This window comes from Micropterus salmoides, unplaced genomic scaffold (genome assembly GCF_014851395.1).
Source record: "Micropterus salmoides isolate LMB-PRFRI ecotype aquatic unplaced genomic scaffold, ASM1485139v1 Ms_hic_scaffold_19, whole genome shotgun sequence".
NCBI lineage: Eukaryota > Metazoa > Chordata > Actinopteri > Centrarchiformes > Centrarchidae > Micropterus > Micropterus salmoides.
The window spans coordinates 5,090,169-5,234,347 of NW_024041039.1; the positions used below are offsets into that span (position 1 = coordinate 5,090,169).

Consider the following 144,179-nt stretch of genomic DNA (forward strand, 5'->3'; position numbering starts at 1 on the left):
CCGGTGAGAGCAGGGGCCCGATAATGGACTAATTAGTTGTATCTCACATTAACTGATATCGGACACTCGGCTCCTCAATGCTAACTTTTATGTCTGGGATCTGCCCTGGGGGCCCTGATTTGGGACACCCAAAATGGGGGAGGGAGGATGGTAAAAGGGGTAATTTTCTGTTCCGGTGAGACCAGGGGAAGAGTGGGGGGGGGGGGGGGAGTGGATGGAGGTATTTGGGAAAAGGATCGACAACTACTAACAGGTATTTCTCTGTATCAAAGCTTCCACAATCCCCGACGGAAACAAAACCAGAGGAGAAAATGTACAAACTGACAAAGTGGATTTTAGAGTCTGATCGTGCAGCAGCACCAGCAGCAGCAGCGGTGGAGGTGGAGGTGGAGGAACAAGGCAGGGCGGTGAAAACAGGTGAGGCTTTGTTTGGCTGAGTTTCTGAGGTAGATCCATATCAGGAATCCTCTCCCGCTCTGCCTTGCGCTCTCTCCGAGGCGGATCGTTTTACGGCATGGAGACTTGCTGTCGCCTCTCCGTCGGCTGACAGACAGCAGGAAGGAAGGCAGAGTAGGGAGAAGAAGAAGTAGAAGAAGAAGGAGGACGAGAAAAAGTCGAAGGAGGAGAAGAGAAGAGAAAAGACAGCGTCTCAGTCATGTAAACACACACAGTGTTCAGATGAGATTAGATATAAGTTTTATGATCCCTGAGGGGAAACTGGGACGATCCAGCAGCAGAGAACTGGATACTGATAAGACCAGAGAACAGAGCAAACAGAGACGGTCGAAGATAATACAACATGTACAAACAATAATAAACAGTATGAAAATAGAACAAATGCAACAAAAGACCAGGATAAAACTACTTACATGATGTGAAGATAAACCAGAGATAACGTGACCCAGAGATTAAAGATGAAACCGTCTCATGACAGAAGAGGATTAATGAAATGTCATGGAATGCTCTTCACGTTAACATGTGGGCAGATGGAGTAGCTATTGCTAAAACACTAATGTGTGTCCAGACATGCAAAAGTGATTTCATATCCGATTAATACAAATGACAGAAACAGCTTGATCTCACAGGAGTTTTGTCCTTATTGTTGAGAAAAGAGTCTACAGACATGCTAGCAGCCTTGTGAGGTTTCCGTGCCGTCCACAATTCGTTCCAACAAAAACATATCAGCCACAGAAACGTTTGGTTTTGCTACTGCCATGTTTCTGTCCTTCCACGTCATCTAAAGTTACCGCCACGTGAGGCAAATACGCGCAGAAAGAATATCATTTTTCGAACCACACAGAAACAATCAGCTTATTATTATAGGTTATATTATTATGTGCTAATATTTTCTTATTGAGCAAATTATCAAAAGACTAAAACCACGAAAACAATGGAGGTTTAAGGAACTAAGCAATAAGTGTGTTAGTAGGATCAGTTCATTGTTCGGTCTTTTCATGGGATTTAATTACATGAAGAAAAACAGAATATCCCCTGAATTCATTTAAATCTCCAAAATGTCTTTTAGGGTGACAGGTGAGTTTGGAGTGTGAAGTGTAGAAATACTCTGTTTCAAGTAAAAGTCATGCATTCAATATTTTACTTAAGTAAAAGCATAAAAGTATTAGCATGAAAATACACTTAAAAGTACCAAATGTAAAAGTACTCATTATGCAGAATTGTCCGTTAAAGAATGAAATATATTATTGGATTATTGTTATACTAAATATATACATGATATTATATTATAAATAGTGATTCATTATGTTTCAGTATCACTTTAATGTTGCAGCTGACAATCGTGGAGCTGATTTTAGAAACTTGATATACAGGTACTGGTCATATAATTAGAATATCATCAAAAAGTTGATTTATTTCTGTAATTGTATTCAAAAAGTGAAAGAGGCTGGCTGTTCACAGAGCTCTGTGTCCAAGCACATTATTAGAGAGGCGAAGGGAAGGAAAAGATGTGGTAGAAAAAAGTGTACAAGCAATTGGGATAACCGCACCCTGGAGAGGATTGTGAAACAAAACCCATTCAAAAATGTGGGGGGGATTCACAAAGAGTGGACTGCAGCTGGAGTCAGTGCTTCAAGAACCACCACACACAGACGTATGCAGGACATGGGTTTCAGCTGTCGCATTCCTTGTGTCAAGACACTCTTGAACAAGACACAGCGTCAGAAGCGTCTCGCCTGGGCTAAAGACAAAAAGGACTGGACTGCTGCTGAGTGGTCCAAAGTTATGTTCTCTGATGAAAGTAAATTTTGCATTTCCTTTGGAAATCAAGGTCCCAGAGTCTGGAGGAAGAGGGGAGAGGCACAGAATCCACGTTGCTTGAAGTCCAGTGTGAAGTTTCCACAGTCACTGATGGTTTGGGGTGCCATGTCATCTGCTGGTGTTGGTCCACTGTGTTTTCTGAGGTCCAAGGTCAACGCAGCCGTCTACCAGGAAGTTTTAGAGCACTTCATGCTTCCTGCTGCTGACCAACTTTATGGAGATGCAGATTTCATTTTCCAACAGGACTTGGCACCTGCACACAGTGCCAAAGCTACCAGTACCTGGTTTAAGGACCCCTGTTCTTAATTGGCCAGCAAACTGGCCTGACCTTAACCCTATAGAAAATCTATGGGGTATTGTGAAGAGGAAGATGCGATACGCCAGACCCAACAATGCAGAAGAGCTGAAGGCCACTATCAGAGCAACCTGGGCTCTCATAACACCTGTGCAGTGCCACAGACTGATGGACTCCATGCCACGCCGCATTGCTGCAGTAATTCAGGCAAAAGGAGCCCCAACTAAGTATTGAGTGCTGTACATACTCATACTTTTCATGTTCATACTTTTCAGTTGGCCAACATTTCTAAAAATCCTTTTTTTGTATTGGTCTCAAGTAATATTATAATTTTCAGAGATACTGAATTTAGGATTTTCATTAGTTGTCACTTTTAATCATCACAATTAAATGAAATAAACATTTGAAATATATCAGTCTGTGTGTAATGAATGAATATAATATCCAAGTTTCACTTTTTGAATGGAATTACTGAAATAAATCAACTTTTGGATGATATTCTAATTATATGACCAGCACCTGTACTGCTTGGTATTTTAATACTATATAATAATGCATTTATTTGGATTTATTTATTGATCATGTTCTGTTTTATTAATCTAAATCTGCAATGCATAAAAGTAGTTGAGTAAAAAGGCTGATATTTCCCTCTGGAGTAAAAGTACAAAGTAACATAAAATGGGGTTCCTTCAGTAAAGTACCTCAAAAGTGTACTGAAGTACAATGCTTTAGTACATATACATAGTTACATTCCAACACTGAATACTGTGATTTGAGGACCCTATAATATATGAGAGTACATGACCTAAATGTAGCTCTAATTCTACTTTAACTAAACCAAACAATCTTGGCAGCTATGAAGTTATTATCTGATAAAAATGGAAATCAACTCTGTTGTTAAAGAAAACAGAGGTGTTACTTTTACAGAGGTAGCACTATGAAAACATGGTAAATTTAAAGGATTTACAGTGCGACACACTGTAAATCATTATGTAATAATATGAAACACTGGATGTTACTACAGAATTATGTGCTATCACTACACTGAAGTGTTCTTAGCTCCTGTACTTCCCTAATGAAACAAAACATGTCAGATGGATTTTGATGTACACATGTGTTTGGCATATAACACTGTGTACACAGGAGCAACACTTGGAAAATATCTTTTTTTTATTTCATTCTTTGAGATCCTAATGTTCATTGTAACATAATGACAATGGGACATGATACACAGCACCACACCAGCCTTCTTCTGCTCTCTCATTGACTAAAGAATGTTTGTCCTGGAGTTAATCCCTGACATGACGCCTCGTTTCTGCTCCAACACTGAAAGTAATCCATTCCACCACACAAAGAGAGACTACGTGGGTGAGGGGGAGTCAGAGGGAGTCGACGAGGAAGTAAATCTGAACTGTAAGTGAGAGTTAGAGCAGGTTTGGATAATTAGTCACCTAATTTCCAATTAATTAACACAGAACCACGCAGCTATATAACCTGGGTTGCAGGTGTGTGTGCATGTGCGTGTGTTATATGACACTTTTGCTGAAGTGTTTCACAAATGACATTTCTGTTCTGACATGTTACACCCTCCTCCCTGCTGATACAGAAATCTGATTCTTGCTTCGTGAGAATCAGTCACATTATGTTACCACACTCCAATAATAATCATTTTATGGACATTTATGTACTTTGGATTCAACCTTCATTAAAGCTGGAGTAGGCAACATTGAAGAAACTAGCAAGACTGACATCCAGACGATTGATGTGATTTTTAAAGTATTCAACTAAAAAAATCCCACCACCTTCCTTCAGGCCTCCCTCCAAAGCCACTCCCCCAAAACACATGAGTGGGACGTAAAAGACAATTTCACCAAATATAACAAAACATGCTGCTGGAAATGCATCACCTACCCCAGCTTTAATTTAAATTAAAGTCTTAAGACTCCTAATAGTTGGACATGTTGGGAAATATGCTTCTTTTTCTTGCTGAGAGTCACACGTATTCATATCATTTACTTTAGTACTTATACCACAAAATGTCAAGTTCCTTTAAAACCTTACTTTAGTAGAAATATATAAATATTATCAGCGAAACATACTTAAAGCATGAAAAGTAAAAGTACTCATAGTGCAGTTAAGTATTTCCTTCAGTCAGTGTTTCACTATGAAATCTGATGTTTCTGGATTAATATTCCTGCTGTGTTAATGTGTATGTAGCATTTTCCTGCTGTAGATGTTTAAGGTTGACCTCATTTGATCTGCTTTATATCCTGTTAGTAGTAGTTAAATCTACAGCAATGCATCATATTCCATAAGGTCATCATATGTTGCATCGCTGTCCTGTGAGTCAAAATAAGGCAATTTTTCATGAGCTCAGAGTTTTCAGCTTTATGAGGGCGCTTTTTTCGGCTCTAAAAAGTTAACTTAGAAGAAGAAGGAAGAGGATTTTCTCTGCCCATAAAGGAACTCTTCATTCTGCAGTTCAACACAAACATTCACAATCACCACGTCTGGAGATACATGGATTTTACTGGACAGGAAGTGGATGAAAATCTGCACTCTGAAAAGTAACTTGTAACTAATTAAAGTGTAAAGTTCCATAAAATGGAAATACTTAAGTAAAGTAGTACTTGAGTCAATGTTACATTCCACTAAGTACTAACAGCAAAATGTGCTTAAATCTGTGCAGAATGTCCCATTTCAGATATTATTATATTTTTATTATAGTGATGCGTTCACATTTAAGTAGCATTTTAATGTTACAGCTGTACTTTTAACTACTTTATATAATGATTTAATCTATAGCACAGCATCATGTTTTATAAACTGATCACACAGATATAAAGTAACGGCATCTGTCAGTTAAGTATTAAGGACATGGTGGTCACATTCCACCACTGGATGGCTATATGCTAAATGTGAAGCTACAACCTGGTTGTTGGTTAGCTTATCTTAGCATAAAGACTGGGAATGAGGGGAAACAGCTAGCCTGGCTCTGTCCAATCTGTTATTCTGATCCTGATTGTCTGGTAGAAAGATGATGGACCAGATCTCATGTTTGTTTATTCATGAGCTTCACCCATCATGCTCTGATGGTTGAGGTCACATTGGCAAACAGCGGCAGCATTGATTATCTTGTGGCTTTGAAATGGCTGATCGTCTCTTCCACTGGCAAACATCTGAAATCACAAACATGAATCACACTTTCCGCATTAAAAAAAGCAAGGCTGGGGAAAGAGGGAAGATTACAGCTGAGACATTCGACACAACCACCAGCAACAGCGCAATCTATTCCATCTCTGTTCCTTCCCCTAAAACTCACCGGCTGACAGACCGTCATCTTGTCGACTGGTTTGTCCGCTGCTGTACATACTTGTCAGGACATCTTCCAGCTGCTAAAACCAGCATGTCCTCCAGCGCTGGCAGTGGTCCCAGTATGTCAGAGCACAGGGGCCGGATGAAGAGAGCCGCTCAAGGCAAAGTGACACTGATACTGTGAGCTGCCTCCTCTTTCAGCTCAGGTTAACTGGAGCAGAAAGCTGCAAAACCACCTCTGCTTTTTGAACATTTAACTGTTTGAAATGTATTTTAGCTTTAGCCACCTGACATATTTAGCTACTTTAGCTAATATCCTTTAGCTTCTAAAGCTTTAGCTTCTCGATGTCCTTTAGCTTCTTTATGTCTACTTTATATATGACGTCCATAGCTATTTTACCTTTATCTTAATACTGAGTTCTACAGAACTCATACATTTCCGACCTTGTACTAGTAAAAAGTATAATGGAAGGCCACATAAATTTGGAGTTTTGACTTGAAAACGCTGTCTGACATCACAAAACAATGGCAGCACCTATGGAAGTGCAAATTGTAAATGCTAAACCATCAACTAAAAGGCAACGTTAAGTATACATAAACATAAAGTACACTATGTACTTACTTGCCTAGTGCATGAATTTCCGCAGGGTAGTGTTGTCTCAAATAAAACATAGTTGTTGTGCATTAATCGGAATATTCAACCGTTTGTTCTTCTGCTTCTTCTTTATAATGGCGAATTGTAACCAGACTGATATTTAAGGCAATATTTTAGCATGATTGTCATTTGCCAAAATGTCTGCAGGCTTTTTAGCTCTAGTGTTAATTTTGTCAACCATTTCAAAATTTAATCTTAGTCTTAGACCTGTGTCAAATGTCCTTGCTAGTTTTTGTCATTTTTAGTCCACTGTATACAATTTTTTTCAATCAAGTTTTAGTTGACTGAAAGTCTGGGTATTTTAGGGTTAGGTTTAAGTATTTTAGTCTAGTTTTAGTCATTAACAATCATTCTTTTCATACCCATTAGTATAATTTTGATTAGCATTGTGGTAAATCTGCTCTAACCAAAATAGAGATATTTATCATGTCAGTCTTTATTTCACTCATTTCACATATAGATAAAATGTTTTGTAAAACTTGAATGTCATCTTTGTTCTCATTTTTATTGCGGTAACTTACCTCAATTCCCAGGTCATTAGCCTTGAAATGTCGCTTCAAATTCGTAGTGTTTTTTTCCAGATTGTCCTTGTAACCACATTGCTTGCCATCCGATATGATTAGGCACTCTGTTTTTTGTCCATCTCACTGTATTTGAAATGGGACCAAATACATAAGCACCTCTTTCTCACTAGCACAGTTCGCATCCTCCACAGTACAGAAACGTTTTCCTCCCACACCATCGCCCCGATCGGCCAGCATTCAAAGCACAGGAAGAAGAAAATACAGCTGAGTGAACACTGTTCAAGTGTAAAGTTAGAGGGAAAAATTATGGCCTGTAATATTTTGTCTCCTCATTATACAGACAAAATTACATTTTAGTGTCGTCATTTTTCGTCAACAACATTGCATGTGTAAGGACATTGTCGCTGTCTCGTCTTTGCCTTGTTTTAGTCACGGTAAAAAAGGTCGTTGACCAATATATTTCGTTTAGTTTTGTCTGATAAAAGTAAAACTAGTTTGCTCTCTTGACTTCGATTCGATGTATTTAATTAAAATGAATAAAAATTAAGTGCTTTTACTTTTACTTGCTTGTGTGCAATCACAACCTCTGAACCTGTGCTGTTGAGTAATATAGGTTGCTGGTCCTTCTCCTTCCTGTACGTATAGTCAAGATGGCGATGGCGTTCCACACTCAACTATTTGACAGTAATGAGTATAACATCTAGGTTCTCTTAGTGTGCTGCATTTTTCCATACTTTTCAGTGTGAATGCACTTATGCACTCAAAATTGCAAGTAGCATGGAAGTTGTTGTTTCCCTTCTTTGTAGTTAACAGGAATTCACCCTACAGTAGTTCCTGTAAAATATAAACACATCATCGAGAGAGCGAAAACATTCATTACAGATTACTTGAAAATGAAGAATTTTTTCTCCTAAATGTCCTAAATATTCAGAAAAAAATAAATGTCTTTTTTTTTAACACTTGATTCAAAACATTCATTAGCTCTTTATTTACAGAAACGCCTTTTACTTGCATCGATCCTTCAGTGCTGCTTTGTTTCTGATAAGATCTGTGTCTTCTAATGGTTTTATTTAATGGACAAAGAGAAGCAGAGAGCTACCCAGTGGTCCCATCCTCTGTGTTAAGTGCAGGTCGAGCGAGGTTCATCTCCAGCTGATCATCTTACAGAGAGAGAGAGAGGCCCCGGTCGTGCTCGGACGACCACAGACTTGCCCACTTGTTAAAAAAAGCCCAACATGCTTTTATAAATTAGCCTGTTAGCATTATTGTGATCATTATTATGACACTGTAACTGTGTCATGAGTCAACTGAGAAAAATAGCAATAACCCAGAAAAAGACTGTGAATGTGTTTTCTACAGAAGATAAAACACAACCTTGTGATCTATGTTCATACCAAAGTCCTTTTTTAATTTGCTTTTGTTGTATGATTTACTTTTAAGGGGGCTATAAGAAAGTTTTTCAATGAAATTAATCAATTTGTCATTGCCTTATTGTCAATGGGCTCAAAACTCACTTAGAAATGAAGCACACGCCTGTTTTCTCCATTGCTTGCATCAGCAACTATTCAGCCCTGTGCGCGCTCCCGAGCCTCTCTCTTGCTACAGCGACCACACGGCAGCTAACGACATGCGGTCCACTAACACCATAAAACAACCGGCTCACAGCAAAACACAGCCTCCACGTAGGGATACAAAACAACAACAAAGTTTTATGTGCTGAAGCCCATCAGACCAAACAGGTTCAGATGATATCAAGTAAGAACAAAGTGAGCATTAGTAAAGCTGGAGAAACACAGAGAAAGTTACGATAGCTCGCCGGCTAACGCCAAGCAGTTGCTGATGTTATCTCAGGTAGGGGAGGCCGGGTATGGTTGTAACACTTTTTGGTTCAGTAACTATAACTCACAGAATTTTTTTAGAGTTCTCAAATTTACCCACATTTGTTTACTACGAATGACTCCAATTCAATCCTCTACAAGAATATCACAGACCTCATGAGTTGATGTCAAATGCAATGTGTAAGTTGTAACAATCACACAAAAGAATCAAGAATAAATGCCACACTACATGATAAGCTTCCAAAACAACCACCACACAGTGTAAGAACTGATTGAGTGGAGTGTAAAAATAATCAAATAAATCAGATTTTGTTCCTTTAAATCATTCAGCACACATGTGAACATGTTGGAGCATTTTGTCTGCAGGTTGTGAAACCCAAATCCAGCCTGAATAGAGCTGGTATGAATTATTAAACCGCGTATGCTGCTCTCCTTTCTTCACGCGGACGATGGTTAAGTCGATTTTGACAGGCATTTAGGAAAAAGGGCCACAGAAATATTTTTCAAACAAAAGCTCTTGATAGCTTAATGGTTGGTAAATCCAGGCCTCCTGCAGGACGGAGTCAGGTGGGCGGTTTAGGGAGGTGAAAAACGGTCATCTGCGGTCAGAAACAGACTTCCAGGACTCCAGGAGATCTGAGACGGGCCAAACCAGGACTTCAAAAAGGATATATGGGCAGCGGTGGAATGTAACTAAGTACATTTACTCAAGTACTGTACTTAAACTACAAATTTGAGATGATTATTTTGTTTTCATGCCACTTTACACTTCTGTTCCACTACATTTATTTGACAGCTTTAGTAAAAAAATCTGCCAAACAAGTGAAGAGTTTTTAACAGTGCTGGGCAACGATTAAAAATGTAATGTGATTAATCACATGATTTTCTGTGATAAATTGCAATTAATCGCATAGTAATGTACAAAATTGAAATGTGGTTTGCAAAGACTTTAAACAATTTTTAACCAGCAGTATTCCCTTTACACAGTAGCAATAAAATATTCCTTGTAAATCTCAACTAATCAAATCAAATATAAAACCAAAGCTATTTGCCACTGCCAGGGCATTACCTTTTATTAACTTGTTAAAACAAGCCATGATCATAACATAACAGGCATCTTCTGAGCAGCAGGTTAACAGATATAAATCTGTTTTCTTGGTTTTTTTCTGAACAGGTATCAGCAGCACAAATCATTGGAAGACTTTCAAAAAAAAAAAACTGTGTTAACATGAGATAAAATAATTGTGGCCGTTAATTTTCTAATGTGTTAACAGATAATAACATGTTGACGTAGTTTTTACTATATATATATTTTTTTATGTGATCATCATTTACCACCCAGTGTCAATAAATTAGTTTTAGCTATGTAGCAAAATTACTTCAACAATTTCTATGAACGCTTAATGTCCAGTTTCAAGGACAGTAATTTGTGTCAAATACATCTTTACTCACCTGTCCAGCAGCACTGTGGCTGTAATATTATAATACGAGGATGTAACCTGAGATTGCACTTACTATAATATTGGGACACTTTCGTCTATTTCAGGTCTTAAGATCTTAAAAGGAAAAGTTTCCTGGGTGTTCAAGGTGAGTAAAGCGCTGAATACATCTACCTGCTCGGTTTTCATATACATACAAATCATAATCCTCAGATCCTCCTGGTCTTTTTTGTGTGATCATGTTGATATTTCCCAGACAACACTTCCCCAACCTTTCTCGTCTATCCCTCAAAAAAGGGATTTGTCAGACCACATAATGTTTTGTTGTTGGGTGAGCTTAACGTTGACAGATGAACTCCAGAAACCTCCAAATGCCCTCTGGAGGAGCTAGAGTCTCCTTTTGACATCTCCGTGTTTAACCATGAACTTAGAACTGGAGCTGAAACAATTTAACACAACAAAGAAATACTCAGGAAAGGGCGTTTACACTGATATTTTTTCCTCCTTTTGAAATAACATTCTTGTTGATTTACTGAGAAAACCTCAGCTGAAGGCTCCAGACGCTTTCCAGCAATCAGGGAGCAACATTAAACTGAGACACAACAACCATCATCACTGCAGGTCTGAACTGTCTGAACGCTTTGGGTTCAGAAACAGGCCAGCGAGTGCGTTCAGCTCCTGAAAACTGTAGAGAGCCTCAGACAACAAGCACCGACAGCGGCTGTCTAGAAGAGAGTGCCTCACGGAGTCCATCTTTATCTTTACAAAGGAGAACAAACGTCACACTAATATCATCAGACTTGTTCGGAAGCTATGTCTGAAAAAACATTTGAGACAGATGTTTCCTGTAGGTGAGGTACTACACATCCACAGGTAGGTTTTATACACAGGTTTGGAAGTTTTATTTTTCCATGCAGGTAAATTGCAGCTGGACACACAAGCTACATCAAAAGTGTGCATAAAAGAAAACAACAGTGTTTCTGGACGACAAGAAATCTATCCTTCATATAAGATGAGTGAAAATGCATTGACGAGCCAATGGGTTTTTGAAGGGTTTAAATACCCTTAAATACACTAAAGTGTGGTATACTTTGGAGTGTTTAGTTGTACATAGCACATGTCCTTCCCAATCCAAGAGGAAATGAGATATAAATGTTGCTTTTGTTGACGTATGACAAAAACAATGGCATGTTCTGACGAGATAACCCGCGTAGACTCTGACTTGGAAAACAAGAATTAAATGGATTTCCACTTTCTCCATTCAACCTTATAAATTAATCCAGCCATTACGGACACATATTAAAACCATTGAAGTCATTGTATGATGAACGAAGTAGAGCAGAGAGAAGTTCCAACCCTGTCACACAGCTGAAACACGGCTTGAAGATTGTACGATTGTTGGATTGTCTGTTTCAGAAAGTTACAAAAGATGTGTACTGTTTTATCCAAACAATTTTTGCACCTCTCATTCACAAACACACTCACACCAATGGCAGCGAGCTACCATGCAAAGGGGCACAAGGAAACTTCAACATGGGACAGGAGGAGCTGGGGATCGTACCGCCAGCCCTGTGGCCAGTGGACGAACTGCTTTACCTCCTAGTACATTTACTGAGTGGTGGAAGCAATCAGGGTCCGATTGCACAAAAAAACTTAAATTAAGATTTTCCTTAAAGTCTGAGTCCTTAAAATACATTTGGTTGCACAAAACACCCTTATATCTTCTCCTTAAGATGCGCAGTTAAGTAGTTGAGGTTTTCTCCTTGTCTTGGTAATATATATTGTCTAAGTATAAGTGTGTTAATCTGTTGCACAAAAGACCGTAGCAACCAAACTAAGGAAAAGAATTTAAGGAACCTCTGGCTTTATCTTAACAGCAACATGGTTGAGTCTATGGCGATAAATGAAGAAATTTTACATTTCCTGAGAAGAGTGTTCTGCGACCTTGAGAATCCAATGGATACGCTAAATGATGAGTAAAACGAGAAGGCTGGGAAATTTATCGCTAGCTCGCAATACAGTCTAGTTTATATCTATAGTCTAAATAAAGTTATTCTTGGGTTCCCTTCTATAATTGGTGATCTCTTTTTTGGCCAGAACAGACAAGTTGTCATACTTCTTTTGGATCTCCTGGATGAACCTCTTCACAAGACTTTTTGAGTTAATTTTCGAAGTGATTGCCTCCCACATTTGCTTTTTGTCGTTTGCTGTTATTTGCGGATAAAATTTACTTTTTAATATGTGCTTTGTTTTATTAAATTCCTCCAGCAGTACAATTTTATCCTCCTCTCCTGGTTCTCTTGTCTTCTTTTCTTTCCAACTTTGTACAGTAATAACAGGTCAAATACTGATGCATGCAGACAGTCTCCATGATAACAGTAGAATTTTACTACTGTAAATTCTCTATCAATGTAGTAAACACCTTATTGCTTTTCCTTAACTAAGGAAACGTTTAAAGAGACTCTGTGCAACACCCTTAAGTAAATTCCTTATCTAAGGAGAAATTAAGACTTAAGTGTCATACTTACGAAAATAACTTTTTGTGCAACCGGCCCCAGATCTTTCACTTACTTAAAGTAGTAAGAGCACAGTATAAAAACACTCATCTCATACTGTTCCTGCATTCAAAACTTTAAAGCATTTGCATCAAAATGTACTCAAAGTTATGCAGAATGGCCAGTTTGATAATGGTCACTTTAATATTGCAGCTGGTAAAGGTGGAGCTCATTTAAACAAGTGGTTACCTGTTTGGAGGATCTAGTGCAGGAGTGGCCAAACGTTTTGGTTGTGGATTATAAACAGAAAAATGTTAAAGTCACAGCCCAAAATTCTGAAATATTCGGCATTCACTTGTTATCTTCTGTCCTTTCGGTTCTGCCATGTCTAATCAACAGAGGTAAATGTCTAGTAATCCATCATTGTAGGTCAAGTAGTGCCTCTATTGTTCAAACTAATGCCTGGATTTTAGCAGTGCATGGCTTCATACCTCACAGGGAGCCTTTCAGAAGCAGAGCGTTTTGCCTGCCTTATTTTGTTGACTCCTTCAAAATGAGTTGATTTCCTCATTTGTTCTTGATTTTTGTGCTTCGATCATGGGTAAGTACGTAGACGGTTTCTTTTTTGTGTGTTTATTGTTGATGTACGATCAGGCGCCTGTGCAGGTTGTTTTGGCATTTCTATGACACTTCTGTGTCTGACTTCCTGCCCGGCTCGAACCGCTTTGTGCAGCTTGCACATCAGAAAATAAACTAGCCTCATATTCTCCGTGGGGCAGAGCGGAGAGCCACTTCTGAATACCAGGTAGTCATTCAGTGTTTAAACTAGGATGTGCATTGTGCATACAGTGTTTTTTACTAGAAACTAGCTAAATCCATATTCTAGCTTATTTAAAAAAATTCACAGCGAGCCATGTAAAATCAGGCAGTGGGCCACAGTTGGCCCCGGCAGTAGTTTGGCCACCCCTGCCCTAAGGACAGAGGGTGTCATCTGCTGTACAGATTGTAAAGAGGCAAATTAGTGATTTGTGATATGGGATTGTATAAATAAAACAGTATTGGGGTAAATGTACTTATAGTTACATCCCACCACTGCTGATAGTTTTGCACTTTTACTTGTCGTTTTAATTTTGAATGCAGTATGAGTATTGCTACATTTTGGTATTATTACTATTTTCGCTGAAGTAAAAGATCTGAGCACTTTCTGCACCCCTCCGCTTCCCATCAGCCTCTCTGTTTTCATATATCAGGACACCCCTCCGTGTATTATCACTTACACGCACTGTGCAGCTTTTTGCTGTTCACACGCAGCAGAGAAACATTAAATCTGGGCAGAGAGAGTCGACTGTGTGTGTGTTTGTCAGCTGCAGTGTGAACAGAGCTCGACTCTCTGAGGATCCACCAGCAGCCCGATCAGCACTCTGAGCTGTGGAGACGCCTGATGCCAAACAGATCAATGATGGTTCCTGTCTGGCCAGGCGGACGCTCCGTCTGGAGAACCAAGTCTTCCATCACAACATATTGAGGGCAACAAACCACCACCCATCACCCTCCCTCCTCCATCCTTTCCCCTTCCTCCCCCACAGAGAGGCATAGACTGCAGACAAAGGCTGGCAGAGAAAACACTGCTGTTCGTCAGAAAAGAGGATTTCAGTTGTGAATGGAAAAGATCAGACGCAGCAACTGTCACCAAAACGTCTCGTCCCGGCCAGTTTATCCAGGAAATTATGACAGTTTCAGATGACTAACGCTCAACGTGAACTTCGTAATAAAAACCAACACTGTGCTGCAGTTTCTGTTTTTTCTGCAGCTGTGGACAGGTTACTTTCCGCTGGATAATGTCTGGTGTCATGACACTACACATGTATTGTAAACATTTTTAAGTTAATGTTATGTTTTTCTAAGCCCTTGATTAGTTTAGTTATCTACTTGACAGATAACTGTTTGGACTAATATTCAAGACAAAAGGGTAACCTACACTTTGCAGCTCTTAAAGTCGACAGTAAATAAACTTGGAAATATGGTTCTGGTCATAATTTTAAAAAATGAACAAGAAAAAAGAAAACAAAGTAGAAGTGTAGATATATACTCAGGTACCTGAACCAGAAACTGTCACTACAGGAATATTATAAGTTTATCATAAAAAATTGTCTTTAATACTGGTTATAAAATATATTATATGTACATTTGCCACTACATGTTTTTAATATCGTTTACAGACATATATTGACATAGACTATAAAAATCAATTTATATTTATATTTGACATTTTAAGAATATTATAGGGGTAGTGTAACTGTATATTGTGGAAAGTATAATAAATCCGAATATGTGTGAAAATGTTTATAACATATTTGAAAACTATCACTTTTGCCAAAATCTGATATTGTTGATATATAACACATTTATGTTTCTGATATTGGTGAGAGACATCAGACTATATATCAGTTTTTATATGGGATTTTTTTAATGTATAATGATGTCACTAAATTGTTAATATTTGTTCAAATTTGATTCTGTGAGTTTTGGATTGTTTGGATTAAGAATCATTTATTTATTTATTTATTTATCTCCCCATTCATCTATCAGTGTTATGTAAATGTGACCAGAACCCATATATATATAGATATATGTAGAGACTGTGCAGAGTCTCTTTCTCTGTGGATCAACAAATCATATGTTAATGACCTGTAATAAATAGCACTGTTTAGTTCACATTATACAGTTAAATAATTAAATTTAACAGTACATCTTTTCACAGGATGGATTTCACAGCACAATGACAGTAATAATGGCCCAATATGTCACAGCATTTATACATGTTCTGAACATTATGAACTATTCCATTTTCACACGGTTATAATTACACTCCATTACAGTAAAGATTATACAACAGGAAGTCTATAGGAAGAAAGGCGTCAGTGCCACCTTCTTTTCTTTTCTGCTGTCAACACCAGGGGAGGAGAGCAACAGCAAAGACATAAGAGAGAAATAAAGAGAAATTACCCTTTAACAAAGTGTTTCGTGCACTTGCATGCAGTGTCAGTGAGCTGCAGAGACGTGGCTGATGGAGTTTCAAATGTGTTCACCTGCTGTTTCCTTTTAGAAGAACAAAGTTTATAAGTAGTGTTGAAGAGGAATAAGAAGTCGGATTTTATATTTATGTGGTTTATTTTCTTTACATTTACTACATCACTGCTGACACAATATTATTATCTGGTCAGTGTGATGAATCATCAGCTGCAAACTCAGGAAACTGCTGCGGCAGATTTTAGACTTTAGTATTTTTTTAATTATCATGTATTTGGCTTATAGAATACAAAACATACATACATACACAGCACAAGGCTGCATAACGAAACTAAATTTGTAGTTCTTCATGCTACACAAGTGTAAGTGTATATTAAAATATGGTAACATACAAAATAAAACAATATATACAGTTATGTATATACATACATACGTGTGTGTGTGTTTCATGTTTAGGAGTTTGATCCTGCATCAGGAATGTATAGTTTTGTTTTGGGTTTTTTTGTGGATTGTTTTCCTCATTCCCATCATCATTTCCTGTTAAAGCAACTTTAGATTTATAAGAAGTTGTTAATTACCAATTAAGAGAAGTTCCATCATCGAAAAAAACACATGAAAGTCATATTTACACAAGTATGTTTCCTATAGGCAATACATCTACATGTGTATTTTTTCACAAAGGCTGTTTTAAGGGTTGAATAGATTTACAGGATATATACAAAATAATCCAACCATAAATTTACATATGGAAATTTGTATCTGAGCAAAAAAAATTATGTGTAAAAAGTATGTAAAACTGTGGTTTTCTCATGTGGAATATCTGAAAATGTGTATATTGACATGCAAAAATTATATTTAACATATTATAAATTACATTACATTTATTAGCTGACTTTTTTATTCAGATTGACTTACAATATGTGCATTCAGCTATGTGGATAAAACATATGTTATAAACAAACATATGATATAAACAACTGCAAGAATCATGCAAGTACATCAACCTCTTCATGCTACATGTCATGGCTTCCGTCTCAAGTTGCCCGTAAACCTTTCATGAGTTAAGAAAAACGGGGTACTTTCAGTTTTCAGATAATCCACTAGGTATGTATATATGATTTATTGAGTTTGAGAAGGGGAGGATTTTTCTTAACTCATACAGAGACTTAACAATTCAGTTCAAGAAAAAATTTGCAAAAATCACCAAATCTGGAGAAATGTGGTTTTCATTAGGCAGTGACAAGTTGCCTTTTTGCATAGTAAGGCTTTAAATAAATAAACGATATGCTTGTTCACCAAAAAAATTCAACCATGCCTCTAATCATTTTTACTTATAATAAAGTTGAGTATTTTCAATCTTAAGACAGAATTCGGTGTAATGATCATTTTTAAAATGAAAAACTGTGTGTGTGTGTGTTTAGTGTAACGCAGTGTGTACTCTACCATATTGGTCACAGGATACACACTGAGCCCTGCTTAGCTAAAAATACACACATAAACACACCAGGCCTTGTTTAGCCATACAATCTGCAAACACAGCAACAACACAGACACACAGATACAGACCAAACACACACAGTCAGCCAGTATAAAGCTGACAGAGGCTGACAGATTTAATATTGCACCTCATTATATTTGCTGTTGGTTTCTGTGTCACATCGACCGGCTGGTTTACCGCTGATCCTCTGCCTGACTTTTCTGTTTGAAAACTCTGATGCTAATCTGGTGTTGAGTCTGTGGTCAGATTATGGAAGTGTCAGCGTCTGTTTCAGATCAGACAAAAATGAGGTTCTGGTTTCTTTTCATTATTTAAACACAACCTGGAATTTCGGTTAGTAGCTAAAAGATGATGGACAAATCTAATGCAAGGCAGATTTTAATATGTGTGCATGCTGCTGATCACTGATATTTTATTCTCCTATTTGCTGGCCAAAATGTAGAAAGCATTCAGTGTTTCCTCTTATTATATGCGTCCAGCCCATCTTCACCAGAAAAACAGGCATATAGGTTGATTATTATATAGCTATAATAATATTAACATTTTTTGGTTAGGCCGCAACCTCAAGTGGCAGAAGATGTCAGCGACAAAATCCATGTAAGGAGGAGGTGGGGTGGATGGATAAGTCAAGTAAACTCAGGACTTTCACTCAGGAGACTGAGCTTTGTGTCCTGTGTGAATTTAATTTACTTCATGTAAAGAAACATATTTATTTCAAATAAAACTACAATGTTTTTCTAAACCTAACAAAGCAGTTTTGTAGCTTAAAACTAACCAAACTATGACTGTTTCACAACTTTAACCACGTGTTAACAATCATGTGACTTACTGTAGATCATGTGACTTGGGTAACAAACTTAAGGGCTGATACACCTGTCGCTGGACCGGTCATGTTGTACTTTCCAATGGACATATATGTCGTTTTGGGACACTTGACAATTTACCTGTTTAGTAATTTAGTTATGAGGGCGTGTTGTTCTGTCAGGGGGGAAAAAAGTTGACCTCATACTTTCTGTAGTTAAAAGATTAAAACTTACCTCCTTCTCCACAGGATGGTGAGAGATGATGAGAGTTGGGCAGTTGCATATTATTTCCAGGGGAACACCTGACTCTCCCTCCTCTTTGCCATTTCCATCCAAAAACAACAACAACAAAGACTTTTTAGATGTTTTTCTTATTACATATAATTTATTAATTTTCTTTGTCTACTGCAACCAAACAAGATGCCTGAATCACAGTGAAGTAGTGCTTTATATTTATTAGATGTGTCCCACACCACCTTAAAATAGTTGTTCTCCAGTCCTCAAAGAATATTTTGATGAGAAAGTTGTTTATTGTGTTTATTCCGTGGCACTTTTTCAACATATAAACTGTGATTGCTGTAAAAATGTTGATTTAATGTTGATTTTTCAACTTTAACCATATAGTAACCTTTCCGACCACAGCACACTTTAATATCTGGGAAATCACTGAAATGTAGATGCTGATTGTTGGATGTGGATCATTAAGTCACATGACGTTAAACCAGTGTTAATGTTGTGAAAGGGTCATAGTTTGGTTCGGTTTAGGCAACAAATCTACTTGGATAGGTTAAAGATTGTGGGTAAGGAAGTATGTCATGCAAGTCACATGACATTAGTAAGTAAAGTGACTTAACTCACATGGCGTAAGTCACCTACATAACGCTATTTAACTTAAAACTTTTTTAAAAAATGAACTTTGACTTTCTTTCACGCGAGACTCAGAACCCTGGTCTCCTGAGTGAAAGTCCTGGGTTCGGCCTATCCACCCCGACAGCCTCACGAGAAAAATGGCTGTACAGGTTGATTATGCAGCAGCTTATTTTGACCCATATTTATGTTTTTTGTAACCCTTAGTGCAGGGTGCGAATTACACAATGACAATCGTAGGGGATCAACTTTTTTTCCAGGTCAAAAAGAAAACCCAGTACAGCCAGCGCACGCGGGCTTCAGTAAACTAACATCTTACAATGCTTACAATATCCTTGCTTATTTAACTAATGTGTGCAGTCTGTAGATGATGATAAATCAAATTCATTGCACCAGATTATGGGTGCCCCATACAACACGACAGCTTTTGTAGTCAGAGGTCACTTATTCTAGAGCAAAACTGCCAGAAAGTCAGACACACAACAGCAGACCATCATGACCGCCCTAAACAGACCCACACATTGTTGAACCGGAACCAAAGACACTATCATAAAACACAGTCTGAATTATCACATCTAGTTCCTAATTCTTATCATTTTAAGTTTTAAGTTTTTAGCAAAATATCTCCTTTCCTCTTGCTCATGTTGACTGTGAATGAAATGTAATCTGTGTTAATAAAAACAGTTGTAATTCACTGTTGGGGAATTGAGAACTTTTGGGTCTAAACAGAGTAGGCTACTGTCTAGACCTGCTCTGTATAAAAAGTGTAATGAGATGCCTTTTGTTATGAATTGGCGCTATATAAATAAAACTGAATAGATTTGAAATAACAAACCTGGATTTTAACATTTACCTGTGCAGGTAAAACTCCTGAATTCCACAGTGAAAACAAATATCATGCTTCTTGTAGAAAGACTCACAAAATACAAAATAATAAACTCTATATTGATGTAAAAATATGAATCTACAATAACTAATCCTCAGTTTCACTGCTCATGCCTAAGCACCCATGTTAGCTAATAATTACATAAAATATGAAATGATATAGTCTAGTGGTAATGAAATGATGGGCTATCAGTTAGCTAACATCACATAGCTCATAATAAGTAAAAGAAATGCTAATTATGAAACTCTGAAGGTCAGAAAGTTAAATGTATTAAAGAAGCTAGATAACTACTGACATTAACTTTCAGTGTCTCCACCAGCGTGTAGTGGACTGGACTGGAGCAGCCAGCTGCCAGTGTTGTGGACAGACAGACATCAAAGTTAGAAAATGGTACAGTCCATTTTAGGGGTGTCTGAAATCGTATTTCAAGATTCTTAAATATAAGGCATGAGTATGGGAAATATATTTTAATATTTAGAATGACAAGTAAGAAAGGCTCCCCAGAACTGTTGTTTTTGCCTCTTTGTGGGGGGGGGTCAAACCCCTCCAATACCCCCCTTAATTTTAACCATGCCCTAGAGGCAGTAGAAGTCAGGTGACGTAGTATAAAGCCACAAAGTTCATGTAAGAAGGTGGTGGGGTGGATGGATGTATCAAGTCAACTAAGGACTGAGTTTCATGAGAAAGAAAGTTGTTTTAAGTTTAAAAATGTTTTGTAATGTTTTGTAAGTGACTTGTTTTTTTATTTTAACCCAAACCAAAATCTTTTCCAAACCTAAACAAGTAGTTTTGTGCATAAACCTAATCAACCACAGTTTCACATTTAGCTCGTGTGACTTCGTCGTGCCTGTTGCTAGACTGGTACTTGCAAACGCTTGTACATGTAGTTTGGGAAATTATTTTATGTTGTTTTGGGACAATTGACAGTCATCCTATTTTGTCGATTAGGTATGACGACGTGTTGTCCCCAACATTTTTCACCTCATGCAGACTTTGCTGCCTGACTTCCTCCTTTGCTACCGTCATACAACCACTAGAGGATGCGGCCTAACAATAAACATAAATGAAAGTCTAATAAGCTGCAGCATAATCCACCTATTTGGCCTTTTTCTGGTGAGGACGGCCTGCTCAAAACATGATACCCATTGAAGTGGACAATTGGCAAAGTCAGAGAGAGAAAGACAGACATTTCTTAAACAATTTGATTTAAAAATGCCCAAACCAGAACCAGACACAAAGGCAAAACATTGCTCTAGATACCAAAGAAAGTAAAACCAGAAACATAGCATGAGATCACTGTTTCATTAGGCTCAACAGCAATTCAGATAGCCACGATAGATGGCAACTATTTAAGGTCAACCATAACAGACACATTGCAAAAGCAACGGTGACAAAAACGCAACGATTTACAGTCATTTTCCAGATCTTTCTCCAAACTAGAGTAGTTTAACCCCTTATGCAACGCATTGACATGGAAACAGTCACAAACTTGATTCATCCGCTCATTCAACTCAATGTTTGAAGTCACAGGAAATTCTGAAATGTGCCTAGAAATGGTAAACAAACATTTTAAGTTGACTTTGTTGAAATGTGACAAACTAGATTTAGGCGTACAGAAGTTTTAGAGTGTAAAACTATAAACATTGCTGTTAACATTAGAATAAGTACATTTGCCTAGTTACTAGAGTATTTCCTTTTTATTCTACTTTTTACTTCTACTCCACTACATTGTGAAACCCAGTATTGTACATTTTACTGCACTACATTTATCTGACAACATTTGTTACATGTTTCTTCAGATTCAGATTATTAATAATAAAGATATTTAAATCAAATATTACATTATTAAGTATTATGATGGATTAAGCTGCCCAGCAGATACTAAATTTATTGTAATTCGCTCCATTAATCATAAACCAATAATAAAATATATTATTCTGTTATGGGACATTCTGTATAATGAGTACTTTTACTTGTGTGACTTTGAACTGTTTTTACTTAAGTAAAAGATCAGAGTAAATCTTCCACCGCTGGTTGTACACAGAGAAAGCGGTGCTGAGTGCAGATGGAACGGTCTCTACTAAGATATCTGTGCACTGTGAAAAGATGAAATGGTGCTGTGAGCAGATAAAAAGGAAGTGCTCGCTGCTGATCCGTCCCTGTTGATGCTCCATTGACGCAGAGCAGCGGAGCGCACAGAGATCAGCGGGCTTTTTAAAACAACAAAACCAAAGATCACACCAGGTTTAACAAAATATTATTATGTCTCGTAATTGGCAGGACTGAACCAGGGCGGAGGGGGTGGGGGTGGGGGGCTGAAGACAAGGAAGGAAGTAAGGAAGGAGGAAGGACGGGGGGGCAAATTGAAGCGACACCACTTTGCACTTTGACAATCGGATTTGGTGAGTTTGTTTAACCCGACAGGCCCTCACCGAGCCGCCTGCTTTTACACACTCATTAAAACGATTATTCACGACCCGTCGAGTGTTTTCTTGCTCGTTCACATGAACCCCACACACACCACCACCACCACCACCACCAGCTACCCCTCCCAACAAAACCTACCAACACACAAGTCCCACTTTCTGGCTTTCTGGCTTCATATTTACTACATACTCATCATTTAACACACTACTTACTGTACACTGTATCCTCGGCACATAATGTGTAAATACTGTGTAGTACAATAATACTCTATCCCACATCCTACTTGATATACCATCGCACTGGTTATCAGATACTATCAAAGACTTGATCCCACAGGACTCATACAAAATATCAAATTGGCCCAAAAATAAGTCGTCGCTCATTATAAGACAACTAAAATATACTACACGTATTGTCAAAGGTACAAAAACTAATTAAAACAAAATACCCAACATATACGTGTAACATTTTCCTGATACAGGTAAAGTGAGCATTAACTAGTAGATGCAGCTTTTCAGCTTAATAACTTCACCTGAGATAGCAACCCGTCCTCATCAGAAAAACAGCCTCATGGGTCAATTACGCAGCAGCTTATTACAACCCACATTTACTATTTTTATATTAGGATGAGACCTCAAGTGGCAGAAGAAGTCAAAGTAGGTGATGCCTTATTAAGAGTGACAAAATCCATGTAAGGAGGTGGTGGGTTGCATGGACGGGTCAAGTAAACTTTTATTCAGGAGACCGAGGTTCAAGACCTGTGTGAAAGAAAGCCAAAGTTGACATGTGTAAAGTTTAATAACATTTTGTAGATGACTTACATCACTTGACTTAAGATACTTACGTCATGTGACTTACTTAATGTACTTCTTTTACTTAATGTGAGAACACATTCTCACTCCCGACTCGTCACATATTGATGCTTGGTCAAGGCCTTTCGGCGTCGCTTTGCAGCGCCCTGGGTACCGCTTTTGCATCATTGTTTAAGGCCCTCCATCCACCCCGACCACCTCCTTACCCAGTCTTTTCTGTTAAATATCATATACCTACCTTTACCATCACAAACTGAAGCCATAGGGATCCCCAGGGATTGGGGAATGGTCATAAGTCATTGTACTTTCCACCAGTCATACATTTATTATGTTTGGGACCTATTTTGACATTTAGTTATGAAGGTGTGTTGGAGATACACGCAGTAGTCATCATTCTTTTTTTCTCTTGAACAGTAAAAGTGAAACATTAAGTACTTTCACTAAAACAGAAATCCTGCATTTCTGTTGCCTGTCAAAACATATTTTCATGGGTGGCGAACAGATGTTCCTTTGTCGTCTTCTATAAAAAAGCCAATGCTTTTCCTGTTGTTACATTTCTGAAAATATTGGAGCACGTAAGCAAGTAAATTATACATTTAGGGTAAAACCTTGTCCTGCCTGGTGTTAAAAGTTAATTCTTGACTTTGGAAATAGATGTTGACAAAACTTTCTCACCTCAAGGTCCATTTAGTAACTGTTCTGGAGCTTTCGATCGATTTGTTTGTAGCCGAGGCAGCAATAAACCAGCAACTCCAGTGTTCTGCACGTTAAAATGAAATGTTTTTGTCAATGCAATCTGTAGGATACTTTCCGTAATGCTGTCAGACACTTGACAAAAGTGACAATCTGAGCACAGTGGCAAAAACAGGCACTTGTGTGGACTTACTTTTGATGGGTCCAATTGCCCCCAATGATTACATTGCAGCCATTGAAGCCTGTTTCATGGCTGCCGGCTGAGGCGATCTACTGGACCCCAAAATATGCTTTTAAAAAAACAGAAATGACCCTTTAAGCCATGATATTAAAGTTGGGCAAATGCATCACAAATGTTTGTTGTATACTTGAAATATCTTGTACATGTAAATGAACAAAAAGAGTAAAAACTTCAGTGAAACGTGGATTTGCCAACCACGAAAGTCAGACAAATCGAAGAACATGAGATTTATTTCCTTATGCACAGTTACCGCGAGATCCAGACGGCAGCCGTGCATGTCATGTGACCCTTCTGTCGGGACACAGGTCTGAGGTTCAGCGCCTTGCTCGAGGACACTCTGACCGGACACAAGGAAAGAGAAACATTTATACAAACTTGGAAAATTAAAACGTCTACGTTACACAAAAACACAAAGAATGTGTGAACTGAACCCTTGTGCTGCTGTCTGTGTGTGTCTGTGTGTGTGTGTGTGTCCAGCGGTCAAACTGCTGCAGGAACCCCAGGCCTCATCTGGACCAATCAAATCCAGATTAGCTGTTTAAAGCAGGAAGAAAAACGGAGCGGTCAACATTCCCGATCTTAATCGTCGTTGATCAACAGCCGGCCCGACGAGGCTGAAGAAAATAATGGAGACTACACACACACACAGTGTCTCACTATACACTAATCCTAATTATTTTGTGGTATTTATATCCCGCTCTTTGGCCTCAAATCAGGTTTTTTCCCACTCTGAGGTCACATGGCAGCAGCAGGTTTGACTGACCACTACAACGGGTTAAACACCAGTAAAAACAGTTCAAATTAAAGAGCCTATATGTTTCTGTGGAACAAACTGTGTTCTCGTGACCAAGCATATCTGATTCAGTGAAACTTTATTGATCTGCGTGGACACCTGAGCATCTTATAGTTGCAGATATCAACAGGATTCAGATTTGCTGCTCAGTGCTTATTACTGTGTTTCATCACACCAGAGCTCACAGGAAATCTGAACTAAGGCTATGATAAGGGTAACATATTATAAAGCAAAATAAATAGCTACTGTTGACAAATGAATTTGAATTTAATCAAACGTATTTTTTAGGGAACAGGCATTTTCCACATAGGGTAAGATGCCCCCTCTATGGTGTGAAATCCCTTTAATAGGTGCAAAATATGCACATGCCAGCCAGCTAGCTAGAAATGTTAGCATATGTGAGCTTATAACCTCAGAATTTTACCTCAGACTTTCTGATATTGAAGTTGCTAGTTGGCTAACAGGACTGTCCAGTGTCTAAATAACATCTAACTTACAAACGATCCACCATAAAGGGGCAAAAGACATCCCAAACATCTAGCATTTTATTAATTTAACCAAACATTATGAAAATCTTTCTCTCGGACCAATTGCATAACTTATCTTAACACTCCCCTAAATGTAAATATACATATATATAAGAATTGAACACAAGAAAGAAAATGAAAAGCTTAATTTAAATGAACAAAAAATTAGATCAACTCTGGTCAAAATGGCTTTGATCAAATAACCTTAAAAAATTGTGATGAAACAGAAGAATGTTTTAGACAAGGGGCAGCCAGATGAAATGCTGAGAAAAAGAACTTGTGACATTTAGTGTTTTTTGTTAAAATTACCATGGAGGGGCGTCCTACCCTATCAGAATAGTGTCATTTTTGTTGTGGACAGTGTGGTCTCAACCAGTGTGGCTCCTACATTAATAGGAGTGAAATATTGACCAAAACCTTGACGTGACCTGGTTCACGATGAACTGAGCTAAAAGTTAAAGAAGAGAGGACATTTTCTTAGGAAATTCAACTACAAATTATACGTTTCTCTCAAACAAAGAGTTCTTTTTACAGGAGTCTCAGGAAAACCAGAGTTTTGCGAAACTTTATTGATCCATGTTGCTAAAACTTCACAATCACGACAGAACTCAGCAAAGAAACAAAAAGGAAAAGAAATCATACTAAATATCGATAAAATAGTGTTGTTATTATTATTATTCATCTGCTACTGAAGATCGGGTGTTACAATCGAAAGGTCCACAACAACTGCTGTTTCCAAGGTCAAGAATGAGCTTTAAGCCTTAATTTTTATACATTGATGAGATTGTCCTTAAAATAAAGTGTTCAGAAAAACAACTGTAACAAATGGGCAAACTCTCTCTGCTGATGAAGACCATGTGACATGATCGAAAGCTCTACTACTACTGCATATTTGAGGTGACACCTTTATGACTGTGGCGTCATTGTTGGGATTTCAAACACTGAGTAGTGATGGAAACTAAGTACATTTACTCAAGTAGTATTTTCTTTCTTCTTCTACTCCGCTACACCTCAGTGCGAAATATTTTACCTTTTGCTTCATTACATTTATCTGACAACTTCAGTTACTGGTTACTTTGTAAATTAAGATTTGTACACATGAAACACATGAAGAGTTTATAAAATATGATGTTTTGTTACAAACTCCCCAAGAGTTTATACACCTGCAGCTGAAAACGATTAGTCGATTAATCAATTAGTCAACTGACTAAATCGGCAGTTATTTACATGGTGGTCATTTTTCCTATAAAAACATTTCATGGTTTTAGCTTCTTACATGTGAAAATTTGTAATGTTTGTTACTAATGTTGAGTTGAGTTGTTGTTGTTGGACACAACAAGCAGTGTGAAGGTGTCACTTTGGTCTCTGGGTAACTGTGACAGGATTCTTACAAACCAAACAATCAATCGATTAATTGAGAAAATAATAATTATTATTATTGCAGTCTGATACAAAATAGTTCAAAATTAGCTCCATCTCTACAACTTCAGTTAAATCCTGCTTTACATTAATGCACAAGGAATATTAATCTGATGAATATTTAATAATACAACAGTCACAGGGTCATTTTGAGTACTTTTACTTTTATATGTTAAGTACATTTTCCTGATTAAACTGATTATTATGTTTTACTTAAAGCTGGTGTAGGAAACGTTGGAGAAACCAGCAGGAGACAGCTAGAAGTATCCAACTGAACCCCCCCCAAAAAGTGCTTCTTTTTGTCGCAGAAAGGCTCAGGCTGTTACACCAGGTGCCTGACGACATCATGGAAATTATCCCTACGATTGACGTTTTAACAGGATCCACGCCACTCAATACAATACTATTTTTAACAGCTGAGCCCGGAAACATATTAAGCTCATTGTGTGGTACTACTGATGTTAAGGGTCCACTACACATGCGCCACTAATATCATGCAACCACAATAGAAGTATAACCGTTGGGGAAAAAACTTTTTAAACCTAATTTTGGGATAAAGTCATCAAACTTTTTTATCAGATTTTAATGTCCCAGAGACCAGTGAAAGTGCAGTTATGGCTCTCTCCCCATTCATGCCCCTGTTAGTTCAAAATAACTGCCAGGAGGGGTTACCAATATGGCTGCAGAGTGGCGGGACTGGCCTAAAAGGACTTTACTCCCGGTGAAACTGAAGTCCCCCTTGTGAGAAGCAAGTTGTTGAAGCCGACGGTGGAAACTTGAGTCAGAGTTGGAGGGAGGAGTTTGTTATGTTGGAGTAACGTTAGGAAATAAAGTCCCTCCCTCGTTTCCACCGGATTTCCTCCGACAACTCTCCTCGTGTGAGATGTGAAAACAAGTATTGTCCTTAAGTGAGACTTCAGTTTAGACCTCAAACCAACAACATGTTAGTCCGTCTCTCAGTACTTCCCAATTTCCTGTCCGTGGCTCTCTGCTTCAAGCCCACTGGTTCCTACTGGAGACGTAAATCTTTAAAAAAAAAAAAAACACCTCACAAATACATAGTTTCATCTTTAAAAAAGTCTCTGTAATTTCCTTAAACAGCTGCTCACTGAAATATTAACAGCGTAGCAGGAGGAAATAGTGCGTTTATTAGGGACTATTTTCAGCGGCGGATGAATCCACATGTGATGCTGTAGTGAGTAGGCTATTTGGGGCAGCAGGATGGTGTATGTGGGACTGAGTCAGAATAAACTACAGTGTGTATGTTCATGGTGATGAAGGAACACGTCACCGGCTCGCTGATGTGTGACAACGATCCAGAGGAAGAAGAAACATCAGGCTGTGAGACACACAGGACTTGTTAGGAGACACATTGACTGTTAGTTTGGGTATATTTATGGGATTTTACATCAGAAACTAAAACAAGAGTTTTAAGGCAAGTTGTTGCTTGATCACAAGATCTTCAGGTTCCTAGTTTTAATATTCATTATTTAATGTGTACAATATTCCATTAATATTGTATAAACTCCGCAGAGGGACGTGGGAGGAACTGGTGCTTAGGTTACTTTATTTGTCCCAGTAGGTAGATTTGGTTTGCAGGAGACACTGACATTGTACCAGCAACACAAACAACACAGAAAAACTTGATAACAATATGCCCACAGTTCTTTTGTTGCCCCAGAACAGGTAAATCCAGCTCCTCATGCCCGTTCCGGTTGAACCAAATTATTATTAATATCTTTTTAACATCATTATTGGAGTTGCATGTTGTATTTAAATGTGTTTTCTATTATGCAAATTTAGTTAAAATATTTGGAACTAATACTGTAAAATATTAAAACAGGTGGTCACACTGCACAGAAATATTAAAACCAGAACACACACACACACACACACACACAGGGATATAATAATAAGGACCCCATATTTTGCCATATAATTTAATGTTTTAAATATTTAGTAACATGACTGCACCAAAATAACAATTTGCCTTTCCCTTTTGTTGTGTAATTATTTGCATATTGTTGTGACGTTGCCAGTGATGTCATATTTGGAAAGTTTTTTTAAGTTAACATCTGTCAGAAAACAAATGTCTACTGCACAAATACAGAAGTTGTACAGAGGCCACATAGTATTTTTTGTTATATCATTATGGGAAGCAAATTTGACCTAAATATAAATATGGGTTTTTTTATTCTATAAAAAGAAGGAAGAGGCTGAAAGTGTCAGAGACATCTTTCCATCACTGGTGTAAAGAGAGCAAAGCTGCAGTGGCCAGACGACATCAAACCAACACAACAAACGCCTGCATCATAATCACAACAACAATCACAACAAATCAAAGCTTAAATAAAAACGATCCCAAACACATTCTGGCCGGTGTGCTGGGCTGTCATCTGCTTCCTCTCGGGGGAAACGGGAGTCTTTATTCGGGAATGGAAGGCAGCTCAGCAGGATCCACGCGAGTTAGAGAATGAGTCGTTTCGTTTCAGCTGTTTTCTGATGATAAAGAGGTTCAAAAATAAAAGAGAATAAAGGAGAAATGTGTCCACAGCCGCGGGTGTGAAGGAGGAAACGTCTCCGCGGGCGGGGGCTTCAGCGCACTGCGGCCTTTTTCATTTTGTTCCAGGATACAAGATAAGATATTTTCTTTTATTTCTTTTGTGTGAAACACTCCGACTGGAACAGGAGCGCTGGAACAGGACTGTGAACACACACAGAGGAGAGAGTTTCGTGGAATTTTGGTGCGTAAAAGTGTCTAAAATGGCTGTGAAATTATTGAAATTGGGGATTTATCTGGAAACCACGTGCTTCACGTTCACGCCCCACACCTCCTCTCTCAACACAGGTGTCACTGATCAACATACAGTCACGTGGTGTTAGAAAGCCGGGAAAAATGAAAACAGGGAGAGTCATTACCTTAATTAATAGCCTACTGCAGGGGAGACACAAAATATGACACTGTCACCCCATCAGACTGCGTTCCTTAATCTTTTCTCTAAAACCTAAAATCTTTCTACTACTAATAGCCTAATAATAATTAGCTGTTTCTCTGATTATTGTGTTCGTTTTGCTATTATTTTTCTTTTTATAACTTTTAATTATTGATCCTGTTATTTCAAAACAAATGCTTAACACATTATTCATTAAAAATTGCAAATAAAATGTGGATATTTTATATTGACTGCAATTTAAGGATTATTTTCATTATGGATTAATCTGCTGATTTTTTTTCCCATTAATCAATTGATTGTTTGTTTTTAATTCTGCCACAGTTACCCACAGCCCAAAGTGATACCATCACAATGCTTGCTGTGTCCAACCAACAGTCCCAACATTCTTCACAAACATTACAATTAATCACATAATTCAAAGGACAAGCAGCAAATCTTCACGTCTTCAAATATTTTTACAGGAAAAATAACCATCAATATAGTTGCCAATTAATTTTCTGGCAGTCGACTATTTCATTAATCGACTAGGATAATCATTTCAGCTGTACTTGTATAAAGTGTTGGGGAGATTATATCAAAACCTCATATTGTGTAAACTCTTTGTTTTGTGTGCATAACTCTTAATTTGTAAAGTAATAACTAAAGTATGATATTTCCCTCTGATTGTGGTGGAGTAGTGGAAAGTGACCATAAAAGAAAATACTCAAGTAAAGTACAAGTAGCCTACTTCAAATTTATTCTTAAGTGGCCTACTTGAGCAATGTACTTTTTTACATTCCAACACTGTATGAACATGAATAATAATAAAATAAATTATTTCTGTATATAAAAAGGGGCATAAAATCAGGTTTTAATGCAGCAACAGCCTAATTCATCCAAACTCATAAAAATCAAACTCTCTCTAAAAAATATATAATTTGTTGATTTGACAAAAAATTTTCAGCAACCATTTTCATAATTGATTAAATCATTTAAATGATAATCTGTTCTCTGATGTCAGTTTCTCCAGTGTTGCAGATTTTCACCGTTTCTGTCTGATACTTTGTGGTTTTGATTGTAAAGTATTTTGCTTAATCTTTCTTTGTTTTCTACTAGCTGTGTTTTTTTGTTATGATCCAAAATACCAAAACAATTTCCTTGTTTGCGAAAACCTACTTGGCAATAAACCTGATTCTGATTTGAAAACATCACTTTGTACTCAAAAAAATCACCAACAGATGAAAACAAGCATTAGTTGCAGCCCTCCTTTAAACTATAACAAACAAAACACTATTGACTCATTAATACTCTGCTTGTCTAAATAATGGGCTCTGGATTTTATAACTGTGTGTGTCTCTAAAAATTAATTATCTGTATTATTACAGCTGTTCCAGAAAGTAGTTTAGTCCAGATTCTGCCCTGAAATTAACCAGACCTACAGAGACTTGACCGGATTCAATCAGCTGACCTTTGACCCAGAAGATTTAACCCTCCACGCCTTCCAACAGCCAAATAACTGCAGCCGCATCTGAACCAGTCTGACCCACAGAGAGGGATTACAGACCAGTTCACCAGCCAGTAAACCAGTCAGACACTCAAGAGTCGATGTTTCAGACTGAAGTCAAACACTCTCATCACCATCAGCTCCTCTTCATATAGATCCTTTTCCTGCTGCCAAACTGATTTTCTGTTCACTTTGTTAAGGTTAGATTTTATTTTTACTGACTTTAAAAAAGAAATTTCAACCAATTTCACATGAAATCAGGTCCAGACCACATCAGCTGCTTTGACCAGTTGCCAGTATTTAGCCAGTCAGTCAGTAAAACTGCCTGTAAACCAAACTGCACTCAAACCTCTGCTGTTTATCCCCTTGAGGTTTCGCTTCAGGGTTTTTGGAAGTTCTATGAAATTGCCACAAGAAACATTTGAAACATTTTCAGTCAGGTAGGATGTTGGGTCCATATTCTAAAATGTATGGCAAAAAACTATTCAGTGATTTAGTATTAGACTTCCAAAAAGTTGGAAACTCACAAAACACAAATATAAAAAAAAAAAAAAGTAAAAATCTGAACTGCAGCAGAGGAGAAGCCCTGACTTCAACACGTTTGTAGTCCAAAAACGCTGGCTCCCACATTTCCCATAATTCAGCTGGATAGTCTTTCATTAGAGCCCCCCTGCCTGGTAAACAGCCACATCTTTTAAACTCCACACAGACTGTGTGTCAGATGTTTCTCATCTCCAAGACGCAGAAGACACTGAACAGCTGTTTTCACAGGCTGAGCAGGACGAACTAGACGAGTTCACTGAACTTTGTGCGTTAAAATGGAGGATTTTAAAATCACCTGCTAGCAGCTTCTGATCTGTTTCCAAATGAGCTACAGGACTAGTTAACCGACCACTCAACAAGTCAGATGGTCAAATACGGAGCCGGTAAAGAAATCAGAGAGAAATAGAACCATATCTGTGGCAGGAGAATCATCACATGATGCACCAAAAGCATCTTAGCAAACTACGTTTCTCCACTAGAGCTTCATTGTAGACCAATTTAGGATCTTTGGAGCTAACATTCTTATTTATAACTCTATTTATTTATATCTTCTTGTTTATCAATGCTACTGTAGATGTCCTCATTATCTGTCTTATGTTGTTTTTAACCAAAATCAAATTTCCATATTATAGATGATAAAGTTCTTAACTAACTAACTGGCTACACAGAGTTCACAGATCACTACATTATATGATCTAAAAAATCTTCAAATCTGCTTCAGATATAGTTTGAAAATAAACATTTTTAAGACACACCCTGATGTATCTTCACAGATGTGGACTGTTGTTCTGATTAGACTTTTATTTTGAAGGTGTTTCCAGGAAACAGGCTTGTGTGTGTTTTGTTTTCTGTCAAGTGAAAACGTCAAGAGTAACTTCCTGCCTGAGCAACACTATCATCCGGTCACAGCGCATTTTATTGATTGATCATTTCTACAAATATAAATTGTAAGTGTAGCACTGGGATTGCTGGATCTTAAAGAATTAATACTAAATCATCTGCATATACATTTATTTTAGAAACATACCCATATAAATATTAATGCCACTTACTTGTTGGTTAGCTCTGATAGCACATGCCAAATAAAAATCAAACCGTTATCAAGCACAATTTTGACGTACCTGCACTTTACTTAAGTATTTCCATTTTATGCTACTTCATGTATTGTACTTTTTACTATGCTATATTTCTTTTATATCTTTGGTTCCTTTACAGATTCTGCTTATTAATATAAAATATAATCAGGTAATAAGTGATAATGTAATATTATGCAACAATACACAAATGCATCAATAATTATTAATAATAATATAATATATTCTGAAATGGGCCATTCTGTATAATGAGTACTTTTACTTTGGGGACTTTAAGTATATTTTGATGCTAATACTCTTGTACTTTTAGTTAAGTAACATTTTAACGCAGGACTTTTGCTTGTAACAGAGTATTTCTACACTGTAGTACTACTACTTTAATTTAAGTAACAGATCTGAGTACTTTTTCTGAGAAAGAAAGAAAGAAAGAAAGAAAGAAAGAAAGAGAAAGAATATCTCTACTTCCTCCCCCGTCCTCCCCCGTGTCCTTCTGTTGCTTCTTTTGTCTTTTGACTGCTGGTCACCCCATTTAACATGGGACAGATAGCATCAGGCTGACAGATATTGGGTTCCCCGGCAGCTCCATTGTTGGGGGGTGAGGGGGGGTTCTTGCGTTACAGTCGGACTCGTTTAACTTGCAGCCCTCTTTTAGCAAACGAACAAATTGCTGCTGAAAGTCTGTCTTTGTTGTTTCGGCGGGCTGATCTCAGAGCAGCCGAGACCGCCAACAACAAACAGCCTGTAGAGAGAAAACCACAGATCTCAGATCAGTCGATAAAGAGCTGCTTAGAGCGACACACTGATATCTGCTGCTGCTGCTGTTGGACCACATCTGTTCAATCTGTGAAATAAAATTGTTCTTGAAACACCGAAACTCTGTCCAAACTTTGGACCAATTTATTGTCTGACACCGACACCATTAAAACTTTTATCACCACAGACATCCAGGTATTTTTTTAATAATTCACTTTGGTGCCAAAACATTCAAATTCAAAAAGTCCCTGAAACTGGATTTACAGCATCTCTGAAAGGATTTCATGTTTTGATGTTCATTGTTTTATGTTTATTTTATTCTTGTATGTGAAGAAAAGACTCCGAAATCATCTGCAGCCACAAATCCACCTGAAAAAAGTGTCTGGACTAACGCAATATTCTTAATGTACCTAAAATTCGACCTGAGTATGCAACAGTTTCCTCTGAACCAGAACACCGGAGCATCATGGGATGATTTGGGTTTTAAAGGCTGGTAAATATTTGTATAAATATATGTTTTTTATATTAAGTTCAGATTGGTGAAAAAAAAAATTCAGAGTTTTCTTCTTTTAAAAGCCTTTTAAACTGATCTTTAGATCTTAACTGGACAATAAAACACCATTGAAATGCAGTTTTTTACTAATGTGGGTTACTGAAGCCTGATACTGATATTTTTAGGACATTTTCAGTTTTTTTTCTCCCAATTTGTTGGCAAAAGTTTTCTTCAACTGTGCACTGAACCAGGTTTGGACACATTTTGTCAGCTGAAGTTTGATACCAATATTTCCAAGACGGTTATGATCATAAACATTCTTTTTTTTTTTTTTTACATTTTTTAAATTTGGTGCCAAAAAATCAGTCTTCTTCCTGTAAGAGCTTCTGAAGCTGGATTTAGAGAACCACTAGACACAACGTTTCAAATTAAATCCCAGTTTGGACTGATTCGGGTTTTTTGTAGATCAACACCAGTATTTGGTCAATAGCGTGCAATTTGGTTTTTAATTTACTGCCATAAAATTTAAGTTTTGGGTTTTAAGTGCCTGAAACTAGATTTAGAGCATCATTAGCACACTAACGTTTTCCACTATAACTCTTGTTTAGACTGGGTTTTTAACACTGATGCATTGATTACTGATGATATTGTTCTGGTGGTTGTTCATTCTCTTCTGAGTATCCACTGAGGGCTAAAGTCTCAAGTTTGGGCTTTGAAGACCAAAACTGATGTTTTTAAGTGTCAGATTTATTTATTTATTTTATTTTACAATTTGGTGCCAAAAATCAAATACTGACCCTGCTGCTTGTCTGTCACCTAAATGCTGGTTTTCAAAGTGGAGATATATTTCAGAAAGCAGTTGGTGACATCAAGTAGTGCCTTCAGTTTGTTCCAGTTTGGCGCCAAATGAATGTAGTTGTGAGTTTTATTCCACTAATAGCTTGTAGAACAGAATCCAGAGCATCAGGGGAACCTGTGGGACTCATTTGGGTTTTTAAAGGCCAAAACCAACATTTCTAAGACTGCAGTCAACAATCATCACTGGGGCTAAAATAGTTTTCTGATGAAACAGGATTTAGAGAATCATGGAAACTTAAAGGCTTCACTGAAAGACAGAGCAGATCTTTTTGATGCTGAGAATATTTTAAAGATCACCAAAAACATCCAGCTAATTAACTGTTCAATTCTGGGTAAAAAACATTTAAATTTCTTTTTTTTCCCCTGCAGAGATTCTGGTAAAGAATTTCATGTGAACCTTATTGTCTGGTTTGGACTGATTTCAGTCTTTAAAGGCCCGTGAAACACTGAGCTGAGACCCTGGAGAGGACAGATGTGATCTTAAATATAGAACATCCTGATTTCTGTAAAATCTTCCAATGTGGTGCCAAAACATTCAAATTATTAACTGTATTATTATTATTTATGTATTATTATTGAAACAGCATTTGAAGTCTTCACTGATATCCTGGTTTGGTTTAGTTCAGTGTTCTTTATGTGAAGACTCTGAAACAAAATCTGCAGCCGCAAATCCACCTGACAAATCTGTCTGGACTGACGCTTTTTAAAGCAGCAATCTTTAGTGTCACTCATAGAAATATTCTAAACATTTTCAACCCAAACTTCAACCTGAACATGCAACAGTTTCCTCTGAACCAGAGCCCTGGAGCATCATGGGAAACTGAGCCTTACAAACAAGGACAAAGCAAAACAAAGAGCTGCTCAGACTCCAGCTGCTGATGTTGTCCAGCTGTGATGAGACGCAAACCTGCATCAGATCACTCAAATATCAGTGAGGCCGAAACACCAGCAGAACAAAGACACCTAACATGAAGAAGAGCAGATCTGAAGACACTAAAACGTCTGAGCCATTTAAATCTAACCGTTTTCGTCTTTCAGCTACAGTGATACTACATTCGGCTTCTCTAAAACAGAATCTGAAAACAGAACCAGGAGAATCCAGAACTATCTGCCCCTCAGACCGGATGAAAAACCCCAAACAGCCACTGCTGTGATTTACAATAAAACACAAATAATATCATCACATTATTATTATCTTATTACAGATTCAGTGTTTGTTCTTCTGAATGCAGTCTCAATGCAGGATGACAAAAAAAGACTCAGAAACATTGAAGCTCACTTGATGTCAAGGCTGCAGGCTGCAGACGGTTCATACAGGAGGTTTGATCTTTGACCTCCAACACCTGCACCCCATGTATTTTTAAAATATCTGCTACATTGTCTTTAATAAAGGAAAAGAGAAACATATTGGGGTGTTTGGTGTTGATTTTAGTCCAAAAAGGATCTAATTTTGTATTTTTATACAAAACACCCCAATCAAATTAATTTGTCTGATTTAACAGACCTTTCTGCAGGGAACAGTGAAGGTATCAGAAAAGTTAAAATGTGCATTTGTTTGCCAGTTTGCAGCAGGATGCAGGTTTGACCTTTGACCTGCAGACAAACAGCAAGCAACCTGCAGTGAAGAAAATACAATCAGGCCTTTTGTTGCAGCTAAAAACAGCTTCCAGAAAAATGTCCCATCATCCTTCACACCTAAAACATCAAGCTGAAACGCAGATTTTTTAATGTTACCAACATTTACTCAAACAAAAGTCATGTAAAATGACAGTTTCTGTCTCACAGACGGCTACCGTCATTTTTTTTACGTCTTCACGGACAGAAACGCGCACCTGTACATGAATTATGGATCACATTTCCACTAAACAACCAAGAGGAGACAGAAACAAGCTTCTGCAGCAACAGAGAGATCAGAACCCTGGAAAACTGTCCTTTTAATGTGAAGCGAAACCTTTTCAGACAAAATAATGAAACAAAATGCTTCTCCGGAGATCAGAGAGAGAAACCTGCGGATTTACCAGCAGGGTGGAACATGGGGAAATTATTCAGGCTAAAATTTTGATTTTATTTATTCAGAAACAAGCAGGAGATTCAGGTGAGGAGGAGAGCCTGCATCATCATCATCATCGCATCTGAAAAACACATTTTAATTTTCTGTGCGTAAAATAATATTTCTGATTCAGCAAGAGAATAAGTACAAACAAAGCACCTTCTGGGAACTAAAAGAGGGTAGTGAACAGGTGAATTAAATGCTCCCAATATTTAGGATTCTTTTAGGATTTCTGCAAACTACAAGAGAAGCTCGGAGGGCGCGCAGCCTGCAGACTGAAACACGGGGGGGCAGCGAAGCGCAGCGGCTCAACGACAAAACACCAAAAAAACTGCAGAAAACACACAGATATTTGGTGGAGATCCTGTAGATTTAAACCAACCAACTGTAACAAACACTCACATGATCACACCTGAAAACCTTGTTAAAGTCTCATGCAGATATGAAGGAGGCTGCGCAGAAACCGAAGGTCAGATTCAACATAAAAGGTAGTTCTCTTTTAAATGTTTCATTTCAAGTGTTTGTTTATTTGGAGGATGAATCTGTAAAAACCACAACAGCTGTTCAAATCCGGATCAAAACAGCTTCTAGGCTCGTTTACACTTTATAAATGTGACGGACTGGAGAAAACAGGCCGAAGAGCAAAAAATTGTGCCTCAACCTTTAAATCTGCAAGGAAGACATTTTAACGGTTTTCTAGTTTAGATTTTATGTGTAAAAACAAATCAGTCAAAGTGTAATGAGGCGAAACCAAACAACCCGCAGCAAACAGATTCAATGCGGAGCTAAAGGAACCTTCAGTTCTAACTTTTGTTTTAAAAACTGCGATTGTAAAGAATTCTATTTACTGTCGCAACACAGATTAGATTTGCTGTTTAAAATCAAATCAAACAAAGTGAAATGGACCGGGAAAAAACAACAAAACAAAACAGCTGCAGCAGAAAACATTCAGAGGAGGAACTGAGCAACATTTGAAAGCAGAAAACACAATAGAGCAAAAAGCAGCTCTCAAACTGAGCCTTAAAAATGGTTATTTACAAAAAAGTCTGCAGGTTTAATGACTCATTTCTTCTGTAAAACACATCTGACAAACCAACTCCTCTAAAAGCACTCATGCAGAGCACAGCATCATCTACAACAGAAAGGGAGACACAACATCTCCTTCACACTCTGCAGAAATGACGAATGGAAGAGCTAAAGGTAGCAGTGACAGCACAGTTTAAGATTCATAAACTGACCCACAAAAGCGGCATCAAAAAAAAAATCAGATGAGGATCATCGCAGCAGCTGAAGAGATATTAACACAGATACAGTGATGAAGTGGAGGAAAAACACACTGGAACTGACTCAAACTCAGCAGAGCCAAAAAAACACCAACTCTCAAATTCAGCGATACAATCTGACTTTTGTCTAAGAAGAAATCTGAATCTGCAAGTTTAAGGAAGAAATTTCAGCCTTTTCTGACAGAGTTGGAGGTCTGAGTTGTATATTCAAACCAAACAATAAGAAAACGACACCAGCGGCTTCTAAAACAAAACAGACATGGAGACGCAGAAAGTCTCGTCATGTACGCGCTGCAAATGACGAACTGGAGAAACGAGCAAAAATAAAAGGACCTTCTGAAACGGCGGAAAACTGTAACCATAAGAAATAAATGTTAACAGTTTCTGTTTGACCTGTGCATAATGAGCCAACCACACACACATACGTTTCATACACACTTGCAAACATGACAAAAACATACCACATGACAAGAGAGAGAAGCTCGCTCAAATTCAAACAAGACTTTTCTTCAAGAAATGACGACAAATTTGTAAGTTTAAGTTTAAATGTCTGTGCTGCTTCCAGCACAGTTTAAAGGGTGAAATCTAACTAACTGAGGCAGAATGAGACAACTGCATTACAAAACATTTCAACCCGGAGCACAGCAGCATCACAATGAACTCATCTGATGTTAAAACAGCACATTTCACGATGTTCTGGGTGATTTCTGCACAGAAACACGCAGGAAAGCGCTGAGTGAGACCCGGAGGCCGCAGCGCCTCAGATTTCACTGTTCAAGAGGAAAGAATGTCACACAGTCAGTCAAGCTTCAGCAGCCTGAACGCGACCTCTGGTTGCATCATTTGACACAGTTTTTACACCCAGACGCGCGTAAATCTTTCTGCGTAAAAGCTTTACGCACACGCGCGCTGCGGCGCATTTTTCACTGTGTGTGTAAACAACTACAAGCAAAACTCCCAAAAACATAAACGGAAGACACTCATATGGAACATTTCAGAAAAATTCAAAGCTTTGTTGCTGTTTTGTTGTTGGAATTGAAACTTCGACCTCCAAATGCATCTCTGGTGATTTTTAACTGATGTTTGATCCCATTAAAACCATTAAAATATAAACATTACATTTGGAAAACTGCATAGCACAGAACCGCATTAACAAATCCCCAAATTTAAGCTAAAATTAAAAAATAGTGCATAATTTTACTGTAAAATCTAAAATGTTAAGAAAGAACAAAGAACTACATGTATTTTGTGTTGCGTTCAGGTACCTGGTGGTAACAACAGTGACAACACGATCGGCAGGAGTAAAAAAGACAAAAGGATTTGCGTTAGTTATGAATGTAACCTATTCTTTTATTTGTATTTTTTATGATTAAAACATTTTTTTCTCTTTTTTTAACTTCTGTAAGCGACAAACACGGGAATAAGAATAAGACCACAATAGTATCACAACCATGAAAAATTGTTTTTAGAGACGACAATTAAAGGACAATCATTCCAAGTAGTATTAGATAATGAGGCATTTTTTTCTTCTGTCAAACAAACGGGTTTTTACATTGTTCTTCCTTTTGGAAAGGAAGGAAACCCCCAAATTCAAATTACAAATAGACATGTTTCTCTTGCTTTTACTAATTATACAAAAAAATTAAAAGAACAAGAGTGAACGTCCGTTTTTATCGGCGATCACGTTTACAGTCAAAGAAAGCACATCACAGGCTGCCACCGCGGAAAACATCCATTCAACAAACGAGACATTTACGCTCAAAATTCAGTCTTAAAATCTGAATTGTTTTATAAAATGAAGATTTAAATGTATGCTGTTTCCAACGCAGATTAATATTTGATGTAAACGAGGCGGATTAAGGCAATAACCCTCCAGCTGCTCCAACAAACATTTGTGGAAAAACATGAAGTCAGCGCCTCCAAACTCCATTCAAATTTTCGCAAATTTAAGAAAAACAAAAAGGTTCTGCAAACTGCGATAAAAAAAAAAAAATCTCGTTTAAATGGACATTTTCTGCAGTGAAGGAGGCATCATTCACCACTATTCATTCATTCATTCACTCATTCATTCATTCATTCACTCGTTAATTCCTATAACATCAGGCCTCTGTCATCTGAATCTATTGACTCTAAATGTCCTAAAAACCGATTCTTTGGTCTATAAAGTACATTAACAGTTTTTAAACTTGGAAATTAATGAATGGAGAAATAGCCTCAGGACTTTAACGGCGGGAGCCGTAGTCGCTTAAAAACACATTTCACTGTATAGAAAATAAAAAATAAAAAAAAATTAGTCTTTAAATTTGTAAAATAAAATCATTCTCCGCCGCTTTTTTTCTAACCCGCATGATACCTGATAATACTGCAAACATGCGGGTAAAACCGGCTATTAGAGATATTATTATTATTATTACCTTTTTTAAATCTCAAAATTAGACAAAACTATTTTAAATACACATTCTATAAAAAGTAATGCCTCCTCCAACAACAATAACAGAAAAAAATCAGCTCTCATCATTCTCTGTTTTTTAGCTCAGATCACATTGCACGTCGCTGACTGACAGAACTATACAGAGAGACAAACCCCGGACACTTATAGTAACAGACATTATGTACACAGAAATTAAAACTGCAGGAGAAGATGGAGCAGGAGAAGAAGAAGAACAAGGAGCGATAATAATAATAATAATAATATTAAAAAATACCTGGAAACTTCAGGGCTGCTTTCTGTTTCTCTGCTGCTCTTTTTGTTTTGCAGTTTAAGTCTCTCCTCTTTTTTCTATAGTAGGTAGTTTATAATAATTTTGTAATTTTTTTTACAATGTAAATGTTCAGTGTAAAATGTTCAACTTACAGTTCCAGTCAGTTTAAGGTTTTCACTCCTTCGGATGGGGGGTGGGGTGGGGTGGGGGGGGTATGGATGGATGGAGAAGTGAAGTAAGGTGGAGGGGTGAGGTTTGGGGTGTTAGTGTATAAGCGGATTGGAGGTCGACCCCTGGTTTTGATGCGTAAAATAGTCAGACAAACCCCCGGAAAGTCCCGTGGAAAAGGCCGGCAGAGAGCCCGACAGGGCCGGCCTCAGAGAGTCACAAGAAAGCGAGGAGGAGGACGGAGCCTGCGGGGAATTGGAGGCCGAAGCCCGGGCGGCCTGCAAGGAGCCGCCGCTGCCTCCGGTCTGCGTGGTCATGGATGGGTGCGGGACGTGGGGGAAAAAGTAACTGGTCTGCCCGGCCAGCAGGTTTACCGAGCACGGGTTCAGGGAGTAAGTGGCACCGGAGCAAGGCACGGAGAGGCCACAGGGCACCGCAGAGGCCGCCAGGGCCGCCGCCGTCAGGTGGTGCGTCGCGTAGGGGAGATCCCCGCCGACCAGACGGTCCATGCTGAGCCCGTTGGAGGACGGGAACGAAGAGTGGTTGTTGCCCATGTTCTGGGTGAGCATGGTGCTGTAGGACATGGGGTGACCCGGGTAGCCCGTGGAGGTCCCGTTGTAGCCCAGGGCGCTGCTGGCCCGTGGGTGGTGCAGGGAGAGGAAGGGAGACATGGGCCAGTACAGGGAGCCGGCCCGGTCCATGAAGGTCAGGCCTGAGGTCAGCCGAGCGCCCCGCTTGAAGGCCAGCTTGGCCCGAGACGTCGTGGACCGCCGCCGGAGCTTCCCGGTGGTGCCGCCGATGAAGACGTCGTCGCTGCTTGGGTCCAACATCCAGTAGTTCCCCTTGCCCGGGTCGTCATAGTGCCGTGGCACCTTGACGAAGCATTTATTCAAGCTGAGGTTGTGCCGGATGGAGTTCTGCCAGCCCTGCTTGTTCTCCCGGTAGTACGGGAAGTTTTTCATGATGAATTCATAAATGCCGTTGAGGGTGAGCCGCTTCTCCGGGCTCTGCCTGATGGCCATCATAATCAACGCGTTGTAACTAAAAGGAGGTTTTTCGTACTTGCCGCTTTTCTTCTCTCCGTCCTTCCCTCCGGCGCCGCCGTCCCCGTCTTTCCCGTCCTTTTTCTCCTCCTGCTTCTCCTTCTCGTCCGGGCAGCTCTCCTGGCCCGATGAGTCACTTTTAGGGTCCGCTTTGCTGTCCTGCTGCGCGGCCGGGAGAGGAGCCTTCTGCTCGGCATCGTCCGCGCCGGCGGGCCGGTGGTGGTTCTGGTGTTGATGCTGGTTCTGGTGGTGATGCTGGTTCTGGCGGTTGTTGTTGTCGCTTTGCACGGCCTCAGGCACCAAACTGTTTATACTGAATGACGATTTAGGAATCATTTTCACCTCTTTGCGCTCTCCCATATCCAACATCACCGGGCAATGAGGGGGGAAAATGGCAACGACCAAAAGCGACGAACACAGCTGGGTTTCAATCTGCCCTGTCTCTGCCTGCGAACCAGGACGGGAAGGAAGGAAGGGGGGAACGATAGGAAGAAAGAAAGTATAGCCCAACAAACTATTTCATGTTCGGTTTGGGGAGAAAAAAGGAAACACACACACACATACACGTACACACACATCGATAGGAGACAGATAGCTGCAATTAATTAGGGAGCCACAGCCACTAAAGCAAGTAAAAAACATTGGTTGGACCTTTCCAGTCCTCAGCCAACCAGGGGAACATTAGTATTAAATATTAAGGCGTTCTCTGCGCTTTCAGCCAATCATGACGCACAGGGAAACACACACATCCACCAATGCCGTGCACGCTGCAAAAAATGTCCAAAGCAAAGAGACTTTTCATGTCTTAATGAGTCTTAAAAAAACATAGATTTGATCAAAATAGACCACAAAATCTGACAGATTGCATTTGAATTGTTATTGTTATTAGCGAATGGTTTGTTTTGAGAGTTTTAGGAGTTTGGGTGTTGATTTTATGCATTTTCATGTTGAAACTTGTGCACCAGCTCACATTTTAGTCTCATTTTAAAACACAAACTTGATTTTTTTTTTTATGAATGCAACATTCAATTCCATGTTTAAAAACGTATATTTTTCTGACATAATTCTGTATTTTTTGTGATCTTTTCTCAATAAAAAATCAGACTTTCAAAGCGTCTTACACGCCCAAATGAGTCGCCAACTAGAACACTATTTGCAGCGTAGGAAACACACTCACCCCTATCAACACTCGTCTGCCTCCCCCCCCCCCCCCCCCCCCCCCCCCCCCCCCCCTCTCATTCTCTCCCCCATCTAAACTAAACCCGTAGCTGGAAAACACACACCGTGCATGCGTACACCCAAATCCCCGCCGCTCCTCATATTTACACTCCTCCGATTCAAATATTTTCCCCTTCGGTGTCTTCTAAACTGTTTACATCCAGACTCTGAGGGAAAATAAACAGAGGAGAGGGGATCTGGAGGGCACGCGGACACGGTCAGGACACGCGGAGGTGATTTTGTGTGTCAGATCGCAACAGACTGTACAGCACAGAAAGGCTAAGGGCTGTATCTCCAAAGCCGATTCTCCGTGCGTAAAATAAGCGTAAAATGTGCGCAGGGGAGGCGTAAACACGGTGTCATGTCAGTCTGCTGCTTCCAGGAGGGTTTGTTAGTTTTCTCCCGGCGGCTTTATGTTGGAGGAGAATTTGACAACACAAACTGAACCGGGGGCTGAAACACACTCAGTGAATGAATAAAAGACTGAAAGAGTGGAGAGCCGCAGGCCGCCGCAGGAGACGCGGGGAGATTTTAAAAACTAAAATTTAAAACCAGAATGTGTTTTCAGCCTTTATGTATTATTAGTGATATTTGAGTAAACATTGATAACCCGTAAAGATGATTCCAACATATTACCAACAGGATTTATTTCACTTCTTCTTTTGTTGCAACCTTTATGTCTGATATTGCAACTTTGGTAATCTAGTTAATCATTCTAATACTTTCACTATCTCTCTGATTGTAAGTACTATTGCTAGTACTCATACCACAAACACCACTAATGCCTCATTTACTGCTGCTGGAATGATAAATACTTGGGGTTACACATTGAGGTGATTAATGGAATATTTTCGGGGATTTGGGGTTTTTATTAACCTGAGGGGTTAATACTATTATAAACTAACATCTGGTGGGTATTTATTATTTTGCAGGTTGATTCCAGTATAATTTGGACACAATATATATTTAAAGTGGACTCCCCTGGTTCTTGGCAGTGAAACTTAATTATCTAAGGAAACTCACAGACTGTATTATGGGTGTATAACTGTTCGGGGTTGAATTAAAGACCTCAGTATTCCCACAATCTTTGCTATGGCTACTAAGCGCTGCTGCCACTAGTAGCCTACTACTACCATTACTTGTTATACTACTCACCGTACACCAACTATTACTAGACCTTTATCACTGTTACAGTCATAAATAATGTTTTCAATGATAGCCAACATAAGAATACTATTTGTAGTATTAACTGATAAAACTGCTAACACAGTGTTTGTACAGCAGCTGTGTTATTTATTACCACGTGACCAGGAGGACCGTAAACACGTGACCACAAATAATAAACACAGACTGATGTTTCTCCTCGACTACAAAAAAGGAAAACACAAGCTATTATATTTAGCCTCTGTTACTACTGATGGTACTATTACTGCAATAGCTACAATTAAAACTTCACTGCTGCTATAATAACAAAGTGTAATATTACTATACTTCTGCTACTACATTTAATGTTATACTGCTGACACAGTGCTACTGCTAACATTCCTACTACAATACTGTTATTAGTAGCCTACTTATGTCAGAATTAATAATTAATATTCCTGATATAACCAGTATTGTTGCCACCACAACCTGTAAGTGACTACAAATAATGAACATAAAACATCCACTCATGTCTGGTGCAGATTATTAGCAGAAACACTATAAACTCTCGATTTCAACACAGCAAGTCCACCTTAAATAGTTTAATCTGAGACACATGAAGCCAAATCTGTCAGCCTGTAAATCCACAACAGCTAATTAAACACCGTTAAGGCGGACTGAGCGCCTCAGAGCAGCTTTAACTCTATATGAGGACAGAAACATTGAAAAACAAAATGTCGCTGATAAATCAAAACTCAGCATCGTGTGTGAACGTTTGTTTCCCGAAGCAGCAAACTCGAGTGTCTGATTCAGAGACACATTAGAAAACTCCAACAGAGTTCATGTAACACTGTTGAGATTTTCCTGTGACTGGATATCACTTGGAAATCTTCCAACAATGACAGAAAAACGCAACGTGTTTCCATCCAAAGGGGAGTTTTTTTGTGCGTAAATGTGACACTTTAGACACTAAAGATTTCCTGCAGTTTCACAAACTAAAGATATTTTTGGCTCCAGGTGAAATGACTTTGTGTTGTGAAACGTTCACCCAGGAGGAGCAGCTGAAGCTCGGACGCACGGAGCCGTTTGAGCTTCACAACGAGCCACAGGCCTGAGTTTGTTTTCTCTGCAGAGGCTGAGCTGCACGTTTGCTCTGAGCGAGTCTGCCAGACTCTGCTGGTGAAGGGAATATTAATAATATGTGTTTAATAAGGTAGATGGAGGCGGAGCACACATCACAATCCAACAATTTACATCAAAACAAGTTATTATATTTCATTTTGGAGGTTTTTAACGCTCCTTTTAAAGAAGTCTCAGTGAACCGCAACGTGAAAGCTGCTGACTGCGGGTTTGTCGGGGCAGAAAGGGAAATAAAACTGTTTTAACCCAAAAGTTAAACTGCAAAATAAATTCATGTTTGGCACAGATGCAGTTTCTTTGAACCTCCATTTTGTGTTTTTTGAAACGTATTTTGTATTTTATGATTTGTTTGTTTGGTGATTTTAAGCTAAAAGTTGGTTTTATAAAAAGACTTATTGCAACACATGTTTTTATTATTGCCAAATGTTCACATGAATGACACATGTAGCTTTGGAGATTTGATCAGTCTGACTTTTGTTTTATAAAAAGTAAGGGGGGAATATTTAAAATAAAAATGCAAAAAGTAAGTGTGCAGTGATCTGGTGATTGGAAGGTGGGATTATTATTATTATTATGGGACAATATTATAGTGTATTGTTAGGTTGACGTCTAAAAACAAGAATAAGTCTTAATAATTGACACAAAAAAATCACGAGGTCCATAAAATCGCGTCCTGAATGCATTTTGCGTCTGGAAAATGTGGTATTTTGTTTTGAGTAATGTTTTTTTGTGTGTCATGCTTTTATTTTGATGGGATAGGTTAACTGAATGTTTGTTTGTCAAATTCTCTGTGTCACCCATGAACTAAACATACGGGTTGTTTGTTGTTGTTGTTAGTTTGCTCACAGAAGCTGAGGAGGATGTGAGCGCAGTTTGGACCGTTCACAGGCTCTGCGTATATGTTTTCTGCTGCGTGTGCGTGTCGCTGCTGTGTTTGCTTGTTTGTGCGTGTGTGTGTGTGTGTGTGTGTGTGTGTGTTGAGGTAAAGTCATGCTTGTGTCTGTCGGGCTGCGAGACTGCAGCATCCAAACTGAGGTCTGAGGAGGAGGAGGAGGAGGAGGAGGAGAAAAAGACATCCATACAGCCGCAGAAAGAGAAAAAAAAAGTGAGGCAGGTTGTTTCAGGTTTCATGATTTCTAGAAATATTTTTTTCGGATTCAACCTTTAAACAAAACCAGTGGGTGGATTCTTCAGAGAGAAGTGTAGAAAAGTGGCTTCTGTGGTTGTCTGAAAAATAAAAATGTGGATATAAAGAAGTAAAAATGGGCCTTTTTGACTAACAAGCAGGACTTCAAATCAAACCAGACTCAGTGTATTTTCTTCTGAATTTTAAAATGCTAAAATTAGCAGTATTAAAGTATGTGCCTTGGTTAAGAGGTCGACTTTTGCCTCTTTTGTTAGCCAAATACCAGACAAACCAGACTCCATTGTCTTTCTTTTGAATTTTAAAACAGACCAACAACTGGAATATCAAATAAAACCAGACCTAAATTCTGAACAGTAAACATTATTAAATACTTAAATTGCAGTGTGGTGGATGAGAGAGGGGTTGACATTCTTTTCTCTTTTGTTGGTCAACCAACAACTAAGAGTTCAAGTTAAACCGGACCAGATATAGTTCATTTTCTTCTGAATTTTAAAACACAATGTAAATGCTTAAAATGGCAGTGCAAAGGAGAGAGAGCGAGAGGTTGACTTTCTTGTCTCTTTTGTTGGTCAACAAGGAAATCAACCCAAACCAGACTCCATACATTTTCTTCTGAATTTTACAGCACATTTAAAAGCTTGTATCTGCAATGTGAGGCGTGACCTGTCCAGAGGGTTTGACTCTTTGTGACTCTTTGTTGTTTGTTGGTGAACTACCAAAGCAAACCAAACCAGACTCAGATAATTTTTTCCCCCTGCATTATAGGGCGCAATGTAAACATTTAAATTTTCCTCAGGAAAATAAGAAATAAGGACCCTTGAAATGATATTGTGGAGTTCAACAGCTGCTTTTTATTTTAAAGCCGTCCAATATGAGCCACTGTTCTTTAAATCTATAAGGAAACGTCACACCTTTACCGGCTCCAGATGTCCTTCAAGACGACACATTTAATCAAGCTTGTTAGAAGACTTGAACATTTTTATTTTAATGCAGAAAATATGGAGTATCCAAATGTAAATGTGTGTCAGTTTACACTTGGTATAAAATAGATTTTATTGAATGTTGAAAAGTATAAAAACAATGTAATAATCACCATGAAAACATTCCTTGTCATATATTTGTGAGGAAGATGATTTTTACATGTAATCAGAGAGAAAGAAACAGAAGGGTGACCTCTGACCTCCATCACAATTAACATCTCAACCATCATTACGAGCAAAGATAAATTATATTTTAATCTGTTTTTATGGATTTTATTGGAACATCTGTTTTAATTTCTCTTTCAAAGACTCTTCATTCATCCTGTCTGTTTCACACCAACTGGTTATAATTGAGCTGTGATCTTTTCAGATCTGATTCTTCCGCAGAATTTAAAAGGGCTCAAAGTTAAAAGTTTTGGTTCCGTGACGTAAATGTCTGATCCAGATGTGAAACAGGCTGTCAAGTTTTCACTTCTACAGAACATCTGCTGCTTTTCTTCACTTAATAAGAAACACAGAAATATGTTTTATTTGGGAGAAACGTGTCTTTTGTGTGTAATCAATATTAAAAGAAAGACAGTAAAGAGTGAAGAAAGTCAGACCTGACAAAGCATTTGGGCTTCCTCAAGAGTTTATGGTGTTTTAGGGGGTTCTATGAGTTCTCAGCCAGTTTCAGGGGTTCTTTAGGGGATGTTTCCATGTCCTTAGGGGGTTCTAGGAGGTTTATAGTCAGATCCAGGGCTTAAGGATCCCAGTGGCCTTTACAGGGTTCCTTGTGCTAAAACCAAATCGAACATTATTAATGAGTTCCTGTGGATCCTAAACAGGTTCCAGCAGCCCTTAAGGGGTACATTAGGTGGCTCTGACTCTTAATAGGGTTTATGGTCAGATCCAGGGGTTTTAAAAGGAGGAGGAGGTTATTAAGCCGGTTCCTGTGGTTCCTCTAATGGTTTCTGCAGCCCTTTTTGGGTTCTTAAGGAAGTTCCACTTCCACTTCTAGCTGCTCTTAAAGTGTTCCTTGAGTTCTTGAGGAGCTTCCACTGGTTGCAAACAAGGGTTGTAAAGGGGGTCAAGACCTCTTGAGGATGTTCCAAGGTTTTTTTAAAGAGAAAAAATATTCTTAAAGGGGTTCCAGTAGGCCTCAAATAGTTTTGGGGGGTTCTCAATGATGATCCAAGGGTTTGAAGATTGCTCTGTGGTTTCTTAAAGGGTTCCAGCAGCTCTGAAGGCATTCCTCGGGTCCTTAAGTCCGTCCCTTTGGTTTTTAATAGTCTTCATAAACGGGTTCTTCTAACATTTCTTAAGGGGGCTAAGTGGGTTCTTAAAGAGTCCCAGAGGGGTTTACTGGTTATTCCCAGTCCTGGGTTCTTCTGGGATTTGGGGGTGAACAAAGTTCCAGGGCTTTCTAAGAGGGTATGTTGGGTTATGAAGGAGTTCCTGGTGTTCTTACGGGGGTTCTAGCAGGGTTCCCTGGGTTTGTAAGGGGGTTGCACAGGGTATTGTTCATAATACGTTCCTTATGTTCCTTGATGAGTTCTGGGTGATGTTCAGGGGTTCCTATGGGGTTTCTTTGGAGTTTCTTGAACCCCCTCCATGTTCTCATGAAGGGTGTTTTTTTTTTTGTTCTTAAGGGTGATTTAAAGTGGTTTATCAGGAAACAACCTGGGGAAGGAGAACCCAAATAGACCCCCGCGTTCCCTTAAACCTGCACAGGGATGAAAGGATTGTTGGAGGCCGGAGTGTGTTAATCTGCAGAACCTTATTTCCTTTGAGTCTGAATGTTTGAACACACGCCGGCTGCATGTAAACAGCTTCAGCATTATTATTATTGGCTTTGAGGCTCGGAGGGAAAGTTGTGAGCAAATAAATCAGAGGGATCAACAGCAGAGAGAGAAGATGAAGAGGGAGGCTGAGAGGAGGACAGAGGGCGCCTCCCAGCGGTAGAAACAGGAACCGCACCAACACAAAGATCAGCCTCCCTGCGATCATTCACACCTTAATCGATTTATTTTAACGTTTTATCTTTGCTAGACCGGTGATTTCATTTGATTTGATTTAGAGGGATACAAACATCAAAATTAGAATTCACAGACTCACAGTAGAAACTTTCCCCCCCTCCTTATAATCGAGGGAAACTTAAAGATTATTTCACCTTTTGACAGGTGACTCTGCAGCTACATAACCGATTTGCATGTCGTCATTTATTCCACCCTTTTCTATCAAGAACGTAGCCTATTTAAATATATAAATGTATGTTAGAAGATAATGATATCCTGCCTGGAGGCGTGAATCAGACACAAACTTGTCAAACTGTCAGTAGAGGAGCGCTAAAGGAGCGAAATAAAAGCGTAAATAAAAGCTGTCAATTTTAAAGTTATCTTCTGTTTAATTAAAAACCTGATAATATTCCTCCTCCGGTATGTGTGTAAGCTGCTTATTGTGTCATTTTATTATACTGTACAGAGTTACTAATAATCAGATTAAATCCCTGTGTCTCCTGTATAATAATATTAACCACTATTTCACTACAATAATCACTGTAGCCTATTTCTGCCAAATTGTTTCGTTGTCGTGAATGCAAATGGTAAGTTAAAGTAGGTCGTCAGACTAAAATTATGCTTAATTAACATTGTAAACGATCTCATAAAAATGTAAAGAAGGAAATAGTAACACTTCTTGACTTAATTTTCAGCGTGTAGGCTTAAAGTCTCGTTTTGGCTTTGAGATATCAATTTATCCTGCAGATTTAATTCAACTGGACCAAACACCTGTGAAATGTTCATAGTAAAAACTCACATTATATTAATGGTTCTGTAAAAATGAGTGTAAAAGCCTTGTAGTGTTTCAAAGAATTAAAGATAATTCCGGTGGAAAAAACTTTACATTGAAGTTATTTTGTTGCCTAAAAACATCCACATTTAAATCAACTGACACTAAATAACATCAAAACCAGCTTTTATAAACACATAATGTGCAATTGCGCTAAATATTTCATTGTCAGGTTGTTAAAATCCTCAAATTCACAGAACAAGTACATTTGTGTCCTGAATGCGGCAATAAACGGATTTTTTATTTTGAAAGGCTTAATTTATAAAAAGCATTTGTTTTAAAGAATTTAAGGAGAGAAAGAAACACACAACAGCATGAGTCTTTTTATTTCTTGCCACCGAAAGAAAAAGTCCCTTTCCTCCCTCTGCAAAAGCTGAACACGTTGGAAAAAGACTAAATAAATAAATAAGAGAGGAGAAAGCAGCTGAAGCTTCAGTCTGCAGAAAATATTCTGACTCAACAGAAAACGAATCTGTTTTGAAAGTAAAAATTAGTTTATAATTTCCTTTTCTTCTTAAAAAGAATCCTCATCTGCCTATTGCTGTGTTGATAAATCAAACTGGTTATTAAACTGGTTTAACTGGGTTTGATCTGAAGCACAAATCAGACAGGTTTGTCTCTGACCTCCTGCTGCTTTCTCTTTTCTGTCGCCGTGAGCTGAATGTTGAAGCGGGAATCAGACGGAGGCCCGGAGGGACAAAAATATGTCCACTACTGCAAAAGAATACAAAAAAAATAACGTCGATACTGACGCTGATGGTTATTTATATACTGGAGTTAAAATAAAAGAATACAAAACACCCACTAGGCCTAGGCTAGTTAGATTCCAGCTTCACAGTCTCCTAATTAAAGTTGAAATTAAACCTTTAATTTCCCCTTAACTTTACAATAAAGAACATGAAGGCAGATGTTATTTAAGTGAAGATATAACACTTTAATTTATTAATAATCAGAACAGACTTCTTGGCTCTAACTCACGTTATTTTCATAAAGCTTTAAAGCTGTAAAGAGTTATGTTTCCTGGTATTGTTATTTCTTACAGTTTCTTTATATGTTGAGGTATAAATTGTATTTTGTTTTATTTAATCTAAACACTTTACAGTCCTCTATGTGTATTCTTATTTATTTGAGGTAATTTTTAAATTACAATTAGCCTATGCTTTGTAGTGAAAATAAATTAGGCAAACTTATTAGTGACAAGACTCAGTTGGCTCACTTCAGATACATTTGCTCAACTTCAGCATGTTTTTGTTTGAATCTTCGCATTGAAATCTTTATTATATAGCCTACTGATTTCAGTTCTGTTGTGATTAGTTTGTCCTGTAAATATTCAGCGGTGAAAGTTCCTGACTTCGTTTTTAAACGAGCACCCAAGGTTTACGGTGAAGTTGTGAAATTGATTTGAGTCTTTAAACTTTATCTGTGAATGTCTAAATCGAATGAAAACATGCCTTCATGAAGCAGAAATGGCCCCAGGTTATGAAATAAAAAGCTGGAAAATGTGAGCGGAGATGCAGTCAGAGAGAGAGAGAGAGAGAGAGAGAGAGAGAGAGTCCCTGCTGTCCTGCAGCAGAAAAACAAGCAGGAAAATCATTAGCTGTGTTGGCGCCGCAGGGTTAATGGTTCAATCAATGTCAAGCGCTGAAAATAAACTTTTGAACCGGACAATCTGCCGGCTGGAGCCCGCAGACTCAAACTGAGAGCCCCGAGAGGCGGAGAGGAGGCTCATTACTGCACCGACAGCGACACCGTGAGGCAGAGAGGAGGAACTCACACCTGTCTCATATAAACAGAACTGAAATGAGGATGCAACAGTATTCAGATCCTGAAGTTCAGTAAAATACCACACTGTAAAAATACACTGTTATAAGTAAAAGTCCTCCGTTGAAAATAGTACTTTAATCAGGAAAATGTCCCCTGTACCTGTTGTATTATTATATATTCTTTCATTAGATTATTATTACTCATGCATTATTGTAAAAATATCTGACTGCAACTAAAGATTATTTTTATTATGGATTTAATTTGCTTTTTATTTTCTCCATTAATTGACTGCCCAAAGTGACACCTTCACAATGCTTGTTGTGTCCAACCAATCGTCCAAACCTCAACCTTATTATAAAAACAGCAAATCTTCCCATGTGAGAAGCTGGAACCAATGAATATTTTTACATTAAAATTACTTCAACCATCAAAAGAGTCACTTGATTAATTGTACAAACTGTTGGGGATGTTTAATTTATAACAAAACATTATATCTTTTATGTTTGGTGTGTAACAATATTAATTTGCAAAGTAACTAGTAACTGAAGTTGTCAGATAAATGTAGTGAAGTAAAAAGCACAATATTTCCCTCTGAGATGTAGCGAAGTAGAAGAAGAAAGTGGCATGAAAAGGAAACATGCAAAAATGCAAAAAAACTGTATAATGAACAAACCCTCGTCAAGTGCTTCTCAAGCTGCTCAGGGTCAGGACCCCCTTTTAAAGGTCGCATGCAGTTCTGGAAGAAGTACCCAGATCTTTTACTTAAGTAAACGTGTCAACACAGCAATGTAAAACTACTCCATTACAAATAAATGTTAAAACCTACAAAAGTATTATTAGCAAAATGTGCTCTTGGAGTGAACTTCAAAGTGGACTTTGGAGTTGCTGACAACTCATCGACATCCGGGGGCCCCAGAAAACCTTCCCTTTTTTGCAGAAAGGTTCACATTCAGTAGTTTTTTGCTGCTGGGTTTGCAGTACCCAGCAGCTATGGAAAGTCCCGATGGACAAACGTTTCAGTCAGTCACCACCTGTACTAAACTGACACAGAACTGAGGAAGGTTTAAGGTTTTAGGTTTTAGGCTGCAACACTTCCATTTTGATCTCTGGCAGTTAACTTGGTAACATAAAGTAGGCTGGAAAAGGTGAGAGCATCTGTCAGCAGCTTCTGCAGTGAGGCCTGAAGCCGCCTCAGTGTCCCTTTCGCTTGACCTTTGACTTCAGCATCACTGACGAGAAGATGCAAACTCTGCACAGTTACATACTGGATCAATGAATCAATAAATCAATTTAGTGTGTGCCACAAAACATGCACAGATCTCCACTAAGGGGAAGAAAAAGGATCAGGAAGTCGACGATAAAATGGTGGAAATATTTAATTAAAACATTCAGTGCGGTTCAAACAAATTAATGAGTTTGGTTCATCTATGAAACTCAGTAGTTTAAACATTTTTTCATATAATATTATCACTCCCATAAATCTTACAGTAATCAATGAAATGAATGTGATTATCAGGTAATACATACATACATCTTTGTCTGATCTGAGAAACACCAAGAGAAAACCGAAGTGACGTCAGATGTTTATGATGTTTATGACTCATAAACTGGAGTCATATCATCTGAATGACTCAAACACTTAAATTGATTTTAATTTCGCAAACTGAATAAGTGTCTGAACTCCTGATTTCTCTCAAAAGTCTTAATCTGACTCATTATCTTATTGATCTGATTGAATGGAGGAGAGGATGAGTCTGAAGATGTTTGGATTTGGTGCTCATTAATAAATAAATGGGAGTTCATTTCCAAAAACACTGAACCAAAGTTCATCTTTCAAAGTCACTAAAACACGGAGCATCATCTGCGTTTAATGTTTCATCTTCACGCCGTGCGATGTCTCCAGAAACCTTTTCTGCTCTTAAATGGGACAAATTTGTTTGAATTGACTTAGCCGTCAATCATTTTCTTTGAGCAAGTGTCACTTTTCAAAAGGTGGAGATCATATTTTGGAGCAAAACTCTTCAGATGAAGTCACTTGAAACTGTTTTAGATGAGACACAAGCAGATTCTCACTCGAGGTGATGTTAAGAGAATATTAAGCGGATCGGAGTTAACGTCTGTCTGTTGCTTTAACAATGACCTGGGGCCGCTTCCATGACGACAGACTGTCTCTGGTTTAGATCAAACTGACAGATTAGGACAGACGTCGAAATTAATTTGTTACACAAAGCCTTCTAGTTCTTGACTCAAGTGCATAAGTGTCACATATTATTACAAACCGGTGGAAACGAGGAGTTTGTTGTGTATGTAGAGGAACTGCTAGCACGACTTTATTTCCTCCAACACAACAAACTCCTCTCCCTCGTTTCCACCGGCGTCTTGCTGCGGCAACTCGCCTCTCGTGAGATTTCAGAGCGAGAACTGTCCTGGAGCGTTTTCAGTTAAAAACAAAGGGTGTCAACGGGAGTCATTGTAGAGATCCTTTCCATGATGACACCTGGTTTAACAGTCTGAGCCTGTCGGGGGCAAAAAGAAGCACTTTTTGTGGACGTAACTTTGACGGGCACAATTGCTCCAAAGGAATAAGTTGCAGCCAGTTCGCAGCTACCGACTGAAGCGGCCCGTTGAGCAGGTTTCCCTCTCTAACTCCAAGAAGCTCTTAAGAAACTCATCTTTTCCGAGAACACTTCCTCTCTAACCCCTAACATGCACTTCCTGTGCTCTTCTTCTTCTATCCCCTTACAATTATCCTGTATTGATTGCACTTTTTTCTTTACTTGTTACTTCTTTCCCTAGTATTTACCCCATCAATGCCATTTGTGCTATTAACTCTTACTAGTATTTATTGCTGCTCTTTCTAGTATTTATTGTCAGTTGTAGATCTCGTGCTGTATTGATGCTTAGTAGATGCTTGTATGTTGTTCCTCACATCTTGGATAAAAATGTCTGCCAAATGAGGAAATGTAAATGTACTTCTGTACCTACTAGTCATTTCTACACAGACATGTTGAAATAGGGTTCAGGTTTAAAAATACTGAAATTATCCTTTAACATCAAGTCTTTAAGCCGCTCACACTATAGGATCATTTGGGCAGATAACCTGTTCAGACCAGCCTCAAGTTGGTTAACACCCCTACAATTGTCAGGAGGAGCAAATCTGACCCAGAATCTGCCCCGTTATCCTTTAGTGTGGGGCCAACATAAGAGCAAAGTTAAGACGCGGCCCCAGGCATTCACCTGCTGTCAGCTCCAGGACTTCAGTTCTCAATAAAAATCCCTTCAAATGAAACTGGAGAGCATCATCTCTGAGCCGAGGCCGTTTACAGTGAAAGACTGAATGTTAAGTTCCTACTTAACTCCAAATTTGTAGCCTGATATTCAGACTGAACCACCATTTTGTTTCACTATATCATTCAGTCTGACTATGGTGTTCATGTTGGCTGATTTCCCATTTACATCATTTTCAGTGTACACAAGAGGAGGCAGCGGCCATGAGGAGGAGTTACCTTTTTTAAAATTTAAACATACAGTCACTTTGTTATGTTTTCTATTGATCTAGGTCCCATTTCATAGTGTTCATTACAACAGGAGTATTTATGCCCTCTAGACCCCCCTAAATCTATGACGTGGCCTGAGTGGTAGTAGCAGAAATACTAATAATACCATAAACCTGCTACCAGAGAGCGGTTTTCCGGTGTTGAAGATCAGTCAGGATGTTACATGGATCTTTAACATCTCATCCATTCAAACAGCATTCAAACTCTATAACTACAAGAGTTAGAAATTGATAAGTGCATTCTTCCTAAACAAACAACTAAAAAGCGTTTGAGTAAGAATAAAAATTAACTTAAGATTAATTTACACACTTTTAAGGCCTTTTGTGAACATGTGAAAGAAAAAGCACTTTTACTTCAGATCAGACGCCTCCTCTAGCGTCATGTCTGGAAATTGTACCATTTATTGACTTTACTTTATTATTCCAACATTAATATCCAAAACGTCAGTGGCTGTGTCACCTGCACAATTTGTCTTCCCAGGATGAAGGAAACCGGCTGGTGATGAGGAAGGACAGCTGCAGAGAATCAATAAAGCTCTACTTCTTAGTGAAAAGCTTCCTGAAGACGCTCCTCCTTGACTTGTCTTTGCTGTCGTCTGTTAGGTGGGGGTTCACACTGGGGGGGCCCTGGGTGTCCGGGTTCGGACGAGGAGGAGGAGGCACTGAAGGGGGCTGGTTTTGATGGCTCTGTGTACCTGCAGTGCAATAAATTACAATCAGACCTCTTAAAGAACAGAAACTCTCTGAACCAAATTGTTTAACTAGTAGGCTGATTGGTGAGTCACAGCTTAACCCAGCGTCCCCAGTCCAACAGACAGTTACGGCGGATAACTGGCTCAATTTTAAATGATGACTTTCCCCTTTTGCAGAGTGAATATCAGCTTCTTCCTTCTAGACACAGGTTTATAGTCCCAAAGTGCAGAATAAAGCGGTATAAAAATAGCTTTGTTCCAGCAACTATGACTCAGAAGAACAATTTGCACAGATGATACAGAAGCAACATTTATTCTTTTTAATATTTTAGTGATGAATGGAACCTTGAGTACTTTTAAAATGTAAGTGTCTATTGTCTAGTCCCTCCAGAAATTCGCAACTATTAACACAAATTCAACAAATCCCCGGGAATTCAGCGCGACTTGCAATTTTGACCGATCGCTGAAACTTTTCTGCAAAGTTGACATATCATCACAGGTTCCCGCATAACATTGTCAGACGTCAGCCAGCTCCCTTCCTTGATTACAAGTCAGAGCAGACAGGTGTGATACCACTGTCTCACATTTGACTACAAAAAACAGTATCCATGTCTTTTTTACTTAAGCAGGGGTAAACTGTTTAGTAAAACGTGCAGTGTTGTAGTCGAACATGAAAGGAAATTGTCTAGTGACAAACATTTTGCCGCCGCAAAAACAGATGCAGAGAATGGCAGAAACGCATGGAGGACGTCAGACAAGACAAATCACTGTGATACAGGCTGCTGCATCCCGGTCAACGGCAAGCGCTGAAAGAATCAAGGTAAGCTGGTTTAAATGTGTATGATTAGGGGTAGGATTATCCTGGAGAAATCCTGAAGGGACTGTTTAATGATTCAAGTATAATTCTAAAGTTTAAAAAAATCCCATCTAACTTTGCAGTTTTCACTTATTTCCACAATTTCATTTTCATTGCAAAAAAACACCCCAAAACACCGCACATTTATCAAAAGCTCTTAGAAAATCTGCCACAAAATCAGGCATATTAGACGCAACAATCAAAAAAAAGGCCTGTGAAATCCTGGAGGGACTGATTGTCTGTGTTGTTTCTAAAATGTGAGGATGACTTGTCCACTGCAAATAAAGTAACTTGAACCTGAGACCAAACATCCACACAGATGAATTCACATGCTCCCTGCATTCCTCTGTGTCGTCTCACCTGTGCTCCTGACCTCTCCTTCTCTAGGGTAGCGGTGTTTGTTGTAGTATGTGTGGGGGGGTTTGGGAGGAGGTTGCCCCTCGGTGGATGACTGTCTATCCAGGCTCTCAGGTCTGCCGTCAAACGGCTTGGTCGAGGTTGAATCATCCGGAGCCTCCGCCAACTTTTCCAAACTCAGGTTGACTGATGATGCTCTCCTGAACAGCAACGAGCTAATGTTAGTGCACTCGTTGTGTACAAAGTGCTTTTTGAGGTGATTTCTCAGCCCCCAAACCAGACTTTCGTTGTTAGTGGGCTAACATTTTGTAAGTGACATGTTAGCTCATTGTGTAACAAGCAACCAAAGGGAATATTTAAGGAACAGTCCAACGTTTTGAGAAATCTCATTGTAAGTTTTCTGTATAGACGGAGAGAAGATGGATATCAGTTTCATCTAGACCAGACCAGAAGCAAGGTGAAACTGCTTAACCTAGCTTGGTCAAAAGTGAAACAAGTTTTTAAAAAAAACAAACAAATCAACAAAAAAGCTGCGAATTTAGTCATTTTTATCAGAGAACTATCACAAAATGAATGAATGAAATGAATGTTATTTATGTCATCATCAACAGTGGGGTGAAGTTTTGCACCTATTAGCTAGCAGGCAAAAACTTGTTTTAATGCACCTATTCTCAAACAGGGCTAAACAATAAAAAAAAAAAATTAATTACATAAATATTTAAGGGAATTTTCTGGGATCTGTACATAACAAAGATGTTTTCTTAAGTCTATAGAATATGATGTGTAGGCCAGGACATCTCTGCAGCACGACAATACTTAATTTAAAATGGCATTTTGACAGATATTTCACCTTTAACAAATACTAAACTTCCTGTGATTTGAACTGCAATAGGCCAAATTGAGATTTTGATTAATTGTTGAGCCCTATTCTTCAACCTCCAAACAAGAGTTGAGCAAAGACTTGTTAGCTAAAAAACTAATGTTATCTTGCCTGCTAGCTAACCAGAAACTGGGGTAGATATTGAGAGAAATAGCAGTTGTTGGTCAAACTATAGCCCACTGCTGCTAAAGCCAAAGTGTCTCCTTTTCAAACTATTATTTCTGCACCTTTTAAATAAACATACAGACTGTCTTAGTAAGGTGTTGGGCCACCACGTGACGCCAAAACAGCTTCAACTCTACTGGAGGGATGAAGAGTATTCTTCCAAAAGATATTTCCTGATTTGGAAACATATACATGTGCAACTGGGTTGAGATCTGGTGACTGCTTAGGCCGTAGCATCATTTTTTATCCTCATCAAACTGTTCAGGGAACCCTGTTGCCCTGTGGATGGGGGGCACCGTCATCCTGGAAGAGACCACTCCCATCACGATGGACATGTTTCATCATAGGGTAAAGGTGATCACTCAGACCAGCGTTGTATGATTTTGCAGTGACCCTTCCCACTAAGTGGACCCAAAACACAGCCTGAAAAATGCCCCCCACAGCCTAACAGAGCGACAAAGCCCCTCCCTCTAAGGGTCCAGCATTCAGGCCTGTACCGTCCTCTTGGTGTTCACCACACATGCACTTGCCCTCTCCTCCAGTATAAGGTGAAGGACGCCTCATCTGACCACATACCTTTCATCACATTTCTGTAGATCAGTGTCTCTGAACTCTCAAATGTGCGTTCATCTTTGTGATGAGGGGTTTACGCAGTGCAGCCTCATTGTGACATCACTCTTGTGTGACAGTGGACGGTCCGTTCCTGCTGACGGTGTGCCAACAATGAACCCTCTTCCAAAGACACTTTGATCTTTTCCTGTCGCCATCTTGATACAGACTCACCTGGGCCAGCTCAGCATTTTTATACATGCCACAGAGCGTGACTGGATATTAATTGTCATCTTGCACCACGCAGTGCACCTGTGTGGAAGCATCTACATTTGATGTTATTCTCCACTCATTTATTCAGGTTTTTTTCCCTTTAATTTGTCTCCGTCTGTGTCTCTCCTGCAGAAATCCTTTCATCAATGTATTTTGTGACTGCATTAGTCATGTCGCCTCTGCAGTGCCGTATATTTCATCTCCATGTCGCAAACTAAACCAGATGTAATGCATGACAGCTGAGCAGACCCGTGGCCACGTGGCGTCCTGTGCCACTGTGTGGTTCTCCACCACTGTGCGCCCGCTGAATGTAATTCACCTTGTCAAAGTATCTCATTAAAGAAAAATCCTGCTGGCAGGGAGTTCCATTTCATTGGCCTCTCACCCACCTGAGAGGTGCCTGGCGTCCCCACAGTGCACAGCGTGAACAGGTAGATGTGAAAGTCAAAGTCAAATTACCTTACGCTGTTTGAAGGAAACCACTTCAGTCTGAAAGTCCATCAAAACACTTCGGACTGACAGACGTCCTGTTTGACTCCAAAGCCAAAACCAGCCACACAAAGCTTTTGTACCAGCAGCACTCAGTTCATTTCAAAAAATCATTATTATAAGTAAAATTATTTAGACCAGGAGCATTCTATCAACGCAGGAGTAATCAGGCCAGTGATAGAAATGACAGCCAGGCCAAAAATATTAATGCATCAAACCTTAGTACTTTCTGAACACTGATCAAAATCATGTTAAAATGTAAATGTATAAATTATACGTTCTTAAATACTTTCAAAAATCCTCATTTATGTGCTTTTATAACATTGTTGTTTAACATTGTTGTGTTTGTGTGTATGATTGCATGTGTGGTATTGTTGACTAATGAAGGTCACAAGCTGAAACGTGCTGCCTGAAAAAGTTACTACATTTTTTGAAGTCCGACACATTTTGTTCAATATAGTCAAGACATTCATTGAAATGTTGAGGTTTTTGTTGAGGTTTGAAAGAAGCATAGAAATGGAGATAAAGGAGGAGGCTGAAGCAGCGGTGTAGACGAGATGCAGAGCTCAGTGTTGATGTAGAACAACTTCGGTGCTGGCCTAATTTATGCCTGCTGCAAACAACAGGATTTTCAAATCTTCACTGATTTTAAAATCGTGGGATACTACAGACATAACAACAGATTTATAGTATTTCTTGATAGAAAGAACGCACACACCAGACAATTCAGTCCAGACGCAGGACCACACACTTGGCATTTATGCTAAATGATTTCAGAGCGCCGGTTCAGGAGACTTTGGATCCTGCGTAATCAAACGGGAATTCAGACATAAACAAACATGGGGGCAAACTTTTTGTCGTCAACTGGTTGCACTTGTCTGCACTGTCTAGCACAGAAAAAAAAAAAAAAAGAACATTAAACTGTGGATGTACTCGAGGCTGAGAAGAGGGAATCAGCACGGTTTATACATAAATATGTCGGCGACCTTAAGATTATGTCTTTAAACCCCTCACACAACAGGATCAGTGCCTTCATTACTTGTGAAACTGCTCACATTTCTGGATAATGAAGACAAGTGAGGTGTGTTCAGTCCTCATCTCTTCAAAGTGCTATTAGAAGGTAAGTTTAGACAGAGCACGAAGCTACATTTCACCAGCAATTACACAAATTTGTTAGCTGTGAATAAACGTAGAGGGTTTATTATTTGTCAGCATGCTAAGTGTTTGTTTGAGAGGCTCTGACTGGTATTAGTTCTCATCAGGAACTCTTTTTTCACATATTTTCCTCCAGTTTCTCTTCATTTTCCCTCTTGGGATGTATATTTATGAAGTCATCCATAAAACTCCAGGATGCACTTTTTTTTTGTTGCTCAAGTTGAAATGTTTTCAACTCCCAAAAACACAGACCCAAACTACCAAATTCCCTTCACATTTTGTCTCGACTCAACTCGAGGGTTAAGAAGAAGATTTAGATTTAAGGCAAGTGAATGTAGTGTGTCTAAGAGTGTGGTGAAAAGTAACTGGATACATTTACTCAAGTACTGTACTTAAGTACAAATTCAAGGTACTTTTACTTTACTTGAGTATTTTAATTTCATGCTATTATATTGTACTTTTAAATTCCAATTAACTACTTTTTAGATTAGTTTCCACCCCCTTTTTGTCCAGTGAAAACCACTTATCTCCACATGTTTGTAAAAAACTGCAGGATGAAGTGTTCCTTTATGTTCTGAGAAAATCATTCTCCTTTTTAAGCTAAATAAACTATTAAACGCCGCCTTGGATCGGCTGGAAAATGCATCGTCACAGAGATAAAAACTGCTTTTCTGAGCTCATGGAAAGTTGACTTTGTAAGACATATGTGGTTCTCACAGGACAGCGACGCTACACACACATGTTGATCTTATAGACTATGGTGCATTACTGTAGATTAAACTACCCAACAGGATATAAAGAAGTTAAATGAGCTCCACCATAAACATCTACAGCAGTAAAATGCAACATACACATTAATGCAGCAGGAATATTAATCCAGAAACATCAGTTATAATAGTGAAACACTTACAGGAGCATTTTACTGCACTATGAGTACCTTTACTTTTGTACTTTGAGTACATTTCGCTTGCAATACTTTAACTTAAGTAACGTTTTGAATGCAGAACTTTTACTTGCAGTGGAGTATTTTCACAAGGTGGTATTAAGATCTGAATAATTCTCTCATGTCCAGTATAAAGTATCTGTCAGCTCACCCTGAGTCGTCAGAGTCGCTGCCGGCAGATTCAGTGCAGTTTTGGAGCTTCTTCATCCACAGCAGCTGGAGTTCTCTGCTGGACGCTGCGAACAGATACTGACTGCCGTCCTCCAGTCTGAGATACAGAAACACTCAGTCAACAACAACAAACCTTCTAAGAACATTTATTTACAGAGATACATCACCTAACCTGTTTGAGTATGTTGTGAAGCTCTGCTCAAACCTATAAAACTTTATGTTCAAATGTAGTTCCCAAAATACCAAATATGTCAGAACTGAATTGGAGAGATGTCTAAAATGATGCATCTATATTTAGATTTTTTGATGGAATAAAACATAAAAACATGTAGTCTGAATTTTTCTCTCAGTGTAAACACAACATATTATCTTCCATAATTTTCTGGAATTTCTATTTGACAGCAAAAAAAAGTTGGATCAGGATTCAAAAGGTCAAATCTTCTTCATCCAGTGAAGCTTTAAAGAGTCTCTGCAGCTCACTCACATGAGTTTGAAAGTGTTCTCCTTCTTCCTGTAGTTAACGTTCTCCTTGCAAGCAGCTCCAACCATGTTGATAGGGGGCCACCTAGAGGTCCTCTGTGGAAACACAACACACATGTCTTTCTGCGAGGGACTCTTGTTTGGAGGAATAATAATATAATGACAGATGACGTCAGTCATGCTGCTTCAGAAAGATTCTTTCATTTCTCAAAATTTGCTGCTGAACTGTGATCGGCACATTAGTGGGAGAAGAAGAGAGGAGAATGATAGAAAAATATGGAGATGGACATCAGAAATGCATAATCTCACATATGGGAAGTTGACTGATACCAAGTTATAATGTAATAAAAGTAACTACTTAAATTAATATTATTCTATAACACACCAGTCCACAGTGACACTTAGTATGTATTATTATTATTTACTACTTATATACTGCAACATATTGCACAATAACATCTACATTTATTGCAGCACAAAAGCATTGCAGGTTTAATAAATAACAGACAGGCTTCTTGGACTTTTATTGCTCACGTATAAGACTAAAACTATTAAAATCAGGGAGGTGTTGCAGAGCTTCGGCCACCAGAAGTCACTGTTAGCTTTTTATTTGAAGCTCCAAAGCTTCATAAGGCTTCCTTACTAATTAAAAGTGTATTATGTTGTTTTTATGTCACAAAGTTAGCATGAAATAAAAAATAATCAATCAGGAGTTTTTTGTTTACTCCACTCCTGTAATACTCCTGATTGATTATTTGCGTTTGTTTCAGTAAAACCAAGTGTGACATTACACACAATCTTCTGCCACCAGGTTGATGCTTTCAGCGTTCTGTTTTGTCGTACCTCTGCAGCAGCTTCTCTGTCTGTAAACAGGCTGAGCGTCTCTCCTTCCAGGACAGCAAACACCTCCTCCCAGTGCTCCAGACTCTGCAGCAGCAGCCAATCACACAGAGACAAGACACACCTGTCAGACAATGCCCACCTAAGGTCATAAGGGATATGCAGCCACTTTGGGGGTAAAAGTTGTAAAGCCTGCACTCAGCATAAAATTAAGTACGATCAGTGCTGATCAACAAAACTGTGCATTATTATTTATTAATCAAATACATTTTGTGTTAGCTGCTGTTTGTGTGTCATTTTCCTAAATATGAGGCATTACAGTAAACATTTTATAATATACAAGAAGTTAAAATGTATTTAAACAGGAAAGTGTGTGTTCACTTTTATTAGGAGTTTCTACAATCTTGTGTGATTCCTGGAAAACCTCAGCCTTGTTGCACATTTTTTAAATTCAAGTTTGAATGTAAGGCAGATTCTTTCCTCTCTTTATTCACGTGGATTTCCTGCAGGAACTTTTTGAAGTCCATATTTATTTGCTCCCATCAATGTACAATGTACTGTACAGACATCAGCTGTGTGATGTGTATGTGTGTGTGTGTGTGTGTGTGAGGCTCTGCGCAAGAAGTTTTACAATTATGAAAGCTTCATGCCTTAAACATTTATAATAGAAAGAGTAATAACTGAGCATGTTTGCAGTTGGAGAAATTCCTGTGAATAGTTATAGAAATAGAAATTATTTTGGGGCATTTTTTTCGTTGCAATACCAGAAATGACCACTGGGACAAATTGGCTCTATTATCCATCCATCCATCCATTGTCTACCGCTTATCCTGCGTACAGCGGGGCTGGAGCCAATTGGCTCAATTATAAGCTCTATTAATCCCTCCACAGTAGTGCTCCTCTTGTTATATTACATTTATTGGTTATTCATACATTTTTTGACATGCTAATGTCACAATTTTTGGAAGCAACTTGGCCTTCAGAGTCTTGCTCAAGAACACTATACCTTTTAACTCATTGCAATTATTCTTCATAACGAGAGGAATTGCACACTTTTAGTCAATATTTTGTACACTCCATCCTCTTTGTTTTGAATACTGTGCATCTCTTTTCATGTTAAAACAAATATATTTATATATTTTATATTGCAAATGTTATGCTTCTGATTTATGAGTTTTCTCTTACTATGTTTATCGTGACTGTTGTGCACCAAAATACTCAAGCAAATTCCTTGTATGTGAAAACTTACTGATGTCAGAAGTTTCTCACCTTGTTTCCTCCTTGTTTTAGTTTGATCTCCAGCAGCCCTTCCATTCTGACTGGCTGCACCGCTGTTACCTAACAATACCACAGGTGTGAGAGAGCAGCTACCAATCCAATAATCCTGACAGTTAATTTGACTTGAATGAGTTGAGTTTTTACCTCTGCTGTGGAGCTGGGGAGGACTGGTTCTTCATCTGGTAGATCTTCTAACCTTCTCTGCTGCCGTGGAGTAGACGGAGGCAGCTCCCTTGTTGGAGGAACAAGGTCAGCTGATTCAGTACCCTCCTCTCTAATTGCTGCAGCAGTGGGGGAGTCAGGTGGTGTAACCTCTTCAGCAGAAGGTGGAATCAGAAAATCAGGAAGATCAGGCTGTTTGCTGATCGGTGATTCCAGGTTGTGGAGCTCTCTGATTAGTGGAGGAGAGTCAGGTGGTATAGTGGGCTTCTCTGGTTGGTTCGGGGGCTCAACGTGCCGTCCGAACACCCGCCCTGTGGAGGAGATTCTGGGCTTTGGAGCCAGAGGAGGTTTGGATCGGTGGCGACAGTCTTCATTAGGAGTTTCTTTAGATGAAGAAGAAACAGATGTTTGAGTAGAGGAGGGAGGTTTTGGGGAGGAAGGTGGAGAAACTTCAGGACATTTTGGAGAGGAGGGCTCATCGAATGCTCTGAGGGGAGTTCCAGGCATCATGTTTGAGTGGCTGGTTCGATGTTTCCAAGGATTTACAGTTGTGCTGGAGCTAGGACTAACAGGAAGACTGTTAGCTTCTTCTTCCACTTCCCATTTCTGAGCCTTCCTGCTGGAGCTCAAGCATTCTCTCAAGTCAGGGTGGAGAGATGGGCTAGGTGGGGTGCTAGCAGAGGTTGTGAGGCTGGTACTGTCTGTTTCCTCGTCTGGCACTGGCGATCTGGATGTTCTGTCCGTCGCCCTGCCAGTGCTGACTTGTCGGATGCTGTTTCTAGAGGAAGAGATCCGCGGGGTCTTTTGATCTGACTGTTTACTCCTCAGGGATGAAACTCTTGCTGAAGGTTTTCTGTCCTCAGGGTCTATGTTCTCATTGCCATTAAGACCCAGTCTCTTCTCCCTCTGAGAAAAAGAAAAGAAAACATTTGAGCAAAGAGAAAAAAGTATTTTTCAGTTTCCAATCCACAAACAGAAGTCACCAACCAACCTGTGTTTTCTTCTTCTGCAGTGCGATAAAGCGGTCGCTCTGGGCCTGGATCATGGCCTCCAAGTCCTCCTGCCTCTTCAGGAGCTCCATAACATCCGACACAGAGTCCTGGAAGAACCAAAAGACCACCATGTTTTAGTAAGAAAGGTTTTGATGACAACATGGTCTGAGACTACCTGATGTCTTGGAGACGTATTGATAACGTATTTTACCCCACAGTTGTTAGAGTGATGTCTCACTGGATGACTGATACTGAAGAAAACTTCTAAGCAGAGTTATGGAGGTTAAAATGTAATATGAGAGACATAACTTCATAATAACATATTCTCTGAAACTGTAAGTCACACTAAATCTAAAAATGTGTATCATGTCTGTGTGTTCAGATTTAACCATGTTATGACTCAGAAAAGGAGTGCAGTTTTTGTAGCAAACAGCAGCAATTGGGTGCTTCTTAAGTGTTTTAATGTACCTTAATCCCCTCCGTGAGCTGTGTGTCACTGCAGCAGCTACACCTGCTGACCGTGTTGCTAACTGGCGAAATCATCAGCTAAACTACAGCAACTAACTTCCTGTAACTAACACCTGTATGAACCTGTTCCTTTCAACTTTCTCAAGCCCCCTGATGAGAGACAGGGTTTGAAAACCTCTGGACTAGCTAACTAATACCCCTCAACTTCCTGGTGTCAGTGGCCACAGTTTTTGACCACTCTTCAATTTGGTCTAGACCTACCCCGTAGTCTTCAGCCATCAGTATGTTTTCATAGGAGCTCAGCCAGTGCTCTGCCTGCTCCAGCTCCCTCTGCAGAAGTGAAATCTCCAGCTCCTCCTCATACAGGAGCCTGGTTTCATCCCAAAACTTCTTCACTTGCACCTCCAGCTCCTCCAGCTCACAGACACGCTCCCCCACCTAGGAGGAGGACGGGAAATCAAACAGAGGAAGATTGGGACTTCAGGTGAGAAGTTATTAGCACACTATGCACTTTTAGACCTTTCGATCTTACCTCTTGGGACATGAAGTTTCCTTCCTCCATCAGACGTCTCCCTTCCTCTTTCACATCCTGTGATTTGCTGAGCTGTCTGTCAATCTGAACACGGTACTCATCGTGCTTTTTAATGAGCTGCTCCAGGTCAGTTCCCTCCACGCTCAGCGTCTCGCCTCGTACCAAAGACAGCATCTCCCTTTGCACGGCCCTGAGACACAAGATGGATAATCCAGTTTCATGAACATTTTCAGATTTTTTGGTCTTAAAAATCAATATCAGCTTCCAACATCAGTATTATCATGTTAATGTCGCAGTGTGGTCAGTCAGTGGACCGGGAGGCTGTTGAGGTCTTGCTGGACTCTATAACTCCTTAACTTCTGGCACAAGGCAATGTAGCTTTTTAACTTACGACTACATTTATTTTTTCACACCTTACTACAATTTGCACACTTTTATGCGTGCACGTGTTTAAAAGGCCATACTTTTATGTTGTGTTTATTGTGGCATTTTCTTGCACTATTTTCTGCACTGTGTGGTTCATGTGCTGCTGCTGTGACATGCGAATTTCCCTCTGATGATAAATAAAGTCTAGTAAATAATAATGATAATTTTCTGCTGTAGTTCATATTCAACAAACAAGTCGTAAAGCTATAATTAGTATTTTGTTTTGATGCGTCTTCATGTTGAATTTAGGCCTGCCGGCCTGAGTTTGTTTGAATCAACCCAAAGTGAGATGCAAAGGGGACCTACATGAGTTCACTCCACTGGGATAAGTATTTCTGCACGTCTTCAGCCTGGCCCAGTCTAGTGCGGCGCTGGGAGGCCTTGTCCTGGATGCTGGTCCAGTAGGCCTCCAGCTCATCCAGCCTCTGAGTCACAGCAGGTCTGGCCTGAGGGTGTCGTCTGTTCAGAGCCCGGCCCTCTTCTCGGCTTCTGGTCACCTCCTCAGAGATCAAAACCAGGTCCCTCTAATGGCAGACATCAGCAACAAGACAGGTAAGCTGATGTACAGATGATACTGCATGCCATTAAACTAAACTGACCTAAAGGTAGGAAATCATCAGTGTCACTGACTGAATCAGCAGCTTTTTGCAATTAAAGCTTTATGCTCTCTTCATAAAACAGGTCATCCTTCTCCACAACTAAACACATATTTTGGCTGTATCAACATCAAAATTCAGACCCCGGGTAATCGTGAGTTTTATATTTTTCATATCTCCCACCCCTCTCCAGATGAGGGTCCTTCATGCCCATGTATCCTGCTGGATGATTTCTACCTCTAGCGCCTCGTGTTGTGTCAGCAGAGTCTGGATAGAGTGCAGGTCCTGGTCCTCTGAGTCTAGCACAGCCTCCTTCTCAGCCATCCAGCCCTTCAGCTCGTCGATATCATGATTAAACTGATGAATCTCCCTTGCTGACTGCAGACTCTGGAAGACAAGGGACAGACGCGTTATCCTCACCAACTGTGAGACTGCAATATCTCCAAAACCACCACGGGTATCAGATCGATGTGCATTATACACTATGTTGTACCTGTTCTCTGGTCCTGAGACTGCTGTTGAGGTCATCCCATAGCCTGCTGAGGGCATCGTCCATCCTCCGGGCCTGGCCGTCCTGCTGCAGCCCTCTGCCGAGCTGCTGTACTGAGGTCAGCCGGCTCCGACCCAGACTGGATATCTCGGAAACCAGAACTTCTAACTTCTTTTGAAGGACCTGCAGATGGAGGGAGGAGAAATGAAGATATCTGGGGTGCTTTACAGCTTGAACGCTGCAGGTTCTGACTTTAATCCAGTTTTCATGAGTTTGCAGGACCAATGCCAAGACTTTCATCAGCTCTTTACAATTTAGCATTTAACAAAAGGAAGCCAAAGTTACCAAATGTTTAATGCAAACAGTCATGCAAGAACTTTGCTGAAGTCTTAAGTCTGTAAAATTCTCATCTAAATCAGAAAAATAAATGATAATAAAAATACTAAGTCAACAGGATTATGAAACTAACTTTTAGTGCGTGACACATGACGGTCAGTATTGAGCGTTTGTAGCAGCCCTAGATGAGACCTTCATCCTCTGTGAACTCTTTCTTAGCAGCAAACGGTCTTTTACAGTTGAACTGAAATTTGAATTCTCCTTTTTTAATGTAATGAAATACATACAGACACCATCATTCAGCAGCAAATAAATATATTCAGGGGCTGTTTCAGCAGAAAAATTTAATTAAATGAAAAATCTTCTTTTAGGTAATTATGAAAATGTTTTCCAAACAGGCGCACACATCAAAAAATACACCAGGGATTTTATTGTTGATTTCTTAAAAAAATTATTTTAAATTCAGCTGGATATGTTGATACTGAAGGATGTTTAGAGGACTAATGGAAATTTCTCAATTCTATAATGTCATGATATCATATTATAGACTGTTGTAATCTGATTTTTTAAGGCACTTTCACATTTAAAAAAGGAGTTGAGTATGCTATACACTGACATACTTTGAGAATCGTTATTTAATCACGAGGCTAGTAAAGATTTACACCTCTACCTTTCAAGCTTGTTCAATTCTACAAACTTTTTAGCAATCAGTTAGCATGTTATCAGTTAAACTAGTTGGCAGCTTGATGGCTAGCTTATTTGTGCTGATTATGAACACCCAAAGGAATCTCACTCTGTTGTGACCGCTCACATGGGCTGAATAAATCTCTGAAACAGCAATTAGTTGAACTAGCCAAAGTTAGCAAATGTTAAATGCAAGCGGTCGTGCAAGAACACTTACAAATCTGGACATTATAGTTACTATAGTCTTACACAAGGTTCATCTTGTACTTACCAGTACTACTTGACTCACCTCTACATCCTCCAGATCTTTTCCGCAACCCATGGACTCTGCCAGTGTCTTCTTGGAGGTCAGCCATGTTTGTAGTTCTTTGGCTTCTCTCTCAAACACGTAGAGGCGGAGCTGATCTTCAAGAGCGCTGCGACGAGCGGAGGAGAGTCGGAGGAGAGTCTCAAAGTGTTCGAGCACAGCTGGGAGAGACTCACTGACCATGTGGCTGAGACAGACAAACAGACGACCCGTGAACAACTTTACGATTAAGAAACAAAAACTTTTTGAGATTCCTAGAGATAAAATGAGCCAAACAAATCCTGGACAGGCATATCCAGTCGTCATGTAGATGCCAACATTCCGACCTGACCTCCTGAGTTTACAGGTGTTTCTACCTTTCTGGTTTACCTATTGGGATGTCCAAGGTGCTGCAGTGCGGCTCCACTCTCCTGCAGCCTCTCCAACATCCTCCTCTGGTTCTCCAGCTCCACGTCCACAGAGTCCAGCCTCCTCAGCAGAGCCTCTGTCGCCTCCTCGCTCCTACCACTGTCCCGAGACTCCAAACCTGCCTGTTGCTCCTCCAACCACAGCTCCAGCTCAGACACCTCAACACACACACACACACACACACACACACACACACACAATGTAATGAACTAAAACACATATATACATGCTCACACAAAGACTCAAATGTATTAATAAACTTTCTCTATTTATTTTGGCTCTGTCAGAGTGTTACCTCAGTGAGGAAGGTGTGGATGCTGAGCGCCTCCTGCAGGAGTTTCCCCTTCGTCTCCGCCTCCATCATCAGCTCCTCATGGAGACTGCTCAACTCCTCGAGACGCTCCCGGATGTCGTGAGACGCAAAGTGACGACCTCTGACCTGCGAGGGTCAATTTATTGTTGTCATAAATAGACTGTGGACGTCTTCTTCACCTTGTTATTTTATTCTTAAATTAAACATAACTTAAATATACACAGAGTTTCATAAAAAGTCTCCTCACCAGACTTTGTCCTGCTTCCTGCACTGCCTGGACCAAGGGGGCACGGCTTGAGATCTCCTGCATCACAGCCTGAAAAAAAGTATTTCAAATACTTTTTTTTATTAAGAGCCCAAGTTAATACTGAGCTTGTTAGATTTACCATTTAATCATGCCCTATTTCATGTTAGAGATGTTAGAGAAACATTAATGTGATTCACTGATTCATTCATCCTTTATTATCTATGATCTACATTAACAATATTATCACTCCAACATGTATAATATTAATTTCGTTCACTTCTTTGCAGAACCTTAAACTTGTGCCATCCATACACATATGAATACTGGTGCTGAAATTGAGGTATTCAGTTTTTCTTGAAACTTGAACATTGTTTCTGATGCTGTTTTTTTGTGTGTTTTTTCAGTGTTCTTATTTCTTCTGCTGTACTAAAGTCTCAATATTTACCTTATTAAATTCAGGTTATATCAGGATTCAGTATCGTTGTTTTTCAACTTTTATCAGTGAACAGCGAATCAGTGCAGTAGCATGTCAGTGAGCACCTGGTGTTTGTGGAGCAGCTGCTGGGTACTGCTCAGGGAGCTCCCCATATCTTTAGCAGTGATAGAAGACAGTCTGTCGCTCAGCCAGGCCACCTCCTCCTCCAGGTCTCTGTAGAACTGGAACAGAACCTGCCAGGCCTCCAGGGTTTCCCTCCGACTCTGCAGGGGGTCTGACAGACTGTTGTACCTGAAAGAGAAGAGTTTTCACCGATGTCAACACACAACTGTTATTAATACCTCTGAGCTTAATGCAAACTTCTGGTATTTATAATTAATCTTATTTTTGATTGGACTCAAACAGAAACACTTCAGGTTAGAAACAGTTTATCCAGATTATCTAAACCACTATATTTGGAGGTTAAACCCAAGGCGTGCACACAGCTACAGTACAGTAGGTTAAAGTTGAAGCAGGAAGTGGATTTGTAAACTGTGACTGGTGTTTATAGACACAGACAGTTTGGACACTCATTATTAGATCCCGAAATGTAATGTCATCTGTTTAATAAGATCCAGAGGTATGTTTTGAAAACAAATCTCATCCTCCCCAATAGATTTCTTATTTACACCAAAGACATATTTCTCGAATCTCACAAAACAGTTATCAAACCTGTTGATGGTGTGTGTGACTCTGGTCTGGATCTCCTCAGCCAGGAAGTTTCCCTGAGAGTGGAAGCTCTTCGCTGTTTCCACCAGACCCTATAAAAATGTATATATATATATATTTATACTATATCATCCCTCAGATTTAAACATCAGCTGGACTGAAAATCAAATAAACCATCTAACATCTCGTTGCAGACTTTTGTTTACCTGGATTCTGTCTCTGTGTCCGTCCACCTCCTCCTCCAGCCCCTGCAGAGCCTTCAGCAGCCTGTTGACAGACGGCAAGTCGCTTCCACAGTCCTCATTGGCCAGTTCCCTCTCCACTGACCCCACAAACTGCTCCATGTCATCCAATGAACGCTGGAACTGCAGCGCCTACACAAAACACACACATTGAATGTTTGAATGCCACATCTCATTTTCCAATTCATTTAGTGACATTTTCAGTACAAAAACATAGACTGAGCCTGAATGAATCAGGGTGTCTCCAGCAGGCACCCTGAAGTCATCTTATCATAACTGTGTTTTGATTGTCGAAAATGTCTTCTGTGACTGATATCTGACTCTATTAGATTGTTAACACTGATGCATCAATCTTACAGCAGTATTTTACCAATGTAGCTGCTCAAGGTGGAGCTAATTTTACCTACTTTTAGCTAGTTTTAATTACTTTATATTAGCTAGCTTTAACTACTGTGTGTGCACCATTGTCTGTGTACCTGGTAGGCCTGCTGCAGTCTGGTTTTCTTCTCATTACAGTTGTGGATAAGATCGGCCCAGCTTTCTGTCACATCTCTGAGTCGAGCCTTCAGTTCAGCTGAGGGAGATTCAGACAGCAGCTTCTCTCCTTCCTGCACAAAGACGTGACATCAGGTCAAACACACTTCCTGTATATACATTTATATAGTGTATACAGTGTTTAGCAAATATCTTTATCTCATATGACAAAATAAAACATTAGTCATGTTCCCACTAAAGTTAAAACACACACAAAAACCATGATATGACAATGATGTGTTTTTTTAATGTATTAACTACTTGTGTCTCCATGTATTGATTGTTTATTTAATACAATATAATTAAAATGTCTAATAATGTGTGAGAAATCATTTAGTAGCCTAAATGTTTTAAGGAAAAAGGACATGTAATTATAGATCACATTAAAAATATTTTCTGTCCGACAGCATAAAATCGGTGTGTTTATTAGTTAAGGACAACACAACAGGACAAGCTGGAAAGTTCACTTACACTGATGTTACACTTTAAGATAAATGGTATAACACACAGACCTTGGTGAGTGTCTCCACTCTGTAGCGGTTAGCGAGGACCTCGGTTTCAAAGCTCTGATGTTTCAGCAGTTTGGCCTGAAGGTTGGTTGGTTCCCTCCAGCTCTCATCTAACGCCACAGCATTACGTTCGTTCAGCCACACACACAGCTGGAAAACACACGCAGTTACTACACACACGCATATCTTCTTGCACATCTTACAGGATAAAACACACACCTGGTTTATCAGAAAAAAAAGAGTGCTTCGAGCACACAAAGCAGGACGGAAAAACATTGGATACAGTAGAGAAGATTAAAGTCCAGCATGGAAGAGTACAGTAGGGTACAGTAAAGTCCAGTAGAGCACACCAGAGTTGAGTAACATAGGGTACAGTATAGCAACCTACTCTCTACAGATAGTCTACAGCAGCATACAAGAAGCACCATAGACTATTGTGGGACTATAGACTCGAATTAGCATAGCCGGCAATTGCAACCGGACGTTAGCAAACAAACAAGAAATGGAACAAACAAGAAAGTTTTTTAATAGCAGAGTACACTACAATAAGGTGTAGAAGAGTTGAGTCCAGTAGAGTACCTGGTAGCTGCTGGACAAGAACTGCTGCAGCTGCAGTGATCGATCCAGAGCTTTGTGACGAGATCTGCTCTGCTGCTGCAGCTGGCTCCACCTACACACAGGTGATCAGACAGACAGGTAAAGTTTTTAATAACTAAATCACTCTTTACACTTCTGGCAACTGTATATCTGTTTCTGAAAGCAACGGCTAACAATCCTTTTTCCACCTAGAGGGAGCAGCTCTGTGAAAGGGTTTTGTAAGGGATAAGAACAGAGGTCTGATGATGTCAGTGGTCCTCATTACCTGCTCGCGAGCGCTCTGCTCTTGGATCTAATGCTGTTGGAGTCATAGTGCTTCTGTTGGATCATCTTCTGGGCCATTTTCTCCACCTCATCCAGCTGTTCCACCTGAGCCTCCAGAGCCTCCTCAAACTGAGCCTGTTTCCTCTGAAGAGTCTCCACCTCTGTCACCGAGCTCTGCACCAACAGAAGAGAAGAAGCTGACATGGTTTTTAAAGCTGGGTATGTTTTTCAGCACACTGAGCAATTTCTTTAAAAATAAAACGATGTTTCCCACATCACTGACGGAGACAGATGAATCTTACCCCCAGGTCCTGATTGGATAGAAAGGCCTCCTTGTTGCTGAGCCAGCTTTCACACTGCTCTACAGAGGTCAGGAAGACCTGCAGGATGAAGGACGAGTCAGTACATTAGCCAGTTATAAGGCCCTGGGCAAAATTCAAAAATATTTGGTTATCAAAGAGACATACTGATGATGCTGTTTTTTAATGCATTACGTAAAGCACCTTTAGTTTGTGCCTTTGTGTATGAAATATGATACACAAATAAACTTTGTGTATAAAATGTGATATACAAATAAACGTGCCTTGTCTTAATGTCCTGCATCTCAAATCTTACTTAATTTACTTACAGAAAAATGCACCTGAAGTATTAAAAGTTTATTATTTATCATAAGTAAGGAGGTTCAAATTCTGCTTCAAATTATATTTTCTCCACATGTTGTGTGTGTAAAAACCTAATCTACACAGAAACAAGAAGCTGTCAGGTAAATGTTGTGGTGTTAAAAGCACATTTGCTTCTAAAATGTAGTGAAGTAATCTGTATCAGGTAACTTACCATTGAAATACTCAACTAAAGTACAAGTACCTCAAAATTGTACTACTTAAGTAAATGTAATTTTATTTTTAAAATGCACTCCAGGCTTAAAAAGAAGTTGAGAAAACTTGATTTTAACTAACTCAACTCCGTAATCCTCTAAACTCAGTTGACTTTTGTTTACAAATTTGCTTTATTACTATTACTATGTACTTGTACTATCAATGTCCAGCCATCCATTCATCATCAACCGCTTATCCTGCATACAGGGTATCAACGTGACCAAACCAAAGTATAATGCAACAGAATCAGAATCAGCTTTATTGCCAGGTATGTGTACACATACGAGGACTTTGACTCTGGATTGTACATTGCTCACAATGTGCTTACTCATACAAAAATACAAATACACAATAATAAAAATAAAATCAGACACAGACTTCAGTGTAGACAACACAAATATACACACTATGAACAAAAACAATATAGACATATTGACAAATAGTGCAGTGAGCAGAGTGCAAAGGATGCAGGAGTATGTACATGTCGGAGGTGGATGTGATATACAGGTACACATACATGTACACATGTACACAGTGCAATGAAGTATTTTATACAGGAGTAATGACTTGAGGTAGGTGGATTAGGTATACAGTATCTACAATATGACAGTGTAACAGTATGAACAGCACTGAAATAGAGAATGGTGAATAAATAAAACGTGTTAGCCAGTAAACAGGTGGCTGATTAGAGGCAGAGTTACTGGGTTATTGCACAAGAATTGTTCCTGACACCGTGAGAAATCATCAGAGTGATGGCTTGTGGGAAGAAACTGTTCCTAAGTCTGTTGGTTTTGGCGTACAGTGCTCTGTAGCGCCTACCAGAGGGAAGAAGCTGGAACAGGTTGTGTCCGGGGTGAGATGGATCTGCAGTGATGGAAATGTGTAAGTCCTGAATGGAGGGCAGGTTGGCACCGATGATTTTTTCTGCAGTCCTGACTGTCCGTTGTAGTCTGCTCCTGTCATTTTTGGTGGCAGATCCAAACCAGACAGTGATGGAGGTGCAGGTCCTCTTGAAGTCCACGATAATCTCCACAGTTTTGAGCGTGTTAAGCTCCAGGTTGTTCTGACCGCACCAGAGAGCTAGCTGATCAACCTCCCATCTGTAGGCTGACTCGTCACTGTCCCGGATGAGGCTGATGACCGTCGTCAGCAAACTTCAGGAGTTTGACAGATGGGTTTCTTGAGGTGCAGTCATTGGTGTAGAGGGAGAAAAGCAGTGGGGAGAGCACTGGCGCCCCCCAGGAGTCCGGGTGCTGGATGTGATGTTCCCCAGCAGGGTGAGTTTGGTGCTGAGGATGTCCAGGATGACGGTGTTGAACACCAAGCTGAAGTCCATGAACAGGATCCTTGCTTATGTCCCTGGAGAGTCGAGGTGTTGCAGGATGTAATGCAGTCCCAAGTTGACGTTCCAAGTTGGAGGGAACTTCACACAGCTCCAGTGATCTGTTAAAGATCTGTGTGAAGATGGGGCCAGCTGGTCTGCACAGATTTTCACGCAGGCTGGAGACACACCGTCTGGGCCAGGAGCCCTCTTGATCTTCTGCCTTCGGAACAGGTGGCTGACATCCTCTTCACAGATCTTGAATGCAGATGAGGGGTCAGAGAGGGGGGGTGGCAGTGTGTCAGAAGGCAAATGTGGCATTTCAAACCTTCAATAAAAGCCATTCAGCTCGTCTGCCAGTTGTTGAGTACCAGCAGTGTTGGGGGATGATCTCCTGTAGTTGGTGAGTGTCCGCACTGACTCCACACTCCACACACTCCACACTGACGCAGGATCGTTGGCTGCAAAGCTATTATTAAGCTTTTCAGCGTAGCTCCTCTTTGCTGCTTTGACCTCCTTAGTCAGAGTGTTCCTGGCCTGGTTGTACAGGTATTGTTCCCACTTCTGAAGGCCTCCTCCTTGGTCTGACGAAGCTGCCTGAGTTTCGCTGTGAACCAGGGTTTTTGGTTGATGTATGTGCGGAAGGTTTTAGTCGGCACACACATGTCCTCACAAAAACTGACGTAAGATGTCACAGTGTAAGTTCGTCCAGGTCAGTGGGTGCAGTCTCAAAAACACTCCAGTCAGTGCAGTAAAAGCAGGCCTGTAACTCCAGCTTTGACTCGTTGGTCCATCTTTTCAGTCTTTACAACAGTTTTGGCCGATTTCAGTTTTTGCCTGTAAGGTGGGATAAGATGAACCAGACAGTGATCACAGAGTCCTGCATGATTTCGCGATACGCGCGGATGAGATCAAAAGTGAGGAGAAGCAGTTTGTCCAGTTTTTTGGCTAGAGAGCGGACATTCGCCATGTGAATTGAAGGGAACGCAGTGCGAAAACCCCGCTGTCTCAGTTTAACCGGCGTGCCTGCACATATCCCTGTGCGCCGTTTCCGATTGATCCCAACAGAGCGGCTGCTCCTCCAACTAATAACTCCGGGAAAGTTCCGGGTTCGTTAAGGAGCAGTGGAATAGTATGAAGTTGAAAGTCCAATATTTAAGAGCTCTTCTCTGGTAAATGTTACCAGAGAGGGACGGCAGAAAACAGCGTTAATAAACAAAAACACAAAAAGCACTACCGAGCTTAATCCAGAGGCTGCCGTCTACGACGCCATCTTGTTTATGTGTGTAAGTGTAGATAAGTATGCGTGATTAAACCTAAAGTTACCCACAGGTCATATCATTTTAGCTTTACACTGTACATACAATGCAGTTTAGTAGAAATGCAGATACACATTTAGATTCAAATATATTTTAGACTCATTTCCCACTAAAGTTTATCTCAGATGATCACCTGCAGGGTTTGGGCCTGCTCCAGGTTAGTGTTACGGTTCAGCCAGGCTCGGTCCAGTTCGGATTTCACTTTCTCCAGCTGGTTCAGGGCCTTCTGGATCTCTGCCTTCGAACTGTGACCAGACCGGATCAGACCTAAACCGAAGTCCCGAACAGAGTCAATGCGCTCGGCACGAGCGTCGATCTCAGTCTGGAAATACACAAACAGCAGAATTTAGTTTGCACAGTTTACTGTTACATCTGATCTGCTGTATAAGGCAGAAGTACTCCAACTCGCAGAGCTAGTACTTTGGAGACGGCTCTCACCTTCCAGTCCTGATGCTCGATGATGAGCCGGTAGGCCTCGGCTCTGGTCTTGGGAAGGCCTTTCTCTGCCATCTCACTGCGCTGTTTGACTGTCCACTCCAGCAGGAGGCGCTGGTTGGCTTTAAAAAGCTGCAGCTGGTGGGCCTCCTGCAGCTTCTCCTTCCTTAACAAACAACGTCTCACATGAGTCAATCTGCTTACTCACACCATCAGGGTGCAGACACAACGACAGACTGAACGATTATTTGTTTCATGTCAAAATCATGATGTGAAAGAGTGTGATTTTAATTATGTTACTAAATTAACAGTGTTTTGATAAGCTGTTGAATGTGAAAGCTTGTTGCAGAGTCACAGAGTGAATGGTCTTCTTTAGAAGTTTAAACTATAAAACAGTAAATAAAACAGTCTCTGTCACCTGTGTTTCACCTCCTTCTCCAGAGTCTTCAGAGCTTGCTGGACCTCCTTCTGTTTGTTCTTCAGCTTGTCGCTCATCACTGATCGAGCCTTCAGGTGATCAGAGACCTCCTTCTCCAGGGCCTGAGTAGAGTCTATTTAGCTTCACTTTACAGTATACGCTCAAACTCACAATCAGATTTTTAATCAGTGATCGGGTGTGCTTGAACATCCCTCAGCTAGGACTGAGATTTAGGGCTCATCTCGATTATCTGTCTCCAAAAACCATAACCTGACAAATCCTGGCGTGATCATGGACACAGCACATCAAATCGATAAAGTCTTCACAACGCCATTTTTAAAACATACCAAGATCACAGCTTTAGTTCCGAACACTATTTGAAATACTGCTGCAGGTATATAAAGTCTTGAGGTTGTAGAAACAATCCCTCTGACTCACCTCTGACCTCTCCTGGATGACCCCAGCCTCTCTCTCTGTTTCTTCGTGGCGTCTGATCAGGTTCTCTACGCTGTCCACATCAAAGCCACAGTCCTGACCCTGCAGCAGCATCTACAGAAACAGAGACAGACTTTATTAAAATTTAAAAACCCTGTATGTAAGACTCCACAGATGACCTGACATGTAGTTTGAGGGCAGTATCAGATGGCTGACCTTCTCGTTTGCTCTCTCTCTAACCTCCTCCAGCTCTCTGATGAGGGCGTGGACCACCAGCGCCCCCTCCAGCTTCTTCCTGTAAATGTTCAGATCGCCGTGAAACCTACTCCACCTGGAAGAGATGAGACATTTAGTGTGAAGCTGATAAAATAACCCACAGAAGTGATATTAAATGTGAGTTACCTGTCATTGAGCTGCTGTCTCCTCTGTCTAACAGTAACCAGCTCATCAGCGCTCTGCCTCTTCTCCAGTCTGCCTGCCAGTCTGTTGATGGCTGTGATGTGAGCGTCGTCCACTGTCGTGTCCTACAGATTAAACATGCCATATATATATATTTATATACATGTATCTTGTAGTGTACTGCATGCTACTAGAATTCCTAGATTCAAGCCCACTTGGTTCGGAGGCAATGTAACACACAAAAACAAACAAGTTTACTGTAAATATGTGAAATTATACTGTATTACTTAACATATTCAAGAGGCTTAGCGTTACAGAAGTTGAGTGTAATTAAATTAAGCACAAATATCTAGTTAGTGCCTTGAAGTAATAGTGAAAGATACAGTGAATACTGTTGCTTTGTCGAGGAATTTGAGCCTACGTGTTGTAGTTAGCGAGATAATTTAAGCGGCACTTGCTTTGGGGAAAATGCACAGTTGAATCACACTATTCAGGTCTACACACAGTAAATGTCACAACCAATTTAAACAAACAGAATTTAATAATGTGACATCTCCTCACACTCAAAGAAAGACAGCAAGAAAAGCAAATACGTGTGCTTGTGTTAGTCTTGCTTAATTTTAAACATTTAGTTAACACTCTTCAGTCAAGTACACTTAAGCATGACATAAGACCCCCACACCGCTCCCTCACCCCATCTCCAGTTCCTCTAAATTCGCCAAGTTTCTTCAGCAGCTGAACTCCATGTTCATAATCCTTCCCAACATCTCCAACATTAATCATCACCTCCTGCAACACAGACAAGTCAGAGACAGTCATTACACACTGTAAACACACCATCACTCCATCCGTCTCCTACCCATAGACTGTATATAAATATGGACAACATGACAGTTCCCTAAAAGTGAAGCCAATACATCTCGATCCTCTCCTGACGGCAGGTAGTTCTCATCACGCTGAGGTTTGTTCACATGTTCATTTTCCGATAATTTTGCTTTTAATTAGTTATTTGATGCTATAAACAGGGGTTTTGTTCCAACCTAGATCACTACTGCACAAACTCTGACTCAAATGAGGTCACCAGCACAAGATGGCAGCCATTTCCGGGATATTTTGGCTCTATTTTTGTAAGTGGTGATCGTACAGTACAGTCTATGGTCATACCTTGTGTCTGATCCAGGCCTCCACCTCTTCAACTTTCTGCAGGAACTCCAGGAAGTCTCTGTTATCTTCCAGAGCTTTACCTCGGTTTGCCATGGCCTTCTTCAGCTCCTCCCAGTGGAGCTCAAGGGTGGCTGCACTCCTCTTCACCTCCTTGGACCTCGGGTGGTGAAGGGACACTAGCTTCTCCCCGGCCTGGAGGCACGGAACAAGGAGACGTGTCAATGAATTTCATTCCACTCCACCTTTTATCTGAAATTATGTTAACTGACCTCATTTTATGCCAACTCATCACATTCTGCTCTATTACCTATCTCATTGTCATGTCAGTCCTCCTTACATTATTTATTTATTTCATCATCATCTCATCTTTTTACATCTCTTCTAAAAACCTGTCTTGTATAATCTTAATTTTCTTACATCCCTATCTTGTAACATCTTATTACACCTCATTTAACCTCTGTTTTATTTCATTTCTGTGTCTCATCTAATTTAATCTCATATTTGATTTCTTCATCTCTGATCTCAACTCATCTTGTTATATTTCATCTCATCATATGCATATCTGATCTGATCATCATCATCATATCTGAAGAGCTCATAGTACCTTACTACCCCACCAGAGCACTGCGCTCCCAGAATGCGAGTCCTGAACCATCCCTTAGTTATGCTGCTATAGGCCTAGACTGCCGGGGGATTTCCCATGATGCACTGAGCTCCTCTCTCCTCTACTTTCTCTCCCTCTGTATGCAACCTCATCCCATTATTGCATGTTAACACAACTTCTCCCCTTTCTGGTAGTCTTGTGTTTTCTCGTCCCTCTCCTCTCTCCTCCTATCACTTCCTGCAGGTGTTTCTGGCTCTAGAGCTGTGGAGTCTGGATCTGTGGTTGCGGGTCACCTGCTGCCCCCGTGTTCCTGCTCGACACCCTCTGCTGCAACGACTATTGTTACTAGTCCTATTGTTATTATTGTTATTATAATCATTAACATTACGATTATTATCATTAACACTACTATAAATATCTGGACCATTTTTCATTTAGTCTATAGCAACATTACCTTTACTGTCTGTACCTCTGTGTGTGTATATTGTGTAGGCTGCCTCCCTCCCCTCTCTCTCTCCTTCCAGCCCTCTCTTTTTCTCTCTGTTCCTCTCTCTCTCTCTCTCGCTCTCTCTCTCTCTCTCCGGTCGAGGCAGATGGCCGCCCACCCTGAGCCATGGTTCTGCTCGAGGTTTCTGCCTCTTTAGGTTCCTTGCCTCTGTCGCCTAGTGCTTGCTCTTGGTGGGAATTGTTGGGCTTCTGTAAATAGCATCACAGAGTACGGTCTAGACCTGCTCTTTTATGAAAAGCACTATGAGATAACTGTTCTTGTGATTTGGTGCTATATAAATAAAATTGAATTGAATATCTGTACTACCTTCTTATCTTTTATATATATACTGTATGTATAATATAAGTCACATTTGTTGTCTCACATTTCTGTTAATTTTATCTCATCATATCTCATAAGAGACTCGTGTCTTTCTAATCCCATTTGACCTCATCTAATCTCGCTTCATTTTATCTAGTCAAATCAGGTCTCTGTCATCTCACAATTTTATTCAATCAAACCTCACTTTCTTTTACCTCATCTAATGTCATCAAACCACATCTCCTCTCTACTTACTAGCAGTACAGAGCTGATGATCTCGCTGTGAGCCAGGATCTCGGCCTCAAACACCTGATGCTTCTGGAGAAGCTTCATCTTGGCCTGCAGATTGCTGAGGTCTGCTTTACCGTCCTCCGCCATCTTCTGTATCCGCTCAGACACCCACTCCTTAGCCTAACAAACAGATGGGTAATCATTTAAAACAAACAGAAAGGCTGCAGCTGTAACAGAAAAACCCACTGACAAGAAAAATAGAAGGAAACTTCTCAGAATTTAACAGCAATAAATGTAACTGAAACAATTCTGAGATATTGTTATTTGGCTTCAGTTAATTTTATTTTATTCATTAAAACCATACTTGACAATATTGTCAAACAAGGATGAAGAGTCTCTGACTGATTAGTTGGTTACCTCTGCAACATCTCGGTTGAAGATACACAGCATCCTGGAAAGCTCAAGCTCCTCCCTGCGTTTGACTGACAGCTCCTTGATCCTATCACGCCGCTGGAGGAGGGCCTTAAGTTTAGTTTGGACCCGTCTGCTCTTCTCTCTGCTCAGCTGCTTCTTCAGCCGCTTGTCTAGTTCTTTCAGAGAGAACAACTGGACCCAACAGAAGGAGGGAAGATTTAAATGAACACTGCAGCACCTTACTGTAAGTTAAAGGACCGTTATCATCTAAAGCAGGGCTGTTCAACAAAGAGTTTGCGGTACCAGATGACAAAAGAGAGTCCAGTTCTAGAGGGTCGAGTAAGTTAACATGGACCAAAGGTTTTTAAGCACCAACAAATTGTGACCAACAGAGCACATCAAGTCCATATTTTTCGTCTAAAATTGTCAAACGTTTAAAAATAAATACAACCCCATGTTATATAAATCATGCTTACACACTGATTTCAAAGCTTTTGTCCATCATTAAGGTTTGCCAAACGGGTTTGATTTTCTGTGCCTTTCCCCATCTGTCAAAAGCACAGTATTTATTTCATAATTCAGACTTCCAACAAGTCAGATAATATTCAGATGGAAGATAACAAGGAAGAGGATGAGGACGGCACACAGAGAGAGAGTGACTCACCGCTTGACGACTCCCATTTTGTCTCGAATAGAATAATAAAAAGCATCATACTCAGTGTGCAAGGTTTCTGTGTGTAACCATTCTTATTGGATACCATACACAGAGGCCTGCAGAGGCCTTTACTTCTTAAATCCACCACTTATCCATAAAAGTGTCCACATTTTTCCAGTCCAAGTCCAAGACATTTGGTAAATACCCCCCTTGACTCTAACAGACTATTGAGTAAATGGAAAAAATGACTGATATTGAAAATAATGGTTAGTTGCAGCTGTACATTGTAGTACAGGAAAAGAGATTAAACACACAGACCTTGTCCTCCTGCGAGCTGAGCAACTTCTCAAAAGCTTCATGGCGTTTGATCAAACCTTCTGTCTCATCAACTGTGTTTCCCAAAGTGCTGTTCTGCAACAGGATCTGTGGAGACACAGTAGATATTTTACCTCTGATCAGACACTGAGCGTGATGTTTGTCATTCCCTTTAGAGATGTACCTCCTGTGAGCTGGAGGTTTTGTCCATGCTGTTAACGTCTCTGTAGAAGACTTGCTCCAGGTGAACAGTTTCTAACCAGCTTTGTTTCTCGTTCCACTGCTCCTCCAATTTGTCTCGCTCTGCCCGCAGAGCCTCCAGCTTCTCCAACACCTGGAAGACCCATAAACAAACAGTTAAACACCACTGACACCAGACCAGTACCAAAACAGCCATCCTCTCTCCTCCTCACCTCCTTCCTGTTGGCCCTGTCCTGTGTCTGTAGCTCTTCTCCCATGTCCAGAACCTGTTGGTACATCTCTTGTCTGGCTTCCATCTCGGCCCACAGCTGCTGGTGCTGGGCCAGCTGGAGGTCAGCGGTCGCCACGTCACTGATGGTCTCCCCAGCAGCCATCGCACCAATCAGCTGGCTGCACCACAGGAAGTAATCTTGCACCTGGAGAGCACAAAAACACACTGATAAGATCTGAGAGAAGCTTGATTATTAATCGTGTTAAATCATTCATCCGTCCGTCTTCACCGTGTTGAGGAACAGGTATCTCTGGCATGCCAGTTTTAGCTCCGCCTCCCTCTGCTCTGCGTGAAGTCGGAGCTCCTCCCACTGCTCCACCACTTTCTGCTGCACTTCCTGTAGGCGGAGCTTCAACTGAGGCGTGCAGAGGTCCAGGATGGAGTTGGCGGAATCCAGCTGCTCCTGCAGCTGCAACACACAAAGAATACATACATCACGTTTAGGGCTGGGCAAGTTAACGTGTTATTATCGCGTTAACGCATTAATTAATTAACGCCGACAATTATTTTATCACACATTAACACATTTTTTTTAAATAATTATTATTGTGAAAGTTCGTTGTTCACTGGCTCTGAATACACATACAGTCAAACCAGTTGTCACAGGAGGAGCAGGATGTTGATCAGCCTGCAAATCAGCCACCCAAACAAGCAGCGGAGGGAGGCAGGCAGACAGCGTGTGGGAGAAGACAGCGCTCCGCGAGTAAACGGCAGGCGCTCTGTTGAGAGTAACCATGGCAACTGATTCTGTGTCTATTTAACTTAAATAAAAATTATAGGCTACATACTTTACCCGAAAGGCCTTAATCTAGTTTTGCGGGGATGCTCTGCCATGTGAATTCCCTCCTGTAATGTCCTGATAACTATTCAGATTCTGGAAACTCACAAACAGCGAGGATCAGTCTCTCTTCCGACGATTTGTGCTGCGCGTCGCATACAAAAAGTTCAACACAATTCAACTTCGGCAGCGGGTGAGGTCAACCGCAACAGTTTCACGGAAACGCACATGCTAACCTTGGACTCGACCACTTCACCTACAGGGAAACCTGCTACTGAACATAGACTGTTTCTGCTGCTCCCTGATAAAAGAAAATGTTTTTGCTGATACGTGTTCAAAAAAATCCAAGAAAAGTGGACTCTGATGGTCACTTTAACAAGTTTTAACAAGCTAGATAAAAGGTAATGCCCTGGCAGTGGCAAACAGCTTTGGTTTAATATTTGATTTGATTACATTAATGTTTAAGTTGAGATTTATTGCTACTAAAGGGAATACTGCTAGTAAAAAAACACATTATTTGTTTAAAGTGTTTGCAAACCACGTTATTGCACTTTTGTGTATTTAGCAGTACATTTAAATTAAAAGTGCGCAATACACTACTTTAGAATTTATTATTAAATTTTGCGCATAACAATGCAATTTTAATCGTTCCCCAGCACAAATCATTTTAAATAACTGTGTGACCATCCACAAGAATCTTTACAGGAAACATGCTGAGGGTTTAATGCCTAAACGTCAGAAGCCATTCCAAGGAACGACAGATCAATTTCTACTTCACAAATAAAGTCCGGTGAATTCTTTTATTTTCGTATCTCAGTCATTCCTTTTATGGGTAAGTTACATTTTTATCTATCTCTCCCCACCCCCCAACCCAAATACAATCTCCAAAACAGCAGTTTTCTTCTCAAAATCTTTATAGCAGTTTGTGTGTCTTTCAGTTAAGAAATTAATTGGGGAGATTTTGGTTGACTGGGCCTCTCCAGGTAGTCGGAGTTGCTCGCCCCCAAAACAGCTTGATTCCAACAGTTTGCTGCACACATGCTAGATTTTTAATGAAAGACATGCAGAAGTGGGCCAACAGTGGGCCAAAGCTGGCCTGAGTTGAATTCTTAGCCCGTATCACCACAAAACCAAAATGAAAATTAACTAAATACATTTGCTAAAATAATATACTTAAGTAAAATTTTGACGTACAGGTACTTTCCTTGCGTATACTATTTTATGATACTTTATACTATTGTACTACATCTCAGAGAGAAATATTGTACTTTTTACTACACTACATTTATATGACAGCTACAGTGATAAGTTACTTTACTAGTACACTTTAGATGAACTAAAACATATGATCAGCTTATAAAATAAAATGTTTTCAGCCAGTAGTTCCCAACTAAAACAATGCAGATCTTTGTTGTTATTGTATGCAGTAATGCCAATAAAGCCACTTGAATTCAAACTGAACAGAGATGATGTAACGCTCTCTCTACATGGCTCTGGAGCAACCATAGTATCAGAGTTTCTACAGCTGCTAGGAGTATGGCAGAGCATGTGGTGGAAAAACCTTAATTTCTGATGCTCCAGATAAAACAAAAGGAAACTGCGCTCAGAAGAAGGGCTACAGTCAAAAAAGAAAGAAATGGATATCTTGATTTTTGATTGATTAATCTCTCTCTGTCTGTACCTGTTGCTCTGTGGTAGCCAGCTCATGGAGCAGAGCTTCATGTTTCCTCAGCTGTGACATCACTCCGCGCAAATCCTTCGCCACGTCGTCAGGGATGCTCTTCTGTCGCTCCTACAGAGAGGGAGAGAAAGATTTATACTGCATGTATGTATGTATAGACAAATGGACGGATGGATGGATGTGATGTGTTGATACAGTACCTGTATGAGTGTCAGTGAGTCAGTCAGGTCTTGGTAAAAGCGGTGACATTCCTCGGCTTTCTGCAGCTGATCCTGACGCTCCCTAGCCACACCCTTCAAATCCTCCCAGCATGCACTGCAAACAACGTCAGAATTAACAGAAAGAAAGAAAAAAAGAAGATAGAAGTCAAATACAAAGCTGCATCTACCCCTGAAGCCCTTACTTTAACTCTTCCCCTGTGTTTCCTTCCTTCCCACATTTATTAAAACTTCTTGACACATTATCTCTATACAACAAGTAACGTTTTGAAAACTGCAGCAAGCTATTAGGGTGGAAATGGCGGTAATTTGTGGTTCATGTGCACAGCAAACAAAAAGGTCAGATTTTTTCTACCGTTTCTGGCATTTCAGTGTGTTTGATGCACCTTTAGAAAATGCTAATGTGGATGTAAAGAGTACCTGAGCTGCTGCAGTGTCTCTCTGACTGTAGAACTCTGTGGGTGTTTGTCGCGGATCAGTCGAGCAGCCAGGTCACTGCAGCTCTGCAGTCTCTCCTCTCCGACTTCCAGCTGCTTCAGGAAACCTTCAAACTTTCCACGAAGCAACTGAAATGTCCCCCAAAAACATAGAAACTCTTTACTTTAAAGTGACCTTCACCGTCTTTACCCTAATCATTTTTTAAGGTGTCTTACCATTCATGACTTTCATTTTCTAATTTTCTTGAGATAAATGGTTTTCTTGTGAGCTTGTGAACTATCACATTATCTTGATATAAAATTGAGCTCTTATATATTTTTTTCAAACATGTTTAATATGAAAAATAATAATATAAATCCATGCTGGTAGCTGTTTGATTTACATGCTGATCATCATCACATAGGTACAGAGACAGAGACTCTTTTTGCTACAGGATCCTGTTAATGAGATGTAACCTGAACATGTTGGTAGTCGTTGCCCAGGTCCTGAGACTCTGCTGTCTGCTGCTGCTGGCTCATCCAATCCTCCAACTCTGATGACTCTCGTCTGAACTCGTGGAGATGGAGGACTTCCTTTAACCTCTGACCCCTGACAGGAGACACAAAGGTGGGCAGGTTCATAGAAAGAGCTTATTGAGGTCTAGACTACAGCATCAGAGATGAATGGCTTCTGCATCCTCAAAGGTTTACCTGAGAGCAGCCTGGTGCTGCAGCTGCTGGTTCAGACTGCTGACGCGACTGTAGGGCCTGCTGAGCTCCTCTAGGCTCCAGTTCTGAAACGCCTGCTCCACCTGGTCTCCTAACTCCTCCACCTCCACTTCCAGCACCTCCCGCTGGCCCTCCAACACCTACAAAAACAGAATCATCAGGATACTGTCCACAGATATACCTGCTGCCACATTTCATATTTCCCCATCATACATTGCTTGAATGCTGTTTGTTAAAAATATTTGTTTAAAACATATAATCACAAGAGGTGGACATGTTTTGGAAAATAAGCTCTACAATTGTTCAATCTACACATAAGATGCAGGGAGAAAAGTGGACAAATAGAAAGTAAAAATACCTGTATCTCCAGAATTCAGTTTGATTTTGACAAGGAGTTCCACAGGGAACTATTTGAGCTCCTCTAATGTTTTTGTTTAGTCTAGATCTCTGGGGAGAGTGGGTACTATACCTGATGTTTGGTAATAAGACTCTGCGTGGCCAGCTGGTCTTTGCCATAGTCTTCGGTGTTCACCACAGTGAGTGTCTCAGTCAGCCTGGACTCCAGCTCTGAGCAATCCAACAGCAGCTGTAGACAGTTCACATTTAGAGATAAATCTTCACAAAATGCTTCCAAACCAAACACTTTCTCAAATGCACACGTTTAGCAGACCAGACCAACCATTCTCTCTCTTTCAGCTAGTGAGGTAACTTTGGTATTAAACGCCTTGTTATTAAGGGCTTTGTTGATGGAGGGCAAAGTCTAATGCCGGGTGCAAACTACACAATATTTTTGTCTTTTCAGATGGCCACTGTGTCAGATGAGACGATTATAAAATCATATCGTCTCCGACCAATAACAGCTTCTTGTATTTCACGACCTGAGTGATGTCATCAACTTCCTGGAACAGGAATGTAAATAAACAACGGTGTCAGAACTGGCTGTGTTTTGTTCCTATTGATCAACATCACAGAGAAAACATTGTGGAATTTGAGGTGGAAGGCAAAAAAATTCTGAGAACTCTTTTTGTTGGGATGGCGTGAGGCATTGTTTTTTTGTCCTCCATGATACACTACACAGGATATAATGATCAATTGTTGCGCCCAACGGCCATTTTCAATGCCGACACTCTGCATCTGTCGGGACGGGCCTATATCATGATACTGTGTAGTCTTAACACTCTTACCTGTTCTCTGGTGATGGCCTTGCTCAGGTGAGCTGCTCTCCTGCTGCAGGCCTCTTCTAGCTCCTCCCACTCTGCACTCAGGTGCCTGCACCTGCAAAAAGCAGCAAACAGTCCACGTAGTCATGTATCAAGGATAACAGAAAAATTCTGACATAAAATGCAACGGTAAATTGCACAGTTCACTCTGAAGAGAGACACAACGGCACCTATGGAGCACTTCTTCTCCGTCTGATTTGCTGGATTTGGCCAGGCTCCGCCCCTTCTCCAGGACATGATTCAGGTATTTTCGGTGGGCACTCACTTCCGCCTGCAACTCCTAGGTGAACAAACACACACAGGCAGAAAAACTGATTTCTCTTTGTTTAAAGCTGTTGTTCTGAATTGTAAAGTTGAAGATATACCTGCAAAATGCACCTTTATAATTCACAAATCACACTTCAGTTCTTTTTCATGATCATTATTATATAATTCTGAGCATTTTAGATAAATAAAATCGGAGAAAATTTGACCTTTTATAAGTAATTAACTGTAACCAAGTCGGTACCTTGTGTTTCTGCATGAGACTGATGGCTCCAGCCAGAGACTTGTCATATCCTGTAGATCCAGAGGCAGGAACATGTTCAGAGATCCAGCTGAGCTCCAGGTCCACGTCATGATAAAATCCAAACAGCAGCACGGATGCCTCCAGCTGTACACGACGCCGGTCCAGAGGCTTCTGGAGAGACTTGAACCTGCAACCCGAAGCATGTCAAACCAATATCATCTACTTTGTTTCCCCCTAAATCTAAGATAAATTATCTTCCTCCTTTTCCTCTTGCTATTTTTACTGTTAGTTTTCATGATTCAGGTAAGTTAAAATCTATAAATAAACTGAAGAGAGGTGGGCAGGGGACAGAATCCTGTTGAATTCCTGTTTTACTCCCCAAGAAAGCTGATTAAGGATTGTTTTTAATAACTGACGGTTACAAAGATTTGAACTATTGTACAGTTTTATCAGACATTAATTAAAAGCTTTTGAAGATCCAGAAAAACTGCTGACATTATTTCACCTTTGTAAATATAAAGAAGATTTAGATCTGCATAATAACTTGAAATGGAACCAAATTATAATAGATGAAAATAATGATTGGATTCAAAAAATGCTGAGCAAAATTTTTTTCAAGAACCTTGGTAAAAACAGGTTGGATGCTAATTTGATTTCACCCAGTTACATGCCTGATCGACCATTACAGCTTTTAAAAAGACTAAGGGTCTATAGCCATGCTAGCATCTCTGTAAGGCCGTACTTTGGCACAGCGTTGCTTTGAGCTGAATGCTAACATCAGCAAGCTAACATGCTCACAACGACAATGCAAACATGTGGTTAGCTAAAGCAGTATAATATGGGTGGAGTGAGTATGTTGATTGTGGCATAGGTTAATAATGTAAAATGTACGATAAAACAAAAAAAGCCTGCTAGCCACACTCCTTCAATTTTTTCTCCCGCACCATTTGCTGTCACCACTACTGTTGGCTGTTGCTGTTCAGGCAAATTTTGGCATGCCTGCAGCATAATGGCTGAATGTAATTTAGTTTTGCAGGTATTTTGCAGGAATGTCCGTAAATTGCATGGTAATCCATCCAATAGTTCTTGAGATATTTCACTAAATAACATACATGTCAACTATGAAAAGTCAAGTCCGTTAGATTCATCTTCTGGAGACCATACAATGTCTGTATAAAATCTGACAGAAATCCATCCTGTAGTTGTTGACTGACTGACGTTGCCATCCCTATAGCCATAGCTAAAAACGTTATTAGCAAAGATGCTCTCTGCTCTGCAGAGTATACATAGTGGACTCACAGAGTGAGGTAAGTCTCGGTCTCCTGGAGGATCCTCTGTGAGTCAAAGTGATTAGAGGCAAGGTGTTTGGCCCTGCTGACGATGGAGTTGATCTTCTCCGCCAGCTCCTTGGCCTCCTGCTCCAGCTGCTGATGCTCCTTCACACAGAAACACAGCAGTTATTGACCACTAACAGGATGCCAGTTCCACAATAACTACTTTATGTAATTAGACTGGATCACCATTTAAAATGACTGGTGTTATACCAGCGTATAACATCTTGTGTGGCCTCAGTGACCTCACCTTCAGAAGCAGCCGGCTGGAGCGGAGATCGTGACCTTTGGCAGCATTGTTCAGCATCCACTGGATGGCCTCAATCTTCAGCTTGGCGTCCTGAGGATAGAAGAATGACTTTAACTACAATAACACAGAAAACCCAGTTTACCTAATGTATATGTTTTATTGTAAAAGCATCAAGGCTGACAGATATCTGGTTAAACTCTGAAAGAGTTTATTTCTATGTTAATAAAATGTTGAATATTGTGAGAAATAGTCTGTCTTCTTGTTTAGTCATTTAATTTTGTTGTTAGTTTGCAAATTATTTAGGTGGTTAGAGAGTTATTGCACTTGCTAATAAGCTGATCCGTCAGCTGAGCCGGGCAATTATTGTTTGATTTATTTATTAGTGAGTTTCTAGTCAGTGAAAAAGTCAGACAACTAGTTTGCTGGTTTGCTTGCCAACAAGTTTTTAGTTGTTACTCATTTCATTAGGGATTCATTCAGTCACTGAATTACTATCTAAATTACACAAGTTGGTCGGTCAGTTAGCTTAGTTTACTAGCTAGTCAATTAGTTAGTTAGTTGGCTTTGTTACTCACATATCTAGTTGGTTAGACAGTTAATATGTAATAATTAATATATTAATATAGTCTTTTTAGCTCTTAGGTAGTCAGTCGGGTGATGGATTAGTTGATAAGTTCATTGGCAGTCAGCAACTTGTCAGTCAGCGCTTGAGTAAGCTAGTCAGACAGTCAGCTAACATTAGCAAGCTATTTTTTGCACAGTTTGTTTGTCAGCTAATGCTAGATAGTTAGCTACTGTGGACTTAGCAATCTGAGTATGTAACGTTAACTACTAGACCAACAGTCAGCTAACATTAGTCCGGAGGCCAGTTTGTTAGCCAGTGTTTTAGTCAGTCAATCAATAAAATTGGTTAGTTGGCTAGCTTCAGTCAATTATTAAAATGAGTCAGTTTGTGACTTCAGTTAGTTAGTGAGTTAGCAAACTGGTAATTCAGTCAGCCAGCTAACCTAACTGCCCATGGGTGGTGATGGTGCAGCGCATAAGACACATGCCTTTGATGTGAGAGACCCGGGCTCAATTCACCACGGTGACACTGCAATCTGTCCCTAAGCAAGACACTTAACCCCTAGTTGTTCCAGAGGCGTGCGACCTCTGACATGTAGCAACTGTAAGTCACTTTGGATAAAAGCATCAGCTAAATGAGTAAACATAATGTGATGTAAATCAAACCTGCCTAATGGTAAGCAGTCAGTTTGTGAGCCAGTCAGTCAGCTAAGCAGAAACTGTGCCGGTTAGTACAAATCTTGGTCTAGACTTGCTCGAATATGAAAAGGTGCAATTAGATAACTTGTGTTATGAATTGGTGCAGTATGAAAAATGTAATTAATTTAATAGTCAGTTATCAGTCGGTTGGGGACTTTAGTAGTCATCCAGGCTAACTGCTTTGTTAACGTTAGCCAGTTGCCTGAGGCAGTGATTAGAAAGCTGGTCAATTACATTACATTTACATTTATTCATTTAGCTGACGCTTTTATCCAAAGTGACTTACAATTGCTATACATATCAGAGGTCGCACGCTTCTGGAGCAACTAGGGGTTAAGTGTCTTGCTCAGGGACACATTGGTGGATGCGTCACAGTGGGGATATGAACCCAGGTCTCTCACACCAAAAGCATGTGTCTTATCCACTTATCCATCACCTCCAGTTGGGGAGTTAGCAATAAAGTCACTTAATTAGTCACATAAGATGAACACTGGTCAGTTAAAGTTAGCTGATGAGTTGGCTAGTTGGCTGGCCAGTCAGTTAATCAATTAGTTAGCTAAGTCAATCACATAGAACATTTTTATTGAATAACTCACTCAGTCAGTCAGTTAATCTCTCAGTGTTTTACCTGCAGCAGATCCATCAGCTGCTCCTGCTGTCCCGCCTGTCTCAGTTTGTCTCCTCTGTCAGCCATCTTGTTTTGAAGTATTTCCCACCGGCTGCTGAGCTGAGTAGACTTCCTGTTGATGCTCTGACTGTTGTAGTGCTCTTCAGTAAGCATCTCCTGTCCCACCTGAAAATATATATAATTTATGCAATGTGAAAGCAAAGTCAAGTAACTGAAGAAGTTGATTTAGATGCGCTGTATGAACTGTACGTCATTGAATTAACTAGTGAACAGCGGTTTACCTGAACCAGTCGGTCTAGCCAGACCTGGTTAGCCTGCATCTCCTTTTCAGCCGCCTCGTGTCTCTTCAGCTTCCGGAGGATGTTGGTGGGGTCGCGGTATGACTCGTCCTCCGCCACCTTAAACTTCTCCTCAATCCAAAGCAGCAGCTCGTCTGCATCTCTCAGGAACTCCTGCAGCACAAAACATCAGGACGACTCACTCTCTAATGACTGAGTTAAGCAGAAATATAATCAGATATTTGACTAAAAGACTGAAACTGGCTGTTAATTTTACACATAGTGGAGTTTCATGGACCATTGTATTGAACTAAGGAGGAATTTTGTCTGGTGTAGGGGGCAAGGAAGAGGTCATGAGATCATCTGAATCGCCGAGGCATCAGGGTAAACATCAAGACAAAAGTAAAATACATAATAATACCTGATATTTCTTTGAGGCCAGAAGCAAACTCCTCCTCTCCCTGCTGCTCTCTTTCAACTTCCTGTTGGCTGTCTGGATGCTCCTGCTCCTTTCCTTGATGCTTAAAGATAAACTCAATATTTTTAAAAAAGCATTACACACATACAATATCACTGCTAGTTAGGTAGATCGCTTTGGTTTGTTGGACTCAACAAAATTTTTAGAAATTTCTACAAATGTCTACAATTTCATTTGTGTTTTTGTCTTTACATCAACAGTGTTAGGCAGGAAGTGTAAGGAGTTTATAAGGCTGACAGGCTGTGACACCTACCAGGGTAAGGATGTGTCATAATTATGTATATACAGGATAGCATAAACGTACATTTTTGATAATTCTTTATAAGAATATTCTAGTTCTAACATATGTTACATACTTCAGATATTCTGTGTCAGATTCATTCCTCTAATTATGATTGTCATGTTTTTACTTTTACCAAAGGTTTCTGTGGCCTTAATGTGATTTTATTCATATTTAACTAGGTAAATTCTCCACTTCTCTCTTACAGTTTTGCAGCATAGTGTTGTTGGTCGATGAGCTCCTGGCTGCGTTCAGTGAAATGTTCGACTTGTTGGTCCAAAGCCTTCAGGAGACCTTCCAGCTCCTCCTGTCGGCCCAGCAAACTGTGCACACTGTCCACCGAGTCCTGCATCCATAAACACACATATATTATCAAAACACATTATTTTTACTGTTGAACTTGGCATGTATGTTCTTGTATGTTCTGTGCCTTGAGTTTACTGAAAATGTATACCAAATCTAATAGTTTTGAATTTTTGAGGAGATGGACCATGAAAACAAATCAGAGTAAAACCTCCTCACCCCAACGTCTCTGACCCTCAGTCGGGCTTCGTGTCCAGACAGCGCCGCCTCGATCCGATCTCCTAACTGGTTCAGCCTCTGGAGCTCCACTCCCTGCATTAAACACTTCTTCCTACTGGTCCACATCTTGTCAAGCTTGAACAAATCAGCTTTGAGATTGTCCAGTGTTTGTTGGATATCGACACTCCCTGTCTTCCCATTGGAAGAACCAAGAGATTGTCCCAACTTCTCCATCTCCTTCAACCTGAGAAACCATGGTGGACTTATTAAAACAACACACATATTTTACACCGATGGTTATTAATGTTGAGCTTTGCTGTGGGGCTAAATATTTCTTTCTCATACTTCAGAGAGATCAGACATTATTTTTCTGTATCTGCTGAACATTCAGCCAGCAGTGAGAAGCAGGCACTCTTTACCTGCTACTCTGCTCCTCCATCTCCAGCTGGAGCTCTTGGTGTTGTTCCAGCAGGGCGACAGCTGAGGCCACGTCGGTTGCCGTCTCCTCCTGCAGGAGGCGCTCCTGGACCGAAACAGCCCAGCGCTTTAGCTCCTTGGCCTGCTGCTGGAAGCTCTGCAGCCTGCGGGCCTCCTCCAGGAGCTGCTGTCTGTCTGCTGCCTGATGCTTCAACTGGTCCACAACAGAACAGGAGAACAGTATTAACAGGAGCTGGTGTGATTTATGACTGGAAGGGGGTCAGCTTAAAGGTCCTTCAGTTCATTCAGTTATATGTATTTTGCTTTGAATGATGAACTTTCAAAAAGTATCACAGTTCCAACTGTAAGAAGTGACTGAACTAATTCAGTGAAATCATTCACAGAATCATATTTTTATGGCTCAAAACTAGCCTCCAACGACAGGAGTCTGAATATACGTGAGACAGAAACATATCAAAGCCAGCAGAAGGCATACCGTACCAATATTTTGGTAAACACATTTCAGTGTTTCTTTCAGACTTTTGTCAGCAGCTGAAGGTAAATATTAGATTATGATGGACTTGGACAATGGTGAACTGAAATTAGACAGTTCCACAAGTAGCAGTGTCAAGAATTTTGAGTGGCCAGAAAAATAGAAAAGTGCAGAAACTAGAGGCCTTCATATCTTAAAAGTAAAAGGTTACTTACTTAGACCTTCTTTTATACGGTCTATGGTCATAACTAGACTCATAAATAGATCAAATGCATCAGTAGGAGTCTGAAGGTGTTTCTTACAGCTTCAACACTGTAACTCTGTGACTGGTGTCTGTCAGTACACAGAGCAGAGGACATGTAACTACTACAGTTCAGTCTGTGATGATGAATTGAACTCAGACCTGATTCAGCAGAGCCTCCAGACCCCGAACCTCCTCTACGATGGCTGCACTCTCTGCTGGACTGAGGTCCTGCTTCCTGTAAGACAGGAAATAACACCATGGACTATACAGGTTTCATCAGACAAATGTGATTTTTTTCTTCTTCAAATCTTTGCGTTAAAATTAAAAGAAAGGAGGTTTCTAATGTTTAAATCAGATCCGTACATCCTGGCAACGCTCTTCAGGTAGGCGATCTTGCCCTCTAGGGCCTGGATGTCTCTGAGGGCCTGAACCTGGTTCTTCTCCTCTGTCATCAGGGTGAAGGAGCTGCAGCCCACGTCCACAGTGTCGAGCTGGGACAGCTGACCCTGCAGCTGAGCCTTAGCCTCCTTGCAGCTCTGCAGGAAGGACTGCACGTCTGCTGTGCTCAGCAGCTCACGTCCTTTTTCATCCTTCATATGCTGGATCCGTTCCCACCTGCACACACAAGGGACAGGACACCAGACTCTGATTAGAAGATTCTGTCTCCGTATGTCACTCTAGTTAATTTCCCGTCAGTATCATCAGCTCACTTGTTAACCACTTCTGAGAGAACGAGATGTTGTCATGTTTAGTTTGTACCTGTTGGAAACCTTCTTTTCTCTGGCCCGGATCTCTCTCTGTTTACTGTGTTGGCTCTTCACCAGCTCATCAGCTATTCTGATTATGTCATCCAACTGGCCACGCCCACTCGCCAACTCAGTCAGGAAGTTCTGCAACAGGAAGTCGAGGTCAATAAAGCCTAAATCTAAAATTTTAACATTTTACTTTGAAAACTATCACTTTGAGTTGATGTGATTTGAATTTTCCTCTTTAAAAATTTCAGTAAGTAATTCTGAGTAGTGTAATTTCAAAAACACATTTTAGGGTTCACAAATTAAGATAAATTGTAATTTCAGATCTCAAAACCTTTTACCGTTTTGGAGAAATTCAGACACACAACGTGAAAATCTGCGCTACAGAAGATAATCAGTCAAGTCTGAATGGAATCTATTAGGACTTATATCCTATCAGGTCACTTTCTGCCAGTCGTATGGTCCAAAAAGAAAAGATCAAATGTGTGATTAAAAAAACCCAAAAACTTCAGATCCTTCCTATTTCCCTTATTTTGTCTCCCCACGTTTAGATCTTACTGTGTACTGATTCACCATTTAGTTCAAATGATTGGATCCGTGGTAACTGTAGGTCTCATTAATAAAGGAAGCATATTTTCATCATTCAATAGAACATTTTTTTTCTTTTCATTGTCAGTTATTTTCCCATTTTAGGGCAGAGCTTGTTGCCTTTTAGCTGTAAAACTCATTTTAATACAATTTTGGTTTCCATCAGGATGAAAATCCTAGTCCGTCAGGATGTAATTGAAGTGTTCACCTCATATTTAGACTGAACAACTCCCAGGTTGTCGGCGTCAGTGCTGAAAGTGTTCAGGACGTTCTCCTTGTCCTCCATCCATGACTCAAACTCCTGGCAGCTGTTGAAGAATCGATGCAGACGCAGCGTCTCCTCCAGAATCTTCATCTTTGACTGCAAACACAAAACAAATGATCAGGAAATGTAAGTAAGTGCGTCTTCATCTTTTCTTTTCCATCTGATGTCCTTATGGCTTGATTTTGATCTCCACACAAACAGTTTTATCGAACTACATTTCCCATGCTGACCCGGTACCTTGACCAGGTTGTACAGGAAGTTGTAGTCCTTGTCCAGGCTGGCCTGCGTGCTCTCCACGGTGTCTCTCTGGTACTGTGGGTCTGGCAGCCATGTTGTCTGGATCTCAGCTGTGCCACGACGCATCGACCGTCTGCGCCTGGGGCGACTTAGCTTCCTGCTCTGGCCTTCTGGCACCCCATTGGTGGAGGCAGGTGGTTTGGGGGGAGGTGCCTGAGCAGCATGAAGACATGAGGACATAAGGTTTTTAGATTAGATTATGCCTGACAACGATTAGACTTATTATTGATATAAATAAACTAATCTTTACAGGCAAATATTAATGGACATTTGCTTAAAGTTATTGACAATTTATACTATTTAAATTATATTGATTATTGACGTACAGTAGATGGCATCAGAGTCAGGTAGGTTTTGGGGATGAGCTGCTGGTTTCCTCTGCTGTCTGCGGCATGAACTCTGTCTCCATCTGTTTCAGTGCTGATGATTGTTACAATCTCATTACGATCCCACACAAACTGACCTGAAAGTCAAAGTAAATTACAGTTAAGGTTCTGATCTATAATCTTTTCTTGTTCTTTTCTACCTGAGGTTACTTTCATTGCAGGTCTTACAAGAGGTTAAGTGTAAGGAAAAAGCAGAGAGCTGGACAAAGCATTACATTACCAATATTATTAATCTCTTACTGACCAATTTCAATTTTAAATAAGTACTTTGTCTCAATCAGCTTTAAAAAATGATGACATCTAACCAGAAATGCAATCAGCCAGTAGTCACAATCCAGTCAAATCTGGAATGTCTTCTTTTAGTGTTTTGTATACAGATACACTTTAAAGTAAAATAAATCAACTATGTTCTTTCTGTGTCACAGCAACAAAATTAACAATTTACTCAACAAAAACTAATGTTTAATATTTCTGTCATTTCTCATTATTCTCTGCTGTGTGATGGCAACACAGAGCAGACCTCTAGTACCTCTGCTGTATCTGAAGCGGACCTTGGCCTTGCTGTCATCACTCTGAGACGGGGAGCTCCCAGAGCCCCTCCTACCCCTGGCGCTAGGTGGTGGTGATGTCACCGCTCCTGGCCCCTCCTCCTCTCCAGATGAGTCGCTGTATTGGATCATCTTACTCTGCTGAGTCTCCGCCTACACAAGGAAAGCGAGTTTTAAGAAATACAAATCATCAAGTGACATCTTTAAGGGTAACTTAACAACAGGCTTTTGTTGTTACCCTTTGTTGCACCTGCAACCATACCCGATAGTGATGTCATTATAGTTATTTCACCGCAGCAGGTTGAGACATTAAACCACTGGAGGTCAGCAAAGACAAGATTTTCGGGGGGCTTAAGTTACATGTTTGCGTTAAATCCTACATAGGCTACTACACTTAAATTCTAAAATACTACACTGACATGTTCTTACATGTTTGTCTCACAACTACACAGAGAGTATGATTTGAGTCTAAACTCACAGTCAGAGCTGTTAGCTGTGCTGCGCTCCTCGCCTGCTTGGACAATCTCTTTATCTCTGAAGCGTAGGCTGTCACCTCCTTCTCCAACCGGAGGTGGCGCTGCAGCAACACCGTCGTGCTCGACTCATCCTTCCCATGATCCTCGTTGGTCAGCAGTGGCTTCCTGTCACCCAGCCAAGAGTTGGCCTCCGCCACATCTGCAAAGTACTGAACAGAGCAAAAGAAGACACATGTGTTGTATTAAAACTAAGAGGATCTGAGGAAACCTGGATCCAGTCCCCATAAACCACAACTGCACTCAATAACTGTAAGCATGGTTGTGGTTTATGGGGACACAGCAGCTAAACGCTGGCAGCTAAAGATTTTGGCTTGAAAAGTCCTGAAAAACACAATTTATGGTTTGTTTTACTGCACAAGAAGAAGTGCTAATCAATAGATTAGCTATGGTGCTAGCTAATTTGCAAATTACACTGAACGTTTTGTATTGTTACTGTGGCAAAATATTTAGGGAACAATAGTCAAAACAACTGTTTAATCACATTTTATACTTAGTTAATGCTGTATACTTGTCCCTATACAAATAAACATTAAGAAATATTGACTGGCTCAGAGAAACAGATTTACTTTTTTGTCTTCCTCTTCCATTTGTTTTTTTTTTTTTCTTCCTGGTCTTTCTTTACCTGTTTGATGAAAATATTTCCTTGTCTACCTGTTTTATGGCTGCAGCCGCCTGCAGTTTTTTGCGGCGTCCTGTCGCCTCATCGGTCAGGTGGCTCCACTGCTTCTTTAGTGTACGGATCCACTTCTGGATGGCTTGCTGATTAACCTGACCCTGTTTGGACAGCAGATCCTGACCTCGACCCAGAACTCCCTGGTACAGAGATTCCTGGGCCTGGAGCTCCGTCTCCAGAACCTGACAGAATGATTAATTTACTGAATTTACTAAATCACATTAAGTTACTGAATTAATGGCCCCAATACAAATGAAAGGAAAATTATTTTGTCTGCATCAATTTGCTTATGTAAAGATCCGTTCGGGTGTCAGGAGGAAAAAGTTTAGATAAATCATTCCGGTCGTGGTGAAGTGACGTCACAAAGGAGGAGGAGAAAAAAATCAGACAGATTTTAATTGATGTCACACTAATGATGTTCACTTCTTGTACTTAAAGGCACTGAGGCACCTGTCAGTGTGAGATAATTTTCCTAGCTATTAGCCCACTGAAGCTGCCAAAATACGTAAATAAAGTCTTTAAAAAACAAAAAGAAAAAAATGTTTTTTATTTTTATTATGCTTTAAAAATATTTCTGTTCTTTCAGTATTAATTTAATAAATTTTATGTTGTTTTTAAGCCTGTTGAATTGCCATTGTGTATAAAATGTGCTACACAAAATAACTTACCTTTTGTTTTTTGTTTTTTTAGGTATTACTAATTTTAGCTGATTTTGGTAAACTCCAAATTCATTAAGATCAAGGCATTATGATTCACAAATTCACAGTGTTTTTCCCATGTGGAGAAAGGCAGACTCATACAAAAGCTCTGGAGCAGTTGTAAAACCAAAAGAATTATGTTCACACAAGTGGTTCTTGCATGAGACCAAATGTGTTTTGCTGAGAAACGGTGCATGTAAGCAGAAACGTCTGTTTACAAGAAAGCGAAACAGCACACCTTCAAATGAGGGAATTAAATTCGTATATTGAGCATAAAGTGTTTTAATTTAATGGAATGATTTATCAACACTGTCCCCCCTGACAGGTGTATGTTAATGAATGTATTTGTGCCGTCCACCTTGTGATTGTGTTGGCTCAGTTGGATCTGGTTGATGTCTCGTCCGAGTCCGGCCGTCTGCAGCCTCAACAAGCGTTCATACAGCCAGGCCTCCAGTTCCTCACAGTCATAGAAGAACTCAAACAACCTCAACTGAGCCTCCAACTGCTTTCTCCTGGGAGGGGAGAGGTGAAGAGAATAGAGGAGAGGAATGATGAAGAAACACAGATGGAGGTTTAAAGTATAGATACAGTGGATAGAAAAAGTCTACACACCCCTGTTAAAATGTCAGGTTCTTATGATGTAAAATAATGAGACAAAGATAAATCATGTCAGAACTTTTTCAACCTTTAATGTGAACAATTCAATAGAAAAACAAACTGAAATCTGCGGCTGTGTTCAGAATTAACCAATCACATTCAAACTCAGGTTAACTAGAAGTCATTACACACCTGTCCTTAACTTAAAGTGACTCTGATTAATCACAAATAAAGTTCATCTGTTCTAGTAGGATTTTCCTGATATTTTCTTAGTTGCATCTCCGAGCAAAAGCCATGGTCCGCAGAGAGCTTTCAAAGCATCAGAGAGATCTCATTGTTGAAAGACATAAGTCAGGAGACAGGTACAAAAGAATTTCCAAAGCATTAGATATACCATGGAACACAGTGAAGACAGTCATCATCAAGTGGAGAAAATATGGCACAACTGTGACTTTACCAAGAACTGGACGTCCCTCCAAAATTGATGAAAAGACGAAAAGAAACATTGTCAGGGAAGCTTTCAAGAGGCCTACAGCAACATTAAAGGAACTGCAGGAATTTCTGACAAGTACTGGCTGTGTGGTACATGTGACAACTATCTCCCGTATTCTTCATATGAATGGGCTATGGGGTAGGGTGGCAAGACGCAAGCCTTTTCTTACAAAGAAAAACATCCAAGCACGGCTGAAGTTTGCAAAAGTAAACCAATCAAGTCCCCCAAAAGCATGTGGGAAAATGTGTTATGGTCTGATGAAACCAAGGTAGAACTTTTTAGCCATAATTCTAAAAGGTATGTTTGGCACAAAAACAACACTGCACATCACCCAAGGAACAGCATACCCACAGTGAAGCATGGTGGTGGCAGCATCATGCATTGAGGCTGTTTTTCTTCAGCTGAAACCGGGGCCTTAGTCAGGGTGAAGATTGAAGATTGATGTTTTGGAATGGCCCAGCCAGAGCCCAGACCTGAATCCAATTGAACATCTGTGGGGTGATCTGAAGAGGGCTGTGCACAGGTGATTTGGAGCGCTTTTGCAAAGAAGAGTGGGCAAATATTGCTACGTCAAGATATGCCATTCTAATAGCTCCTACCCAAAAAGACTGACTGCTGTAATAAAATCAAAAGGTGCTTCAACAAAGTATTAGTCTAAGGGTGTGCACACTTATGCAACAAGGTTATTTGAGGGTATTTATTTTTCATTTTTCCCCCTCAAAGATTTCAGTTTGTTTTTCAATTGAATTGTTCACATTATAGGTCACATTAAAGGTTGAAAACGTTCAGACATGATTTATCTTTGTCTCATTTTACATCATAAGAACCTGGCATTTTAACAGGGGTGTGTAGACTTTTTCTATCCACTGTATATATTTGTTAGTTAGTAAATTAAGTCCTAAGCAGCTATAAAAGTAAAACCAGGAGAAAACCTGCTGTTGCTGAGGGAAACCACAGATCTGTACTGAGTGTCGAGAGCTCTCACTCTGCTCTGAATCTGCTGGCCGTCTCTCACTTTCACCTGAGAGGAAGAGAAACATAGATTAGTGGAAAACTCTCCTTCTTCTAAAACCTGACAATCTAATAGCAGTGGTGGTGAAGTACTGCTAAATGCATGTAGCAATACTACAGTGTAGAAATACTCTGTTACAAGTAAAAATATTAGAATCAAAATATACTTCAAAGTACCAAAAATTTAAAACGTGTTATTATGCAGATTCGCCCATTTCAGAATAATAAAATGATGATTATTTAAGTATTAATATGAAAAGTATCACTAATGCTGTAGCTGGTAAAGGTGGAGCAAATTTTAGCTATTTTATATACTGCCAGGTATCTTAATTTATAATAATACATAATTTATTAGTTGATAGTGTTGAATATTAGTTGTATTTTGTAATAATCTTCAAAAAACTAGAACTGTAGCTGTTGTGCAGTAAAAAAGTACAATATTTCCCTCTGAAATGTAGTGTAATAGTAGCATAAAATGATTAAAAGTACCTCAAAATTTTACTTAATGACAATACTTGTCTGACAGTTTGGCAATATAGGCACGAAGCATAATCAATATTGTACCTTGAGCGCTGTGCTGCTAATAGCGGTGATGGTTTCACCGTGAGCTGAGATTCGAGCTTCCAGGAGATCCTGCTTCTGAAGGAGAGATTCCACCTCCGCCAGCTGGTTCCCCAGTTCACAGGAGCTGGCCTGGGACTGGAGACAGTGAGGGCGAGAGGAGGTGGGAGGATGGGGGACAGAGAGAGGTAGGAAAGTAAACACAAGAAGGAGGACAGAGAAACTTTCAAACTACATTTGCAGTTTTGCTTGTTTCAGCAGTGTATTCTCACCTGTAGTTCTTTAAGTTCCTGGGAGACGAGCTCAATGTCTCGGAGGATGCTGAGATTTGCAACTACATTTCCCAGCAGCCCCCTCTGCTCTTGGAGCTGCTGCAGTAGGTCCTTCCATCGATGGCTAATGCTCTCCTCTCTTACAAACACAAACAAATATACATGTGTGTATAAATATATATATTTACAGTATATTAATATGAAGTATAAACACAAGATGCGCTCTGTGATTAAGTTAATTAAGTTTTATTTTATAACCGCTGCTTAAACACATAAATTGTCTTGCTGCTATGCCAATGACCAATTCTACACTTTCATTCCTCCATGTCTTTCTGTCACCTCCTGATTATCTGCTCCTTGCTGTGGTAGTTTCCTCTCTCGATGGTCTTGGCCATTTCTCTCAGGGCGGTGAAGCGCGGCTCTCTGGCTAGAGCATCTGTCGCCAGGGCCTCCAGGCGCCGGCTGGCTGCCTGAGCTTCCTCCAGCGTGGAGAGACTTCGGACGTCCTGCCTCCGGATCAGACGCAGCGTGTCCTCCAGATACCCATCCCTCAGTGCTGCCTGACGAACCAAAACAGACAGATCAGGTTTAAAGAGCAACATGTAGGTGATTCCACACTTTTTTCTTTGATGAGCCAATAATGCCAAAAAGAAATACCTAGCAGACACCTCAAAATGTGCTTCATTTCTATGCTACTGAAGTTCACTTACAGTCACAAATGTAAAAAGAGACTAAGGGTCTCAGAGAAGAGCATTAAATTCTGGGACATTTAGAATTGTTAGAAACAGATGTTGTTACCTTCCTCTCAAACTTCTGGGCAAGCTGCTCCAAGTTCTCCAGGCGAAGCAGCGCCTCCTGCAGGGCTCGCTCTCGCTCATGTTCAGCTCTCTCCAGCAAAACCCAACTCTTCTCTATGTCACTCAGGGTTTTACCTTGCGGAAATATCCCATTATAAAAAAAAGTAAAACTCTTTCTGCAAGTCAATGTATGTCTATGTTTCGTAGCTATCTGTTAAGTACCTTCTGGAGGATTGTAAGCCCATTGGTTGTTGGCTACCAGCTGAGTCCTCAGACTGAACAGATGAGCTTCGATCGCCCCACGCTCCTAAAGACCGACAGAGAGAGACAAAGAAAATACTAAATAAAACAAAACTCAATATATATAAGTGACATAGGTGAAGAAGATGCAGAATATGTCAGCGCTCATTACCTTTAGACATCCCTCAATAGAGAAATGACAGCATCAGTCAATTACTTTCTGCATTTGGCAGGTGACAATAGCACCTGCCAAATGCAGTTACAATTAGCTAGTAGGCTGTAACACAGTCACTCTTACTAGCCTCTCTTACTAGAGATTGAGATAGAGAGAGACAGACAGACATATGTTCATTGTCATCAATAATCATGCCAGAATACTTTGTTTGATTTTGACAGATTTGGCCCCACTGTTTCTAAGGGGGCTTTCACACCTGAAAGCCCGACCAAGGTCCGAACCAAAGTTTATGTTTTGATACATTTTGATGCATTTGGTTAGGTTTGTTTGGTTTCAAACTGCAATTCTGCGACCACACTAAAGGACTTTAAATGACACACTTGTGTGCTGTCGTCATCATCTATGTGGGCTGCGTCTCCCTATACTTGACATCGATTGGTTTATTTAACAGTTCAGTGGGTATCTTTGACAAGAATGAATGAATAAAAAATGAGCATATGCATATTTGCCACTTTATTATTATTATTATGGCATTACTATCTGCAGCACCAACTATACTGAAGGCTCGTTCAAATTCGCAATTAAACTTCTTCGTTAACATAAACATAACATAAACATTAACGTCGCTGACAGGACAGGAGGAGAAGAAAGCAAGTGATCCTTCTGCACCTCCGTTTCAGGAGAAACCAAAGATTTATGTGGCAGTGTGCTTCTATAGTGGCCGTCTGTTTGAAAAGATGAGCTGTCACTGGAGATTTTTAATCATGTCCTTATTTCAAGGCATTTCTCCGTGAATTTGCTTGTTTCCGGTTTACATGTCAACAGCCAAACTTCCTGTTAATAGTCTGAAACAAACCGAACCATGGTTCAGTTTGATCCGGACCGAGACTACCTCTTTTCGTCGGACCAAATTTCGTCTGTTTGGTCCGGACCATGGTCCCTGGGATCACACCTGAGACTCAGCTCCCAGGGTGACACAGGACAGGTAGAGACGGAGCTGCACTTTCTAACCTCATGCCAGAAATATAAAACACTCAGACAATAAACTTTGCAAACATTTCCCAAATCTACCCCGAATTCAAATTTATATCAGATACACAGAAACTCCCCTATTTACTGGGAGAAATGCCCAAATGTCAAATAATTGCTGCAAAATATGTCTCCTCATGCCATGAAGTGAGGACAACCAGTGGAACCTCAGACTGATAAATAATTGTCCAAATTTTCTAATTATTATTATTTTGATTGTTTGATATTTTAGTAATTGTTTTGTTTTTAAATTTCACATTTGATACTGATTTCTTTTTTTCTTTTTTATTATCATTATTATTTAATCAATTAATTCTTTTTTTTATTTGTTGTCTGTTAATACACACACACGCTCTTACAGTTTTATTTTATTTTTTTAATATATTTTTATTTTTCTAACACACACACACACACACACTTTAATTACTTTACGCTTTAATTACTTGTTTAATGAAATGTATGGGGTTGATTGTTCTTATGTAGTTTGTATGATGCTTTGGCAATATAGTTGTTATACATTCATGCCAATAAAGCTAATTTGAATTTGAATTTTTGGTTGGGACCAAACTGAAAAGTCACAAAGTCCGGACCAAATGAGGTAGGTGTGAAAGCCCCTTTAATTAACTTGCCTGGTAAAATAAAAATAAAATAATAATAAAAAATGTAGTGGCTAAAACATGACAGAATCAAAGCACGTGATAAAGTGAAACTGATAAAGTGAAACTTAAGTCTGAGCAGGTGAAAGGAGATATTTGATGGTTATGATGGTGTCTTACCTGGTATTTAGGAGGTTTCTCCACAGTTCTGTAGGTCTTGAAAGCCATCGTCAGCTTCTGCACCTCCCTCACAGAGTTTGGGAATCGTCTGTCATTCAGCTGCACCACCTTCAATCAATCAGTCAGTCAGTCAGACAGTAATCAGTCAGTCCATCAACAAGTCATGTTTTTTGGTTACCTTGGTTTTGATCCAGTGAAGCAGACCTGAGACCATTCTCTCATACTGGACCTTCATGTCATCCAACTCCATCAGCATCCCAACTATCTGAGGAGGACATTTGGGAAAATTCTGAATTACTCCACTGCCTCATTATTGCACAGAAGTCATTACTGTTACAATACTGTGAACATCAGGTAACAGAAAACTTTAATGGCTAAAGTTGTCATGATTGTTAGAATATACTGACACATAATGATGCCGTCTTGACTGACACTTTTTTTTTTAAACAAACAGGGTTAATGCAAGTTAAGGTAAGTTTTTCACTAAAATTACTTTAACAATTAATAGATTACAATATAGTATTTGATTAGTTTTCCGTCAGCTGACTAATCAAGTATTGTTTCAGCTGTACCTTCTATTTTATACATGTGTGAAAATGAGACGTATTGTGGAGATTTGCTTGGTTTATCCACAGCATAATACAAATACCAGTTTCCCAACTTGTTATTGGTTACCATACCAATTCTTTTGGCTTACAATGGTTTTAAACAAGACATACATTTTAACCTGGTTGAACTGTAAAACATTTCAGCACACTCAGCCATTTTTTATCTAAAATACATCTAAAAAGAGCAACAATTGGTCATGTGTCAACATCAGACACAGCCACATTAAGCTGTGTGTCATCAGCATAGCTATGGAAAAGATCCTTAGATTAATCCATTAAGAATCTCACGTTATTTTAGAGGGTTTTCTAGTGAGACAAAGAACTCAAACACACTAAACAACAGGCTGAAGTAAAGACACATAACAAACCTTATGGTGGGATCTGGTGGAAGATTCTCTCCTGTACTGCCTCTTTATCCACTGACCACTGAGATGTCCCCCCACTGACATACTTGTTAACGCTGTACTGTACAAACACGTACAGCACATAACCCAGCTAACACCTTGAAATACCTGGAATGCACCTAGACACAAATCCTGAACACTTTTCACCAACTGAAGATCCTAAATTCTAAAACAGAAACACTTTTATCATGTACAGCTGCAACGATTACTTGATTAGTTGTCAACTGTTACATTAACTTCTTAAATGTAAATATTCTCTGGTTTCTTTGCTCCTGTATGACAGTAAACTGAATAGGACGTCATCTTGGGCTTTGACCACCACTTTCTGACATTTAAAAATAACTAATCAAGAAAAGGAAAATCACTATAAATATCCTTGAACATACAAGGTACAGCTCTTCCTTAAAATATACAGTATAATGGAGGAACTCTCTTCTGGAAACCTTGATCACACCTGAAACACACCTGTGAACTCTAATTTAAACATCTTTTTTAAACCTTTTAAACACTCCTGGACCTACTGCATACAGTATTACTGTTGGAAATGTTTCTAGATACCTTGACCACACATGCAACACACATCATACACCTGCTATCATTTGGGACCTGGAAAGTCTTTGTCCAAATCTCTACACAGCCACAATATACCTGTCCACACCTGGAATCACCACTACAGATAAACATGTAGGTTGCTAGATACGTGCCCATATGCATGTGACACACTTGAACCTACTTGGTGGAAGTAAACCATCGTTATGTGACCCCAGATAAATCACTAGACATACCTGGTTTATCTGGCACAAAAGCAGAGCTCCAGACATCACAGCACAACATTAGGAGGTCAGTGCATCAATAAATCAAAATGTTAAACACACACTGGATGTCACTTAATTAAGCAGAACTTTTTAATTTACTGATAAGATAGCCAGCTCACCATAACCAAGATTGCACATTTTCTCTCAGTATATCTCATCATTTCAGCTGAACCTACAACATTTGTGGTTCCACCATAGGGAAGAAACTTTTAACACCACATCAAACACCTGTATCAGCCCAAAGCCGGCTGAAATCTCTACCAAGCTAAGAAACACAACAGCTGTTCAGTGTAAAAGTAAAGCTAAAATGAAGCGGTACAGTGAAGAAAACACTGTTAGCTTTGCAATCTCTCAACGCACATACAGCAAATATGTGAGCTCACCAAACCAACAGAGGTAAGTGAAAACAACAGACCGAGCATGACAACAACAAAAAACATCAAATGCCTCCTCTTAAATCCACAGAAATCCTTGGTATGTTAGTTTTGACTGAGCTGACCCAAACTGCACAGACTAAAGACACTGTCCTGTTTCTCTGAGCAGGTGCAAACAGCAGGTAAAGGTGTGAAGTTTCAGTGTTTAGCTCAGTAGCTGTTTGTTTGTGAATGACTCGTAATGTTTCTGCTGCAGCCTCCAGCAGCGTCTGCTGCGTGTGTGATCTAATCTTATTGGCTTAGTGTCAGCAGCAACGCCCACTGTCACCTACGCAGGATAAAAAGGCTTCATTGTCACCTGACCAATTAACATGCAACATTACTACTATTAATCCTATATATCTTAATTTAATTATGTAATTCTGTTATTAATTTGTAATTTAAAAGGTGTAATTATTGTTCTTCTTTCCATTTACTTTACTTGATGCCTTTTCTTTAAATTCAATAGAATTACGTTCTATTTACGTAGCACCAATTCATGATAAAAGTTATCAAATTGCACTCATTCAGACAGTTACAGTTTACATCTTACTTGTTGCTGCAAGTGTCAGAGTTAAATTTCCCCAGATTCTGTCTCTTACACCCGTGAGATGAAATACATACACTTAGAATTAATGTTTTATGGCAGCTATTTGTTGTCTACTGCTGTCTTTTATTTAAACTCACCTATAGTGTTGGTGTGAACAGTGATGTGGGTTCTGTGTGTCAGTGGGTGACTTCCCTTCAGTCCTGAATTTAATCCAGCAGTAATCCACACTGACTGACAGGCAGGAGGAGGATCTTGATGGATTAGAGAAAGTCCCCATTGGACTACAGGCACTGAATGTTTCTACAGTTACCTGCATGTAGACTAGGGGCCAGAATTACTAAAGGTTTGTATGAGTAAAAATGTGCTTCCTTCCCTAGGTATTTACCCCATTGATGTGATATGTACTGTGAGCTCTTACTAGTATTTATTGCTGCTTTTACTAGTATGTATTGTCAGTTGTAGATCTGTAGTTGATGCTCTGTTGATGCTTGTATGTCTGCGTCTGCCAAATGAGTAAATGTAAATGTACTTCTACAATCTTAGGCAGGATGGGCAGGTACAGACGATTTCCACATACTGGGACCCACTGAATGAAACAAACCGAGGTTTTTAGGCAGTGACTGCTTTCCCTCCCGACTCTCCATGGCGGAAACCATTAAAACAGCAAAAACCCTCATTTAAATAGTGCCACCTCTACTCTGTTTGCACCTGTTGTCATCTAAGCAACAATTCTTAGTTGATCACCCATAACAGGTACAACAATTACACGTGCAATATTTTAGAATGCACACGCAATTTAGTACTCTTTATTCGGGATGTTAGTAAATCGGCCCCAAACTGTTTTATCAGACAGAAAGCTGCAGTTCCTAAAGCAGCCGGCAGGGGGTGAAAAAGTCCACAGTTTTGTACCATGCCTCTGACATCAGGGCAGCATATGAACACTACTATGCCATAACCACGTCTTCTTTTACTGCCACTACTACGTCTACTACGGTAGCGGCTAAATACAAACTTAAAGCCACTGAGGGTTGCATAGACAGGCCTCTAACTGATGCGCTCGCCGCACCGCCATAGCCAATAAGTGTCTAATGTTTTGTTCAGATTTATTGTTCACCGCCGGTCTGGTCTTTTGGTGAATGCAAAAATCTATAACACAGTCCACGAACATCCATTCAATTAATTTTGGTGAAGCAGTCAAAAAACTACAGGTGCTCCGCCTCTGTTTAGCAACACCTGTCACCTCAGCAAAGGTTCCTACATTTCTACTACTACTACTGCCACTACAATATCTATAGTGAGCTAGTTTTAAATAGGTACTTTATGTGTACTTAGCTTGTTTTTTTGTAAGCAGGTACAAGCCAGAATGGTTTGGAACAACTGGTTTAGTCTCTGATAATGTGTCTTTCATAAGCTTTTAAAGGCTTGTGATTTCTTTATAAGTCAATCTTTAAAGGAACTACTAGCTGTCAGATGAAAATGGTGTTGTAAAAGTTAAAAAGTAGCATGAAATGGAAAATACTCACGTAGGGTATGTCAAAATTGTACTTAAGTACAGCATTTTAATAAAATTTAATTATTTACTTTCCACCACTGTAAAATTCTCAGCAACAGTGGGACGTGTGTTTCTTTCTCTCCTCCCGTGAAGCTGTATAGTAACCTGTCCTTTATAAAGGTGATGCATGTGTTGTAGTGGTTAAGTGATTCCCCCTGATGTTGCTTCAGACCTTAGCGAGTCTCTTCTGAAAGGTCTGGCCCTGCTTCATCTTGGAGAAGTAGTGGTAGTACAGGGACACGTAGGTCATGATGGACTTCTCGTCTGGATGAGGGACCACAATGTCCTCCACCTCCAGCAGCTGCATGATCCCAAACTCCCGCTCCGCCAGGGAGAAGGCGTGCTCCAGATTACGATGGGGGTCGTCGCCATGAAGACGGCGGTAGTCAAACAGATCAGGTCTGGGATGGAGAAAGAGAGAGAGACATAAGATTTAATAGAGAGTAGAAGAAGTGAGTGTGTGTCTGTGTGTTGGTGAGGGTGCGTGTTACCGGTGTGCGTGGATGAGGGCGTTAAAAGCGAGTCCGTTCCTCCAGCTGGAGGAAAAGTCATGCACGTCAACGCCGTTGTAACCTGACGTTTTCCTCTGACACCAGATCAGCAGAGCCTCCTTCGCCGAGCGATGAGCCACGCTAGCAACACCACCCGCCTGAGGCAGAGAAGGGAACAGAAAAGGAAAAGACAGGAGAGAGGAGAAAGGGAAATAAAATTAATAAGGGAAAGAACATGAAAGGAGAGACAAAGATAAGGACAAGACAAAGAAAGGAAAGGGATGGAGAGGTGGAAAGAAAATGAAAGGACAGATATGAGAAGACAGGAGCGGAGATGAGAGAAGGTGAGGAGAGAGAGAGTTGAGAAGATAAAGACGAGAGAATGAGGACAGGAAAGTAATGCAAAGACAGACAAAGAAAAAGACGGAAAGAGGAGGAGGATAATAAGAACAGGAGGAGCAAGGAGACAAAAGGAAGAGAGAGAAGCAACAGGGGAAAGAAGGCGTAGGAAAAATGAAGAGAAGGAAACAAGCAAAGAAGGGAAAGCATTTAGACAGGAAAGGGAGCAGGGACAAAAGGAGGTGAAGGATAGAAGCAAGAAAAGAGGGAGAGGAGAGAGAGAGATGGGAAGAAGAGGAGAAGCAGAAGGCCAAGAAGGAGAGGACATGTTGTTGGATTCATTCACAAAACTTAAATAAAAAAAGTTTAAAATCTTCATATTTGCACACGTTACCTAAACAGAAAATGAAGCGTATTCAATTCTTGCCAGAATGAAGGTTGTGAATTTGATTGCCTACCTCGTCCAGGTTAATGGGTCCGATCTGGAACCTGAGGATGATGATCCACAGCAGACCCAGGATCAGCGTACGGTCCCCGTCCACCACGTTCTCAGGACCGATCAGATCCACCCGAATCTGACAGGAAAGAAAGTGGTTGGTTTGTGTAGAGCAGAGGACAGTCTCAGACTGTGTGGAGACAATATGAACCTTCACTCTGATGAATTTACCTGTTTTATTTACTCCATTTTGAGACAAAATAACGTCTGTAATGCAGTAACATAAACACAAGATGGCACCAAATACAACGCACTAAAGAGGCCTACAGATGTAAATCATGACGGACCCAAAAAAGTCCTGATCTTTGGGTGACACCTGCTGCCACTCTTATTGAATCAGTTTCTGTTAGAATGACAGAAACAATAAAGCATGTTGTTTTCTTGTATAGTGACTGTAAAACTGTTTATTGTGCACATTAGTGTACCATACAGTTTTGGGACACAGCTTTTTCCTTCTTGGGCAGGGGTTTATTGAGCGTGTTGAATAGAGTAGAAACCATAACCAATGGGCTTAAACCTGATACTGTGCCCGTCAGGTTTAGATCTCACCCCATTGTCTGCATGAGGCGGCAAATCAAAGGCAAGGAGAAAAGGACAAGAGGTGTACAGGGATGGACTTTACCCTGGTTTATAGGTCTCTGAATGATGCGGACAGGTAAGTTACTTTTGTTTTAAGGAAGCTGATGGCGATGCTATTGTTCTCCAGACAGTGGACTCTCAGTTTGCGGCGGCTGGGCGGAGGCAGCTTCTCCCTGGAGATGAGCTCCAGCAGACGAATCAGAGTGATTCCGGTCTTCAGCTCTGTGTAGACGTCAGTCAGCTCCAGGCTCTCCTGCAGGAGGTGAAGACAGACAACTTTATTGTAATTTCCACGGGAGGAGGACTGTGGATTTTCCACATCATTTACATTATTATTCCAAAGGCATCTGTATGTTCAAATGGGTGCCTGACTACCTTTTAAGTAGTAATGAATTAATAATATAATTAATATATTAGTACTTAAGTCAGTTATTTGAATACTTCTTCCACTGTTGCATATTGTACAGTCTGAGTAGTAAGTATACAGAGAAGCTACACAGTGTTTAAGAAAACATCCAACGAAGGTTAAAATCAAGGGCAACTGGACTTGGTTGAAGATACTGGAAGACGTTTCGTCCCTCATCCAAAGGACTTCTTCACTTCTGACTGACTGGCAGTGAAACTCAGCTATTTAACCTCAGTGGGGTCGTTTGCCAGGGTCATCGATACCGCTGGTTCGTTAGTGTTCCTGGTTGCTGTAACGACAGTCGTAATGACTACCAGTGGCCAAGACTGAACCACCATCGTTGTCTTCACCTGAGGCCAATAGGTTACGTTTGTTGAGTTTCCTGGGAAGTGATGAAAGTACAGCATTGTAAGTGGGGGATAAGTGGTGGCGTAGACCCCCTCCTCTGTTTAAGAAAACATGTTTACGGCTCTGTGACATGCAGGAAGTTCAATGTGAAAAGGCAAATTTCCCTTAAATCATCCTGAGAGTCGAGAGCTTCTTCCCCCCGAAGTGTGTTACATAACGTCCCTGTCCCGCCTTGTTCAGGACATCCTGGTTATCAACAGGTCAGGTAACATCTTAAAGCAAAAAGCAGCACGTTAAGTGGAGAAATTCATACAAATAACAGGAGTGTCTGTCCTAATTTATACATCGAAGTGTTTGTTTCAAGACTAGATTCCAATGGAGGTACAGCTCGTTTGTCAGAACCTCTCTGAGACTGAAAGTCCAACAACTCTTTCCACACGAGAGGTTTAACTTCCGTGACTACAGAGACTACAGTCCTCCTGATACCGGTCTTCTAATTCAAGACTCCGCAGAGATTTTGATGCTATTCCCTGTTTTGTATAATTTTAAACAGAATATATTGGGGTTTCCCAAAAGAGGACATCTGAAGAAATCAGCTTTTCATTATTTTCTTACATTTATAGACTGTACACTTTATTGTATAAAAAATTATACCGAAACATTGATTGTTAATAAAAGTAAGTTGCTGCACTAGTGAGAAATTTTTGCTGAACACTTTTAACAAAAAAAACTGGTCTGATGGAAGCGCTGTATTCAAACTAAACAGAAATGTACCTGAGCTGAAAGTTATTCCATTATGTCTTTAAAAACATAAAACCTGATTTCAGGTTAAAAACAACATAAAAAAAAGCATATATGTTCTTCAATTGATGACTGAATTGACATATTAAGGATGTATTTAGGATGGAACAGGAGAAGTGTGAATTGATTTTATTTTTTTCAGGGGGTTTTAGTTTTGCTTTTATAGTATTATTATTACTCATTTTATTATTTTCTGTGTTGCAACATTTTAACAAAAGGCATGGACAGTCAGGGTTTACTACATTATTTATATGTTGCTTTGGTATATCCAAATAAAGAAAACAGAAGTAGTACATGTGAATTTGCAGCTAGCATCATTCTTGTTAGAGTTTTTATCTCCATCATGTTGTTTCCATCCTGTCAGTTTTTATTGTCAGCAGGACATCTATAATGGATTGGATATAATGGTGGGAGATTTTGGATTTCTGCCTTGAGACAATGAGTTGTAGAAAGCTGATGTTGAGTGATGTGTTTGGGTGTAACACAGAGCTGCTACTATTCTAGGGATTCTGTTTTCTTGAGATTATGCAGTATATGTGGAAACAGGGCTATCTGAGCCTTTTATAGAATCACCTTGGTTTAATTTCCTGTTGCCATGAAATCCCCATGTTACACAGAGTTCATCACATCCAACACAAAATAGGACACCACTGAAAAGCACCATTAACCCCATCAGAATATAAGTGCGTCAGTCTGTCAATTTCTTCTTTATTAGTAATTTGGTTTATTAAATATCAGAAAATGGAGATAAATGTCTATCACAATTTTCCAGAGCCAAAGGTAAAATCTTCTAATTGCTCATATGACAAAAGTGCAAAAAGAAAAAGTGTTGTGTTTCCTGTCTAACAATACTGAGATAACCAGAATTTTATCTACTGGGAAGCGTTTTAGCTTTTAAAAATTAGGCTACCTGTATGATACTCAATCAATCGCTTAGATTGAACATATTAGGCCTATATAATTGGATTATTATGGAGCTGTACAGTATTTTATATATTGTTAGTTAAATCTATGACAACACATCACATATTGTACATATAAAATTTAAAGTTAACGTTAAATCTCAAATAGTTTAACGTTACATTATGGAAATACCTGAGTGAAGTAGCTCATATTTTACTTTAACGTTAGTAACTTACAGTATGTTACTGTAGTATATTGACTTCTTTTTTATTTAACTTTCATATGTAAACCATCTCAGCTTGCAAATTGAACTAATAAGAAATAATTTCGCTGTAAACTAACGGTAAGTTCAGTCAGTTAATGCTAGCTTACAGCGGCTGTTAGCTACTGAAGCTAATTGCACTGATGCTAGCTAGAGAAAATATTGCACACAAAGCCTAATTTCGCCCTGGGCAAACATTTATCACTCTGGACAGACTTGAGATCACCAGAGAAAACCACAAACATGATTTAAATATACAATCTGATGGCGGATAACATCTAAATAATCACGTTTCGATAAACATCTAACGTTCCGGTTTGAGTTGGGGACACTGAGAATGTCGTAACGTTACTGCGCTATCGATTAAACCCAAAGTTTCAGACATTCACGCATCTTAAGCTCATTACGGGGAAAGCGAGAGAAACTCAGACTCACTGGAGAAAAAACAATCTTTTTAGCGACTTCACAGGCGGTGTCAGCGGAGTGTTTAGTGACAGAAACTACGATTTAATCCGACTGACTTTAATTAAACTCCATACAAACCTCCACACAGAGGGCGGGAACTCTTCCTCGCCGCCTGGTTGCTTGGAGTGCTGCTCAGCAGCAGTGAGCTCGGTGCTTCCCCCGGTGGACACAATATATATTACAATAACTATAATTAATCAATATATTGGCAAAAAGTATGTGGACACGTGCTTTTTGACTGTTTTTCTTGGTCCCCGTTTCCACTATGAAATTAATAGTGAAAACAATTATTGACTGTGTTTATTTATATTAATTTATAATTGTTTTTAAATGAATGCATTATAAAAAAAAATCAGTGAAGAAATAATGACAAATAGACAATTTATTTAACCCCAAATTATTTCTTTCAATTAATAAATAATATTATGTTAGAGGCTATTTCTGATGTTTACTTTGACTTTGTTGTCGATTGATCACTCATATAGCCTAAATATACACTTTGCTGTATGAAAGGTTGCTTTTTAAGTCGACCTTATGTTAAAGGTTTTGGCAAGTTATAAATTAATTTCTTGTGAATAGTTGTGACGGGGTTTATAAGATGTTTTCAGATGGCTTGGATCCGCGGGGTCGCTCTGCGCTTCTCATCAACAGACAGGCAAACAAGCGCTCCACAAGGTAACCACGGCAATGGCTTCTGTGTAACTGGTGCGATCCCGTGAAACTGTCGTTGTCCTTGAAACTGTTGATCTGAGTTTCCTGAATAATATAAGTGTTTCTTTAACAGTCAGGCCACCAGGTCTTAAACAGGCAGCGACCTTTGCTGCTGTCCCTTATTCATTAGAAATTGTTAAGTATGGTAAAAATTAATACAAAATAATTAATACAGAGTAATAATAATAATTATTATTATTCAGTAATAATAAAATAATTCATCATCATCATTTCTTCAGTCATTTTAAATTTCTCTTTTTTTTTTGTCATTCCATTGACACATCTTCAAATTAAGGAAAGCCAACCTTAAATTAAAAGTTCATGTGTGGACAGCAAGAATTTAAAGCTATAAATTAAACTGCTAACAAAGCAGTGTACCAATACCCACAGCGTACAAATACAAAATTTGAGCCAACTCAAAACCCAACTAGTATCATACAAAAAACACTAATCCAACAACTCAAATATGAAAACCTTCAGTAGGCCTATAGTAACAAAGCAAATAAATATCTGGCAAACCTATTACATGCAAAAAAGAGAAAGCTAAAATTTAAGGAAAGGCAACCTTAAATTAAAAGTTAATGTGAGGATGGAAACAGGACAGAGTGAGAGCTCTGCATTTTCCCTTCCCTGCTGCCATCCTGCAGAAATCCCAGAAGAATTCTGGGAATGAAGAGTAGATGCAGGCCTCACTGTTCAACCAACAGCTGGCATCTACTTATCAGAGAAAACGCAATAACAAACCCATAACTATACATGAACCGACTAGAATCTGTTAAACCTGCCAACAGGACAAGAGACAGAGCAACAACACTGCAGAGGGTGAAACTGTGTCAGTTATCACGACTTATGATTAATGTGTGTTTGTATATGTGCAACCAGCGGACGGACTGCAGTTAATAGCCTGTTATCGGACAGGAACGTGGCTCAGAATGATAACAGACAAGGAGGAATAACACTGACATCATCACTGCAGCCATAAAATGTTTTCATTTGTTAGATCCAGAGAGTTGAGCAATACAAAGCAGACACAGAGAAAGATTCACAGCCAGTGGTGGAAGATGTGTTCAGATCCTTCATTTAAGAAAATGTTTAAGAAAAGTACATTTATGAAACTATTCCACTACAAGTAAAATTGCTCCAAATTGGCCGAAATTGAAAAGGAAGAAAGTAAATACTACAGATTCTTGTAACTGACCCTGATTCAGGACTCAGAGGAACATTAATGTGCTGAGTTGATGTTCCCTGGATTAATGGTGCTTATAGTAAAAACAACACTAATGAAGCTGCATTTGTCTTCAGACTGATTCAACAACAAACACACAGACAGAGAGCCAGCATGGAAACACATACTGTACAGGACCTGAAGAAGACGCTTTACTTTGAAAGCCCAGTGTTGAAAGTATTTTTAGACAAACTTTAGTTGTTTAATGTAACTGAAACCAATGAAAGTCTAGTTCTAAAGCTGATGGTATGAGTTGGAAACAGACAGTGGAGGAAAGTATACTAAATCTATTTACTCATTGAATTTATTTTATTTTTGTATTTGTATTTATGTGGGTACTGTAAAACTTTAGTTAGTAGCCCAGGCTTTTATTTGTTTAAATCCCTGAACTCACTCTGCCTGTATTTGGGACAGGCCTTTAATTCCTTCATCATGCTGGTAAATCTGAATAAATTAGACTTTGGGTTTCATTGTTTTCATAAAACAAAGTCTATACTGACAAAAGTTTAAACATTTCCATCTGTATGTGCGATCTAAGCAGCTTAGAACCTAGTTCAAGCAGGTGCCCCGGTGGGCTTCAAGAGGTTTATACATCCAAAGAACTTCTATAAAAAAATAACCAGACATCTAATTGAGACCTGTGTTTACATGTATTCATTTAGCTGATGCTTTTATCAAAAAGCAACTTACAATTGCTGTTTATGTCAGAGGTTGCACACCTCTGGAGCAAGTATGGGTTAAGCATCTTGCTCAGGGACACATTGGGGGTGTGTAACAGTGGGGAGTTGAACCCATGCAGTTCCCTCACTCCACCGGTATGTGTCTTATCCACTGCGCCATCGGGTTTGAATCCACTGTGAGACGCCAGTGTGTCAGCTAAATGAATGTAATGTACCTTCCTCTTCCACTACTGGAAAATGAACACATTTCCTCACTTCCCTCTGGTTGTTACTGTTCATGATAGTTTTGGTTTTATTTAACAACTACAGATAAGTTTTTTTGTTTTAATATAAACTATTTTCAGGTCATATGAACCAAATATTTTGTTCTACATCTCTTCCTTTCTCACCCCGTTCTTGGAGAAGACGCTGTTCATCCACTTGGTGAAGGTTTTCTTCTGGACTGTCATCCTCTGCTCCTGCAGCTCCCTGACTCGCCCCTCCCCGTCCTCCTCGCCCTCCATCCTGATGGGCTAAAAGCACACAGAGAAAAGTTTCAAAGATGCATCAAAATTATTCACCTGAGCTTTATTCTTTCCAGTAAGAACATACAGCATACAGCATGTAGAGTTGTGTATGACACCAAACATTACAATGCAGGAAATATAAAGATAAACCCAATATGTACAAGTATTATCATGCAAAGATGTGAATTCTCAGATTATACACAAACATAAACGTGCATCTCATTAACTAATCAGAGTGATTAGCAATCACAGACGTGGATGAAGCATTCAGATCTTTTACTTAAGTAAAAGTAGTAATACTCCAGTGTATAAATACTGTGTTACAAGTAAAAGTCCTGCATTTAAAATGTCACTTAAAAGTACATAAGTATTGGCATGAAAATATACTTAAAGTACCAAAAGTAAAAGTACTCATTATGCAAAAATGGCCCATTTTTGACGTGTTAATATGTTCATGACTTTAATGTTGCAGCTGGTAAAGGTGGAGTTAATTTTAAATACTTTATGTACTGCTGGCTAGCTTAATCCCACTAATACATCAGGATTTATTTGTTAAATATATTTTGTATTAATAATCTAAATCTGAAGAAATAAGTATCACTATATTTTGGGATAACGAAAATTTATTATACTAATTTATGTTTCTTATAAAACTGTAAAGTATTCTGTGGTAAGACATATGTTTCAGTAGTAATTCCACTATATTAACTGGACTTGCAGAATTAAGTTTATTGTTACATACAGTAACTATTTCATTATCATTTGTGGCACTTAAATGTTATATTATGAATTAATGTTTATATGTAACATTAAAGTTGCTATTTTATTTCCCCTTTTGCTCAGAGCAGACTAATTTTAGTTCCTATCTGTCATTGTTTTCGGGGGACAGGGAAGTGTGTTACAAAGCGAGAAAGTAACGTGCAACAATAGACTGAAGTTGTGTGTGAACTGTCACTGTACAGGCCGAAGGACCAGACAACGCTACCAAACCAGTTTACAAAATTACAGTATTTCTCTCTGATAAAATGAAATTACTCTGGTAAAGTACTTAATAAATGTATGCAGTTACATCCCAGCACTGAGTCAAACTATGTAACTTGTCTTGAAAGAAGAAATAACACAGTCTTTCTCTCAGAAAACTAAAGTTGAATTCTTAAATCCATTTACTGCTGCAGTCGTACTCAGTCTAGTTTGACCAGTAGCTTCTGTTGTTTCATGTTAGCAAATGTAAGTATTGCTGCGTCACTGGCAATTAAATCCACAATATGAACAAACAACATCCTGATGTCCAAGGAAGGTTAAAATCAAGGGCAACTGGACTTGGTTGAAGAAACTCGAACATTCCTCGTCCAGTCAGTTCTGACTGACAGGAAAGGAAAGTCCTGGATGTTGATGAGCACTAATGAACCAGCGGTATTGATCATCTTTGACAACGACCCCACAGAGGTTAAATTGCCCTCCAGTCTGTCAGAACTGAAGAAGTTTCTTGTTGCCCTTGATTTTAACCCTCTTTGGATAACTATGACATGGATGAGTCAGCAGTTGTCTTTATGCTGACAGGAGCAGTGACACCTTCAACACAACACTGTTGCAAACATTCCCCAGCTGTCATAAAGTGCTATACTTAAGTATAAATTAAAGGTACTTGTACTTGGCTTGAGTATTTTTATTTTGTTCTACTTTACACTTCTAGCCCACTACATGTGAGACAGAAACATTACTTTGAATGATTGTGTTACTGAGTAGATGAACATTTTTTATAGTTCAAATATCTCAAAAATCTTGATTTGTATCTATTATACAACTTGGTCTTGCACAACTTTATGTTGTATAATGATTTAAAAAACTACCCTGATTATTAAGGTCTTTTTAATAACAAGTGAAAGAATCTGCTATTGCGGTGAGATAATTTCCAACCATTTTAACAGAACAAATAGTTTAACGGTGACATTTTTCTTGAATCCCTTTTTCTTATTTTTAAGTTTCTTAAATTAAAAGATTTCTAAAGAGTTCTTCAAACAATTTGTTTTCTGTCAGAAACTACACTTTTAGATGTTTTCACTTATTTTGTGTAAAATACTTTTAGGACTTAACTAATTAATAAAAACACAATCACATAAAATAGTAAAAATCAGCTTGATCAGCAAACATGCTTACATGTCACTCTGTAAAGGTGAGCTCTGCATAATGAGTACTTCTTACTTTTAACACAAGGTACAAGGTATTATTATTATAGGTAAGTATTAATATATAAGTATTATTATATTTATTTATTTATTATACAGCACAGGGCTGCATAACAAAACAAAATTTGTAGTTCCTTCATGCTACACACACAACATATAATTAAGTGTATATGAAAATACGGTAGCATAATAAAAAAAAACAATATATACAGTTATTTATATACATATATACATACACGTATACACCAAGAGAATTCTGTACTGCAATTTTTAAATTTAAATTACACAATTATTATGTACGTTTACTTAAGTAAAACATTATTTGGAGGACTTTACTTGTAATGGAGTATTTTCTCTCTCTGGTAATCTGCTTTTCCACAAATAAAGGATCTGAGTACTTTATCCGTCACTGTGTGTGTGTTACTATGGGGTTTATACTGCTATCATAGTGAGGACATTTCTGCATTGTGCTTCATTATTTTACTGTTTGAAGATTAAGACTTGGTTCAAAGGTTATGGTTATAATAAGGTTTAGGTTAGGGTTATGGGCTAGGGTTAGTGTGTGTGTGTGTGTGTGTGTGTGTGTGTGTGTGTGTGTGTGTGTGTGTGTGTGTTATTATAAGGCCCATAACTTTGTTGATCTTTGATTTTTTGGAGCAACACCAAAACTCAGACTCTAAACGCTGATCAATCATCAATCATCTCTTTACAAATCTGGTGGTAATCTATATTCTTCTTGTAAACGAATCCCATGAAACCAAAAAGAACTGATCCTTATCTATTAATTAATTAATTGATTGATTGATTGATTGATTCTTCCTGGTTTCAAAATCTTCACGATTGCTGATTCATTAATGTGCTTTGTTAGATTTATTATATAAGATATTGGATATAAGAGTTGTCAAATTCAACACACAGCAACATGATAAAAAAATATAATAATTACAGCATCCATTATTATATAAGTAATTTAATCCTGAATTGCCTCTGGTGGCTGTTCTGCCAGTGTATGAATGTGTGTGAATGTTAGTTTCTGTTTGAGCACTCAGGCTCGGTGAATGAATGTGAGTGAATGGTGAAAGTGGATGTAGTGTAAAAGTGCTTTGAGTGGTTGAAAAGACTAGAAAGGCGCTATACAAATACGGAGCATTTACATTTACTTTCACACTCTAATACTTCATCCTGTTATTCTAATAAACCACCACTTTGTCATAACTTCAAGTATAAGTATGTATATGCTGTTTATGTATGTGTCTTCCTGCCCTGTTACATTTGCTTACACATTAACAGGAGACAGAGCTGCACAGTCACACAGGATTTAAATTACCTATAAGTAATAAATCCAGAAAAACACTTACAGATCTCTAAACTATGGCTCTGTACACACACAAAGAGACAAAAAAAGGAAGGGAAGCTACTGAAGGGTACTTACAGATGCACTGCGCATAAACACACTATTCTTCTGACCTTCCACTTGAAGTCTCAGACAGAGTGATAGATCCAAGGACGTGCTGGAATAAATGCTTCTGATCCAACATACAATGTGAATGATCTGATAGCGTCTTGTGTCAGGGTCGAGTGTTACCATAAAAGAAAAGTGTGTGTGTTTTCATACTGTCAGTGTGAACTTTGACATTTGCACCTGCTGTCAGGTGAGTGGAGCTGCTCATGCTGTAAATCCAATGGCTTCAAAGTTCACACACACACACACACACACACACACACACACACACACACACACACACACACACACACACACACACACACACATCTGCTGAATGAAAGCTTTAGGATAAACCCGAATCAGCAGATTAACATCTATGTTAAATTAGGGTAAAAGTTGAGTTCACTTGCTGCAGGAAAGATGAGCTTCTGTGCCGCAGATTAAACAAACTGTCTCACAGTTTGTTTAATGATGTTTAAGTTACTGTATATCTGGGCTAATGTGACAAACTTTATTGAACTTTTTTCTTTTGTTCCATTTCTTGTTTTGTCTTTTGAGACATTCATGAGGAGGTCATGTGACCTGATATCACCACCTCCTCCACAGTAGTGATGTGCGATACCACTTAATTCCTATACGATCCAATACCAAGTAATACCCAGGCTTTCTTCTCAACACATCATCGCAGCATTATTGTTCAGACACCACACTGGTATTGCCGATACCAATACCAATACTTTTTACATATTTTATTTCTAGTTTAATGTGACCTCCCCCCTCCCGTTTCTGTATTTATAATAGAAATAAGGAGTACCAATTCAAAATAATAGCTGCATAATGACAAGACATCAAACTACTGTCATATTATTGTGACAGACTTAATCTCAGATGTTTAGCAAAGTTTGCGGTGTTGCCAAAGCACACACATCACACAGAGCAACATTATTACCTTCACAGCTAAAATACAGCCAGACGTGACTGTTTTTACAGTCAGCCAGAGTCAGTATTCAATCACAGGAAATGTAAAGGTCTGCAGCGGCTCACTTCAAAGAAGCTCCGTCACAGAGCCGTAGCACAAGCATGACTTTGACATGCGGAAGGAAAAGTAGTTCCTATCAACCGAGTATAATTAGACCATCCTGGTGACAGTAAGATACTTATAAATAAAACACACACTCACTCCAAATGACTGTGTTTAGATATCGATCCTTTTATATGAATATCGATCCTAGAGCAGGAAACGTTGGTATCAGAAATATTGATACTTTAGGATCGATCCGCACATCACTACTCCAAAGATATGAGATCAATAAGACCATCTTTGGTGTAGTCACATTCAGCGTTAACTAGCTCCCAACTAGCTTTACAACTAGCTCAACTAGCTCACAACTAGCTTCCAAGTAGCTCAACTAGCTTACAACTAGCTCAACCAGTTTACAACTAGCTCAACTGGCTTACAAGTAGCTCAACTAGCTTCCAAATAACTAGCTCGACTACCTCATAACTAGCTTACAACTAGCTTATAACTAGCTTACAAGTAGCTTTCAACTAGCTTACAACTATCTCAACTATCTCACTTAGCTTACAAATAGCTTACAACTAACTCAACTAGCTTACAACTATCTCAACTAGTTCACATAGCTTACAAAAAACGTACAACTAGCTCAACTAGCTTACAAATAGCCTACAACTATCTCAACTAGCTCACTTAGCTTACAACTACCTAACAACTACCTAAAGTAGCTCACTTAGCTTACAACCAGCTTACAACTACCTCAGCTAGCTCACTTAGCTTACAACTAGCTCAACTAGCTCATGCTTACAAATAGCTTACAACTAGCTCAACTAGCTTAGCTTACAAATAGCTTACAACTAGCTCAGCTAGCTTACAACTAGCTTACAACTAGCTCAACTAGCTTACAACTAGCTTACAACTAGCTCAACTAGCTTACAACTAGCTTAAAACCTTTTTGCCTGAAATCAAATCAATCAATCAAATTAAATCAGCTAGTTGTTATACAGTCTATGCTTATAACTAGCTCAACAACGTTGTTTTGTACTTCGGGAGCAACGTCATAGATTCATCAAAAATTTTTTATCATCTTAGAGGACAAGGTTTCTTGATTTTCTTTGGAAAATCTAATTTTTGGCAAGGAATGAATTAATTATACAAGTAGGCAACATAGACTGGGACCAGGAAGAATGTATTTAATACTAAAATAATTATGAAGTGGATTTAGTGTTGAGTTAATCAGGAATAATTCTCTGTTCAGAGGTGAGCTCAGTTTGAAGTGGCTGTATCTTTGGGAGTAACTGGTCAAGAAATCAAATCAATACCTAAACCTTATCTTGATATTGAGAGTGTAGCAGTGGAAGTAGCCAGTAATGTAAAGCTGGCTCTTGAATCTTAGATGCCCAAGCTTCCTTAAATGCACCAACAGGGAAACGTCTTTCCCAAAACAATCCCTTACAATTACATTATTACAAAGAAAGACATTCCTGTAAATTATCTAAAAAACGATTTGGACAATGGCTTTTAGGACTGTCAAGTATGTGTACGTTGTAGTTAATGAGCTCAAACAAGAAAACACTGCAATGGTCCTTTAAACCACATCATTGTCACTTTCCTTTCACTCTGACATCAATTTAAACTCATAAGTTGAAAGAAAAAGCTTCTTTCAATGGCCAATCAGACATTTAAAGCTCACCAACACACCACATTCATGAGTTTACATAACATGTAGGAAAACATACTGTCAACACTGAGTCAAACATATGAAACTGAATTATATATTTGTAACAGAATGATACATTTTCAAAAAATTACAAAGCTGGAGAGGAAAGGAAAGAGGAAACCGTTCAAAATACAATAAAACCAAAGTGTGAGTGTGTGTGTTTCCTCTCAGGATTGTGATTAATGCCACACGGCCATCCTTCATCCTGCCAACACAACCTGACTGCAGCTCTACAGAGGAACAGGACATTATGCAACAACCACTGTTTGTCTTTAAATCACACTGGACACAGTTTTCAGTGGAACTACTTTCTGCATCCCTGTTTAGGAGTTTAACTGGGAGTCATTTGGGTGATCCGACCCTTTAAAACCTTTAGACCGTTTCAAGTTACATCAGGTACGTCACATATTTACAGAGCGCCTGAAGAATTTTTTTTTTTAACATGTTTATACTTTTTATTGCTCTACATTTTTCTGAGAGCTTTAGTTACTTTGCTTTTCAGATTATACATTTTCATTCCCTTCCTGTCCAGTAAAAAACACTCCTTTATGATGCATTGCTGTATATTAAACTACCCAGCAGGACATAATGTAGTTAAAATGTGCCTAAAATCTACAGCAGTAAAATGCAACACATTAATGCAGCAGGAATATTAATCCATAAACATCAGATATAATACTGATATTTTTTTTTACTATTTCCTCACATATGGCATAACATTGATATTAATGTTACTGACATCCTTACATACAGATAAAAATGTGTCTTTCTTGTTTGTGTTTTCTTTTTGTGAAGCAGTAGGTACCACATGGTTTTCCTTCTTCTAGTACAATATCCAGGAAATACATAAACCTGTACTCACAGACTGTATCTGGCAAAACAGGCTACTGCACAAAAGTATACAGTAATGTTTGTCAAGAAATAGTTCCAGCACGGAACTTCTCCAAAAACTATAAACTGTGATTTATACATTTACATTTCTGTTTGTGTGCAATTTAAACAAATCTGATAAAACGTGTTAATCAGTGAGCTTTAGAGGTGTTGGTAGGTGTATTTTTGAACTTTGGTCAGAGCCAGGCTAACTGTTTCCACCTGCTTTCACTCTTTATGCTAAGCTAAGCTAACCATAGCCTGATTCTAGCTCTGTGGTAAACACACAAACATGATACTGATAATAATAATGATAAAAAAAACTAAAAACATCGTATTTTATGAGATTATTACATTTTTTAATGTAAAATCTGGATCTGTTCACTAAATGTAATTAAAGTATATAGAATAATATTTAGGGCCCGAGCACGAACCGTGCGAGGTCCCTATTGAATTTGTAAAGATTTTTTTCTTCTGCAAAGTAAGCTCCATTTTGGGGGCCTAAACATACTTGAAAACTCACCAAACTTTGCACACATGTCAGAACTGGTGAAAAATTTCGTATTTTATGGGTTTCGCACATGGGCATGGCAAAATGACTCGCTAGCGCCACCTAGAAAATTGGAAAAAATTCATTCACGTTCAACCTACATGCACGACATTTTCTGGGGACATGTATCATATCAAGACACACAAAAAAGCCTTAAGAACCCATAGCCTAAAGTCAACAGGAAGTCGGCCATTTTGAATTTTATGGCAATGTTGGATGATTTACACACTCCGTACTTTAACGATCTTCTCCTAGGGATTTAGGCGGATCGATTTAAAATTTCTGCTGTGCCTTCTAAAGGTATTGATGATGAAAAGTTGTGCTATCTGTGAGTTTTCGTCAATGGGTGTGTCCGTGGCGTGGCGTCAAAGATCAACTCTTCGCCATGACACAGGAAGTTGTTGTAAATTCAGTGTACATGCTCACATCTGAACCAAACTTTACGTGCTTGATAAATCTCCCACCCCGCAGACATCTACACACCAATACCCATTTATATTCATAGCGGCAAGTGCTATGTAGCTCCACATAGGGGACACAGGAAGTGACATATAGCACCTTCATGCGGTGTCGGAACCGCGTAGCAAATTCACAGCCGCACCGGCAGAGCTCCAGAATGTGCAACTCGGCCGGCTCAGACCCGGATGCGCTACAAGTGCGAGGGCCCGCCCAACGCTGCTTGCAGCTTTAATTTCCATTTGAATTGTTGTGGAGGAAAACTAGAATGAAAATACAAACTTAACTAACCACCACCGCATGTTAAGTGACATGTATTGAATAAACTTTATTAGTCTCCATGGCTGCGAACAGGACGACATCATAAGAACAGAGTAACAGGACCGTTGACGCGAAACACATTTAAACAACAAGAATACAAAATACATCAAAATCACAAAAATAAAAACCTTTACATTCTGATAAATGATTAAATCAGAACTTTTCATTGAATGTACAGTTTGACTGAGAGACGCATCTTTACACACAGAAAACATCAACAACAGAATTTTCCCGCTTTGTCGAGGCTCCTGAAACCACCACACAGTTTTCCTTCATTCACTAAAATTGGACCCTAAAATCAGAGACAGATATGGCTGATGGCTTTACAGAGGCAGTGCACGATGCTATAAACTTAGATCTTTGTCTTTCTTTGCGCGTTAAAGGCACTAGAAGCCGCCCAGCTGCTGAATCCTCAAGGATGATTACAGTCCTGTCATAGAAACAGAGGGCATCAAAACGCGTCTAACTGAGGTGTGCTGAACTGAAAAGGCACTGCTGCAAAAGTGTTTTCACCAAACTCAACCTCAAAACAGCACATTTTTGTATTGAAAGGCTCTGAAACAAACAGGCACGGATGGGAAAACGTGCAAAGGTAACTTCTAAATCTGACTCATTTCTTAATTTTTTTCTAGCTTTAACATGCTGTTTACATAGTTCCCATAAGAGGGAAAGTATGCAGTCAGCAGGGGTCAAAGGTCACCGGCTCTCCTCCTCTCTGCTGCTCTTTACAATGCGAGGAAACTGTCGACTGACGTTTCAGGACGCCGTCCGTCCCGGAGGATGAGTTAACGGCGAGCTGCCATTTCCACTGTCATCTCGTCCTGACTGTGTGCTGTTAAAACATAACCTTTGACCTCTTAAGAACCTGTACACTTATGTCCTGGTTCTGGGACTTCTTCTGCACTTGTGTGGCACGTGGAGACGACTGTAAGAAACAGCTCCCTGCTCTAAACCATGGACGTACAGACGAATCTGGAACGTGTCATATTAAGACTTGTTGAGCTTAATTTGGTGAATTTTGGATTTTTTTTATCTGAATCCTCGGTGCCTTTTACATCATATGTGATATATTTAACATCTTAACACTGTTTTGTCTTCAGTAACAGTTGTTATGACTTGTGATTCAGGATTGTGAAGAGTTTCACTCAGAAACACAGTGAAACAGTCAGTCCACCAACTTAATTCTAATAACTAATTCTGAATTTGCTGGTTACAACTAGAGAACAATTCTGTGTGGACTGTTGTTATTTTTCTTAACATTTTAGAGGGTAAATTATTCAAAGATTATTTTTTAAAATTAATATATTAGCTTTATCGTGAAAGTAATGGCAGGTCTGACAGATTTTGTGAAAAGAAAAACTGAATCTCCTCAGTAAATATAAATGAAAAAGAAAAAGAGAGAAAATACAAGAAACTCAGGAACATTTTGTGGTGATGGATTTCTGTATGTGCCCACATTAAAATTTTCAACTAAAAGTAATTTATATGTTCCCATGAACGCATCTTGACCGAGCGCTCCTTAAATGATCTTTTTCACCTTGAACCGTTTATTCATCAGAACACAGACTGTTAAACCAAGTGTTTTGTTTAACAGTCTGTGTTTGTTAATCTGTTTCCACATCAGTATTTGTGCTACAAGCAACAAGCAAGTTACAGCAAGTCAATATATTGTAGGTGATCATTTTTTCCCCAGACTGCTCTACCTACATGAAGGAAGAGAAATTAAGGCAGGAAGTTGGTTAAGTATGATACTTCTTCAAAAAACAGAATTAGTAAAATATAAAGCCACCAAATTTTCTTTCTTTCTTGCCTTGAAATCAGCTGAATTTGACAATATATATAAAACAACAGCATAATATTTTGACATCCTCAGTCAGTTTGTTGGTCTACTGGCGGGTTATTTAAGCGTGTGATTAGCAGGTTGAGTAAGCGGTGGTTGGAGATCATCTTGGGGAACTCCTCTGTGTGTAAATCCTAAACTTTGACGTTCTGTAGCGGTCACGCTGCTGATTGGTTAGTCTGAACATCAGCAGCAATATTTGGACTTCTTCTCAGCTCAACCAGTCTCTTTGGTGGCGAGCTGTGCGCCCTGTTAGCGCTCTAGTCCTCGCTGTGGTTGTACAGGGCTTCTGCGGTGGGGTTTTTGCGGTGGGACGGGGGCACTAGGTGGTCGGGCAGCTCGTTGGGCAGCTCGTAGCCTTCCAGTTTGATCTTGATGAGGTGCTGGGCGAGGGCGAACTCCTCGTCGTCCAGCATGCCGTCCCGGTCGCAGTCGGCCAGCTTCCAAATTTTCCCCAGCACGGTATTCGGCAGCCGCGAGTTCATCATCTCCTTCTTGGCGTTGACTCCGGTGATCTTCCCGTTGATGGGCATCAACATGTAGAAGATCTCGTCATAACGGTGCTTCTCACGGCTGACAATCCAATCCTCGGCGTCAGCCCCGGCGCTGATTCCCTCGCCGTAGCCCTGACCGAAGGGCCCGTCCTGGGAACCCTCAAAGGCACCGCCCGACACCATGGCTGGAGGCAGCTTGGACTCCTCATCACGAATCATCGCCATCAGACCTGCGATCTTTGTGGCCAACATCTTATCCACCGACTCAATCAGCTTTATCTTAAGAGATGGGAACTTACTGAAGTCGTAGTGCTGCAGCATGTCCTGCAGGAGAAGAGACACAAACCTTAAAATCACAATTGTCCAACATTTAGACTAATAACTATGTTGGGTTTGGATAGCATTTTACACCTGATCCAAACACTGAGGCATTTGAGTACAACAACATATTATTGAACTTCATGAGCTAAAATATGTGACTCTTATTTTAATAGCTTACGTTATTCTTTTGTATTTTAAGGAAAAAAGTCCAAAAAGGCCTCTTAAAACTAATGAACTAAATCAGTTTTATTATTCTAGTGTTCTGATATGTCACTTGTTCTGTTGGATTTCTTCTTGTGTTTTTGTTTGTCTTTGTAACGTGAGAAGGTTGCTTATTGCAGTTCCTATTGGCTGCTGACAGAGGGCGATAAAAACCAAAGACAAAATCAGACAAGGAAAAGACTAAAAAATTGTCCTGCAGGTTGTTCACTTCACAGCGAACAAAGCTGATTGGCTGAAACATTAACCTGTCACATGATGAGACTGAGCAGAGCTGAGAATTAAACCTCCTGCTTTCTGCAGCTGGACACAGTCCTCCACCGACCTCTGACCTCTGAACAAGAACACAGAGCCTGCAGGAGGATCCAGATACTACACAACACGTGTCCCTGTGAGAGTACACATCTCACCAGGGAACTGAAAAATCTGAAACATCCTCTTTCACCAATGATCCAATAAATACAAGTGTAGATGGGAAGCGAACACACACACACACACACACCTGCAGTGCAGCATCTCTGCAGGCCTAACAGACCAGCTGCAAATGTGTGTTCCACCAGTGCGCAGATCCTTTTACAAACATCTCTGACATCAGTGAACCTCGCAGTTAAAAAATGTGTTTACTGTCATCTTAAGATCAGTTTGTTCTCACACTGTGTTCCTCTTCACCCGGACAAAAGTGACATTAAACCGTTTCAAAATCAAAGACCTCCATTCTTGCCTCTGTGAGATCCAGTGGTGGAAGAAGTACTCCAATCTTTTACTTAAGTAACAGTAGTAATTAGTAGTCCCTAATTAGTCCTAAGTGGTCCTAACAAATACTAACTCTGGAAGTCAGCCAGAGCTGGGGTGCATATACTAATGCACTACCAATATAAATCCCGGTAAACAAGGAGACAGGGGTTGCAAATTAGTCATGGCTAGAAACCCATTTGCATGGCATCTACTTTGTATACTTTATTAAGCAATGTCTCATGCATTTGTCCCTGTCAAATAAACAAGAAAAAAGTCATTATAAGTTTGTCTGATGGTTTATATTATGCCTGGTTATAGGGGGTGCTACAGCCCCCTCAGCACTCTGCTTCCCGTGGCCATGAGTTCACCTCATCATCAATATGAAGCATTCATAAAACAAGCAATTTACATCATGTTTGTGCAGAAAGAGTTCAGTGAATCTGACTTTAAAAGCTCCTATAAGAAGAAGATACTTTTATTGTAACATACACACGGTGAAACATTCTCTGCATTTAACCCATCCCTCAAGGGAGCAGTGGGCAGCTGCTGTACAGCACCCGGAGACCAACTACAGATGTTTATCACCTGGAGGAAACCCACGCAGAACCGGGACGACCGGGGTTTGAACCCACGACCTTCTTGCAGTGAGGCCACAGTGCTATCCACTGGACAATAGTATTTTTAACTTGTGGTATTGCTAAATGCATAATTAGTATGGCTCAATGTATGAGTTGCTACATTGTTGTTGTTTTTTTTAGGAAAATCCCTCTCATTCTGCCTTTAACTAAGATCTTTGTACTTTTTCAACCACTGGATTTTATCTGCATGATGTTTTTGTCCCTAAGAATTAAACAAAAAACTAAAACGTGATTCTTATTTTGCAGGTCTGACGTCACTTTCTGTTTGTTTGTTTACCTGCATCTTGGTGACGTTGGGGAAGTCTCCGGGGCTGATGTGATGCTCTCTCTGCAAGATGGTGTAGATCTCCGGCAGCCTCATGATCAGCTCCTCCTTCTTCTTCTCCCGTCCGAACAGAGACGGCATCTCCTTCTTCAGGTAGCTGATGATGTAAGCGTGCACCTGCAGGAGCAGCAGGAGACGTTAGGTGATGCCTTTAAACTTGTACAAAGTACATTAACACATTGTGAAAATATTGTCTTAAATCAGCTGGTGGTTAAAGGAACAGTCCCACATTTAGAGAAAGTTGCTGAAACAACGACAGAAAAGTAAAAACAATTTTGATAATCGTCTAATTGTTTCCTTGTTTTCATCAAAACCTTAAAACTCAACAGTTCCTCGAAGTGGAAGGCTACACACACACTCTGAGCCCCCTGCAGTCAGACCTCGGCTGAGCTTCGTTCAACAACAACACTGTTTATTTAACAGTTTCCTCAATCACAGAGCCGAGACAGGAAGGCCGCTGAAGACTAAGGTTATCAGAGAGAGAGAGACAGAGGACAGGTGAGCACACGTTAAATAATTTTCTTCCCCATGAGTTTGGCTTCAAAAAGTTCAAATTTAAAGTAAATATTTTGACTTTGAATATTCTATTATTTACTTAGTCAAAATACGACTTTGTATCTCATAAATTTGGCTTAAATTGTCATAATTCTGACCCAATATCTTTTACCTTCATAATAAATTAATATTATTCTTAAAAACAACAAACATTTTATTCTGGCAGAAAGAGGTTTCCACACACAGAGGAAAGATCCTCCTCATCATAAACACATATCTCAATGATAGTTTAGTTTAGTTATTGCTAAAGGAAATGTTCTTCTGTGGAAATGTGCTAAAAATGGGTATAAACGGACCACAACAACAGAGACCAAACAATAAACAAATAACAGATGTCCGCTCTTGTTTTAAAATAAATGTAACTGGAAGACTGGATGCATGAAGGAGTTGTAAAAGTGAAACGGAAAATCAGGAGACGGACCGGCGCCGTGTCAGGTGGTAAACTACACTGCCGCAGATGGATGAGGATGAGGAAGAGGACGGGGAAGGAATGTAGGAGGGTAGGGAGCCGTCAATCCTTCATACTGGACCAAAGCATTGTGGGAGGTGGAAGGAAGGAAGAGAGGGAGGGGGTTTAAAAAGGACGGAGTGAGGTCATTACATTTTTGAGCAAACAGCCATCAATCGTTAATAGAGGGAGGAAGAACAAAACTACTAGTTGAGCAGATCGTCAGACGTGTCGACAGGCGAACATGAATCCTAAAAACAAGATGTCTTGTCATTGGTTTCCAAAAGTCATTTAGCAGAGCTCTAACTTACAGCAACAATTTAGTACAGCTCACTCCACAATGAGAGATTTTGGCCATCTTGAGAGAAATGTGGTTAATTCCAGATCCTACATTTCCCTGCGAGATTCGTCCACCGAAGGACAATTCAGTTCAGAGTTCGGGAGACCAAAATTTACAACCAAACTGTCAGAATACGACGTGAAATGATGGAGAATTTAACAACATTTCATAACTGTATATAAAGTTTAGGTAGAAAACACACAAACCAAAACAAAACTGTGGGACTGTGCAAAGAAGGAAATCAAGCTAAATCAATGCAATAAAAATAGAGGTGCAGAAAGATGAAGGGAACTGATGTTAAGTTGATGTCTCTCCATTTCTACATGGTAGCGCTGTCAGTCTGTCAGCAAGACTGAGTTAGACAAAATTTAAGTTCTTTGGATCCTGACTAATTTAAAAAAAATTGTCTTTTAGTTCTGTTTTGGGTTCATGTTCACTCTCACTTAGGGCTGAGCGATATGGCCAAACTAAAAGTTTTTATCATTCGATATTGATAATTATCAGGATAAATGTCAAATCATTATTTCTTTGTGGTTTTAGACTTTTCTTTATGGTCAGAACATCACAAACACTTGCCAATCAGTGGATTTTTTCAACAAATAAAGTAAAGTAAAATTAAGTAAAATCTTTTTTCAGTCCGTTTTTGTTGACAAAATTAATATCTTCATAAAAATTAAGTACTAATTCTTGTGATGCAAACAAATTAAATCAAACATATTTATTGAATGTCCACGATGGTTTCCTCCTTTTGGAGACAATAAAAACAACCTTGACCTTGATGCTGCTATTGAACCTGACTTTATTGATATTCACTCACTTTGTAATGGGACCTGATATAAAAAACGCAGCAAACTGTTTAAGCATCTTTTTACTTTCTGATGTTTTAGAAGAAATCACCTGCTGACTCATTTGTACCAAATGATTTTGCATAAATAAATATACGATCAACTCCGTCACAGTTTTCCATCAGCAGATGGATTTTACAGCAGTTAATCTTCTGAATTCATGTTAAAAATCACACAACACACATCTTCTCTCACACATTCACTAACACTTGGAAGTAGAATTAAACCCAAAACCTGCACCGGAGCCCAACACTGAGGTGCAGGAACTCATCCACACAAAGCAAGTAGAGAACACAGGACACAAGAGCAGAACCAACTACAACTGGTCCGTGTTATGTTATGTACTCCCTAATGTGCTGCTATAAAACTCATCCAGTTTTACCACTCAGACATCATAAATTGTGAGGAGCTGATTTGTGAAACCTCGGATGCTCCACGTCTCTGCGACCTTTAGGCTCCTGACTCACTGCTCTTTACTACAACATAAAACAAACAATTTTCCCAAAATGTTTAGACTTTATTCTTAAAATAACAAACAGCTGATCACTCTATCCCAACAGAGGCACCAATACTCATATTAATAGACGTATTAATTTTAAGAACATATCCAAAGCTCTGCATGTATCATTAATCACAGGAGGAACCACAGTTACACCGGCAGGGTGAAAACACAGTTTCAGTTCCTGAAAAGTCCTCTTTGAGAGATGAGAGATCAACTGACAGAAACTGTTAAGAAATGAAAGTGCAATAATGATAATCAGCAGCTGGAAAAGATGGGTAATGTAACGTGTGTATGTGCGTGTGAGCCTAAACATTTACGATTAAAAAAATGCATACAAACTTCTTTGTTTTCCTGTTTTCAGGAATTTTCTAGAAATGATTTCAGTATCTATAAACAAAAACATGATAGTTTTGTAGTCCAACAGCCATTTGCTAAATTAATGTCTATAGAGGGTGTTGAGCCCAGTTATGTTGCACATTCAACAAGCTCTGGCCAGCATCATGCCAGCAGCAGCAGCATCATGTTGCTTGAAACTTGGGTGGCAAGCTAGCCAACAAAGCTAGACAGCAACTGATGCAAGAGCACTTACAGTAATGTTACTGTTGTCCTGATCTAATGAATTTGCCAACATCAACTTGAGATTTATAGCTAGTGGATAAACCTCTGTCTGCGAAACTTGTGGCTGGTTTCGCTCGAGTCTACAACTTTGCAAACAGCAAAACATCAAGCGCAACAAAACAAGATACAGCGAGCCAGCTAATAAGGTTTTACTGACTAGTCCGACAGCAAGAAGGCCAGCTTGGTGTCTGTCCTGCACATTGGGGCGGCTTTTTGCTTCTACTAATAGCTCACCTGCAGAAAAGTTGTGTTGGTGCCTTAAAGCAATAAATGTCCTGCCTGGGATTCCAATGTTATATATCACCAATACTAGGCGCCCCGGCCCGGAGTGGCAATGACAGAGACGCTATTATCTCTATTACAAGTCAAGTGTGCCATCAAAATGATCTTGAGGCTTTTATTTTAAGATACAATTACTACATAATGTTGCTTTGAGATGGAGATTTTTGCAGAGCATGTGCCGTAGATGCTTACGATAGTGAGAAACCTAATAAAAAAGTCGGATGAGTACAGTAAAGAAAGTGATGCACAGCTGATTAATTAACTATTTCCTCCCACATGCATTGTTCAATCTGTTCCAGTCTACGCCGACAACAACAACAACACAGCAGGAACTCGAAGACTTCAAAGTCTCAAACTATTTCTCCGGAGCGGTAAATTAAATTAGTAAACTAAAGGATGCTGAGAAGGTGCAGTACAGTAAAGGCGGAGCAGGAAAAAGAAGAACAGGTGAAGTGAGAGAAGGAAGTAAAGTACATGAACTTGTTAAAGAACATAAAGAAGATGCAGTTTAGGGAGAGGGATTTAAGGAATGCAGGAAGTGAGGGAGGTAAATAATGTAAAGCAAATGAAGAACGTGAAAGAAGGAAAGGAAGTGAGGGAGGTGAAGTGGAGAGAGGGAACAGATGGAGTTTAAGGAAGTTAACAGAAGTAAAGGAGGTAAAGGAAGTGGAAAAGTGCAAGTGTGTAACATAACTGAAGGAAGTAAGGAGGTGAGGTAACAGATGAAAACAATCATCACTCCTGATGTCTGTATGAACAGAAACGTGAAAGAAAGAGCTTTTTCCTGAAGGAAGTCGCTTTCTGCAGGAAAGAAACAGAAAGATTTACCTCCTGAACTTCTAAACACACCACTGACACAGACTGATGGAGGAACAGAACGTTTCTTCTGATTTACTACATGACGCTTCCTTCCCTCCTCAGAAAGTCTAAACAGGAACAGAAAACTGCAGAAAAACACTCCCTAAACCAAAATCAATGTTTAAACAAAGCTCCAGGATCAGTTTGGACGCAGCGATGATTCGTCTCTGAGTCAAAGTCAGGGTTCATTTTCTGCTGCATATTTAAATTTAGTCTCACTTCTGCTTTTTTAATTCTGAGAAATCACAACCTTCTTTTTTCCTCTTCAATATAAGTCACTCAGTAGTTAATCAACAAACAACACCAGTCAGATCAGCTGGATTAGGCTAGGCTAACAGTTTCCCTTTACTTCCAGTCTTTGTGATAAGCTAGGCTAAACACTTCAGGGTCTGGGATACACAACCAAGCATTCCAGGATATTCCCAAACATTCCAGGACCAAAGAAAACTCCAGCAGGTTTAAACCAGAAGGCCTCTGTGTTAACTCACTTTGGCCAGCCTCGCTCTCTTGATGAGGTCGTTCAGTTTACGGAGCGCTGCGTTTCTTGGAAGACTCTGGATGTCCTTGAAGAGGTCCTGAGACTCCGCCTCAAATAAACGCCTGGGGAGGAAGAGGACGGATGGATGAATGAATGAATCGAACTAATAATGAATGAACTAATAAACTAATGAAAGAATGAATGAATGAATGAATGAATAATATCTGACCTGTTCTTAGTGTTCTGCAATCGTTTTAATTAATAAGTGAATGAATGAATAATATCTGACCTGTTCTCCGTGTTCTGCAGGGGTTTGAATTAATAAGTGAATGAATGAATGAATAATATCTGACCTGTTCTCCGTGTTCTGCAGGGGTTTGAATTAATAAGTGAATGAATGAATAATATCTGACCTGTTCTCCGTGTTCTGCAGGGGTTTGAATTAATAAGTGAATGAATGAATTAATAATATCTGACCTGTTCTCCGTGTTCTGCAGGGGTTTGAATTAATAAGTGAATGAATGAATTAATAATATCTGACCTGTTCTCTGTGTTCTGCAGGGGTTTGAATTAATAAGTGAATGAATGAATGAATAATATCTGACCTGTTCTCCGTGTTCTGCAGGGGTTTGAATTAATAAGTGAATGAATGAATGAATAATATCTGACCTGTTCTCCGTGTTCTGCAGGGGTTTGAATTAATAAGTGAATGAATGAATGAATAATATCTGACCTGTTCTCCGTGTTCTGCAGGGGTTTGAATTAATAAGTGAATGAATGAATGAATAATATCTGACCTGTTCTCCGTGTTCTGCAGGGGTTTGAATTAATAAGTGAATGAATGAATGAATAATATCTGACCTGTTCTCCGTGTTCTGCAGGGGTTTTAATTAATAAGTGAATGAATGAATGAATAATATCTGACCTGTTCTCTGTGTTCTGCAGGGGTTTTAATTAATAAGTGAATGAATGAATAATATCTGACCTGTTCTTAGTGTTCTGCAGGGGTTTTTATTAATAAGTGAATGAATGAATGAATAATATCCGACCTGTTCTTAGTGTTCAGCAGGGGTTTTAATTAATAAGTGAATGAATGAATGAATCATATCCGACCTGTTCTCTGTGTTCTGCAGGGGTTTGAATTAACAAGTGAATGAATGAATGAATGAATCATATCCGACCTGTTCTCTGTGTTCTGCAGGGGTTTGAATTAACAAGTGAATGAATGAATGAATGAATCATATCCGACCTGTTCTCCGTGTTCTGCAGGGGTTTGAATTAATAAGTGAATGAATGAATGAATAATATCTGACCTGTTCTCCGTGTTCTGCAGGGGTTTGAATTAATAAGTGAATGAATGAATGAATCATATCCGACCTATTCTCCGTGTTCTGCAGGGGTTTGAATTAACAAGTGAATGAATGAATGAATAATATCTGACCTGATCTTAGTGTTCTGCAGGGGTTTGAATTAACAAGTGAATGAATGAATGAATAATATCTGACCTGATCTTAGTGTTCTGCAGGGGTTTGAATTAACAAGTGAATGAATGAATGAATAATATCCGACCTGTTCTCCGTGTTCTGCAGGGGTTTGAATTAACAAGTGAATGAATGAATGAATAATATCTGACCTGATCTTAGTGTTCTGCAGGGGTTTGAATTAACAAGTGAATGAATGAATGAATAATATCTGACCTGTTCTCCGTGTTCTGCAGGGGTTTGAATTAACAAGTGAATGAATGAATGAATGAATAATATCTGACCTGTTCTTAGTGTTCTGCAGGGGTTTGAATTAACAAGTGAATGAATGAATGAATAATATCTGACCTGATCTTAGTGTTCTGCAGGGGTTTGAATTAACAAGTGAATGAATGAATGAATAATATCTGACCTGTTCTCCGTGTTCTGCAGGGGTTTGAATTAACAAGTGAATGAATGAATGAATGAATAATATCCGACCTGTTCTCCGTGTTCTGCAGGGGTTTTAATTAATAAGTGAATGAATGAATTAATAATATCTGACCTGTTCTCCGTGTTCTGCAGGGGTTTTAATTAATAAGTGAATGAATGAATGAATAATATCTGACCTGTTCTCCGTGTTCTGCAGGGGTTTGAATTAACAAGTGAATGAATGAATGAATAATATCTGACCTGATCTTAGTGTTCTGCAGGGGTTTGAATTAACAAGTGAATGAATGAATGAATAATATCCGACCTGTTCTCCGTGTTCTGCAGGGGTTTGAATTAACAAGTGAATGAATGAATGAATAATATCTGACCTGATCTTAGTGTTCTGCAGGGGTTTGAATTAACAAGTGAATGAATGAATGAATAATATCTGACCTGTTCTCCGTGTTCTGCAGGGGTTTGAATTAACAAGTGAATGAATGAATGAATGAATAATATCTGACCTGTTCTTAGTGTTCTGCAGGGGTTTGAATTAACAAGTGAATGAATGAATAATATCTGACCTGTTCTCCGTGTTCTGCAGGGGTTTGAATTAACAAGTGAATGAATGAATGAATAATATCTGACCTGTTCTCCGTGTTCTGCAGGGGTTTGAATTAACAAGTGAATGAATGAATGAATGAATAATATCCGACCTGTTCTCCGTGTTCTGCAGGGGTTTTAATTAATAAGTGAATGAATGAATTAATAATATCTGACCTGTTCTCCGTGTTCTGCAGGGGTTTTAATTAATAAGTGAATGAATGAATGAATAATATCTGACCTGTTCTCTGTGTTCTGCAGGGGTTTGAATTAACAAGTGAATGAATGAATGAATAATATCTGACCTGTTCTCCGTGTTCTGCAGGGGTTTGAATTAACAAGTGAATGAATGAATGAATGAATGAATGAATAATATCCGACCTGTTCTCCGTGTTCTGCAGGGGTTTTAATTAATAAGTGAATGAATGAATGAATAATATCTGACCTGTTCTCCGTGTTCTGCAGGGGTTTGAATTAATAAGTGAATGAATGAATGAATAATATCTGACCTGTTCTCCGTGTTCTGCAGGGGTTTGAATTAATAAGTGAATGAATGAATGAATAATATCTGACCTGTTCTCCGTGTTCTGCAGGGGTTTGAATTAATAAGTGAATGAATGAATGAATAATATCTGACCTGTTCTCCGTGTTCTGCAGGGGTTTGAATTAATAAGTGAATGAATGAATGAATAATATCTGACCTGTTCTCCGTGTTCTGCAGGGGTTTGAATTAATAAGTGAATGAATGAATGAATAATATCTGACCTGTTCTCCGTGTTCTGCAGGGGTTTTAATTAATAAGTGAATGAATGAATGAATAATATCTGACCTGTTCTCTGTGTTCTGCAGGGGTTTGAATTAATAAGTGAATGAATGAATGAATAATATCTGACCTGTTCTCCGTGTTCTGCAGGGGTTTGGCCCAGAAGGAACCAAGATAAACTCTCACCACCTCCGGTGTGTTGATCACCTTCCCCAGTGACCACATGAGGGCGCCGTACACTCGCATCAGCTGCTGCGTGTCCACCTGACAGCACAGGTAAAAAGGAGGAGGAGGAAGTTAGACAGGTGAGAACAGGTTTAATACTCACGACAGGAATTATTTTATCTTTCTAACGGACTCTCGCCCCACCTGGTCGGCCTTGTTGAGGACGACTCGGATCTTGTCGTCTTGTCCTTTTAAGGCTTTGATGGCCTCGGAGAACTCGTCCGAGATGTCCAGTTTGTGAGCGTCAAACAGCAGAATGATCCGGTCCACCCGTTCCCCGAACCAACGCAGGACCTCTGCGAAGTCATAACCTGCAGACACACAGACCATCATCATATTTACTAATTAATACATTAATCATCTAGTCAATTCTGTGTCACCGCTTGGGATGATCCAGGCAAATAAATCTGAGCAGTGTGAAGGAAAATGGAGATATACACATCTCTCAAGGGAACCATTAGTTGTTGATGATTTACTTCCAGCTAGACAACATTTAGCTGATTGTGACCTTTAGAAACTCCAGAGATAAGAAGATCAATCAATTAGTCAATTGACAGAAATTAATGGCAACTAATTAGATAATTTATTAATCATTGCAGCCATTATTCAAGCATGATTGGTGAACAAAAGCCAAATATTAATATATTGGTACAAGCGTCAAAAAAATAAAGAGTGGATTTGCTGATTTTCTCTGTTTTATATTATATTTGTGAGTTTCAGACTTCTGGTCGGACAAAACAAGACAGTCAACAAGACGTGACTGTGGCCTCTGGGAAGGTGTCATTTTTGACATTTCATAGACTAAACATTTTTGGAACAAAACTGTTAGGCTGCAGGATTCACACGCCCTCCAAAGCCAGCTCCTGCACCGAGCTAACACAGTACTGGACCAGTCTGTCCGCTGAACACACGGAGACAAAGATGATAATAAAAACAGCAGTGACTGTAATGTAGCAGTAACTGAATGGTGGGAGGCACGTGAACACTCAGAGGGAAATGCAAATGTGCAACTGTGTAGAATCAACAAAAAGGACAACAGAGAGCACTGAGTGATCAACAGCTGCTCTACTGTGACTTTAAATGTGTGTGAAGTGAGCTGTGGCAGTCTGGGTGTGGTTCCTCTAAAACTGGGTGACACTGGACTATCTTATTACGCACTGCCATAAGTAGGACCAGGTTGTGGGAGAAAATGTGGTGGAATAAAACACTCCCTCTGTAACAAAGTTCAATGTGGCATAAATAAATATGTGCACTCATAGAAACGTAGGTAGTCAGTAAAGATTGTGTAGTTCAGTGGCTCCAAACTTATTTCCATCCATCCATTAAGTGTGTTTACATGCGCTCTAGGAGCCTGGCTTTGAGTCTAATCCTGGTTTTGGGGATATGACGCTTACATGGAACACAGTCATTTACCTGCCCGTATACACAATCACACAGCAGCAGTTTTCTGATCGTCTGTGTGCAGGTGTGTCTTGACTTCTCATCATCTTAGCCACGTTCGCTACAAACAAAGAATGATCAGAGCCCTGGATAAGGTGTTTACATGCTACGGGATCCTGGTTTCTATTGAAGTACTGCAGGTGGCATATAGCAGTGTTTCCCAGCGGGGGATATTTGTAGTCAGTTATTTCTTATTTCACCATTTTAACTTCATTCTCCACCTTGTTCCAGTGTTTTAGTGTTTACTCACTACTCGGATCTGCTCACCTTGCTTTTCCCTTCAGATCTCTCTTCCTCACACTCACACAAACACTCTGCAGACACACAGGTCTGTCCTTCCTCTTTCTGTTTCTCTCTCACTGTTTGTGTGTCTGCTCTGTTGACATTCTCCATCAGCAGAATGTTCTGTAAAGTCGCCGAAAAGACACAGAACCCGTCTTTTAGATTTGGATTTCCACGTTTCCGTTTTCACAGCAGCAGGTGCAGAGATTGTGTAGGCTTGTTGTAGCCTATCGAAACAATCCAAACAAATGTGGTACCGAATAACATCTGGACGGATGTGTTGTTCACTGTTGCTTTACCTGGTCCGAGCTTGTATACTTTGGCGGCCGTTAACATACCTGGGCGGCCCGCCAAAGTAAAGTCTATACACTGCATATAGGTTTCTGAAGCCATGATAAGATGTGTCATGTGTGGACATCACAGTGCTCTCACACACTCACACACAATTAATGCCAATAATGTTTAAAGATTCTCTGGATGACGTGACACTGAAAATAAAACATTTGCTGTGTTTGCTTTTTCACCAGTTGATTGTAATTCTGTTTGTGGCAGCAGCTGTCAGGACCACATCTGTCCATCCTCCTCCTCCTGTCACTCACTGAGCAGCTTCCATTTAGCCTCAAGTTTATTTTATGGCACAGCAAAGCGTTTTGCTTATATGTGAGACAAAAAAATGGGTGTTAAAACAGCCGCAGTTTACTCAGTCAGTAAGTACAGTGACAAACATGGCTGCTAATTCAGCACATGAACACAGAACATAAAGTGTTGTACAGTGGTTCTGCATAAATTAATATAAAGTTATGACCTCGTGGCATATACCTCCGGATGCTGGAGGTCATTCTTCTTCACTCAATCAAATAAATGAGGCATCACTCATGAAACACTGGACACTGAACTCCCTCCACACTCTCCCTGAAAAAAGACTAAATAAATAATTGGACTATATGAAATCACTCAAGTGCTGATGTGTAATCATGAAAGATAAGCTATAAAACTGTTTTATTGCCTATTTTATGCTACTAGTCTGAGACCTTGAAAGGAGCTGATGTTGCTGCTTCTGCCGGGTGTGTGACTGCACCTACCAGCACCTCTAAAGCTCATGTTATATCTCGTTTGTGTAATAAAATGACACATGGTGGTTTTACAAGGGGCCAGACGCAGTCACTTCCTAGAGTCTTGTCATGACCGTGAGGTTGCCAGGAAGTTAATGCGCCCGGCCAAGAAACAGGTTTAGAGATACTGTATCTGTCTATATCTACGGTATCGGTTTATATCTGCCTCTGAGATTTCTGCCTCCACCCCAAGACAATCGAGGTGAATCGGATTTAAATTGTGGCGCTTACAGCATCAAAGTAAGACATTTAGATAAAGCTGTAACCAGAATAATGTTTCTGGAAAGAGATGTTGGATCCAGGTGGATTACTTGCCTCAGTACTTCAGCTGTAGTTTATTTTGACGCAGTTTTGTATTTGTATTTAAAAGGTCACCTTTCAAATGTACAGTTTACACAACACACACACACTTGTCTAAGTGTACATGCACCACTATCCCATCCAGTCTACCTGAACACACACAGAAACACCTTCAGTAAACACTTCACCATGCAGGCCTTTCAGTCCAGTCTGCCAGCTGTAATCAGGACTTCTTAAATCCACA

General features: G+C 39.6%; 3 protein-coding genes and 1 long non-coding RNA gene across 5 annotated transcripts in view; 1 reads left to right on the forward strand and 3 right to left on the reverse strand.

The window, feature by feature from the left end:
* Positions 1-40,769: 40,769 nt before the first annotated feature.
* On the reverse strand, positions 40,770-42,888 carry foxg1a (forkhead box G1a). The gene has a single exon (XM_038729086.1). The coding sequence runs from the start codon at positions 42,625-42,627 to the stop codon at positions 41,311-41,313; it is 1,317 nt and encodes a 438-aa protein (XP_038585014.1). The 5' UTR covers positions 42,628-42,888; the 3' UTR covers positions 40,770-41,310.
* A 10,942-nt stretch (positions 42,889-53,830) lies between these two features.
* sptbn5 (spectrin, beta, non-erythrocytic 5) lies at positions 53,831-119,261 on the reverse strand. 2 transcript variants are annotated; one of them, XM_038729087.1, is made up of 79 exons: positions 119,145-119,261; positions 113,040-113,207; positions 112,338-112,454; positions 111,541-111,698; positions 111,222-111,450; positions 106,886-106,972; positions 106,708-106,815; positions 104,710-104,794; positions 104,489-104,622; positions 104,030-104,250; positions 103,691-103,829; positions 103,422-103,556; positions 102,779-102,867; positions 101,115-101,268; positions 100,037-100,240; positions 99,328-99,534; positions 98,831-99,002; positions 98,242-98,378; positions 97,856-98,068; positions 97,562-97,714; positions 96,773-96,903; positions 96,377-96,628; positions 96,173-96,248; positions 95,279-95,490; positions 94,860-95,103; positions 94,544-94,683; positions 94,001-94,100; positions 93,583-93,753; positions 93,302-93,466; positions 91,411-91,500; positions 91,129-91,265; positions 89,830-90,016; positions 89,492-89,601; positions 89,286-89,376; positions 88,571-88,687; positions 88,084-88,241; positions 87,850-87,982; positions 87,377-87,522; positions 86,939-87,053; positions 86,739-86,849; positions 84,509-84,688; positions 84,221-84,424; positions 83,992-84,141; positions 83,811-83,915; positions 82,841-83,029; positions 82,448-82,603; positions 80,781-80,972; positions 80,310-80,405; positions 79,620-79,741; positions 79,434-79,548; positions 79,221-79,331; positions 78,783-78,904; positions 78,368-78,530; positions 78,063-78,251; positions 74,717-74,794; positions 74,416-74,588; positions 74,133-74,223; positions 73,557-73,703; positions 72,987-73,118; positions 72,475-72,642; positions 72,272-72,360; positions 71,665-71,851; positions 71,125-71,193; positions 70,860-71,003; positions 70,526-70,722; positions 70,139-70,343; positions 68,833-69,012; positions 68,577-68,726; positions 68,050-68,267; positions 67,318-67,507; positions 67,047-67,223; positions 66,317-66,424; positions 65,308-66,231; positions 65,155-65,223; positions 63,889-63,972; positions 63,050-63,141; positions 62,546-62,662; positions 57,944-58,140; positions 53,831-56,730 (listed from the first exon to the last, which is right to left on the reverse strand). In XM_038729087.1, exons 1-79 carry the CDS (start codon positions 119,256-119,258, stop codon positions 56,573-56,575), a joined length of 12,348 nt encoding a protein of 4,115 aa, XP_038585015.1. In that variant the 5' UTR covers positions 119,259-119,261; the 3' UTR covers positions 53,831-56,572. The 2 variants fall into 2 exon arrangements, with proteins under 2 accessions (XP_038585015.1, XP_038585016.1); XM_038729088.1 differs by lacking the exon at positions 119,145-119,261 and adding an exon at positions 116,110-116,172.
* LOC119910462 lies at positions 61,131-68,124 on the forward strand. Its single transcript, XR_005445630.1, has 4 exons — positions 61,131-61,416; positions 66,338-66,454; positions 67,194-67,269; positions 67,993-68,124. It is a non-coding gene; the product is annotated as an uncharacterized LOC119910462 (long non-coding RNA).
* An 8,544-nt stretch (positions 119,262-127,805) lies between the features above and the next one.
* Positions 127,806-144,179, reverse strand: part of ehd4 (EH-domain containing 4) — a 38,949-nt gene continuing 22,575 nt past the window's right edge. Inside the window, exons 4-8 of the mRNA XM_038728305.1 lie at positions 140,946-141,112; positions 140,707-140,840; positions 137,332-137,443; positions 132,348-132,512; positions 127,806-130,481 (exon numbers count right to left, since the gene is read on the reverse strand). Of these exons, the coding sequence (XP_038584233.1) occupies positions 129,924-130,481; positions 132,348-132,512; positions 137,332-137,443; positions 140,707-140,840; positions 140,946-141,112 (1,136 nt within the window). The 3' untranslated portion in view covers positions 127,806-129,923. The remainder of the gene's footprint in view (positions 130,482-132,347; positions 132,513-137,331; positions 137,444-140,706; positions 140,841-140,945; positions 141,113-144,179) is intronic.

What these genes read in the sequence shown, in the direction of transcription:
- foxg1a (XM_038729086.1), bottom strand. Translation starts at nt 42,627, where the DNA reads ATGTTGGATATGGGAGAGCGCAAAGAGGTGAAAATGATTCCTAAATCG.
- sptbn5 (XM_038729087.1), bottom strand. Translation starts at nt 119,258, where the DNA reads ATGGAGGGCGAGGAGGACGGGGAGGGGCGAGTCAGGGAGCTGCAGGAG. An exon ending in ATGGAGGAGCAGAGTAGCAG is followed by an intron (nt 95,104 to 95,278) that starts GTAAAGAGTGCC and finishes ATGGTTTCTCAG; the next exon opens with GTTGAAGGAGATGGAGAAGT. An exon ending in ACAGGGCCAACAGGAAGGAG is followed by an intron (nt 84,142 to 84,220) that starts GTGAGGAGGAGA and finishes TGGGTCTTCCAG; the next exon opens with GTGTTGGAGAAGCTGGAGGC.